We start from the raw sequence: 137,286 nt of genomic DNA, 5'->3' as shown, positions 1-137,286 counted from the left end.
AATTAAAAAAAACTAGAAAACAGTTATTTAATTTAAAGTGTTTAGACCATCTACAACAGTGATTCTCAGACAGTTGCTCATTTATTAAAAACAAATAAACAATAATAAAAGAAGAGAGAAGGTGAGGAAAATAAGGAGAAAAATGAGAAACGATTCTAGAATCTATAGAACCGTTTCTCACCACATATCACATGACTACTAGTTGAATTTTTTTTTCTAATTTAATCTTTAAATAAATAATTATATTACATTAAAATAATATATATTAAGAACTCATCTCATTTTAACCAGTGGACATGCCCTTAGGTCATCTATTTAGTCCATAATGAAAACCGTATGGAGGTTTATAGACCAGATATATGATTGCTTAAGTGTCCCTTGAAACTATGGTACATATATTAATTTAAAAGTATATATTTTGGTCATGGCAAATTTGGAGAAGATAGGTGTTAATTGTGATTTTCCAATGTGTACTTAATATGGACATGAAAAACCTAAGTTGCCAAAAATGAATCTACCACCTGTTTCCAAACAGCTAAGATATTAGTTATGCTTTAGCAACAGCTCCGTTCAGGGAGTTATTTTTTTTATATGGTACCTATTTTGTATTTTTAGGTGACATTTGAAAATTTTCTTATGTATTCTTGCATAATCAAATGTTTAGGGATTGAAGAAGAGCAAATGGATATTAACGATGACACATATGAAAAAGACATATTTCCAAATTTAGGTTGATACTGATTTCAAAACAACACAGGGGAATGTATCATGGGGGCATGAATGCACGTTTAAGCTTCTTATTATTACACGCAGAGTCTTAAGGAAAGTATCTCTGGTTTAAATATCTAAATTGTTTTTGTTGAATTATACACGTTCAACAAATTATAGAAAACAATGAAAATCGAAATGTAAACTTAAGAAGACTTTGATTCATATAGCAAAATGGTTTCAAATAAGTATTATATGAGAAATAATAGACTATTGCTTTAGGAATTGTTGTAGTCACAATATTGGACTTGATGATGCTAAAATGGTCACTTAGAATTTGAATTTCTTTTACATAAAAATATAATTTAAATTACATATTGTTGGTTATCCATCATGTGTCAAATGAATATGTTTTGGTTTTTGTTGTGAAAAGTGTAACAACAATAAGAGTAAACTTTTTGGTGACTTACTATCATGGGAATATGACAACAATGTTATTTCATAATATCACTCTCAAATATTGATAGGCTTAGCTTTGGTGGTTGAATTTTTACACTATTTAAGGGTAAATGAAAAAAAAAAAAAAAAACTGTGCATATGAAAGGCAATATTCGAATAATATTAATAATGCTTTATTGAATTTAAGACATGGTATTTAGTAGTGTATTAAATTAATAATGTTGGTAATTTATACTTGTATTTTTACAATAAAATAAGTAAGTCTGAATAAAGATAAAATAAGATATTTCGTAATTTAGAAATAATTTTACAAGCAAATTTCCATAAATAAAACCCATCGAATAGTATTTTTCTATTTAATCAAAGCTTTTATTCTTTTCTTTTTACCAATAATATTTAATATGATATATATTGATTTAATATGATATATTATCCGGTTCCTCGCCCTTCAATCTCTTAAAATCAGGAAAAAAAACTCAAACATAATTTTAATAAAAAACGGGGAAAGTATTGATTAAAATCCAAATGATTATAATCCTAACCATGCACAATGCGGATTATGTTATACTTTTTTCTCAATCTATAAAAAAGGGAGGGAGTATGTTACTATAATAAAGTTTTGCTAATATTGTTCGACCAATATATAGCAGTATGTTATTTTGTATATTCATTCTTTTCTGTAATCGAAAAGAATGTTTTTTTTAATAATCGAAAATTAATTTTTGTACTCCCTCTGTTATTTTGTTTTAAAATAAGTATCACTTTGTATTTTCAGTGTAAATGTTTGATAAATTTTCCAATTTTATCCCTACTAATTTAATGTATTGACAAACAAAAAAATTGTATAATATATTAATAAGGGGTAAAATAGAAAATTAAATAATTTTCTTAACATGTATGAAAAATCCTAAAACTTAATTATACTAAATAAAAGTAGGAGCTATAAGCTTCAAAGGCTGTCCACCTAGGAATTTAAACATCCAATAGGTATTAACCACTTCATTATTTAACATATTAATAATTTACAGAGAACTTTCTATATTCTTAACATCCAATAGGGATTAGCCACTTCATTATCTAATATTTTTATAATTTACAAAACATTCTATATTATTAACATTCAATAGGGATTAGCCACTTCATTATTTAACATTTTTAATATTTCCAGAATTTTGTATATTCAGATTTTTTAAACGACCAATCGGGATCAGACATGTTAATATTTAATATTTTTGAAATTATTTAAAAAAATTATATTAAAATATTAATAAGTATATGTACAACGTCCCACATCGGCTAGAAAATTTTAGACACTAGCTGAGAACAATTATATATAAGATAAATATGCTTCTAACTACGAATGAGCAGGAAGCTTGATTTAGCAGGCGTCCAAATTTAAAAAATTTATTTGGGTTAATCTGGTTTTTTATTTGGGCAAATTTTTTTTTTTTTTTAAGTTTATCTATATAAATTTATAATTAGTATAGCAAATTAAAACTTCTAAAAATCATTATCATAAATTAATACATAACAATAATATTTATACAGAAGCACAACAGAAAACAAACTTTAAGTTTTATAATATTATAATATTTTAAAAAGTTTAAAAGTATTAACAATATTGAAACTTTAGATGTAGTTTAAAAGGTTAAAATATTATAATTATTAAAAATTATAAAAGGTTCAAATATTATAAATATCTAAACTTAATAGAATATTTAAAAATATTAAAAATACCTCCATAGAAAGTTTAAAATATTATAAATACTTAAACTTTTATCATTAATATTTAACTCTAAAAAATTAAAAATGTTAAAATATTTATACTACATCTAAAGTTTAAGATATTATATAGATTTAATCTCTATTAAATTTTTAAATGTTTACATATTATTAAATATTATATATTCGATTTTCAAATATCTTAAAAATATCTTATTTATATACGTTTGTGCTTTTTATTTCTTCTGAGCTGTAAAACATATTTTTGTGTATGATTTTATAGATGAGTTGATATTCTTTCAGTAAATTTTTTATTTTTGGGTCTAAGGAAAAATGATTGACATCGCAAGACCTTAATTTGATGTTTGAGTCAAGTTTTGGGTTTAAAGGAGAAAGATGGACGACAAGCACACGTGTTTTATTAGCTATACATTTGTTCTTATTACTTTATTTCTAAGTAATTTACAATTTTGTAGTATTAACGTTTGGTTTGAGAAGTTTCAATACGTGTAAATCTAAAACCAAGTAAGTATACTGTGAAAGTATCAATAACTGAGTGAATATGTGACTATGTTGGTTTTCATGAATTGCACCAATTTTACGAGAAAATAGGCAATGATTTTGGTTGTGGAGTTTGATTGGCTAACAAGTTGTGTGGAAATCTAAAAAGAAGGTTTTGAATGATTATTCAGCGGAAAAATGTGAAGAAACTCACGAAGAAGAAGAAGAAGAAGAAGAAAAAAGTATAACGTTTAAGTATAAATTCATGATTCTTTTTATCAGATTTGAATTTTTAACACAACTGATTTTATATTTTTTAAATTGTGTAGTTGAAATAATTTTTTACCTTAATAGTAATTTAAAGTTTTTTACAAGATTATATTTCGTAACAGTAATCTGTCATGTATAGTTTTAACCAAAATATATTAAATAAACTCACGCGTAGCGTGGGTTCAAAACCTAGTATGAAGAAAAATTATTGGGTTCTCCCCTAGGGGTGAACCTCTTTTATTCACCCCTCTTAATTAACCAATCAAAATACAACAAAACGCCACGTCATATCATATTTATAAAATAAATCAAAATCAAAATAAAAAGACAAAAAAAATTAAAGAAACAAATTCTGTAGATTTTTTAATAAGTAAATAATGTCAGTTTGGGTTTATAAAACAATGATTAGAGTGTAGATTTTACAATTAAACAATATTATATGTCGGTTTTGGTTTACAAAAGAGTGATTAGGGTTTAGATTTTACAATTAAACGAAATTATATGTCGGTTTGGGTTTACAAAATAGTGGTTAGAGTTTAGATTTTATAATTAAACAAAATTATATGTCGGTTTGAGTTTACAAAATAGTGGTTATGGTTTAGATTTTACAATCAAATAAATTTATATGTCGGTTTGAATTTATAAAAGAGTGGTTAGGGTTTAGATTTTAAAATTAAAGAAAATTATATGTTGGTTTGGGTTTATAAAAGAATGGTTAGGGTTTAGATTTTACAATTAAAGAAAATTATATTTCAATTTGGGTTTATAAAAAAATGATTAGGGTTTAAATTACACAATTAAACAAAATTATATTTTGGTTTGGGTTTATAGAAAAATAATTTAGATTTACATATTATAATTAAAAACTATAATATAATGTTTAGAATTAATAACTTTAAAATTGAATAATATACTAATTTTGTTTCTTTGATTAATAAATTGTTTTTTTTAATTAATTGGGGGTGAATAAGAGAGACCAAGAATTGTCCTAAGAGCATCCACATTGGTTGGGGACTTTTTTTGGTCCCTCATATTTAATAATAATATTTTGATAGTTTCTTATTTTTAGTATGAGCATTGGTGTCTATTTGTATTTGGTCCCCCGAATAAAATAATAATATTTTGAAAGTTTAAAGATTAATTATTTAAAGTTGAAAAACAAAAACATACAATTAAGAAATTAATAACAGAAAACATATAACATAAAAACATAAAAAACATTTTATTCAACTCATAGAAATTTTAAAATCAATCTTCATTATCCGGAAGATGTCCAAAGTTAGTCCAAATATGCTCAATCAAATCTTGTTTTAGTTGGTCATGAGCTTGTTTATCCCGAAGTCTTGTTTGACGAGTAATCGTACTGCTGATATTTGAACCCACACCGGCGGCACCAACAGTATATGTTTGATCCACATGATCTCCGTGTTGAAATTCAGAAACAATATTTTGGTAACTGTATGTATGTCGTTCATCTTCGACAATCATATTATGGAGTATTATGCATGATCTTATTACATTTGCCATTTTATTTTTATCCCATAAACGAGACGGATTTTTAATAACGGCGAATCTAGCTTGCAAGACTCCAAAGACACGCTCAACATCTTTCCTCACAGCTTCTTGTTTTTTAGAAAAGAGAGATTTTTTCCTACCTTGTGGAAGTCGGATTGATTGAATAAAAGTTGCCCAATTTGGATAAATACCATCAGTGAGATAGTATGGCAAGTTGTACTCCCTTCCGTTGACAACGAAGTTGACTTCCGGAGCTTGACCAGTTATTATGTCATCAAAAACATTAGATCGATCAAGAATATTAAGATCGTTCATAGTACCTGGAGCTCCACAAAAGGCATGCCATATCCAGAGGTCATACGAAGCTACTGCTTCAAACACAATTGTAGGTTTTCCGGTTGATTGTGAATACATGCCTTTCCAAGCCGTGGGACAATTCTTCCACCCCCAATGCATACAGTCAATGCTACCAATCATCCCGGGATTCATTCTGATAGAGTAGTCTTTGTAGATCCTCCTGTGTAGGACGTCTTAGGTATTCATCTCCAAACACTTGGATGATGCCGGCGGTAAATTCGTGCAAACATTTCCGAGCTGTCGAAGCACCAATTCGTACATACTCGTCAACACTGTCAGACGAAGTACCATATGCCAATTGACGAATTGCTGCAGTACATTTTTGTATAGGTGAAAGACCAGCCCGTCCGGTTGCATCCTGGGTTTGGCGGAAATATTCGATTTCAGTAGAGAGACGTTGCACAATTCGCATGAACAGTGGCTTGTGCATGCGAAACCGTCGCCGGAATAAATATTCTGGATATGTGGGAGTGTCACTAAAATAATCATTCCAAAGATTATTGTGGTCTTCTTCCCGGTTTCGCTCGATAAAAATTCTATCGTGTGGCTGGTTTGGTTCGGGGATATGTTGGGAGACATCATAAACATTTTGTAAATAAGCATCAAAATGATCACTATCATCTGCTTGGTAGTGATAATGATCATCATCTCCATGGTAATGATAATGGTTTGAAGATGATCCCATTTCAAACAAAGAAAAAAAGAGAAAGGAAGAGACAAAGAGAAAAGGAGAAATAACTTGTATGTTTTTGTTGCTTTGATATTGTTTGGGGTGAATGTGAAGTTGCTTTGAAATTGTTGGTTTGATAGGATCGCATATATATAATAGAAGAGTAGGGATAACCCGTGATAACAAAACAACAATGATAGTAAAACAATGGGCATCCGTGATAACAAAAAAACAAGTACCCGTGATCGAGAAAACAACAAGTCTCCATGATCCACAAAACAACAAGTACATCATGGAGAAGAGAAAGTCATTACAATACAGAAAATTAGATTACACCAAGTACATTAGATTAGAACAAGTACATGCAAAGAGAAAATAGCCATTACACCAACAAGATTTAAGTATACATGAACAAGATACCTAGAAGACATGCGAAAATAGCCATTACACCAACAACCAGCAAATCATTTACATTTCTAAGCCTATTTTCATTACGTAGCTCAGAAACTACATCCTCTAAAGTACCCATCTTCTGTTCAGTTGCGTAACACTCATCTCTTACCTAAATGATGTCCGATTCATACTCATTGAATAAGGTCAAGTAATCTACCTTCTCAGCTAGAACTTCATATCGTCTATCATTGTCTCTCAGCTAACTTGCAATAAGTAGCAAAACTTAAAGACCAAACAACCAATGTCTAATCACAATTTATGACAAGTACACATTACAACTACCAAATTAAACAAGAAACTATGAACAAACCACACCAAAATTAAATACAACCAACTACACAACAATCACAATTTATTAGAAGTACACATTACAACTACCAAATGAGAAACCTAAAATCCTTTGTGAATTAAGACAAGAAAAACAAAAGTTGTATCAAAATCAATGTAAAAAACATTTTAGCAACCATACGAATGACAATGTAAAAAAAATTTTAGCAACCATACGAATGACACAACAATCACCAAATTTAAAACCTATAATAGAGTTTCTATATACCAATGATCCTTTAACAATTAAGACAAAAAAACCAAAGTTTAACCAAACTCAATGTTAAAAAAAAAGAACGACCGAGACACAAAGATGTTGATCAGATGAACTTCTACAGCAAACGACACAGACACAAAGACGTTGATAAGATGAACTTCGACATACTTAACTTCGAAGTTCATCTTACCAACGTCTTTGTGTCTCGAAAATAGAACAAATGTTATACAGAAACGAATCGACCTTTAGACAGAGACAACTCGATCTTCACACAGAGACAAATCGATCCAACAAACACATGAAAAAACAGAACGAGACCAAAGCAACAAAACCTAAATCATTAACCCTAATTCAATAACCCTAATTCAATAACCCTAATTCAATAACTCTAATTCAATAACCCTAATTCGATAACCCTAATTCTCTAACCCTAATTCGATAATCTCAATTCTCTAACCCTAATTCGATAATCAACGCCAATCAAGGTTAAATCTCATATTGGGGGAAGAAGACAAAATTTAATTAGCACGATTCACCCGCCGGACAAGCATCGGGTGACAGAGAAAGATCGCTTCGGGAGAGAAGATCGAACCGCCAAACAAGCTTCGGAACAGAAGATCGGACCGGCTTCGGATGCGACAGAAGATCGGCTTCGTTAATATGGCAAGAAATTCCGGTGACAAGAACGGAACGGCTTCGTCAAATCGTCGAGGATGTGTATCGCCTTCGTCGTCGCCGTCGAGAGAGAAGAAAGAACTCGACAAAATTTTGTCTCGCGAAAGATTTTTTGGTTTAACCCTAGATAATTCGACAACCAATCAAACGAGTCCACGTGGCGAAGAAAACGGACGAAAAACGTCCCCAATTAAGAACCGTTTTTTCGAAAATGGACTTTTATGAATTAAATTTAAATCCAAAAAAATCTGGAGACGGGCCGAATCTACGGCGTTGCCCATGGTCTAATATGAAACATAGAGAATAGTAGATTCCGTTCATACAAGACGTGGCTATACTACAACTACAAGCGAGAAAACGTTAAAACTCCTTGACCTCCTCCATGCAAAATAAGAGTGGTCGTGGTTCTTTTATTAACCAGCCTATAATCCAAACGAGAAAACAAGTGTGTCAACTGTCAAATAACGAAGATATTATAAAATCATTAATGAAATTTTATGCTAATTTCATTTGCATTTAATGTCTCACAATACATATTTCAATGGTAAATTTATTGATAGTTTATGTTCTATCTTTTTTTTTTTTGTTAAAGTAGTGATATTAATTACTATATACTTATTACAACAATCATTACAAGGATTAAGAGAACAACACAAATGACTCGAGGTATGAAGTATGAACCCATTGAGCTTACAAAACAGAGACAATATTAAGGAGGATAGAGACCTCTCATTAAATATATAAATATATTGTTGGTAAATCCGTTGGTATACGTCTACAATCTTGGCGGATCCAGACAAATATTTTGACTGGGGCACAAAACATATATATTTAGAATATTAAAATTATATAATAAAACATATTTTAAAAAAATCTTTTTGATAACTTGAATTTGCATCTTTAAGAGCCAAAGTTTTAAAAGCATTTTTGCTATTTGTATAGAAATATCTTTTAAAAATGTTAATTAGAAAATACACAATTACAAACTTACAATTCAGTATAAAATAGACATTTAGATTTACTTATCTAACCATATCACACAAACTTAAACCCTAAAAAATAATAAATTCTTTATAAACTGATAATATTTTTAATGTTACTAATTTGCTAGTTTTACTATCATTTTATTAATTAAGATATATGTATAGTACAGTAAAAAAATAATTCATTTAAAAATTAAACTGGAAATAGAAAAATTAAACAAAACTAAAATCATATAAATTTATTAAAGAAAATAAAATTAAGTAGAATAAAGAAAATGCAAAATGCATCTGGTAGGCAAAAAAAGAAATGACTAACAAAAGCATAGAACAAAGAGACAAATAGGGTTGGAACTCCCGACCACGTAATCCTCATGGGTGCCTATTTGCCGATTAAGCTGAAGGATATAACTACACATAACCACTGGCTAATCTTTAAAAACTAGTATGAGGCACGTGCCCCACCTGCTTATTGCCCTAGATCCGCCCATTCTTACCTACTAACATCCGAATTTTTGTTTGCCTATAGATATATCTTTGCGCCATTAATGATATGAAGGGTCGTTGGTTTGTTAATTAAAGTTTCAAGACATACACATACATATATATTTTTGGCAAGTTTTGTTAAAGTAGTTTTTGTCTTTAATTACTAACGGAATAATAGTGATTACCTATAGAATCGGTTGTAACTCGATAATATTAAAATGATTCGAATCCGTCAGTTTAAATGTATATTCCATGCTAAAATAACCAACGAAATACGTCACTAAACTGCCATTTGGCAGTTTTCCTATGTTTAGTATGTTATCAAGGAAAAATTCTAACATGCACTGTCATTTTCAATCAAATATATGTGTATCTATACTTGATTAATTTGTATCCGGTTAATCTTTTATGTGATCTAAAAATGAATGTACGTATTCGCGTTCTAATCCATGCACCACGTAGCTATACCCACAAGTGAGAAAACGTTAAAACTCCACGTCCCCTTTCTTGACCTCCTCCATGCAAAATAAGAGTGGTCGTGGTTCTTTATGAACCAAATATCCAAACAAGAAAACAAGAGTGAATCATTAATGAGGATATTGTAAAGCCACATATTTTTTTTAATATGATGCGATCCTCATAGAATCCGTGATGGCTTCGTTGAAGGGTCTACTTGATTAGTTTAGTCTACCTTCATGGTATCTCCTCCACCACATGATCTCTCTATAAAATTCTCCATCTCCGTTTCTCGCTAAAAGAATTTTATCGTCCTCTTCCCCCATTCTACTAAAACACACATTTTCACTAGAAAAATAATCTTAGTCCAAGAAAAATATAATGGACCCATGGTCGTGGATATGCGAGCTTCCAGAATCTCCCGAGTTCGTCGAGTCTGATTCTCACGCAGTGTTTCAGCTGGCAGGCGATTTGACACGTTCCATCAAACTTAGAGCCGAATGGGATTCTGGTTCTGAACCAGAATCTCACTCTCTCACCTTCAAAGTCATAGTAGAGGGTTTTGACCGCCTTAAAACGTCGACCATATGGGTCTCCGACACATGTCTCTTGTCGTCGGAGAAACCGTTCCTCCCTTTGGTTCTCCAGCTTCTTCGAGAACTAATCTCCCATTCTCCTACCACACGTGATGGTGCGCGCACAAAGTCTGAGCTACTTGAGATCAAGCCAGGTCCGGTTAGCTGGGTCATGGACTCTCACTCGCCTGAGTCCTTCTCATCCGTATTTAACCTCATCCTCCTCGTGCGCCTCTTTTGGCTGTGTGTTTTCGACGCGCCTAGTGAAGTAGGCTCTTTCTTCTTCCAAAACTTACTAGGTCCACACGTGAACGCACTAACGTGTCAACAAGCACCTGTGTTACGAACGTTTCTGGTCTCCCTCGGTGTAGACGCCGAGCTGTGCATCGTACGTGCTGCTTCTTACGCCTTGTCCAAATGGATGATCTCCAAGGAGGTGGGACTTGGGAATCTCGGGTTGAAACAGTTCAGCAGCAGCCTCATCCCCTCACATCGTTCTTTGGGGTTTTCTTATGCAACAGAAGCTCATGGGCTTTGGATCTTGAAAGGCTATTTCCCAATCTTGTCAATGAAGGTCACAAATAATAGCTCTAACCAGATTCAGAACAAGATCGTAAAGTTTCCCTTCGTAGAGCCCAAAGAAGCTGTCCTACGTTACGCTTTGTCTCACCAACAAGCTGAAATACTCGTACAGTTTGAATACTCTGTTAAGTTCCATGAGAACTACATTAAAGTGAACGCACGTGTGGATAACATACGCATCCACATGTCGAAGCTAGGGTTTCAGAACGGAGGAGTTGGCCTGGAGAATAAGATAGCAGATTGTTACTCGGAGGAGAGATACTTTCCGTCGCGGGTACGGGTCTGGCTCGGGCCAGAAATCGGGTCGAGCCACGTGTCTGGACTAAGCCTAGGACGATCGACCAAGAACGAGGAGAGAGAGGTCGAGGTGACAAGGGTTCTAAAAGGAAACTTCGGAAAAGGGAAAGTGGCTCCGAGAGTGAAGGCAAGAGCAAGAATGTCTACAAAGAGGAAGGTTAAAGATTGGAAAATCGAGCAGGATAGCGAAGGAAACGCTGCTGTGTTTGATGCGGTATTATACGATAGGGAGAGCGGCCAAGAAGTGACGATGGTGAAGCCAAATCCGAACCAAGAGGGTTTAAAGAATGTGTTTACGAAGAGTGGAGGGATGGTGTTTGGAAGGGATGAGTATGGAGATGAAGTTGGCTGGAGAGTTGGGAGAGAGATGGAAGGAAGTGTGCTGAAATGGAGAATGGGTGGTAAAATTTGGCTAACTTATTGGCCAAACAAGTTAAACACTTCGTTTTATGAGACTAGATGTGTGGAGTGGTGTGATGAGGTTGATTTGCCTTTGCTTCCCACTTCTAATTAACTAGTGTCGCAAATAATAGAAAAATATAGGTACATAAGCAATTTCGTGTCGGTCATAAATTGGTATATGTGTGTTGTAAATATATTAGTTCTTGTATATATTTTAGTTCTTAAGATACATATAGCTGTTGTAGTATCTCAGATATTGTAGTCGTATCATTGTCTCAATTTACAGATGCATAAATGAATACATTTGGTGACAATCTATTGATGTTTGTAGACGTAAAGAGCATTCTCATCCCACGTACTGTGAGGATGAGTTTCAAATAATAATAATAATATAAAATTAAAAGAAGGTGAGAGAAGGTTTAATTTTGAGATGAAAGATACTCATAATTAAAAATAGAATAATAATCAAAAAGCAAACAAAAAGGTGAGAAGCGATTCTCTATGAAGCATTTTAAGAATCGTTCCTCTTACATAAGTCAATGTATGATTGGTCAATTTTCTTTTTACACATTTATAATTTAAATATATAATAATATTTAATTAAAATAATTAAAATATATTATTTTGAGTAACGATGAGCGTTACTGCCAATATTGATGGTCTTAGAGGCACAGATGAGAGAAAAAGTGGACAGTTGGTGTATTCTTATTGGTGCTGAATAATAAATTAAATTAAATCATAAAAATAATATAAATATATATAAAAAAAATCTTTGAGACATCCAAAACTAGTATGACCAAATAATGCTCTAAGGGTGATTCCGGCACAGAAAATGGTCAACATCAATACAAACATTTGAATTACCATATATAATTTTATATCTAAATTTCAATACAATGAATTTTGAATTTGAACTGTTCTAAAATCTGAATTATTAAACATTATACAAAACCAACATCGACTTAATTGTTGTTAGTCGATCGTTGATTTTTTTATAACTAAGCCACCACTAAACATTTAATGTGACATATGAATGCTTTAAGACAATGCCGTTTTAGCTATAATGCAAACCTAAATTCAAAATAACGTCATTTTGAATCTAAGTGTACACCATAACCAAAACAACGTCAGTTTCAACTTTTTTCTATTTTTATTTTTATTTTTATAAACTCTATCGGCTGATCCGGTTAGTCCCGATAGAAACGCATCAAAGTTATCAAAGTGTTTCAGATTGGATTTCTCCCTGAAGGATCACCACACTGTCTATCCCATGTAGTTAGACTGTCTGCATTTCTGACTATCAGATAAATCAATTGAATAAAATCCCAACTAACAGACTTCCCACACAACTATGATTTTTGTTTCCAGGATATATCGAAGCTGGATTAGTACGTTACTTCCAACCTTTCCCCAGTTCAACTTTCAATCAACCAATCACGTACTATATCAACTGTATAATAATAACGGTTTAAATCATCAAAAATTAATGGTTGAATAAAATCAACTAAGTCAATGTTAGTTTCTGCATAGTGTTTGGATATAAAATTTCAATTTTACAAAGGTTCAAATTGAAAAGTACATTGTTGTATTGAAGTTAATGAACAAAAATGCATAAGACAAATTGATTGGTCTAGATTTTATGTATAACGAACGGGCCTAGAATAGCTCAAGATTCAACTCAGTTCTCAGCCCAACATAATCGTATGGTGTAATTATCAGCTACGGTGCACACCACACTAAACATCCGTACAACCAAACTCATCGAGAGAGTGTCACACTATTCATTTCACCGTAAACCCTAGCAAAAACCTCTCCGCTCGCTCTCTTTCTCTCTTCACTTCTCCTTGCAACACAGTCTGTAGAAAAAATGGCTTGGCGCAGTGCAGGATCTGCTGCTCGCTCTTTCGTCTCCGCCACCGCTAGATCACCATCTCTCCGTTCTCCGTCTACGGCGCTTCCCCGCCTCCGTCCTCCTCCATCCTCCCGTCGCTTCACCTTTTCATCACCTTCCAGGTTTGTCCCCTATAGCTCCATCATAGTCTCTTGATCAATTTCAGTAGAATCTAATCAAAACCCATTTATAGATCTCACGAAATTGAAGATTTTTTCGTACCTCGATTTCGGAATGGTCAATCTTTTGCTTTTATTCAGATTTATTTATATCAATATTTTGGTGGGGTTTGTGAATATATATGTTCAGGAATCTAGGAGCACTTGGTTGTACACAGTCGTTCTTGCCTCTGTACAGTGTTGTGGCTGCTTCTCAACTCACATCTCACCTTAATGTTAATTTGAGGGCTTTCTGCGAGCTGTCTAACGGTACCTTCCAACGCACTTGTCAGGATCGCTAGTAGTCCTCTTTGTGAGTGTTTTACTTTACTTAGGATTCTTTAGGATAATTTTGGGAAGATGAGAGTCTGTTTTTGAATGAATTTGTTTCTTGTTTATCTATCACTGTGGGGTTTGGTTAGCGCGTTGGGGTGTTGTTATTGTTTCTCCGTTTGAGTAGGATTAAGTGGTTTTGGTTGTTCCTTCTTGATTTGTAAAGAACAATTTTGGGTTTTGGGATTTGATAGGAATTGGAAAAGATGGGTGATGCACTTGGATTTTACAGTTGCGGGCAAGAGAGTACTGCTGCATTTGTAGGTTTCTTGTCAATTCTTCTCCTGTTTAAGATTAGACTCTGTTTCCTTTCACATTGTGTTGGCGTAATAGACAGAACAAAAGGTTGTTTAGCACTGAATAACAAACATCTTGTTCATTTAAACACTCAGTTTGATTCTCTGATTTAAAGCTTTTTTTTGCATATTCATGAAGCTAAAAGACATTATGCAGAGACAGTCTATGCTATGGCTTTGCATAATAAAGATGCACACTTGTTACTTTTGATACGCACAGAATGTAGTTTATACAAACTTTTGTATTTTGTTTCATTCGGCTCCCTTTGAGTTATCTCTTGGTTATCATACAAAGAATGTTGTGTCATATATGATACACAATGACGGTAAAGAAGAATTGATAGTTAGGAATATTTGCCATTAAGCTCAATGAATCTCCCCTTCAGGTTCTTATACTGATTAGTATATTTTGTTGCAATTTGAGACAGGTACTTGAAGAGACAAAAGAGTGGCATGTCACAGTGCGTGCATCAGTACTTTGGGATGTGATATCGAAAAACGTGGGGTTACCTCAGAAATGAAACTTAGTTATTGTGTTACTCAGCTTTAGTTCCACAACGTGTGGATTATTTAGCTGTAGAGCTTTTCGTTTGCTTGGCACAGTTTTTTTGTTTTAGAAAAAATGCATATCAGCCAGCATTAATAAGTTTATTGATCAGAACTAAAACAATGTTGTTCCCGACTCATCATTTTATCCAATCTCGAACTATAATCTTGCTGCAATTTGCCACATACACTTACTTCTGGGAGTTGAAACATAAGCGTAGATCTGGAGATTCCTGTTGTACTGCACTCTCCAAGTGTGACAGTTCCTTCAAACAAGCTTAAAATGTACGCTTGCATTGGTTGTTCATAGGTCATCTCGGATGCCTATAAAAGATGCATTGGCTTGCTTGCGAAAAGTAAAAATACACTTAACTAACAGTTGAAACCTCAGATTCATAACAATGCTCAAACACAATGTTTCATAAACAAGACTATAGGTAGACAACTAATACTTTTGCATTCAAAGTTTAAACACTGTTCAGTGAAATAATTTTTTTTTTCTTTTGTAAAACATAATTTAAGATGAAACGGAATAAACGATTTATTATCTCAATAATATCCTCCTATGGTTTTCACCAAAAAAAAAAAGATATATCCTCCTATGGTTGTAATGAAACAATAGAAAAGTTTAATACTCCTACTTAGTATAGTATATGTTCGCCAAACCAACTACAATTGGTCAAAGAACATAAACAGCTTTGAATGATTAGGGGAGGTGTAATAATTAATCATCCCAATAATTACGTGCTAATATTAAATTGGATCATTAAATTTTAATATGCCAAGTGAAGCATATATTCATTTTCGTAAAGACTACAATGCTTAGGTGTACTTTTTCTTTCTTTTTCTTGTGTGAATCGATGCCTGGTTGTACGTAGACTTGGATGAGTACGGAAACTGGTTGCGTACAAAATTGTTTTCCTGTGATTGTTCATTTTATCGGAACATTCAATTATTTTTTCCTACATTATACTAAAAAAAACATTCAATTGCTATTTTATATTTGCACATGCAAACGAAATATAACAGAAACTTCCCTCAGATTCTTGTTAATGCTTTTTGTTTTCATATTTTTTTTTCAGTTTGGTTACCTGTAATCTAACTCTAACTACGTTAATCCCCATACGGTCAACTAAAGATATAATCATATGATTGATTGTTTATTGTTTATTGTTTATATATTAACGAGAAGCATCTCAATTTCTAAATCCATTTCAATCTTGGTTTATTGAATTTGTAAATTATAACTAGTGTTACATAAGTGGCAAAACAACTAGAAAATGTAAAAAGATAGAGGTAGATAATAATATAAGACATGACAATACACTAAAAAAAATGATCCATAGTTGAATTATTAGGTCGATAATATAGGTTTCCAAGATTATGGGCATAAACTTGTTATTTCAGTTTCAACATATTATTTATATCGTTACATAATATATCAAAATTATCACATATACATGTTCGTATATATATGTCAAAACTAAAATATGTAGGTTAATTTGAAATTTATATGGAAGAGAATAGATTTGTGGGAAGCTCAATTCCTACGAAATAAGGAGCAACGACTTCTTAACTGGAAACAAGTTCTGCCACACCACACGCCACCTCTATTCTCTTCTACCACATTGTTTTATTCCTTTCCATTAATTTATATATTATTTTTATTTGATTATTATTGTTTGGGTGAATGACACTCACACATACTTTGTCATTCAAGTTTTTCGCTTACACCCACTTTCTTTCCTTCTTATACTTTTACAAGTTTTTTGTAAGTATACACACACATTCTGAACGATTTTGCCCCTCTCCTCTTTTTCTCATTCTTTTCTCTCTTTTTCTTTTCTTTTTTATTGTTAACACTTTAACAAAGTAAAATATATTTATTTGTTATCATAAAACAAATAATCTATTTATTTATATAAAATATGTTATGATTATATATTTTCTATATTTTAAGATACATATTGCTATATTTTTTATGAATTTTTAGATTATATAGTATCCATTTGTCGTTGAACATTTGTTCAATGATAAATGGATAATCAATTGCAGTATTGTTAATAGATAGTTACTTGTGTTTATTCATACAAAATATACATACATAAATTTGGTTAGATCTTTATCCATAGCATATTATCCATAACACAACATAGACCAAATAAGTACAAAACCCTTTAATTCTAAATTTTAAATCCTAGAACATAAACCCTTGAACCCAAAACCAAAACTATTCACTTTAAAAAAATAAACAAAGTTTAGTGATAGAAAAACTATGGATAGGTCTCCAGGGATTTACAAAGCATATCTAGACATTAAGATTCATGATTTTCATTCAAGCCCATCCAAAACGTGCAGATACTTAAACAAAAGTTCTCTGTGAACTTGATGCACTTGAAAAAAACCTATTATATCTCAATGGACAAACATCAATCATTTATTTAGAGTCAAACGAGTTTTAAAGCTGAAGAATAACAGTTGAATGGTGGCTATGGATGTGATCATGTGGATATTTTTTGTGTGGATACCAATGTAGACAGACCAAAGAATCATCATACAACATCCACACAATTAAATCCATAGACACCATGAGCTCCTTTCTTCATGTTTTGTGTTGGTCCAGAAACATATACACTCATAAATGGTTAATAAACAAAATAAAAATTAACAACATTGATTTATTTAGAACATTGAATATCAATCATGTGGATTAGTAGTTATGGATACTTATCTTATAATATCTTGCTTATTCTTTACACGAGCAGAAATTTGTCCAAGATAAATTAGCCACATAGATTTCTTTTAGCTAAATATTTTTGTACTATTTTTCAGCTAGAAGTAGGTATATTAGAACTTAGAAGTGTCACTAGAAGCATACTACACAATAAACATGGTCATTATTAATCTCAAAGCCCATCCACCAAACTCTGACCATGTGGACAAGCAATCCAGATGAAATTTATTGACAAGTTTGTTGCATGTTCAAACATCACCATAGTTTAACCACTTAGATGTCTTTTAGCCAAATGTTTTTGTACTATTTTTAAGCTAGAAGTAGAGATATTAGAACTTAGAAGTGTCACTAGAAGCATACTACACAACAAACATGGTCATTATTAATCTCTAAGCCTATCCACCAAACTCTGACCACCTGGACAAGCAATCCAGATGAAATTCATTGACAAGTTTGTTGCATGTTCAAACATCACCATAGTTTAGGGTTTAGACTTTAGATGGTATATAGATTCAATGTCTATGTTTTGAGTTCAAGTTGTATTGTCTAAGGTTCAAGGTGTAGGATTTAGGGGTTAAGGTTAAAAGTTTAGGTTTAGGTATGTGGATGATGTGTCTATATTTTTAATTCATGGTTTAGGATTTAGGGTTCAAGGTGTATGGTTTAGGGTTTAGGATTTAAGATTTAGGGTATAGGTGAAACAACCCTTCCCGTTTTTTTTTTTTTTATACCTCATTTACTAGTGGTCCCATACCCACTAACATCCTAACAACAATCAGTAACAGCGGATAACCAAATAAAACAATTCCAATAATATTCCAACATAAATAATCCAATAACATCATAATCCAAACAAAGAAATAACCAAAAGCTAACATCCTACAATGTTCCAATGACTTAATCTAGCAACCTAACATCAGCTAGACCACAATCAATCAAGCCTCTAGAACACCCCTTCATCATCGCCTTGATTCCACGATCACACTTTGCCTTTACCTGCACATCACAAACAACAATTGAGATGCGTAAGTATTATCATAAATACTTAGTGAGGCCATCCTCCCATCTACTGGGTTATACACACAAGCATATGAGACTCCCAAGTCAACAAACAACAATAACACAATCAATATATCAAACCAGGAAAATAAGACTCGGTAGGTACTAGTGTCGACCGATGCTCAATCGGTGTCGACCGATGCTACAGGAACTGGTGTCGACCGATGCCGGAATGGTGCCGATCGATGCTACTCGAGACGGTGCCGATCGATGCTCCACAAAAGTGGTATCGATCGATGCCTCTTCTGCAGACACGATCTGCACGAAACTCAGCGACGAACTCCGATTCCAATCAACACAGAATCGACACCAAACACGTCTAACCATCTCGGAATTCACTAGAAATCACAAATACAATGTACCCAAGCAAGCAAACACCACAAATAACAAGGAATCACACAAAACAAGGGAGATCTCATGCTTAGATCAACCATGGTCAAGCACTCACCTCAAGAACAGGAAGATTGAATTGAGGAACGTGGAAAACAACACCCCCAGAAGCTCCCCCTTCGTTTCCAGCAACAGCTAACACTTCTACTGCCTCAGATCTCTCCAAAATCTCCAAGAACAAGCCCAGAAAATCTCAAGAACGCTTTTCTCTCTTTTCTCTCTTTTCTCTCTTTTTCACTCATTGGCGACAACAATGAGACTCTCCAAAACCCTTAATTCGTCCCTTAACACCTAAATGCGATTTAGGGATTTTAATTAACCAAAACCGAACCAATCAGCAATTAAAACGAACCCGACCAAACCGGAACATTTGGTGTCGATCGATGCCACCAAGGGTGCCGATCGACACCCACACCAAAATTACAAAACTTGGTTCGCGGATGTTACAATTCTCCCCCACCAATATGGATTCGTCCCCGAATCCCGCAATACCGTCCATCTGCCAAGGACCTCCGTGCCACCGTCAGCACGGCCCGCACGTCCCCAGACCGGACTAAACACTGTCAGCCAAGGTTTCCCGTGCCACTGTCGCAACAGCCCGCACACCTCCGACTGACCCTCGAGGTCTCCCTCTAGCCAATATACTCGCATCATAGACACTATTTGCTCACAACTCAGTGCTTCCCCCGTCCGTGGTCGCAACCAATGAATCATGCCGGCTCGCTATCAGACCAACCGCCTTAAGCTACGGCATCCAGGAAGTCACTCACACACACACTCCCCCCGCTCTCAGGTCGCAACCTTCGAGTCATACCGGCTCACTGCCAGGCCACAGCCTGCAGCTACGATATCCAGGGAGTCTCACACGCCCACTCCCCCCGCTCTCGGGTCGCAACCCTCGAGACATACCGGCTCACTGCCGAGCCGCGGTTCACAGCTACGGTATCCAGGGAGCCTCACATATCCCGCTCTTGGGTCGTCACCCTCAAGCGCGCTCTCGGATCGTCATCCGAAGCAACATACCACTCCCACTCTCTGGCCACAAAGTCCATCGAGCTATCGGTATCACGTGAGTTAGGCTCGCACGGCCTTGAGCAAAAACAAACACTGATGCCAACGAGTATCTCCCGGCTAGATCTACCTCAACATTTCCACAAAACTTTCCCTTTTTAGAAACTTTCTATTTATGGAAACCTTCCTTTTGTGGAAACTTTCTATTTATGGAAACTTTCCAAAAAAATAGAAACCCGAGCTATTTCTCTTTTCCCATGACAACAACAGTCAAACATAAAGAAAAATACTCATCTTATTAATCTCAAAAATGTCATAATCGTTACAATCTCAACGAAATTACATCAGAAAAAGCAAAAATACAACAACCGGAGCCAACAACCCGCATCCCGAGCGCCACCTCATCTTGATACTTAGTCGCACAACCAACCACCCCTAAGCGACCAAATATCAAGAGAGATGGGCTGGAATACTCCGTATCCGCTCCAGCCACGGACTACAACTCGGACCCGGCTAGACAAGCTCAAGTCGCGGTCTGCTTTTCAAACCACTTCTTAAACCTTGCCTTCATCCTTGCCTCGGGCTCCCAAGTCTGCTCCTCTACTCCGTCACAGTCCCACAGGACTCTCATCAAAGGAATCTTCTTCTTCCGAAGTTCCTTGACTCTCCTCTCGAGCACCCTCACTGGTCTCGCCTCTAAAGTCATGTTAGGCTGAAGATCCTCAGGAATCTTAGCCAACAACTGATCACCCTCGTGAAGACACTTCCTCAGCATTGACACATGAAATACCTTGTGGAACGCACGCATAACCTCAGGCAACTCCAACCGGTATGCCACTGGTCCCACCCGCTCAACCACTCTGAACGGTCCCATGTACCTCGGACTCAACTTAGTCTCTGTCAATGACCTGTTCGGACCCCGCAACATGGCCATCTTGAGGTACACTCTATCACCAACCTGAAACTCAAGATCCTTTCTCCTCTTATCAGCATAGCTCTTCTGCCGATCCTGAGCCTCCTTCATGTTCAGCCTCAAAACCCGAATCTTCTCCGAGGTCTCCTGAACAAAATCTGCACCAAATATGCTCCTCTCCCCCACCTGAGTCCAACATAATGGTGTACGACACGGCCTCCCATACAAGACCTCATAAGGAGCCATCCCAATACTAGCCTGGTAGCTGTTGTTATAAGCAAACTCCACCAAACTCAAGTGATCTGCCCAATGACCACCCCAATCCAGCACACACATCCTCAATAAATCCTCCAAAATCTGGATCGTCCTCTCTGACTGACCGTCCGTCTGAGGATGATAGGCTGTACTCATATGCACCTTCGTGCCCATCTCCGCCTGAAATGCCTTCCAGAACACTGAAGTGAACTTGGAATCTCTATCAGACACAATACTAGCAGGCACCCCGTGCAATCTGACTATCTCCCTCACGTACCTCTTGGCCAAAACCGCTGCTCCATCAGTTTTCTTGATGGCCAGAAAGTGCGCGGACTTAGTCAAACGGTCCACAATGACCCAAATAGCATCAAACGTCCTCGACACAGGCAAACCTACCACGAAGTCCATCGTGATCAAATCCCACTTCCACTCTGGAATGGGTAAACTCTGTAACAAACCACCAGGAACCTGATGCTCCGCCTTCACCAGCTGGCAAGTATCACACTTCGCCACCCAGTCAGCTACGTCCTTCTTCATCCCGACCCAGTGATAGTACCGCTTGAGGTCACGGTACATCTTGGTCGCTCCTGGATGAATAGAGAACTTGCTCGAATGAGCCTCTCTCAGTATCTCCTGCCTCAAATCCTCACCCTTGGGCACACAGATCCGACCATGCACAAGGATAGTACCATTAGCAGAAACCTGATACTCTGCACCCGCAGCCTTAGAGGCATTCACCAGCCCCTCATCGCTCTCCTGAGCTAACCTCACTCTACTCAACAAATCTGCTCTATCAGCTGCCTCCAAACCCAGAGGTTCCTGTGAGATAGCACACAAACTCAATGCACTAATCTCACCTACCAACGCCTCCATATCCTGCTCCTGAGCCGAAGCCACCCGCTTCCGACTCAAGGCATCTGCAACCAGATTAGCTTTACCAGGATGGTAAGCTATGTCCAAATCATAATCCGCTACTAACTCCATCTAACGCCTCTGCCTCAAATTCAGCTCAGGCTGAGTAAAAATGTACTTCAGACTCTTGTGATCTGTAAATACCTGTACCTTCCCACCATACAGATAGGATCTCCAAATCTTAAGAGCAAAGATCACTGCTGCCATCTCCAAATCATGGGTAGGATAATTAGCTTCATGCTTCCGCAACTGCCGCGAAGCATAGGCTATAACCTTCCCCTGCTGCATAAGTACACAACCCAACCCCACTCTAGAAGCGTCTGTATACACAACATAAGGCTCGTCCTGCTCAGGCAATGTTAACACCGGCGTGGTAGTCAACATCTGCTTGAGACTTGCAAAACTTGCCTCACACTCTTGTGACCACACAAACGGGACATCCTTCCCTCTAAGCTTAGTCATCGGCTGAGCCATACTCGCAAAACCCCGAACAAACCTCCTGTAGTAACCTGCTAACCCCAGGAAACTCCGAATCTCAGTGGCACTCTGCGGCCTCGGCCACTCTCTGATGGACTGAATCTTCTCTGGATCCACTGAAACTCCCTCAGCTGAAACAATATGACCCAAGAACCCCATCTCACGCTGCCAGAAACTGCACTTACTCAGCTTAGCAAACAACTTCTGCTCCCGCAGCTTCTCCAAAACTGCTCTCAAATGTACTGCATGCTCCTCAGGACTCTTAGAATATACCAGGATGTCGTCGATGAAAATGATGACTGACACGTCCAGAAACTCCTGAAACACGCTGTTCATCAATCTCATAAACGCAGCTGGCGCGTTTGTCAACCCAAACGGCATCACCACAAACTCATAGTGCCCATATCTCGTCCTGAAGGCTGTCTTCCTCACATCTGCCTCATGAATAGGGATCTGATGATAACCTGAAGCCAAGTCGATCTTGGAGAACCAAGTAGCACCCCTCAACTGATCCAACAACTCATCAATCCTCGGGAGAGGGTACTTGTTCTTCACAGTAACTCGGTTCAAACCCCGGTAGTCAATACACAACCGAAAACTCCCATCCTTCTTCTTAACAAACAACACCGGAGCTCCCCACGGTAAACAACTAGGACGGATAAAACCCTTGCCCAACAAATCCTCCAGCTGCTTCTTCAGCTCTGCCATCTCTGCTGGAGCCATCCTGTAAGGAGCCTTGGATAACGGCATCGTCCCCGGTTCCAGCTCAATGGTAAAAGGATCCGACCGAGATGGTGGTAATCCCTGCAATGACTGGAACACATCCTCAAAGTCCTCCACAACCGGAATACCGCTAACCGTAGACTTCCCCACTGACTCTGGCATAGATATAGTAACCAGATAGGCCTCACGGCCCTTCTCGATCATCTTCCCTGCCTGAACGGCTGAGATCACGAGACTCCCTGAAGTCGGTCTAATACCCTGAAAAACCAACTTCCCTCGTGGACGCTCAAACCCCACTCTACCCCGATAGCAATCCAAATGCACCTTATACCGATGCAACCAATCCATACCAAGAATGACATCATACAACTCCACTGGACTGATAAGCAAATCCGCTGGCCACGACTCTCCTGCGATCTGAATATCAACTCCTCCAGCTCGTCCAATAACCCTCAGGAACTTGCCTCCAGCAACTCTGACAACTCCTGAACGCTCTCCAGAATCCCCTCTGATCCCCGCACTCACGGCACACTCCGGAGTAATGAAGCTATGAGAAGCTCCAGAATCAAACATAACATGGGACTTAAACCCGCCCACCAACAAGGTCCCTACACAAACCTCATGTGTTGAGAACCTAACACTTGACCACAAACAAAAACAAATATAATCTGAACTATTGAATTGACTAAGTTCGAATCTCAGAAGTTATACCTGTGATCGCTCCTGCACTAGTGCCACCGGGCTCCTGAGTCGAGTACACCTGAGTGGTTAATAAACAAAATAAAAATTAACAACATTGATTTATTTAGAACATTGAATATCAATCATGTGGATTAGTAGTTATGGATACTTATCTTATAATATCTTGCTTATTCTTTACAAGAGCAGAAATTTGTCCAAGATAAATTAGCCACATAGATTTCTTTTAGCTAAATATTTTTGTACTATTTTTCAGCTAGAAGTAGGTATATTAGAACTTAGAAGTGTCACTAGAAGCATACTACACAATAAACATGGTCATTATTAATCTCAAAGCCCATCCACCAAACTCTGACCATGTGGACAAGCAATCCAGATGAAATTTATTGACAAGTTTGTTGCATGTTCAAACATCACCATAGTTTAACCACTTAGATGTCTTTTAGCCAAATGTTTTTGTACTATTTTTAAGCTAGAAGTAGAGATATTAGAACTTAGAAGTGTCACTAGAAGCATACTACACAACAAACATGGTCATTATTAATCTCTAAGCCTATCCACCAAACTCTGACCACCTGGACAAGCAATCCAGATGAAATTCATTGACAAGTTTGTTGCATGTTCAAACATCACCATAGTTTAGGGTTTAGACTTTAGATGGTATATAGATTCAATGTCTATGTTTTGAGTTCAAGTTGTATTGTCTAAGGTTCAAGGTGTAGGATTTAGGGGTTAAGGTTAAAAGTTTAGGTTTAAGTATGTGGATGATGTGTCTATATTTTTAATTCATGGTTTAGGATTTAGGGTTCAAGGTGTATGGTTTAGGGTTTAGGATTTAAGATTTAGGGTATAGGTGAAACAACCCTTCCCGTTTTTTTTTTTTTTTATACCTCATTTACTAGTGGTCCCATACCCACTAACATCCTAACAACAATCAGTAACAGCGGATAACCAAATAAAACAATTCCAATAATATTCCAACATAAATAATCCAATAACATCATAATCCAAACAAAGAAATAACCAAAAGCTAACATCCTACAATGTTCCAATGACTTAATCTAGCAACCTAACATCAGCTAGACCACAATCAATCAAGCCTCTAGAACACCCCTTCATCATCGTCTTGATTCCACGATCACACTTTGCCTTTACCTGCACATCACAAACAACAATTGAGATGCGTAAGTATTATCATAAATACTTAGTGAGGCCATCCTCCCATCTACTGGGTTATACACACAAGCATATGAGACTCCCAAGTCAACAAACAACAATAACACAATCAATATATCAAACCAGGAAAATAAGACTCGGCAGGTACTAGTGTCGACCGATGCTCAATCGGTGTCGACCGATGCTACAGGAACTGGTGTCGACCGATGCCGGAATGGTGCCGATCGATGCTACTCGAGACGGTGCCGATCGATGCTCCACAAAAGTGGTATCGATCGATGCCTCTTCTGCAGACACGATCTGCGCGAAACTCAGCGACGAACTCCGATTCCAATTAACACAGAATCGACTCCAAACACGTCTAACCATCTCGGAATTCACTAGAAATCACAAATACAATGTACCCAAGCAAGCAAACACCACAAATAACAAGGAATCACACAAAACAAGGGAGATCTCATGCTTAGATCAACCATGGTCAAGCACTCACCTCAAGAACAGGAAGATTGAATTGAGGAACGTGGAAAACAACACCCCCAGAAGCTCCCCCTTCGTTTCCAGCAACAACTAACACTTCTACTGCCTCAGATCTCTCCAAAATCTCCAAGAACAAGCCCAGAAAATCTCAAGAACGCTTTTCTCTCTTTTCTCTCTTTTCTCTCTTTTTCACTCAACGGCGACAACAATGAGACTCTCCAAAACCCTTAATTCGTCCCTTAACACCTAAATGCGATTTAGGGATTTTAATTAACCAAAACCGAACCAATCAGCAATTAAAACGAACCCGACCAAACCGGAACACTTGGTGTCGATCGATGCCACCAAGGGTGTCGATCGACACCCACACCAAAATTACAAAACTTGGTTCGCAGATGTTACAATAGGGTTTACGTTTTTGGGCTTATATGGATTTAGTGTCTTTGTGGTGTTATGGTTACGAGTTAAGGATATATCTAAGCAAATTTTAATGGTAGAAAAGGTGGATGAGCTTTAAAGTAAACCCTAAACATGGTGATGTTTTAGGGTTTAGAGTTTAGGATTTATGACTTATGTGGATTTAGGGTTTAAGATACAACGACAACATCAAATCCATATATTCATGGTTATGTTGATACCAATAAAATTTGGGGTTTCTAGAGATTTTGGGTTTAGGATAGAACGACAATATCAAATCCATATATTCGTAGTCATGTGGATACCAATAGAATTTTTGGGTTATAGAGATTTATGGTTTATGATACAACGATAGTATCAAATCCATATATTTGTGGTCATGTAGATACCCATAGAATTTGTGGATTCTAGAGATTTAGGGTTTAGGATCAACAACAACATCAAATACATATATTCATGGTCCTGTGGATACCAATAGAACTTGTGGGTACTAGTAACACATGACCATAAATGTGGGTATTAATAACACATCAAAGTTTGTTATCAAATCCATAACACATGACCATAATTATGGTACTAGCAACACATCAAATCCATATATTCATAGTCATGTGGATACCAACTGAATTTGCGGGTTCTAGAGATTTAGGGTTTATGATACATCGACAACATCAAATCCATATATTCATGTTCATGTGGATACTAATAGAATTTTGGGGTACTGGTAACAAATCAAAGTATTCTTAAAAGTCACCAAATAGATAACTATTTATGAATGTAATATTTTGTTAATCCATCATGCATCTAATTTAAGCTTAAAGTATGTGGAAAAACAATATATTTCATATTGAAATTTTAGTTAAATAAATTCATTAATTTCTAAATTATTTAATTAATTTAGTTTGAACTTAGAAATTGTTGATTTGGCTATGAACACCAATTCAATTGTATTTGATTTAGATTAGATTCATGAATTTTTTTTTTTGTGGAAAGAAAAAATATTGAAAGGTGCAAAAAATATTTATTTACAAGTTACTTAACTTTTTTTTGTTTGTCAACAACTAAAGTTACTAAACTTAAAATTTAGTATGTTTATCACCAACTAAAGTTACTAAACTTAAAATTTAGTAATGAAACTGAAATATAAATGTTAAAGAAAAAAAATATTAAAAAAGAAAGAGAAAAGTTAGAGAGAGAGATGAGAAGAAAAAAAAAAGTAGAAAGAGAATGTTAGTTTAGTTAGAGGGTGTAAGTTGTAATTTGACATAAGAAAAGTATAGGGATAGTAGAAAGTAGGTGTAAGTGTCAATACTTTAGAAGAAATTGGGTGTAAGTGGAAATTTCCCTTATTGTTTTAAGATTGGTCGTGCATGCCATCTTATCAATGGCTTCTTTGTATTTTTCATAGCTATTTTTTCTATGCTTTAGGATTGTTCTTTTCTACCAAAAAAACATTAATATCAATATATTATCAAACATATCATAGTTGTTTTAGTAGGCGTATTATATATTTGCTCAAGCGTCATGTAAACATTTCTTACAATATTTCAGTCTTTGATAAAATCATTAAGCTGAATCTCAAGATGACTCACTCCAAATGAATCTTTACGCATAACTAATATACATATATATATATATATATATTGGTAAATGCATAACTAATATTTGAACTTTTTAAAGATAAATAACAAAATATATGAATCCTAAATGACGATCTTGTGTAATTATTATTGTAATTTCTTGAAATGGTTTGATGAATGATATTTAGCAAAACTGTTTGTGATTCTTTCATAGGAGTATTAGATGCATTTTTTTTTATAACCCAGGTATCTCAATGCTCCCCAACAAGACAGGGGTCTATGTGTTAGCTATCGGATATCCGACAGAGTAGTGGTCCACATATCAAACTGTAGAAACTAGGTTTCCACAATGAATTTGTTTAAGGGGGGAAACAAATTCAATAGGGTTATCTCTCTAGAAAGTAGATCTAAGCCTTGGAATTAAAAGTAAAGAAGTAGAACTCAAAAGAATTAGGGTTTATTGCTAAGAACAAGAGGAGAACTTGATTATCGTATTCGATTCTGGATGGATTACAATGGAGAAGTCTCTCCTTATTTATACATGCTCGTAAATTACATAGTATATTAACTTTCCTTATCGGACGAAGTCAGATATGGAAAACTGCCTTATTGCTTGAGTCGGCCGCCGCGACGAAGTGGAAGTCGGTTTCTTCCTCGAAGATTGAGCCTCGTCCGATTTGGCTTCAAATGACCTAATTAGGTCTTTAACCAGATTCCCGGTTAAATAGTCAATTAATATTTCTGGTTTAGCTCGGTATGTCGGGGGTGCTGACTCCCGCACCAACAATTAGTCCCCCCCAGTTCTGAATATTCGGGAATTAATTCGAATGTTTTGAACTATGGAAAGAGAATATCCGATCTGAACCATAAAGATTTAATTGATTTTACCCGGATCTCTGCATCATTTCGCCTCAAATTGTTCGGATGACACGTGTCGTTTGCGTCACATCTGCTAGCCCAGAATTCGAAGAGTCGCGTAGGTCATAATTACTTTTCGTAGGATTGGCCGGCTGTTGGACTGCGTTGGGTGGTCCGTTGTAGCCTCGTCCGCCACCTGCACCGCGGCCTCCGTTAGATCGTCCGCCACGCCATCCCCCACGGCGACCTCTGCCTCCGCGAACACTTTTTGGCTGAAAGACAGCTTCGACTTCGCCAGAGAGATACTTCCCGTACAAGTAATTCTTCAGGTGGACGCACTCATGTGTGAAGTGACCGGGGATCATGTGAAAGTCGCAGTAGAGTTCCTTCGGATCAGACGGCTGCTTGTCTTGGTCATCCGCCACGGAGACTGCGTGGATGACACCTTTTTTTCGATCCTGAGGTTCGTGGTGCTTGCGGGGTTTGTGATGTTCGACCCGGTTTTTAGCCTCGGGGGGGGGGGGGTGCGACGGTTGTTCTTCGTTAGTTTTTGCGGCTATTTGAGCCTCCTCTTCCTCATCGAGCGCGAATCTGGAAGCTCGATGCAGTGCGTCGTCAAGGTCCTTGGGTTCCCGGATGTTGAGGTCCTTTCGTAATGGTGATCCAGGGATCAGGCCCTTTCTGAAGGCTGCCATTGCAGCGTCCTCCGGGACGTTGACCTTTGTCAGCTTCTCCTTGAATCTGTTCAAGAAGCTGGCGATGGGTTCTCCTCGTTCCTGGGCCATCTCCCAGAGATCCGAACTTGTCACGCCTCGTTCGATGAGGATTCGGTAATTCTTGAGGAAAGCCTTGGACAACTGGTCGAAGTTGTCGATTGAGTTTGGCTCGAGCCTTGTGAACCATACCAAGGAAGGGCCGGAAAGGCTATCGACGAATAGCTAACAGCAACCGGCGTCCCTCTGTTCGTCGGTGAATCGTGCTTTTGACATGGTCGCCATGAAGGATGTCATGAACTGGACCGGATCTTTGTCTCCCTGGTAGATTGGAAGCTTCAGCTTGACATTCGGTACGGCAGCCCGCGTTATCCGTTGAGTGAAGGATGACTGCCGAGTTACCTCGACAATTCTATCGATCTCCGGAGCCGTGCTGATAGCTCGATGGAGGAGCGTGTTCATGCCGCTAATCTGCGACTTGATTTCTTCGAGTTCGAGGCAAGGTCCGGAGTTCGCGAGGCGGGGGACCGGGGCGGCCGAGCTCTCGTGTATCCGCGAGTTCGGATTCGTCGGTCGAATACTCGACGTGGTCTGAGGGGGAGGATTCCTCCGCTAGAATTGTGCGTCCGAAATCCGAAAAGGCGAGACGACGAGTGAGACCGCCTAAGTTGAGTGTTGGCGATTGTCCGGCAGAGACTTGCGATGGGGGTTGTCTGGGTTACAACGGCGTCGACTCTGCGGTTGGTATCGGAGATCATCTGGTAGATCTCTTTCGTCATGGAGCCGAACATCCTCTTCGTTGGAAACGACCTGCGGGTTCTGGACCGCTGGCGTGGCATGAACAGGGAGGTTCCCGTTCTGTGCGCCGAGCTGCTGCTCCGTGACGCGCACATCCTCTTCGTTGAGGGGTTGTTCATCGGTGAGCTCCGTGTCGAGGTTGACTGGCTCTTCTCGAGTTCGCCCTGCTTCCTGGCTGGTCTCCCCTTCTGATCTGACCCCGACTGGGAGTTCAGCGGAGGTTTCGGCCGAGTTTGTCATTGCGTTGACGCGGTGACGAGAGTACACGGCGATGACCGGCCTGGTCGAAACGCCATCTTGTGTTGCGACGCTATCCTGAGTGGATGCGACGCCTGTGAGATCGGGCATGCTGGAGGTTGTGCGGTTTGCTTCGGGGATTTCGTTGACGATGGAAGACATTATTGCAGGGCTTTTTAGGGAGATTTTCTTAGAGAGTAACTTTTCTAGAGACGATTTGCGTCCCCACAGACGGCGCCAATTGTAGAAACTAGGTTTCCACAATCAATTTGTTTAAGGGGGGAAACAAATTCAATAGGGTTATCTATCTATAAAGTAGATCTAAGCCTTGGAATTAAAAGTAAAGAAGTAGAACTCAAAAGAATTAGGGTTTATTGCTAAGAACAAGAGGAGAACTTGATTATTGTATTCGATTCTGGATGGATTACAATGGAGAAGTCTCCCCTTATTTATACATGCTCGTAAATTACATAGTATATTAACTTTCCTTATCGGATGAAGTCAGATATGGAAAACTGCCTTATTGCTTGAGTCGGCCGCCGCGAAGAAGTGGAAGTCGATTTCTTCCTCGAATATTGAGCCTCGTCCGATTTGGCTTCAAATGACCTAATTAGGTCTTTAATCAGATTCCCGATTAAATAGTCAATTAATATTTCTGGTTTAGCTCGGTATGTCAGGGGTGCTGAATCCCGCACCAACACAAACTATCAGTTCGCTTGGACTAGCCACGTGGACGGCTAAATGGCACTCCACATGTCGGCTCCTAGACGCTGCAGCCAGCATGTGAATACTGTAGTGGCCGGGGCTCGAACTCGTGATAGTGGGTACCTCAGCTAAGAGTCTTTTACCGCCTGAGCTAGAGGCTCCGGTTTATTAGATGCATTTCTTGCTATATTAAAAGTATAATTTACCCTAATTAACCTAACCTATATGAGTTATCGAAGACGAAAAAAAAAGCCTTTCAGAAAACTAGAATATAATACATTTCCGTTGCAACTAAGACTAAAGAATAAGCAACTTTAAAAATGGAAATAAAAATGAAATGGTGAAGAAAATACAAAAACAAGACGAAGAGGAAAGGGAGAGGAAAGGGAAGCGCGCACGTGATTCGAAGTCCACGAGCTCCAAATCTTCCGAAGATTTAATGGCGGTGTGACGGTTCCTTTCTTTAGTTTCTCCTGTCTGCACCAATAATATTTTGTTTATTTGCATAATATCATTAATAATGATTCATTATCATGTTCTTAATCAATCTTTCTACCTACAAAACTGTTTACATGTTAACGTAATGTTGATTTTTTTTATAACGGCAACATGCTTTGTAATGCAACAGCCAACAGGAAACCTCCGGCTCTAATAACTAAAACGTTGACCTCAATCTGAAATATATGGACTGCTAATATACATATATTCATTAGAAAACAAAACAATAAAATACTAGATCGTCGACAGGTGGTTTAAAACAGATATGTATTTGAATCGTGTTGTTATATGTGAACATGTAAGCTGGAGAAATTTTCAAGAGTTAACGATTTTGGTTTTCCTCCGTTAACTATTTTGCCTTGCACAATTTTAAACATGTATATATATTATCTTATGCTACTATATAGTATATACTAATACTATTATATACTACTCTTGGAATCGCGAAAGCTCTATCTGTATTAGCTTGTCGAAAGCTCACTGTTTACAAGAGAATACACACTGATTAAGATGATATTTATACATGTTTTTGATATCTTTACTTTTTTGCTGATAAAATATTTTTATTTTATCTGGAAAAATAAAATAACGATATAGTTTTTTTGTTTTTGTATTCTAACAATATTGTGATCCTGAAAATATGAGATATGTTTTAGTGATGTATACAAATTAGGGATGTCAATCGGGCTTGTCCGGTCCAAAACCTGTAAAGCCCATATTTATTTAAATTTGGTCTGGTCTGATCCGAAATATTTTCAAGTATATATTTCAAAGTCCGGCTCGGCATTATCAGGGTTACAAGGCTTTTTCGGGGTTTCCTGCAGAAAAAATTAAACTTATAAATTTATAACATATCTTAAAAAGAAATGTTTAAAAAATGCATTATAAAACGAATCAATTAAAATTCATATAAGTCACCAATATTCACTAAAATCAACCTAATTTAAAAGAAAAAGTTAAAAACTAAATAATTTTTATACTTGAATCAGATAAAACGATATAGAAATCATAGATAAAGATTTTAAAAGTAATAAGTAAGGTTTTTAAGTATATATGAAAACTAGGATTAGGGTTTTAAACTTTATTTACAATAATAATTAATCAAATATTTCAATCAAATAAAAATGTTAACAAAAAAATAAAAATATATTTGTTTAAGGGTTTTTTGGTTCTGCCCGAGCCTGATCGGACTAAACTTAAAAAAACCCTATTACCCAAACTGGCTGAGTCAGAAAAATCCGATTTTTCTGGACATATATATTTAATCCCGAGCCCAATATGCTCGATGTGCCTACCATCAATCAAAGAAGCCATTAAAAAGATTCCAGAAAAGAAAGGAGGGAATGCTCTTTGCAAGCATTGGTAGGAAACATTTCAATAGCCTCTTCAATGGCTACTTTAATTGATGGTAGGCACATCTTTTTCAAAGTTGATGACTGTGTTGTAGCATCTTCATTACAATCTTCTTTCCGTTTTGAAGAAGGTGTTGGAATAGATGTACCAATGTCATTTTCATTCAACAAAGAATCTTGGTTCTACAAAATCAAATTTCGATAATTATTGTAATGACCATTCAAAGTCAGAAATTAAGTATGAATTAATTACCTGAACTTTAGTAGATATAACATCCCTAGGATCAGCCTGGCACTCAAACTCTTCAATATTGTCAACTTATGTATTATTACACATCTCTATGTATGACACTTTGTAAGAGTCTTTAGCCTCTACATTAGAGGTTTCTACGGAAGCAAGAAATAGAAAAGTTTTTCCTACCAATGCTTGCAAAAGTGTAGGCATAATGGTAGGATCTTGAATCTGTACATTTTAATATATATATAAAATATATAAATCATTAATACTTACTATTGAAAACTAAGAATGCAAACGTTTCTATTTGTAGTAAACTATAAATATTTAATTAGATGTATTACCTCATCATACTATCCTCCTAAAACATCTAGTGAAGTTTGGTTAACTACCTTCATAGCATTGGTGCCAAAGAGAATAAACTTCGACTCACCAGTGCTATCCATGACATCCAGAACCAGTTTGTACCTAAAATACGATATGCACACATAAACAAATAATGTTTTTTTTTCAAATTCACGGAACAACTATTTAAAAAAAAAAATCAAATATGAGGAAGTGAACCCAATTACCTGCATGTAACCTTTAAAAAATCTTGGTTGCAAGCCTTGCACTCACAGAGACTCTTTTTGTTTTTGGTGAAGATTTTGTTCTCATTTTTTGGTATGAGAAAGCATGTTCCCTTACACTTCACACAGATAAAGTAGTATCAGCCAAATTCCATGTCGATGTGGTAGATAGTACAAAGTATTTTAAACTTCCCGTCCTAAAATAAGATTGCAAAAATCAGTAATATAATTTATATTAAAGAAGAGTTCTTAAAATGTTAGTTTACCATTGTAGCTTCGAGAAGATCAGAAATTGTGCTTCATGGGAACTGGTTGATATAATCATCCTTTTCATTTGACATCTTTAAGCAACTACAGTTTCTTGTCCCGAAATTTATTTTTAAATCATCTCTTGGCAGACTGTATAATAAATAGGGACACATTATGCAATAATAAATATAAACACAGTTAGTTGAAATAAAAAGCATATATATATATATTTGGAAATAAATAGTTTAAAATAGTACTTCTCAACAAAATCTTGAACAGGATGGTACTCTGGGTTGATTAACATCAATGACATATCGAAAGCATTAGAAATTGTTCTCTCACCTACAAAGGATTGTATTTTATTACATAAAAATCACATTATTTGATGGTGGAAAACGAAAGAGTTTTTTAAAACATATTATTGTAGGTGTTAATCTTTACACACCAGATTAAGCATATGACCATTGAATCATTTGCATCATGACATGATGTCCACATATTGTCTGCAAACTCGCCCCAAAAGGTACATGACAAATGCTGATCACTGCATTCACATATGTTCAGAATTATAAAACACTGATGATTGCTAAGTTTAGTGTTTTTGATCTCATTACCTGGTATCTCGCAAACCAACCTATAATCTATTTTTCAGTTTACCATTGAGCTATGATGCTTTCATTTCACCAATAGAAATCACCTGACCAACAACATCTGAAGTGGAGAATATAATCCATCCAATTAATAGTATATATTAACAATAATCAATATATCTATATAATCTCTCCCACACAATATAGTAAACTTACCTATAAGAATGTGTTCGTTCAAACCATCTTCTGAGAGAATGTTCTCGTATGAAGTGATGTAGTATTTTTACTTCAATTAAATTATCAATCTACAATTTGCAATAATCAACACACTAGGAATGCATAAAGCTGCTTAATCTAACCTTAAACAAGAGATGATTGTTGTAACAGTCTTAACCTAAGCAAAGCAAATAAATTGTAAAAAGCTCAACAAATAAACCAAGAAGGAAACAGAAAATCAACTCAACAATAACTAAAGGAGAATATCAGGGTTAAGGTAATTGATTAGGAGTGAAATAAGAGATGGATTATGGAGTATCAAACAACTTAAACTAAGCAAGATCCCTAGGCAATAGAACAATAGCAAGACTAACACATTTGCATGCAATTAATCTGTTTACTAATCAATCAATCATTAACTTCTTCCAAATGCAATTAATGATCAATAAGCATTACAATCAAGTCTATCTAGCCACTAAGCACCCTAGTCAACAATTTCCAAAGGTAAAGAATGCAAAGCACTTAAAAGTTTTGGTTCAGAAATTTCATCAAACACCTTTTGGGCATGAAATTTGGTCAAGACTGATCTAGCTTTATTAGCAACTAATAAGCAAAGATCTAAAGTATTATAACCATAAACTCCATAACCCAACTCCTAAATCATCCTAATCTACCAAAACCCAAAGACTCTATAAGACTACTCACTCATGGTTATGATCACACAAAAGTAAAGATTTAATCTTTGTGAAATCATACATAGAGATTGTAGAATAGAAGATATATAAGAGAGATCACTATTAATAACTTGAAAATAAACAAAGGATCCAATAAACTTTGATAAATAAACTTAAAAACCCTAAAAATTGCCAAACAAAAGATAATTCTCCTCTTAATAGGTTTTATGTATTTATAGGAAAATAGAAAGGAATCGGGTTAACCCAGGACAAACCGGATCAAACCCGGGTCAGAGCTGGATCAAGTGCAGAATAGGCGGCTACAAGGTGGTCTTGGTCGAAGGGAGAATGTCGTGTGGATGCTTCGGCCATGGTTTGGCCGTAGGGGTAGACCGCGTGCTCTTTATGTTCTTCCATCCGAGAAAGTGAGCCGAGCAAGGCTTGGCCGATGGTGTGAAGCGGTCATCATTTGGCCGTAGGGGAAGACCGATTAGATGCTTTGGCCATGGTTTGGCCGCTCATACTTCCTGATCTTGTGCAGTTTAGAAGCTTCGGCCATAACTTGGTCGTAGGAGGGAGACCAATTGGAAGCTTCGGCCACGGTTTGGCCGTAGGAGCTAGGCCGCTTACTCCATCTGAAATTTGATGTGAGAAGGGGCTCCAGTCATGACCGGGCCGTAGGAGGAGACCAAAGAAGAGTTTCAACCATGCTTTTCCCGATTCACTTGGCCGCCTACTCTGTCTGAACTTTTACCACTTCTCTATTTCATTTTTCTTTGTTTCTTTTTTACCAAATCAAGTCCAAATCCTCCAAAAGTGATGAGATTACTCCAAGTACTTGAGAAACATCATACTAGATGCAAATGCTCCTAAAACAACCTAGAATGATAAGATTATGCAACAAATTAATTGAAAAAGAACTCTTAAAACCCAATAAAAACACAATATATCATGAAGCTAGATCCAAATAAAATTTGGTTGACATAGAAGGACAACGGGGTATGAAGGTTGAGTTCATGATGTTTATCTTGTATGGATGTTTGGTTGTCCGAAAATTTCCTGATGGTCTTGTGAGTTGAAAGTTTTATACTTTTCTCCCCTCTCCAAAAATAATAAGCCTTTGAAATTTGTTCAACTGTTTCTTCTTAACCATGGCATGAATAAGAGTACCCTAACATGAAACAGTATACATATTTTAGATAATTAAAACTTTTAAAAAATTTGTGGAAAGGTTTATACAAAAGAAGGAAAACTTACTGCAGTATCAGCCAATATCATCTCTATTGTCTCTCCAGTGTAAGTAGTATATTGCTTCCATGTATGAACGATCTTCACTCTAATCTCCCATGTTGTTTTAAAGGCTTTCAGTTCGGAGACATGAGTGAAACCATCGGTGGCGGCCATCTCTTCTACTAAGGTGAGTTTCTGATCTATCTATTTTAAAGTTTGATGTGTTTGTTTGTTTACGCCGTATACTTATAGTAGTTTAAGTTATGTGTTTTTAGGATTGTGAGAACTGAAAAATATTCTATGCAATCAATATTGGAGAGTATGATTAGGGATTACAATATTATTGTTTCCGATTTTGTTTGAGATGATTGATATATTTTATATGGCCAGTTGTATATTTCTTAATTGTTTGAAATGGTTGAACTCTATCATATTAAATGCCGAACATATATGGTAATTTTTGAGAATGAGTTGTTGCGATTGAGATAAATGAAGAATATTATATACAATCACAAAAAATATTGTTAGTTAATGTTTTGATGTTATTTTCGGTTTGATATGATATGGGAGAGATTGATAAGGGATTGCATTAAAGTAGTTACCGATTTTGTTTGATATATGATTGCATCTAATGTCGTTTGGATTTGATTTCAATTAAAGGTTTGGGAGGAAGACACTGTTTGGATACACTTGCAAGATTTACGGGATCCGAATAAGATTATGGCCAAACAATTTAGATCCGCGTCCTTTGAAATACTTATTTACAGCATCCGAATATAATTACCTATTTGCCCTGATTTTTTTCCCTTCTTCTTGAACATATGAGATACTTGTTTTTTTTTCTTTTTATTATTCCAAAGTGTACTCTCCAATTAATAGTCTAGATTTTAATAGGTTCTACTGCTACATATTTATTGAAATCAAAACCAGCATTGTCAGATGTTACAAACCTACAATGTCTTCCCAATTCTGACCAGCGTGCAGCACCAAGCAAGAGAAAACCAACACATCAATATTTCAAGATCAACACATCAATATTTCAAGATGAGAATCATCAATCTGGAATTTGCAAATAAGTTTTGTGTTAGAGAGTTAACAACTGAATATAAATAATTTACTTCCTTTTGAGTTTTACTTAACAAATTAAACTCCTATGTTACACAAAATCAGGAACAACCGAAAATATTGGGATCACATCATTGGAAAACCCATTGCAAGAGATATCGTTGTCCAATCATTTAGCAAATACGGAGTATACACCACCTACCAAACGGAGACATTCAAGATGTATATTTACAGAGATGAGTCCTCCATCTGTAAATAGCAAACAAGGTACTAAATTAAATTTTGATAAAAATATAATGTAAGTTTGCTAAACTCTTATATATGTAATCATTTTTTTGTAACATATCAGTCTCGAATTTAGCATCGAAAGGAGTATGACTTACTAGACCGAAAACATCGTTAAGCCTTGCAAAAATGCTCCTTCCAACGGTCAAACTCTAAAAACCCACGACCATAGGTCGACTTTTCCTTTAAATACTTTGGTTTGGAGATTTCACTTAAACCAAACCGCTCCAATTCGACAATTTAAAATAATTTGGTCGAACCATAAATTGTTGGTGTCGATCGACACTATCATTAGAGTCGATCGACATCCATCCCAAAATCTTCCATTTGGTTCATGAATGTTATAGAACTATAATCAGAAATAGAAAGAACAGTTCTAAGTATTACCTTCCTTACCAATTCAGGACGAAATCGGAACATCCAAAAAGACATATTGATGATGGATCTAAAACGGGGTTTTCGAACTGGAAAATCGGAATTATCTGAGAGATTATCAGCTGAATCTTATTGATTTTGTCGACTCGACTTTTGGTTTGGAGACCACTCTTTTTATCGTTTCACGTTCTTCATTTATTTTTGTCTTTTTGCTTTCGCGAACGTACATTGTTTTAGGGAAGAGTAATAGAATGCCAACGGACCTGAAAACCTATTAACTATAAAATTTTCAATTCAATATTTTTGGCCCATTAATATTTTCGACCATTGTCAAATATTAAATGATAATATTTTTATTTCATCGAAACTTACAATAAATAAAATTAAAAAATAAATAAAAATAAATAAATAAACTCCGCGTGTACGTGCGGGTCTAAAGAAAGTACAAGAAAATAATGTAACACGACGACTGTATGTGGATATTTAGTTCTTAATATTTTGTGATATAGATTTACAACCATTACAAACTTGTTAATTTTCAAAGGCCACCAAAATGAGTAAAGGAAGACCTAATGTTATCTAATTTTTAAAATGAAAAAGTAGGTGTTAATGCTGTGAAGAACTTGTTGGAAGCGGGAACTATTGAGTATAGTGAAGCAAAACATAAGCCTCCAAACTATAGAGAACTAATCTATCTTTATTAGTGGAAATGGCGAGGCAAGAAAGCATGCATGCATGGAATTTAGGCATTTGTCTCACGTGCCCATTAGACCATTGCTTTCGACCACCAACACGGCAACACACTTCCCTTTTGTCAGGCTGCTTTGTTTCTCGTTTCTCTTCATTCTCTTTAATTTTTTATCCTTTTTTAATAAAGAATAATTAGTTAACCATAGATGTAACATTGTTAACAGATTAAATCACGCCTAGGCCTAGGCATACGGATGATTACCACACGGATTTGACATCGGGCACATATATTAGATTTTATCAAATTATATGAATAATATATATATATATATAGGAAATCATTATTCTTAAGTCGAATTAATTATAGATTGATTTCCATCTAGCGAAAATATTAATGGGCCAAAAATATTGAATTGTCGATTTGGTGCACCAGATTTACGGTGAAAATACACGCTTTGGTGAATCCTTTTTGTTAATCTCATTTACATGTGGTGGATTGTTGTTTGGAACGTTAGGCGAATAGTGATGAAGTGATTAGGATTGAAGTTACAATTGTCTCTTCATAGATTAAGCCTTAATATACATATATCCCTTATTAAGGGATATATATTAATAGAGAAACATTTTCACAAAAAAAGCTGATGTATCGCACTTACATATCTCCACTGCTTTTTTTTAATAAATGACATTACATCTCATTAATATTTACATGAATATGTCACTGGCATATATAAGGTAATATTCTTTTTATCAGTTTTTTTAAATGAAAGATTTAATCAACAATTAAAATCCAGAAATATATTTAATTATCAATTTCATAACATATATAGTTATTAGAAGTAAATTACATTTCACAAATAATAATAAAAATTATTCCACTTTTATACATTTTTTTATTGCATTTTTTAAATTTAGGATTAGTCAAATTAAATCGATTAGTCTAAAAAGTATTTATTTATTTATTTAATGGCATAGTAATGTAGATGATAATGTAAAACATAAAATATGTGAATTTGATTTTTAGAAACACAAAAACACATCAAAATTTTCTACACTACTTTAAAATTCTTTTTCAAGTTCACATAATTCACAGGTAAACGAAAAGAGCTTTACTTATATATTTTGTTTTACACAAACAAATCTTAAGTCTCAAATAATAATTTTACTCACTATGTGCAGGATGGTACCTAATATTTACTTTAAATACATGTGCATGATCGCACCACACCATATAAGAGAGTTACCTCTTGAGACCTTCAGAAATAAATTCCGTATGCACAAGGTATGATTCGACTCAGTGAGAAACACCCTCAAAATCTCAAATGCAAAAAAAATTGAGGTCTAATATTCCATCCCAAAAGTATCGTTTCAAACCAATTTTTTTAGATTTTCTGAGAACTCAAAAACATTTTCCAAGCTTATCAGAAATAGAGTTTGAATAATTTTGTAGACTCCGGATAAATATACTGTATACGGCTTTGTGCTATTTTCCAGAAAATTATAAAAAGACTCAACATAATGCTTGGCCGAGAATGATACAAAGACTCGAACCTATAAAAGGAATATTACAATTGATAATATTTTGTAATCTTAATTCTCAAGAAGAACAAATAAAGCGTAATAAGCCCTTCAACAAACCACGGTAACTCAGAGTAAAACAGCCGCCACTACCATATTCTCCTAAACAAAAAAAAATAAAATAATAAACAAATAAAGCAGAAGTTTGGGAGAGATGGGAAACGCGTAGACCAAAGGTGGTGAGGTGGTATAAGCTTTACATGGCTACGGCCTAACCCCACATGCGACCTCCTCCCATCGTGCCATGTTGACGTTCTCTCTTGGACCTACATGTCCCCTTCATCTTCAACATCCCCTCCTTTCTTGCCTCATTTCTTGTGTTCTTCTTTTAATATTAGTACAAACTTATTTTAGTTTTATATTTCCTCCACAACAAAATTCTCCAGCAACTGTCTTTCCAGTCTCCTTCCTGTCAAAAGACCGACTTTAATTCATAATTATGTATATCTTATTTATGTTTCCACATGTCATATTTGAGTTTCACGTCCAATGTCTTACGCAATAATATCCAAGATAACTTTTTATTCTATAAAAATAATACATTCACCATATAACACATATATACCTTTTCTCTGCAGTTTCTTTTTACCACGGTCCGCAGTCCACCCTATCAATTTTTATACAAATATTATTACAATCACGATTAAAATGTGAAGACGCTAACAAAGCTACTTTCTTTACTATATTCTAGTTCAGCCAATATTTACTCGTCAAGTTTGCTTCTTAATTTGTTCCAATCTTCTATGTAATGTAACGTTTCTATCATATTGAGAAACAATATATAGGTTACTATGGTAACTTCAAGTCGTGAAATTGTACTATATATATATATAACTTAGGATGAAGACATCAATTGCACATAAAAATGTATTCAATGCGTTGAATTGTAATAACTCAAAGTGTTTAGTGTCTTTAGAGAGGAGCGCATGCAATATCTTAGTTGAGATTGGAAAGTAATAAACTTAGATTATTTGATGTTATTGTCCGAAGCCAACGTTTGTTTGGCCGTATGACGTGGCACTTAAGAAGTAACTTAAGGAGCTTATTCACCTTCCTCTATATAAATACCCCAACAGGCTATTCATTCCAAAACATATCCATTCCATTACCAAAGTACAAAACATAAACTCATTCTCTGTCTCTTTCCTCTCATCCTAAATATCTCTTTCCTTATTTGTTTTTTTTTTCCCTCCAAAAGAAAACAAAGAGAAACAAATAGACTGAAAAAATGGCAGTAGATTCCAACCTCTCTTCGCCGTTAGGACCTCCAGCGTGTGAAAAGGACGCAAAAGCCCTCCGCTTCATCGAGGAAATGACCCGAAACGCAGACACCGTTCAAGAAAACCTTCTCGCCGAGATTCTTGCTCGTAACTCAAACACCGAGTACCTACGCCGCTTCAACCTAGGCGGCGCCACCGACCGTGATACCTTTAAAACGAAGATTCCAGTCATTACCTACGAAGATCTTCAGCCGGAAATCCAACGCATTGCTGATGGAGACCGTTCTCCCATCTTATCTGCCCATCCCATCTCTGAGTTCCTCACTAGGTTCGTTCACCATACTTTGCTTCCTACTTTTACCTTTTTCGATTTCTAAATCATTCAAATCCATATACCGATAACACTCGTAAAACTTTAGAATTGGTATTAATTTTGCTTATAATTTTCCAGCTCTGGAACCTCAGCCGGAGAGAGAAAGCTCATGCCGACCATCAGAGAAGAGCTTGGTCGTCGTCAACTTCTTTACAGTCTCCTCATGCCTGTCATGAATTTGTAAGTTATTCCCATTGCTAAAACATTTTTACCATTAATTTCTTTTTTGGTTTCCATTAAAAAAAAGTTACCGTGAGATTGAAATGGATTAGAACCTAGCTCAATCATTAGGTAAGACAACTCAAATATTGCATGGTTAGAATGCGGAACAGAACACAATTTTCTAATATAACTAAAAAACTATATGTGGTGACGTATGAGTTTGTTAATACATTATTTATCATTTTTCCAAGCGTTGACAATTTTGTCTCATTTCTGTAACAGGTATGTGCCAGGTTTAGACAAAGGAAAAGGATTGTACTTCTTGTTCGTTAAGTCGGAAACAAAGACACCGGGTGGGCTACCGGCTCGACCAGTCTTGACCAGTTACTACAAGAGTGAACACTTCCGGTCTCGACCATACGACCCATATAACGTCTACACAAGTCCCAACGAAGCAATACTTTGTCCCGACTCATTTCAAAGCATGTACACTCAGATGCTCTGTGGCCTCCTTGACCGCCTCTCTGTCCTCCGCGTTGGCGCAGTCTTTGCCTCTGGTCTACTCCGTGCAATTCGCTTCCTCCAGCTCCACTGGTCTCGTTTCGCCCATGACATCGAGTTTGGATGTCTCGACTCCGAGATAACTGACCGGTCTATAAGACAATGCATGTCCGGAATTCTTAAACCGGATCCTGCCCTGGCGGAGTTCATCCGTCAGGAGTGCAAGTCGGAAAATTGGGAACGAATCATCACCAGAATATGGCCCAACACTAAGTACATTGACGTCATTGTAACTGGAGCCATGGCTCAGTATATTCCAACGTTGGAATACTATAGCGGCGGTCTTCCGATGGCTTGCACCATGTATGCCTCCTCCGAGTGTTACTTTGGTTTGAACCTTAACCCAATGAGCAAACCGTCAGAAGTCTCTTACACCATCATGCCCAACATGGCCTACTTCGAGTTTATCCCTCTCGGGGGAAGCAAGGCTGTTGAACTCGTTGATGTAAAGATCGGTAAAGAGTATGAACTCGTTGTAACCACTTATGCGGGTCTTTGTCGATACCGAGTCGGTGACATCCTCAGAGTCACAGGTTTCCACAACTCCGCACCTCAGTTTCACTTCGTGAGGAGGAAGAACGTCCTCCTCAGCATCGACTCCGACAAGACCGACGAGTCGGAGCTTCAAAAGGCCGTGGAAAACGCATCGAGGCTGCTTCATGAAGAGTGCGGGAGCCGCGTAGCCGAGTACACTAGCTACGCAGACACAAGCACGATCCCCGGCCACTACGTCTTATACTGGGAGTTGTTAGTGAGGGACGGGGGAAGACAACCAACTCATGAGACCCTGACTCGTTGCTGCCTCGAGATGGAAGAGTCGTTAAACTCGGTTTACCGGCAAAGCCGAGTCGCGGACAACTCCGTTGGACCGTTGGAGATTAGGGTGGTAAGAAACGGAACGTTCGAGGAACTGATGGATTACGCAATCTCAAGAGGCGCATCAATTAACCAGTACAAGGTACCAAGGTGCGTGAACTTCACACCTATTGTGGAGTTACTAGATTCTAGGGTTGTGTCGGCGCATTTTAGCCCAGCCTTACCGCATTGGACGCCGGAGAGGAGGAGAAGATAAGGACAGGCACATGTTTTTTCCTTGGAGATCTCGTGAAGTCAAAGGCTTAAAATTAATTAGCACTTTGGTCTTGTAATATATTTAGATTCCTCCCTGGTGATTTAGTTTTTTTTTTTTTTTTTTCATATTTTTCTTCTTAGTGTTTCTTTTCTTCTCGTTTTTTTGTTTTCTTTTCATTGTGGAGTCTCTGTGTGTAATTTGTTTTCTTTCTCTAGTTGGGACAAGAAATCCTTATTAGAGAAGTTTTTATATTCCCAGGGACCATGTCTACTTTGATGGAAATCAATATTGTCATTCGATTAGTAAATTTGTTGTAAGATTTGCGTTATATATTTGTATATTTATGATGTACTTATCTAACTGCATAGTTAATTGTTATGAGACTGAGACATATAGCAAAAATTTAGTTGAACTTGGCCAAGTTGCTAAGAGAACCAACCAACCAATGATTTTTAGTGCCCTTCTTGAGATTTGGTATTGGGAAGGAAAAATAACGACAGACGTTTGGGTTTCAAGGCAAGTGTGCTCATCTCCTAAGACATAATTCGGTATTTTGTAATGTAGTCGGTAGTCCCTTTTTTTTTTTTGGACAAACGTTGGCTTCCATTCATTCAAACAGAAACAATACAAAGGAAATGAATTAAAATTCCAGAGTTCAAAAAGTTAAAAAGGTTACATAGGTAGACTTTCCCCAAAGTCATAAACAAAAAGATAAAAAACATCAAGCAATAATCTAAGAGAACTGTGAGGCAGTCGCTAAGAAGCAAACTGAGACATGTGAGATCATGGTTGCAAGATTGATCAACGTCGAAGAATCTGATAACTGATAAAGTAGTCACGATCATACGACTTTGTGACGTTGAAAGGTGAATCAGGGCCAAATAGCTCGCCGAGGAAAGGGGTAGAAGCAGAAGCATTGTCTTGGCAAGGATTCGGTGGGCTGTAGCCTGGGTGATGGTGATGGTTCTGAAGATGTTATGATTTGGTGTAAAACTCCGAAAGCTGTAGATGTACAGATACCTATAATCTGTAATGTATCAACTTATTGAAGTATCCTCCTAAAACCCTGAAGTCTAGTGGTATTATGACCCCACCTCCATGGAGTGGGAGTTAGTCGGTAGTCCTTATGTGGATGTATTGTTCTGGAATTGCAAAGATATAGATGTATTTTGTTTCTAATTAATACAATTCATTTTGCATGAAGTTCATATCGAATTTAAATAAATTTATAGCATGATTTAATAGGTCTGTTCGAAGCCCTATATATATAATTGTTTAAAAATATTATTTAGTTAATTTTTGTTACTATATCGTAATGTGTAACATATGATAACAAAATCACATGCTATTTTATTATGAATGTAATTTACTCGATATCATATTATTTAATTCAACAATAATTTTATGGAATGTGAGGGGTACTTTGTCAAAACATGTTATAATATATTACTTTTTAGTATAATTTTGAGGACTCAATTATATATCTACCTAAATAAATAAAAACTTAAAGTGTTCATTATTAATGCAATTCACATTTAACTGTATTCAAAATTAATTAGTTAGTCATTATAAATGCAATTCTCATTTTTAAGTGTTTATTAACCCACCAAACACTTTTTGAAGAGTTTAAAGTTTTGCAGTTTGTGGATTATGGCAAATTATGAATTTAGTAAAATTTAGAGTTATAAAATTCCAAATACTTTTGTTTGTTTTTTTCTTAAAAATAAACACCAATCTTATATGATTGAAATACAATGTTAAACAAAGAAAATTAATCTTAAAATAGTAAACCCAAACACAAAGAAAACATAATAACGAAAACACAATTTTTGTAGTCCAAAAGTGTTGGAAAGTTGCATTCATCACCTTCTTCAGAGAAAATGTAAGATTTGCTTTGGTGGTTCAATCCAAACACTCTGAACATTTTTTTCCTCTTCCCAAGATAGAGCACATGAGTTACTTGGGAGATACCCTCCTTTATCAAAAACATAAGTTTGAATCAATGGGTGATGTAACTTCGATAGAAGTAGCTTGTTTCTCATGTTGCTCATGATGTCTGATCTCCAATTGCATGCACGAAAGTCCCCAAAAATTGTTAACCCCTCATCAAATTTATCTTTTTCTTCCCAAATCCAGTCACCATTACGATTAAGTGAATACACCCGTGGAATATTACAAGATACTTTGAAGAGAAAAATATCTCTCTTAATTTCTACTAAATACGTTCCAAACCACGATGTTTTAAAACGTCTTAAGTGACTCGAGGAATACTTCTCTCCGCTCCAAACCACGATGTTTTACTATATTTTTAAACATCGTGGTTTGGTTTAAAACTATTATTTAGTTAATTTTTGTTACTATATCGTAATGTGTAACATATGATAACAAAATCACATTCTATTAGTAGAAATCAGATCCGCTCCATGCTTAACTCAATGGGTCGAAAACTGTTAACGAGCCTAATCCACCAAGACAATAGAAAAGACCTTCCGAAAAAGATAATTCTGTTGTGATAAGTAGAAAAACCTTCGGGACTCTCGAAACAAGTAGTCTTCCACTTCGTTTCACCAAATTTTAAAGTGTTGATGGCGACACGATTGTTGTCGTTATTGATATTTGCCAACCCAAATACTAAGCAAGTATTGGATGTAGGAGCGCAAGTGAAAACAACAGATTTATTATAAGTCTCACAAAAAGGCAAATTTATGAGCTTACGGGTAAACAGACTGAAGAAGAAAATCTCCGACGAGCGATTGTTGCACATAAGCAGCCAACCATCTTTAGAGTAATAAACTGTTATGCCAGCCATTTCAGGAAAATCCATAGTGTATGTTGTATCTTGTGAAGGGTCATAAAATTCAAAAGGTCTCTTGCTCCTTATTGATTGTGAGAACTGAAACCGAATTCTCCTTCCGAAGTGTTTCTGGACAGAGGAACCCACCACCATTATAATTCCGAACTGAATTTAGAGATAAAGTGCTTTGAAATAGAATGAGTATTATTGCTTCAGAGAAAGTTTTTCGATCCCCCTGACAGTCCCCGTTCTTTCGTATTTATATTAGTCTATTACAATCAATGCCAAATCAATTCACTGCGTAATCCTCGCGTCCTAATCAATTCGATTAATTGCGGGAATCTTTGACCGAATCCGAACTGCAAACTGACTCGAGGGATACTTCTCTCCGCACCAAACCTTCTATAGGGCTTAGTGGGCCGACCCGAATCATGGCCTTGGCCCATTTCGATTGTTTGGTCTAGGCCTTAGTTCATTAACCCGAGGTGAACAATTATGGTTACAACACTGATGAAGGGTATTTCATAAACCATAAATGCTTCTCTTTCATCTGAATCAAAACACTCGCTTTATACCAAGATTTGCAAACTGCAGAAGCACGAATATTATCTTTCACAATGAGGCGAGACATTACCGAATTCAAAAGTTCGGGAAGCAGAATAGACCAATCTCTTTTCTCACCATTTTCTCCTTGACATTTGATATTTATCCTAATGAAGAGTTTTACGCATCAACAAAGTTAGTTTGTAAATTAATATATTATTTTAAAAATATAGTCAATCTAGAATTATTCAAAATCGACAAACATAAATTGTAGAAAGGTTTAAATATATATATATATATATACATATATACACAAATATATATTCCTGAAAAATCAGTCTAAATAAAATTTCTCAGTACTAACCAAATTACTAAACATCTCTAATATAATCAAGACTCTTCATTCTTTGTAATAAAAATTTTAAATTTACTATAATATCCATGGAAACTACACCTTTTAAATTTCTAATAACATAAAAAATCAATACTCCCTCTGTTTCACAAAGAGTGTCATTTTGACACATTTCACACAAATTAAGAAAAGTTTGAATTATACTTATTTGCCCCTATTTATTAAGTGATTAATGGTCAAAATTCAATGAAAATAGCTTTGGGTTTAGGGGTAAAAAAGAAAATTTAGCATTAAAACACTCATTGGAAATGTAAAATGACATTCTTTGTGAAACAAGAAATTTTCTCCAGAATGACACTCTTTGTGAAACAGAGGGAATATATTTTACGTTGAGAGTACTTTTAAGATTTTGTGATAAAAATTAAACTACTCTACATGAGAAAATTCTGAAAAATGAATCACAGAAAATAATAATATAAAATAAAAATGTACTTTGTTTGTAGATCATCAATATCGATTTTAAAAATGAATAGAAAAATGAGAATGTCTAGAAACTTACAAACTGAGATTACTTTTTCCATCTGCCATATTTATGTTTCAATATGAAAATAGTAAAGAGTGAGCAATCTGATAAAACTGAATGAAATGAGACTCTTCAGGCAATGTTATATAGAACTAATTATGTATGACTTTCTTTAATTCCAAAGATGTAAAATCATTACATTATATTCTTCATTAAGATTGAATATAATGTTTGATTTAATATTAAGTCAAACTCCCGCGTAAATTCAAAAATATGGAAATACAATAAAAATATTGATATGATAATTTATTTGATTTAAAGATATACTAAATGAATAAATATCTCATACTTTAAATTTATAGTGTTGCAGTTTCATATTGTACATGAGACATTAAAAAGGTAGACTTGGAAAATTTAGAATAAGATAAATATAGAAGAATGAGTTAAAAATAAAATCATAATTAAAATCCAGTTATGATGTATAATATAGTACTCCTCGGTAATGTTTTCTAATTTTTAATACTTCAGAAAAAATTTGTTATAAATATTTTTCTTGGTATTGATAATTTTGTTACCAATTTTAGTTAACTCTATTTACTATCTAAATTTATTAAGTGATGAATATGATGGGGAGTTTGAATTTTAACTCTACTTTTCATCTTTGTTAATTATATTTCCGAAATAGGTAAATATATGGTATCTAATCAAATGATATATTCATGTATAGAAAAAAAATACAAGTTTATAACAGTACCAAAAATTAAATTTATTTAGAGTTATTTTTGTAAGAAAATGATGTAATTGTGACCTATTTTCATATTTTTTTATTTGTGAAACTAAATAATAAAATGAAAATTACACAGTTATTGAGATTAATACGTTAATTACACAGTTAAAAGTTTGTGTTTTTATTTGTTTCTCCCTCCCAATTTTGTATTATTATGATCTATCACTACAAATATTTTTACCTTCTTCAAACTAACATTAAGCCACTGCCTCAATCCAATGGCATACTTCTCGACTAATCTACAACCTTCGTACACTTGTAGAAAGAAAGAGTCGTAACCCCTGTTTTAAAAATCCCTGCTTAGCACCGATTACGTCCCGCAAAATCGCTAGGCCCACCCACTCCGCCTCGATTAATGACTAATCCCCGCCTAGCGTCGATTATTCAATTAAAGATATAAAATAAGATTATAACCTGCCAAATCCGATTACTTCCTGCTTAATTTATTATATAATAATTATTTTTAGAGCCAAATATAAATCAAATACGTATTTTTTGTTATTTAGACATTTAAATTAAAAGTTTATGATGTTTTACAATAACTAATATACAAACTTTTAATGATAATCATAAGTTTTCTTTTGAAATTAAGTTTTTATGTGTTTACCATAATATTAAAGATAATACTATAGTTTTATATTTTATTTTAATATAAACAGAATTATATATATATTTAATACTAAAAATTTTATTTATTATTAATTAAAAAAATAATCCTAAAACTAGTCCCCGATTAATCTCCGTTTAATCTCTAATTTTTACGTTAGGTGCTAGGCCCAGCCCGACAGCCCGACTAGCGCCTAGCAATTTCTAAAACAGAGGTCGTAACTAGGGGTGTCAAAATAAGCCAGCTTGCTCGGCTTGGCTCGGCTTGGCTCAATTCATGATATACTCATATTATATGAGCTCATAACAACAATTCAAAACTTTTTTAAAACTGTAAGAAATCTAATAACATAATGCAGATGTAATGCCCGTGAACCAAAATCCCGGTTTGGGATATGCATAGATCGATGCTGATTGTGCATCGTTCGATGCAAGGTCTTGTGAGAACTGAAACCGAATTCTCCTTCCGAAGTGTTTCTGGACGGAGGAACCCACCACCGTTATAATTCCGAACTGAATTTAGAGATAAAGTGCTGTGAAATAGAATGAATATTATTGCTTCAGAGAAAGTTTCTCGATCCCCCTTACAGTCCCCGTTCTTTCGTATTTATATCAGTCTATTACAATCAATGCCAAATTAATTCACTGCGTAATCCTCGTGTCCTAATCAATTTGATTAATTGCGGGAATCTTTGACCGAGTCCGAACTGCAAACTGACTCGAGGAATACTTCTCTCCGCTCCAAACCTTCTATAAGGCTTAGTGGGCCGACCCGAATCATGGCCTTGGCCATTTCGATTGTTTGGTCTGTGCATTAGTTCGTTAACCTGAGGTGAACAATCGTGGTTACAACAGGTCTGTTTTTGCGGGATGACTTAAGTGAAACGCACGGGTTGACGTTGGGTTTTGGGAACCTAAGGCTCATGTATTTAAGTGGAAACTGGACGTTTTTGAAAGAGTTTAGCCACTTTTCGTCCCTACAGCTTTAAAAGTTCAATAGAGTATTTCCTATGAGTTCCGGTGACGTTTCTTTCCTGTTTCTAAAAGATATGTCCGTGGGAGTGGAGATCAGAGGCTGAGGGCATGAGAGGAGCTTGCTAGGAGGTTATTTCATGTGTTTTAGATTTAGATTCGTCATTCTGAAAGGTGAGAGCGTCGGCACGGCTGATCTAAGCGATTAGATACTTGTTTTGTGTGATTTTGGTTGTTAAATGCTTATGTGCTTGTGTGTGAGTGTTTGTCATGAGTTTTGTGGCCTTTGGAGGATGTTTCTGGCTTCACCTAGCCAAGAGGAGTCGGGAAAGATCGTTTTTGGTGACGCTCCGCGCGACTGCATCGATCGATGCAAGGAGTGCATTGGTCGACACCATTAGGGATTTGATGGCGATGCAAGGAGTGCATCGATTGATGCATCTAGGGATTTGGAGGAATTGCATCGGTCAATGCAAGATGTGCATCGGTCGACGCAAGTGCGCAGAGTCGACACATGTGTTCAAAGTTGTCTGGTCTGCTTGTTTCTTTGTTTATTGCTTGTGTTTGTCTTTTCACTTATGTGTTGTAACATCCGCGAACCAAAACTCTGCGTTTTGGGGATGGGTGTCGATCGACACCAAGGGTAGTGTCGATCAACACCATTAATTTCTGGTTCGACCAGATTGATTTAATTGTCGATTTTGTTCGGTTTGGTTTAAGGAAAACCATTGAACTGAAATATTTAAGTCAATTGTTGACAGAAGGGTTTTGGGAAAGTTTTTGTTGTCGCTGTTTCATCGTTTTGAGAGAAAAAGAGAGAAAAGAAGCGTTCTTGAGTTTTTGGGAGGATTGGTGAGATTTGTTGGCTGTTCTTGGGAGATCTGAAGCTAGGAAGGTGCTAGAAGCTTGCTAGGAGGGTTGGATTCATTGTTGTTGGTCAGAATCTTCCTGCAAAGAGGTGAGTGCATGACCATGGCTGATCTAAGTCTGAGATTTCCTTTGTCTTGCTTGTTGTGTGTTGTTTGTGGTGTTTTCTTGCTTGTTATGGTTGCTATAGGGTTCCTACTGATTCATATGGCTTTGGGATTGAGTATTGGATGGATTAGAGGTGATGGGAAGCGAGATTTGACTCTCGGCTTCGAGCGGTTTGCGATTGCAGAGTTAGTGTTGATCAACACCAGGAGGGTATCGGTCGAAACCAGTGAAGCAGCATCGATCGACACTGTGGGGTAGTGTCGGTCGACACCAAGAGCCAGTGTCGGTCGACACCTCCCTTCCAGCGAGATGATGTTTGTTTTCCTGGTTTGTATGTTTTGTTGTTTTTTGTTTTGGACATTGGTATCTCAGTTGCTTGTGTGTATAGCCCTGTAGATGAGGATTGCTTCACTGAGTGTTTATAAAATACTCATGCATCTCAATTTGTGTTTGTGGTGCAGATAAAAGCAAAGTGTAATCGTGGAATCAAGGCAATGAAGAGGAGGATGTTCTAGGGACTCGATTGGATGTTGTCTGGCATTGCTAGGTTGCTAGAGTTGGATCATTAGAACATTGCTAGGTTGCTGGTTTTATGTTTCTGATGATTGGTTATTGGATATTTGTTATGTTTCATATATTGATTGGTTATTTACTATTGGATATTTATTTGATAATGTATGGTTTATTTTTCGTTGTTTGGTTTGGTTGTGGTTAGGTGGCTAGTGGATATAGGACCACTAGTTTAGAGTATTTATTATTATTATTATTACTATTATTTATTATTTATAAAAATAAATAAAAAAACGGGTCGGTCGTTTCATGTGTATAGCCCAGTAGATGGGAGGATCGCCTCATAGAGTACTCATGCATCTTATTTATGTTGTGGTGCAGGTAAAGGTAAAATGTGATCGTAGAATCAAGACGATAAAGAGGAAGATGTTCTAGAGGCTCGGTTGTTTTGTTCAATGATGTTAATGGAAATGTAGTGGTATAGAACGGTTGTTTAGGTTGTCGGTTCTTTGTTCTATGACTTGGTTTATGTTATTGGCATTGTTGGATGGATGTTATTATTTTATTTGTTATTGGTTATTTAATTTATTGGTTTAATGTTGGTTATTTTTGCTGTTTGGTTTGAATGTGGTTAGGTTGTTAGTTAGTAATAAATCTAAATTAAAAAAAAGGTCAAGTCGTTTAAGCAAAAGTCAAATATTGAAAATAAATCCAAATAAAATTAACCTCAATTCTTAAATATTAAAATAAAACCAACTACTAAAACTTGAGCTAAAATTATTTAAAAATAATAATATAATCAAAAACTATTCCATGTCTTTTTTTGTTTAATTTAATGGAAAATATATATATATATATATATATATATATATGCTACAATTTTTCTATATATTCACAATTTATATATCTATATATATATAATTTTAGTTGTTAAAAAATGTCAAGCTCATGAGCTAGCTCGTGTTCATTAAAGCTCGCTCATATAACTCGTGATCTAAGTTACGGTCGATCATATAACTCATTCATAAAATGATCCTAAAAGATAGAGCTCGCGCGCATGAAAAATCGAGTTGAGCTAAGCCAGCTCGTGAGCTAATCGCTCATTTTGACATCCCTAATCATAACTAGGCTTTTTACGGATATCTCTACCTGACATCTATACTAATAAAAATTTAGCTTCAAATGAGATTTAAAACAGCCAATCGGAATTAGACATCTCACTAATTAATATTTTGAAAATATAGTAGTTTTTAATATTATTAAGATGTTTTTTTAAAAAATAAAAACTTAAATCTATATAAATATGTACAACATCCCGGCTAGAAAAGTTTAGACAATGATTCATAACCAATGTAAATAAAATTAATATGCTTCCAATTGTGAATGAGCATGAAAGCTTGAGCGTCCAAATTGAACGGTTTAATCTGATGTTTTATTTGAGCAAATAAAACTTTCAAAAAGTTTCATAATATTCTAATATTTAAATTTTAAAATAGTTTAAATAAAATATTAAAAATATTGAAACTTTAAAAAATTTTAAATATCATAATTTTTCAGTTTAAATTTTTTTTTAAATATTACAAATATTGAAACTTTAAAAAGGTTTATATATTATAAATATTTAAAATTTATAGAATGTTTTAAAATATTATAAATACTTAAATTCTATAGATAGTTTAAAATACTATAAACATTTAACCTCTATAAAAGTTTAAGTATCATTATTGGTTTGAGAAGTTTCAGTACGTGTGGATCTAAAACCGAGTATATGAGTAAAAATATCAATCAATTAACTGAGTACATGTGGTTGTTATGTTGGTTTTCATGAATTGCGCAGATCTTACAAGAAAGGAGGCAACAATTTTTTTCTTGACTTTGTTGGGAATAAGTTGCATGTAATTTAAAACAAGAAGTAAGTTGTGGTAATCTAAAAAAAATATTTTGATTATTCAGTGGAAGAAAGCGAGAAAGCAGACAATAAAGATGAAGAATAAGAGTATAAATAAGAAGCGGACCGTGAAAGTAACGATGACGACTATCATGCAAAATTGACAATGAAGATGAAGAGTAAATGAAAAACACGAAGACATAAGTGGTGGCGTTCAATTGAATGTGAGAAAACAAAATTGGTTCATGATTCTTTTGATTAGATTTGATTCTTAAACACAATTAATTTTTATATTTTTGTAATTTGAAATAAAATTATTGCTTTAATAGTAATTTAAAATTTTTATAAGATAATATTTCATAACTACCATCAATTGTATATAATTGAATCTAAATATATCAAATAAACTCACGCGTAGCGTGGATTCAAAACCTAGTATAGTAAAAAAGAAATTCAGTAATTAAAAGTTTTTAAAAAATCAATCTTTTAAAAACAGAAAAAAATATCAGTAAATAAATATCATGTAATTAGTTTTTTTGGTTAGTAACTTAATTATAAGTTTTGTTTGGTTTTTTATGCCAATAAAAATATATGGTATGGAACAAAATAGATCTAAGAGCATCTCCAAGCCCACTCTATTTTAGAGTCAAAATTTTTATTATAGAGCAACATCTGCTCCAAATTGCTCTATATATAGAGGAACTCTATTTTCACCTCTATTTTTTTTACACTAACTCAATAACTCAATATTCTATTTTTGAGTTACTCTATTTTAAATTTAAAAAATAGAGATATATATTGGAGATGGTCTAAAATGACTAATAACAAGATTTAGGAGAGATATTATAATTTATAAAAACTACTAAAAATATTTTGATAAGAGATATCCAAAAAAGTTTCAAATTTCTTTCAATCAATGAAAATGATTTCTTGCAAATTTGATATTTGAACATACCGTGGAAAATTTAACTTCGACATAGATTACAACTGTTTTAAAAATATGTGTATCCTGGCATAAGGTACGAGGAGCTAGTCTCGGTAAGGTCAATAGCTCTTGGTAATACCGCTAGTTATCTTGGTAAGGTCGGTAAGTATCGGTAACACCAATTGGATAATATGAAAATATTATAAGACCTGACAACAATGCACGGGTCACATGGTTCATGTTTTGAACTCAAACACAAAATTCAAATATTAAGGCCATGAATGGTGACAGGAAAAAAGCGGAATTAGGGAGAGAAAACACAAAAACGCTTTTTTGTTACCAATCAAAGAACTTTTCAACAATGTGTGGTTTTAGAAAAAAAAAAAAAAAAAAAATTTGCGGTTTTGTCCACCAGTTTATAACGTGGACCGCTTTTGTAATCAATAATGGGTTTTACCCAGCGGTTTTCTATTGACAAAAGCAAAAAGTACTATTGTTATTATTTTTAATACATCTATTATCTTTCTCCCACTTATATATATATATATATATATATATACTTCTATCTAATATTTCTTCTATTATCTTTCCTCTAATATCATTGTCATATAATATTAAATTAATATTATATTTTAATTATTACTATTATTAGTTAAATATTGAAAAACATGTGAAAATATTTTATAATTTTTTATTATAGATATTAATTATTACTTTAGAATGCATGTTCAAGAAAAAAAATTATTTTTTCATTTTATCTTTAAATAAAATTTCAAAATGTAATATATAAAAGTAATTTTAGTATTATGAATGTATAACCATAAATCAAGTTTTCTTAACAATAAATGAATTTATTAAAAAATTTATATATTAACAACTAGATTTGAAAAAAATATAATCCATACTAGTTCTTTTTATTGTGTAATATTTGTTATGATTGAATTTGTTTATTTTTTTTAACATTGAATAAACATATACATGATTAAATTTTAATTATAATAAAATTTCATATTTAAAGTTCATAAATGATATATTTAAATTATAAATAAAAAATAAAGAACCAAAATGTTAATAACTTATGAATACTAATTATTAATAAATTTATTTATAATATATGTAATCCGCACCGCTTTTCCTTTTTTTACCATTCACACAATTAATACTGAACCGCAAATAGTTTTTTCACCAATCAAATATCATTCTGTACCGCTTATTTTATAGAAACTGCACTTGTCCCGCAAACCGCACGTACCGCAGTTGAACCGTACCGCACTCCAAAACCGCTTTCCCCGTACAACCAAAACCGCAGTCACCATTCGGACCCTAAGTATGAGAAAAAAAAAGAAAATACAAACTTCTGCTTTTTGATATTCGATTTTTCAACTTAACCAACGAAAAATCAAGCTGATTCCAGACGGACCAGACCCACTATGGATCAACAAAATCATAGAGTCAAGATTCCTTGCAGTCATCCGTTAAGAGTCGTAGAATTGAAGTATGCCAAAGAGTTTCAAATTCGGTCATTGGCAAATCGATCACACGAATGCGATGGATGCGGTAAAGTATCTGGCTTCGGCTACTACTGTTCAAGCTGCGAGTTTGGGGCACATGAAGAATGCATCGACTTCCCAGACATTGTCAACTTCATCTCTCACTCTAGACATCCTCTCGAGAAAGTCTTGGCCGAGACAGTTGACTATAATGTTGACGTATGCAATTTTTGTGATGAGGAACTTGGTGATCAGATATATCATTGTTTCTCATGTAACTTTAGTATTGATTTGTACTGTTCGATAGTTCAGCCACCGCGTACTATATATCAACCGAAGAGCCACCACCATGAATTCACCCTTCTGGCAAGAAAGGTCTTATTCACTTGTAATGCATGTGGGATGGTTGGTGACCATAATCCTTACATTTGTATTGAATGTGATTTCATGCTGCACAGAGATTGTGTCAATCTGCCCCGAGTCATAACCATCAATCGTCACGAATGCCACATCAGTCCTAGGGATTGGGAATGTGGAATTTGTCACAAAAGGGTAGATTGGACATTTGGAGCTTTCTCTTGCTTGTATTGTACGAAATATGTTGTTCATTCAAAGTGTGCGACAAGAGAAGATGTGTGGGATGGAGAGGAACTTGAAGATAAGCCGAAAGATAAAGAAATTGAACGTTCTTACAAATACATAAATAGTAACCACGAAATCATTCATTTCAGTCATGACCATAATCTCTTCGATAATGCTGGTTGTGATGCGGCTGATTTTGAAAAGGTGTGCGATGCTTGCGTCATTCCCATCAATTCTGATCCATTCTTCAAATGTGTGCAATGTGAGTTCTCCATTCATCAAATATGTTCTAGACTTCCTCGTATGAAACGAAATATCTTTCACAGCCACAAGCTTAGTCTACTGGTTGATGATAAGGCGGATAAGCCTTTCAAATGTACATATTGTCTTCAACATTTTGATGGCTTCAGATACTGCTGTCAGTCTCACTATTGTAAAAAGAATGGGTTTTTTATTAGATTTGCGGTGCAGTACCATTCGCGAGCCTTTTCACCATGAATTGCATCCCCATCCCTTGTACCGCACGTCGAGAGAGCATAAGACATGTGGAGCATGTGGTGAAGAGTCAAAGTATGTCTTGAGCTGTACTGTTTGCGAGTTTGCTCTAAGCATGGAGTGTGCCACGTTACCAAGAAAAGTGAAACATAGATGCGATGATCATTCTTTATCTTTGAATCATGGTGCTGGAAACTCGAGCGGTCAAATGTGGTGTGATATTTGTGAGGGAAAGACAAATCCAAACGTATGGTTTTATGGTTGTGATGATTGTGGGGTCACACTCCATATCAAGTGTGTACTTGGAGACATGTATCACTTCAAGCCAGGGAAAGAGTAGTTGGGAGGTGAACTAGTTCCAAATACTGGTATGCTTAGACCTTTATGCATAGTTTGTCAAAACCGATGCATGTTCCCTCAGTTTCTTAAGGCTACTTCCGAGTTAGATTCAACTATTGTCTACGCTTGTTCGATGGAATGTGCAGACAGCTACAAGTGGCGTTTAGAAGTTAGGTTAGGCAACGTGCCTACGTACAGAAAAGGGCCAAGCCGTGAAACGCACACAAAACCGACGTACCATTTCCCCCTCGGAACTATCATATCGTGTCAGTTTCCCATCGATCTTTGACTTTTTACCAGTTCTCCTTCGGACTTATATCCTCCGCCTATTTTTCCCCGAATCCATACTTCTCTGCCTATTTCCCCATCGAACTTAAACTTCTCATCTAATTTCCCATCGTATTGGTTTTAACGGTTTATTCTTTTGATTAACCAACCACAAACTTTATTAACCAAATTAAACCCTATTAAACCGGATTACAACCCGATTACATAACTAAACGTAACTTAACCAAAAAATCAAAAAATTCCCAAATCAATTTTTCCCCTTTCTCTCTGGAAATTGACAACCGATCCCATGGGACATGTACAAAGATCAGCCTACCTCCGATCAGGTTTACACCGACACTTCTCGGTTTCGCTGCCTGTATCATGATTTCTTGCGAGGTGTTCTCCAATCTCCAATTCCCAGCGTTTAGTTATGACTGGAACTGTGAAGAAGATGAAGTGATTTGGATTAACCTCAGACAAAATCTCAATCTTTCATCGGAGATTGAGGAAGAAGAGACTGTTGGATCACATCACGTGGTGATCTATTTTTCGCTCATTGTTTGTACTGAATTGAGATTTTACTCAGCTGTTGAGATCTGATTGTGGGTTTAGATTTGGGTAATGCTATTGAATCTCTGTTTTAAGATTGCCTTTTGCTTAAAGTTTGGAACGCTTTACTCACGAGTTGTTGTTGTTTATCAGGCTTGACTCAGTCTAGAGATTGTCAGATTGAGAAAGACAAATGAAGAACGGTATAGCTGAGTGCAGTGTATGTCATTCAAAATTGGTCCCTCCCGGTAGTAAAACCATTTCCAGGGCTTATGATGATCACAAGATTAGGGTTTCCTCAAAACAACGTGTCCTCAATGTCCTTTTGATTTGGGGATTTTTTTATTTTTAGGTTAAATTATGTTTAATTATGTAATCGGGTTGTAATCCGGTTTAATAGGGTTTAATTTGGTTAATAAAGTTTGTGGTTGGTTAATCAAAAGAATAAACCGTTAAAACCAATACGATGGGAAATTAGATGAGAAGTTTAAGTTCGATGGGAAAATAGGCAGAGAAGTATGGATTCGGGGAAAAATAGGCGGAGGATATAAGTCCGAAGGAGAACTGGTAAGAAGTCAAAGATCGATGGGAAACTGGCACAATATGATAGTTTCGAGAGGGAAATAGTACGTCGGTCCCCTATTTTCAGAAACGATAAGCTATATGAGATCGACGTATCAACGTATCTTACCTTTACTTCATATGTTTTTTATATCTGTCTTTTCTTTTTCTTCCGCTTTGTTTTTTCATTTGATTTTCTGCTATATTTTTTCATTTGGTTCAGGATACTTTTTCTGTTTCTACTTTCTATTGCCATTTTAATGGAATTATTTGCTTGATTGCTTCCATGTAATGCACTTTTATAATTTGGTTATGATGAATTAAAATTACAAAAAAAAAAATTATGCCTAAAGCTTTTGCTTCACCGTATAGGCCGGCTCTGATGATGATAACAATAATGTAGGAAAGAGCTTTCTTTTTTTTGTTTCTTTAATTTGGTGTCGAATTCAATATTTCAATTGAACTATAAGAGTTAGTGTGTGCGACGTATTTATCCTTAGCCACCGCTGCATTTTTTGATAGACTACTTTCTTTCCTACGAAAAAAATAACAAAAATAAGTTTCAGTAACGTTTTTGATTTTGAATTGATTGAATTTAAAATGAGAATGTATGGGCTAAGTGTAAAGAACATAGTGAACCTTCTTAGAAGCGAATCAATTCGAACAGCTTCTCTTTGTTTAAGAAAATTTAATGTTTTGTTTAGTGTTCATCAATATTCTCTTGAAACTACAAACACTATCGTATCGTATCTTTGATTTTTTTTTTCTTTTTTTGAATAAGTATGTGTGAAATTATTTCCTAGGAGATTACTCAAGTTATTCATATTGTTTATACTTCCTTGATGATTTCAGGAACAAAAATATCATCAAGGTAGTTTTGTGTTTTATAGACATTTGTATATCTTTATACTTTTGTATATAAAGAAACAATAATTGCATATATAACTTGGACAACATTAGTTGAAAAGTATTTCAAACTTAGGGGTAGACATTATGGTAGTCCCAACATTTAGATGTTCGCGGGGAGTGCACATGGTAGCACTTTCGTGCGTTCTTTCTAAGATGGACTGGATCAGTCGATCAGGTATATATAAAAAAAAAAATTACCGTCATAATAATGTATTTCTTTGGTTAATAATTTAAAAATCTGGTAATATAAAGTGACATTTTTCAATTTTCTTTTTAATTTCTGTTTTATAAAACCAAATCCAACAGATTCCATAAAATTACATCCATATACAATCCTATTTTTTTTTACTTTCAGTTGAAATCGGTCCCAAGTTTTCAATTTTGAATAACTTCAAGCTGTTCCTACTTCATTTCTAAATAGAAATTACTTCAGCAGCCATTTAACCGGACATGGAATGACAAAACCGCGATCCCACAGGTTCACCAATGGACCAGCAGCTGGCAAGACATTAAACCGGACAGCACCAAACCGTGTCCGTTGACGATGTTGTTTTTGTCGTATTCATCGTTTTTGTCACGTTCCGGTTAGTTTTGTGGCTGACGATAAAACAGAGAGCTCAAAAGAGGAATTAGGGTTTGTTTTGATGCTAAGAGGAAGAGGAAGAAGAAGAAGAAGAAAAATCGTACAATTACGCCATTAAAGCTTCCACCTTTAATGGCGACAACGACTATTTCTTCCTTCTTTCTTTCTCTTCCTCCACTTGTCCGTAAACCCACAAAGCCACTTCCTTTCATCTTCCTTCTCCCTCGATTCAATCGGAGATTCCGAGCTCTCACAACTATCACTGCTTCTTCCGCAACTTCTTCGAACAGTTTCAGTAGTAATCGTGGCGACGATGGCTTCTCTCTCGACGACTTCACTCTCCATTCTGATTCTCGATCGCCTAATCCTTCCAAAAAATGTGTCCTTTCTGATCTTATCCAAGAGATTGAACCATTAGATGTGAGTTTGATTCAGAAGGATGTTCCAGTGACTACTTTGGATGCAATGAAAAGAACAATCTCAGGCATGTTGGGGCTTCTTCCATCTGATAGGTTTCAAGTTCATATTGAGTCGCTTTGGGAACCTTTGTCTAAGCTTTTGGTTTCATCTATGATGACTGGGTATGTTCTCATCAATACTATTTCATTTGTAATTGAAGTTTTTTAACTCTGTTTTGTCTTTATTAGTTGTGAACTACAATGGTTTAAGAGCTAGGATTAGAGGATATGTTCTCTTTGAACATTGTGATGTTTGTTTCTGGCATAGTTTACGGTTTGTTGTGGCGCTGAATCTATGCAGCCTGTTTCGAATTGAATTAGATTGTGTATCTGCTTTTATGATATCACATTTGCAGTTTAACTGGGTGTGGTAATACCAAGTTAGCTTTATAAGTACATAGTAGTGGTATCTTGTATGTTGTAAGGATTGTCTCATCAAATGAGAGAGTATACGAGTACATCTTTCTGATGTTTTGAATACACATCTGCAGGTATACGTTGCGGAATGCTGAGTATCGGCTTTTTCTTGAAAAGAATCTTGATATGCATGGAGAAGACTTGGAAAGCCACGCACCGGAACATACTGAATACGATTTGAAAGGAAGTGATGAGAATGATGTTTCATCCACAAGGAATAGCTTAGCTGAGAGCCTTACTGAAATGATTGATGATGAAGGTTTGGGCAAAGTATCCTCTGAAGCTCAAGAATATATCTTCCGTTTACAGTCGCAATTGTCTTCTGTGAAAAAGGTGTAGTTTCTAATGTAGTCATTTTATTTCTTTTCAACATGATGGTAAATAAGTCATCGCACAGATGTCACTTTCTTCACTGGGACCTTTTCTTTTTTGGTTTTGATCTCACTGGTCACTGCATTATAGGAACTACAAGAAGTGAGGCGAAAAAACGCTGCCCTTCAAATGCAACAATTTGTTGGCGAAGAGAAGAATGATTTGCTGGACTACTTAAGATCTTTGCAACCTGAGAAGGTTTTGAAGCCATATTCGAGCTTTTGAGATATATTTGCTTCTCTTTCTGGTTCTCTCTGACCATCTAAACTTTATTTCAAACAGGTAGCTGAGTTGTCAGAACCTGCGGCTCCCGAGGTGAAAGAGACAATTCATTCTGTTGTTCATGGTCTTTTGGCAACCCTATCACCGAAGATGCACTCCAAGTTTCCAGCATCAGAAGTCCCACCTACTGAAACGGTAAAAGCAAAAAGTGATGAAGATTGTGCTGAACTTGTAGAGAACACATCGTTGCAGTTTCAGCCTCTTATCTCACTGACTCGAGACTACCTTGCACGTCTCCTCTTCTGGTTAGAACTGCCTTGCTCACTCTCTCAGTCCCTCGCTACGCTTTACATGGATTTCATATATATAACTAAATCCACTGATTGCACATATAAATCCTCTCAAAAGGAACTTTATAGTGTTCTTGTTTTTCTTGTCAAAGACATCTTATACAATGTTGTCTGCTTTCTATTAAAAGGTCCATGCTGCTGGGACATTATCTCAGAGGTTTGGAATATCGAATGGAACTGATGGAGGTTCTTTCTTTGACGTGCGATGCAAATGGAACTGAGAACGTTGCTTGAAGCTATCTTCATATATCCCGACATTGTCTTACATGGATATCACCGGCCTTGACATTCTTAAACCAACAAAGTGTGCAAGTGACTAGGAGACAGGCCAGCCTTCGAGCTTTAGCTCTTGCACATACATGCAACTTGGAGTTGGCCAGAAAATCATGTGCGAGGTAAAGTGTAACATAAGAAATTACTTCTTCTAAAATTATTTTTCCTATTGCAGTTTGTGTGATTGGACCTGTAAAGCAATAAAGCTAAGTGTAATTGTAATTAGGAATATACTCGTTTGGTCATTAAGTATAGTTCGTCCTGCAATTTTTGGCTCAGAAATAGGAGTGGCAAGTGGGTTCATTTGACCTGGCCCTTCTGCACTTGGCACAACAGTTTACCTTAGTGAAGCCTTCGTTTAATTTTTCGCCGGTTTCCGAATGCAGGAGCCCATAAACGAAACCCACTTCCTTTAGATAAACATGATTTTTCAAACTAGAACCAAGAGCTTCCAATTTCAAGTGTACAACTGTGTATTTTTGAATAAATCTTTGGAAGAAAACAGCAATCTAATTCCCATTCATCAAACGGATGCGAGCACTTCGTATTACTAGAATTTACTTCGTTGAGCCAAAACAAAAATGTATCGTGTTGTGTAGAGAACATAGTGTACCTTCTTGTTGATCAATTTGAGAACATAGTGTACCCCTCTATCTTTGTTTAGGACCCTTAGAGCTTTGTTTAGGGTTCATCAATTTCCTTTATTTATATTCTCACCTGCAGCACAAGGGTTTACTTCGATCAGCATATATTTGTGACTTCCACCATCGATGGTTGATCAATCTCCTCTCTAATCTCTTAAAGGTTTGGAGTTTGGACTATCATAAACCTTCTAGCCTGGATACTTAATCTGCAAATGACCAACATCATGACACTTGAAACACATTTAACTCCATAAGCAGTTCTCGACTATTTGAAAAGTTTCATGAATGTAGGATTAGAAACTGGCGGCTACTCTCCACACTCACATTGCAACTGGACTATATCAAACTTCCTTGTATACTTTTAGAGAAATAGGTGATAGGTGATCTTGTTATTACAAGTGTGAACTCTAACTAAATGTTATGATTTAAAGTTGAAGCCATCAAGCATGAATCTCTTATTCCTAAGACTTTCAGCTTCTCCTAATACTATAAAAAGGTTTAACACTGATTTCCTGACACTTAATTAGAACCCACAAATATACATTTGATAAATGAATTCTGATAAATAGTTACCTAACCTAAGTTATTTATAGAAATTGGTTCTTTGATATGCCCAAAATTATAGAGAATAGAAAAAAAAAGAGACAAGGAAGTAGTTGAAGCACGTGGTGAACCTAACACGTTACTCAGTCTTTTAAGAACATCGTAAAAGTTGTCTCTAGTCTCAGGCCCATCATAATTATTTAACAAACACGTATCTTCTCTTCTCTATCTTCCTAGTCCTCATAGAACCATCTCATTCATTGTACAATACAAACTTAGATAGAAAATTATTTATTTAGAATTAAAAAGTTCTTTTTAACATTTTAATATTATATTCTTCACTAACATGATCACTTGGCAAATAATTTTAACATTTTTCATTAATATAAACTTACTACAAAAGAACAAAGAAATTTTTGTTAAAGCTATGAAAAATATTCTTAGAAAGCAACATTTTTTTATAACATATACTATCATGAGATAGCTTTGATTGTTGTGATAAATTTATAATTCCACATTATAATCACTAAAACCAAATTAACACAAGAAAAATAAAACATTAAAAAAACTCATATGCAGAAGATCCATTTATTTTTCACTGGATCTCTCAGATTTATTTATTTATTTAAAAATTTTGTTGGAATTAAAGAAGTAGCTAGAATCAAGGACATTTAGGAGTGCCTTTGTTAGTGAGCTTGTCACGATAGCAAGGACATTCATGCTTGTTCCCATAAGTGCCGGAAGGAACACACTGACAGTCTTTGCAACATATCCCACAATACTTCAAACACCGATCTTTCAACCCCGCTTCTTTGCATCTCGCTTCACACTTCTGTCCACACCATGTCTCTAATGCCGGTCCATCTTTGATCTGAGGCGCCGGGGCTGCTGCGCCACTACCAAAAGCATCTACAAGATCCACACAAGATCATTTTTAAAAGTAGTACATATAATATCTAGATTTGTAATTTTGTATCTATCATAGTTTTAAAAACTACTTCAGTCTACCAAGAATGTCCTAAGGGTTATGATTATGAGAATGAATATAATTGTTTCTAGTCCAACAAACATCAAAGAGCAACATCTCATCACTTATCAATGTAAAAGGATCTAGATGATCCACTAATGGATCTTGTGGATCTTCATCTTCTAGATCCTCCTACACCACCATCGCAAGAAACTGTTCATCCCAAATTTGTGTACATATATGATTGTTTTTTATCATATAACAATGAACTTTTGTATTTCATTTGCATGTTATGTATGATGTTCTAGTTATATGATAAAAACACAGAGAGGAGAAAAACATAAAGAAACATTATGACCTAAACCAATTACTCTAAATATATATTTTAAGAAAAGAAAAACACAGAGAGAAGAGTTTTGAATTGATTTATAACAAACCTGAGACAGTAGCAGAAGCAAGAGATGAAGTGACTAGAAGAAGTGAAGCTAGAACCAAGATGGAGACAATTATCTTCATGTTTTTTTTCTTTGCCTTTCTTTAGTTGTCGTGATGATGGTTAGTTTCTATCCAAGTATCATCAAGTTTCTATTGTTCTAGTGGTCTCTCTATTGCCCTTTTATAGGCAAAGCTACCAACTTCTTTATTTTATTTTTTTAAATAGAAATCCAGTATTATACCTTTAATTATGTTTTCGTACTATTAAATAAAATCAACTCGTTCAGTTATTGCTATCTAGTTTTTGTCTAAGAATACCGTACAAAAATTCACACTACTCTTACAATCATTTTTCATCTTTATGTATTTATTATTCAAAATAATAATTACATAGTTTTAATCTGTCACAACCACACTGAACAAAAAGAAATGTCGTTTTGATTTGTTATAAATTAATAATATACTTGCATTGCATCTGTACTTTACAAATGAAAAGAATACATTCCGAAGGTTAATTATTAAAAACAAAGTAAGTAAGATACAGACTGTATTGCGAGTTAAATAATGCTTCTTTTTTATAAATTACAGAGATTAGTTTATCTTTTGAGCCACCGTTTCACATGTTTACAATTATTATGAATTGGATCATTCAATTGTTGTTATATTTTCAAGAATAAAGTTGTGAAAGGTAACGAAGAGAAAGAGGGAAACAGGCTGGTGACAGATCTATATTATAGATGAAAAATAAATGTGTTATATACTAAAAAGACTAAAAAAAAAAAAACCATTTGGGGAATTAACGAAATGTTCTCCTGAAGACCTCATTCCACGCGGTTTCTCGCACATGAGATGATGACCCTTTTGTTCTCTCTCACTTATTTGTTTGTAAACGGCACATTTTTCAACAACTCTGCAGGTCAGATCAGATGTAATAACATGAGTTTGTCAGAGTATTTTCTATGGTTTGCCAACTTTGCATGCACTATAGAGCCGACCATGTCCAAGTCCAAGGCTCGGGCTTGCGGCCTGATAATAAATTATTCTTTTGCCATCCTTAAAGACGTATATAGTATAAGTCTCGTACCTGATAATAAATGTATTATTTTTTATCCTTAAGTCGGATATAAGTCTCGGGATACAAGACTGCAATATTGTTTATGTAGTAGCTAACGTGTTCGATTCCTCTAATTTTGTAAATCCCACTTAACCAGTTTGATTTAGTGAACATGTCCAAACAAAGAATACTTAATAGGAACATGTCAAATGGCGGTAATATATGCAAATGGTCATCATGTCGAGGATTGGATTGCCAAAGAAGAAGAACAAACTGATTCAATATTAAACATATGTTTTGAAAACGTTTTACGATTTTAAAGTGATTTACTACATATAATTAACGTGTTCGATTTTAAAGTGATTTACTTTCAATAACATTTGGAAGTTCAAAATATGTTTATCTATTAAAAGTTTAAAACTAATTTTTCAGTTCTTTTATGATTATTCTACATTTATTCAGTTATTCCATCGAATCATGTCCATAGCTTAGTACCTCAAAATAAGATGCCCATAATTACTTAAACTTGTAGTTGCACCATAGCTTAGTACCTTGTCAAGTTTTTGCTGCTATTGCCGAAATGTTTAGGTGATGAATTGAACCAAATATTTTGAAGGATTTGAAATTTTAGTGTCTTTTAAAATGATCAAGTTTTTGCTGCTATTGCCGAAATGTTTAGGTGGTGAATTGAACCAAATATTTTGAAGGATTTGAAAATTTAGTGTCTTTTAAAATGATTTTTGGTGAATTAGGAAAGTTATTATGATTTGTTTAAAATTTGCAATCTCACCAAAAACCATAAGATTTAGATTTAAACTATGAAAATCCACCAAAACACCTTAAAGAGTTATTAAAGTCATTCAAAATCTATATAATAATAACAAAATGAAAAAATGCTACCAACAATTGTCTTTTTTTAATCGTATCTTTTGGATATTTTCTGAAAAGTCGTGATGGATCATTAAAACAGTTATTTATGAAAAGGTACAACCGTTCACTCACTGCAAAAAATACTTGCATTGATAGCATTACATTATAACACGATTTACTGCAATGCTATCGTAGATGAGTTAGTAATTGTGTTATTATAGCATAGCATTTTTAAAACGCTGTGAAAAAAAATTTACTAAGCAGGAAACTAAAGTCACTTAGTCCGCCAAACACTTAGCCCATATTTCACAAAATTTACACTTTACTCTTTTTTCACAAAAGTAAAATCACTTTCACGACAAAACCTAAGTCTAAACACTCTCGAAGCTTTCGTGAGACCCACCAAATCAAACCCACAAATCGCTTCCTCAGACCCTCAAATCGCTCTCTCAGACCCTTAAATTGCTTCACCAATCACGAATTGAACTCGCCGGAAACACCCTTGAAAGTACCGGCGACAACCAAGCTTTTAGCCGCCGACCCTAATTTCGCATATCTCGGATTTGAGCTTGAATCGAAGGCATGTCTTGCTTCCTCTTACTCTTTCTTTCTTTCTTTTACTATGGGTTCTTCTCTTTGATTGTAAACAACGAATCTATGTGATTTCATAGTTTTCCTCTTTTCTAATTTGCATCCATATTTTTTGATTGAAGCTCAAATATGTTTATTTGTTTCGATTCCGACAAGAAATTGGATAAATTGACCGTTGATTTGGACATGCAAGACATTTGCTCAATCTGTGTAATGTTGATTTGTTCATTAGAAGGGTTTTGCGATTTTGTTTAAGCATAGTATGTGAAAGGCTTAAACATAATCTGAGTTTAAGAACATTAGTTTATGAAAGGCTTTCTATACTTATGTTTTGCAAGTGTTGATGAGTGCAACCTAATTTATTCATCATATAGTAATTCAAATATTCTTTTTTTGCAAGTCTTGCTGATTTCAATATTGGATAGCTGAAGCAACTCTACTATTTTGCTGAAATCATACGACAGGTTGGTACAATGTCTTACCTTGTTATATTGTGTGTTTGATTTCTGATTCATTTATAATATTACTGTGAATGTGTTTGTCTTGTTATTGTGGTTTATTTATGATAGTTTGTGTCTGAATGGTCTTTTGTAAAAAGTGTTGCTGAAAGTAACTATTGGTGTAGTGTTGTTTTGGTTTTTGTTTTATTCGGTGTGATTGTTTTAAAAAATACCTAATATGTGTTTGACATAGTGTACTGATCTAGTATATCTTTTTGAATTGTTGTCTTTATTGATATATGCAATTAGTTTTATACTGGAGTTATTTTGTTATAAAAATTTTTCAATAACTCTGTTATGATATGATATTAAGGATGCTAAAGATATTAAGGATACTAAAGGTTTGAATTAAGCTTAGAACATATAATGCTGGACAAAGATTGGGTGCATCTTTCCAGGTATTAAATGTAATTATATATATAGATGTTAAAGGTTTCAAAAGGTGTTTGTAGATTTTTTTTTCTCTTCATTCTTAAATGAAGAGCTGATCCTGCTTATGTGAGAGGGGCTTTAAATTTTGTAAGAGATGTGGCTGCATCTTTGGGAGACGTTGATTTGATTATATGTCCTTGCATTGACTGTCGTAATATAGATCATCACTCAAAAAGTGTTGTAGTTGATCACCTTGTTATAAGGGGAATGGATGAGGCATATAAGCTACAGTCTGTATGGTATCATCATGAAGAATTGAATTCAGCGGTTGAAGGTGACAATGACAGCAGATTCAGCAAGTGGAATGATGAGATTTTTAGGTTATATGAAGCAGCTGATGAGTTTATGGCTGATGAGTATGGTAATATGGCTGACTTAGGTGATAGTGGAGAGGGTGAAGAAAAGAAAGAAGATGATTTTCTTGCAAAACTTGCAGATGCTGAAACACCCTTGTATCCAAGTTGTGTCAATCATAGTAAGCTCTCGGCTATAGTAACACTATTCTGAATCAAGTCACAGAATGGTTGGACTGATAAGAGCTTCAATGACCTGGTAGAAACATTTTCGAAGATGTTACCAAAGGATAATGTGCTACACACATCACTGTACGAGGTGAAGAAATTTCTGAAATCATTTGATATGGGTTACCAGAAGATTCATGCATGCGTCAATGATTGTTATCTGTTCATAAAAAAGTACAAGACGCTTGATAAGTGTCCTAAATGCAAGACTTCTAGGTGGAAGACTAACAAGCAAACTGGTGAAGTAAACAAAGGTGTTCCACAGAAAGTATTAAGATACTTTCCGATTATACCAAGGCTCAAGAGAATGTTCAAATCAGAGAAAATGGCCAAGGACTTAAGGTGGCATTTCACTAACAAGAGCAGTGATGGAAAACTTCAACACCCTGTAGATTCAGTTACTTGGAATCATATGAACGACAAATATCCTTCTTTTGCAGCTGAAGAAAGAAACATGCGGCTTGGACTTTCCACAGATAGATTTAATCCATTCAATATGAAGAACACCAAGTATAGTTGCTGGCCTGTTTTACTAGTAAACTACAATTTGCCACCGGATTTGTGTATGAAGAAGGAGAACATCATGCTTACGCTACTGATTCTTGGACCACAACAACCTGGTAATAGCATTGAATGATGTATACTTAGAACCTCTTATAGAGGATCTAATTCATCTCTGGAACAATGGAGAGTTGATATATGATGCCTTCAGCAAATCTACTTTTACTCTTAAGGCAATGTTGCTTTGGATGATTAGTGATTTCCCGGCCTATGGGAATCTTGCAGGATGCAAAGTAAAAGGTCAAATGGGCTGTCCTTTATGTGGGAAAAATACAAACAGCATGTGGTTAAAGTTCAGCCGAAAACATGTCTACATGAGTCATAGAAAGATTTTGCCACCAACACATAGTTTCAGAGGAAAGAAGTCGTGGTTTGATGGTAAAGCTGAACATGGGAGAAAGGGAAGGATATTAAGTGGCCAGGAAATTTCTCAAAACCTGAAAAATTTCAAGAATGACTTTGGAAATCTGAAAAAATCTGTCCGCAAGAGGAAAAGTACAGATTGTACTGGAATGATGTCTGATAGTGAGGATTTATCCACTGATTCATCTGAGGATGAAGATGAGGGAATAGAAGTAGATGAGGGAATAGAAGTAGACGAGGATGAGTTATCTAGATGGAAGAAAAGATCTATTTTTTTCAATCTACCTTATTGGGACGTATGCTAATAATTTACTATTGTGATTATTTCAGTTTCATATTTTATCATTTAAACTTTGTTTAATTTTCGTTTTGTTCTTCTATGTGTTGGTTAGGATCTTCCGGTAAGGCATAACTTAGACGTAATGCATGTGGAGAGAAATGTGGCTGCAAGTATTGTATCTACTTTGCTACATTGTGGGAAATCAAAGGATGGTCTTCAGACACGTAAGGATCTAAAATATCTGGGTATTAGAAAGGATTTGCATCCTAAAACACAAGGAAAAAGAACATACCTTCCAGCAGCTCCTTGGTCATTTTCGAAGACAGAGAAGAAAGTCTTTTGTAAGCGAATTTTTGACTTCAAAGGACCAGATGACTACTGTTCAGACATATCAAAAGGCGTATCATTAGACGACTGTAATATCACTGGTCTGAAATCACACGATTATCACGTCTTAATGCAACAGCTACTTCCTATTGCACTTAGAGGTTTGTTACCAAAAGGTCCTAGGATAGCAATTGTACGCTTATGCAGATTCTACAACCACTTGTGTCAGCGAGTAATTGATAGAGAGTAGCTTTTGGTAATGGAAGCTGAGATCGTTGAAACGCTATGCATGTTTGAAAGATTTTTTCCTCCAAGTTTCTTTGATATAATGGTGCATTTGACAGTACATCTAGGAAGAGAAGCACGGCTAGATGGACCAGTCCATTTTAGATGGATGTACCCATTTGAAAGGTATAACTTGTCTTTCTTTTGGTAATTGTTTATCTTTTCTTGTATTGAGCTGTCTTGGGATAATCAATGTCTTTTTGATAATCTACTTTTACACTTTTCAGGTATATGATGGTTCTTAAAGATTTTGTAAGAAACCCGGCAAGACCTGAGGGGTGTATGGCCGAGTCATATCTCGTTGAAGAATGCATTCACTTTTGTAGTGAATTTCTGAAGAAGACTACAAATGTAGAGGAAAAACTAGATAGAAACACTGAATATGAGAATAGTTATATACTAGAGGGTCGCCCAATATCTGCAAGCACTTCAATTACTCTTACTGAAATGGAGACAAAAATTGCCCACCTTGCTGTTATACAAAACGTGGCTGTTGTTGATCCTTATGTCGAGTAAGTTTCTGTTAATCTATTTCATTTATCATACCTTTAAAAAAAAAAAAAAAAATCTGTATGATTATTAATTCTTATTATTAATCTTGTACAAGTGAGCACCTTCAGTACCTTCAAGACTCAAATGGGAGATGTAGATCTGATGCATCACATTTATGGAAGATGCATACAGAAAAGTTTGCGGATTGGCTAAAAAAAAAGGCAAGTTATAATTTATCTTAATTTTCTGCATTTATATTATGTTTTTGACTGTATGTGTCTGATTTGCTTTTTATTTTTTTGGTAGATCCCGCTTGATTCCGATGTACATGAAAAAACACTTACATGGTTGGCTTATGGTCCACGTAGTTCTGCTCGGTCGTATATAGGATATATTCTTAATGGGCAACGGTTTCACACTTGTTCAGTTGATAGAAAAAGTCAGACTAGTGGGATCTTGTATGAGGCTACAGCAGTATGTAGGTCTAGTGCGAAAGACACCTCACAAGTAGTTGATATGGTCTCATACTACGGCAGATTAATAGATATTATACTGCTGGATTATAATGTTTTTTACGTTCTTCTATTCCGGTGTCAATAGGCAGTAATGAGTAATGGAGTGAAGGTAGATGATGGTTTCACACTAGTTAACCTGAATCATAGTCAGATCTCATTCTTAAGGGATCCATATATTTTAGCTTCGCAAGCAAAGCAAGTGTTCTACTCAAGGGAAGACGAGACATCAAGTTGGTATGCTATTATGAGAGGTACTTCAAGAAGATACATCAGTAATGAGTTTGATGATGGAGTTGTAGACATTGGGCCGTTGCCATCAACTGTTGATATGGAAGTTAATTTAGATGAAGATGAGACAGCCAGTAGGGATTGTGAAGGTATATATGTTTGAAACTAATTGGTTTGTGTTTTCTTTTAAGCTATGTTTAGCTATGAGAATTCTAATTATATATATGATAACTTTATATATTTCTAAAGGTTGATTTTTTCTTTTTCTTATAAATCTGTTTGGTTTGAATTCTATTTGCATTATCGTGGTGTGTATTTTAGTTCTTGTTTTTCTTGCTTGTCTGATATATGTCTGATTGTTCATTGTTTGTTTTTAGTTGTTTCGTTGTTATTGACACATTGTCTTAAGTCTTTTCAGGTGAATTAACATGGGAACTAACAAGAAGGGTATAGCAACAAAGAAGAATAAGAAAACTCAGGAAGACAATGATGAAGTAGAATACGTGTGTACTAGCCCACCACCTGAAGAACATTTAGCTGACCAGCATCATATAGAAGATGAGCAGATGGTAGATGATCTAAATGCTGAGAAAGGATTGAATGATGATGAACAGCCTGAAGGTGAGGTTCAGCTATCTGAAGAAGTTCAACCTAAGCGTAAGAGAAAGAGAGGACCAACAAGGATGAAAGACATCGCCAAGAATCCAAATGATAGGATACGAGTAGACTACAATCTCATGTGGGATCCAATCGGTAAAGGATCAATTAAGATGGCCTCATACATGGGTGCATTGATACGAGAACACGTTCCGTTCACAATTCCCATTGGCCAAAAGTCCCTGAAGATTTGAAGACAGTTCTCTGGAAATCTGTCTAGGTGATAGGTTATTTACATTGATATTTAATTAAGTTATAATATCTGGATTTCACTTTATAACTTTAATCTACTTTGTCCTTTATTTGATTGCAGGCCAGGTTTGAATTAGATGAGGAGTACCAAAAGACTGCAGCGCTTCATCAGATGAATTGTTTATGGAGGTCATCGAAATCAATATTGGTTAAGGCTACTATGGAAGCTGAGAATCACCAAGAAAGGATGAAGCTGCGTCCTAAGAATGTGGAACCAGCTGATTGGTGTAAATTTGTCAAGCTCAAAACAAGTGCTGCATTTAAGGTATTAAATTTCAGTTAAGTTTTTGCTGAGATAGTATATCAATAGTAACAATCATTTAATTTGTTAGGTTGTGAGCGATAGCTACAAGGCAAGAAGGCAGAAACAAATTCTTCACACTACAAGTCACAATGGAATTGCTAGACTAACTGAAGAGTTGGTAAGCATACTCTCCCTTGACCATTCATACCGATGCAACTACTGACCCACGATCTAAGAGAAAAGAGAAAAGATCTACGATCTAAAGCATATGCTTTGTCATTTATCAAATTACTTGATTAAATTTTTGGTGAAAAGCCAAATGCATAAAGGAATAAGTATTTCAATATGAAATTTATTTGTTTTTTTAATAATTATTTTAGTATGTTTTTTAATAAATTTTAATTATTAATCAAGTTTAATAAAAATTTTGGTGTTTTTAAACATTTATATATTATATATCACATTTATTATGTTCCAACCGCTATTGCACCCGCTGGTCAACCAGTCGTAAACCTCCCGCAAACGCACCGATTTTAAACCGCTAAACCAGTCGTTCAAAACGCTTAATAACGCTTGAAACCGCAATCGCCCGCTTTCGCAATCTCCTGCAACCGCAGCGTTTGAACCAGTCAGGCCCTAAAATTATGTTCCTACGTCTCATAAATTTTAATATTCTTTCAACTGATAAAGACAGTTCTTTGGTATAGAAACAAAATAGTTCAGACCCATCTGAAATCACACGATTAGATGTGTGGGTGAAGTCGCGTACCAAAAAGGATGGGACACCAGTGAATACTAATGCTGCTGAAAAGATTGTGAGTTGTTTTTAAATCTGTAAATTAACTTATTTTTAAATCAGTTGTAGTTTTTATTTTATTATGATTGCTGTTACATATTAGCATATAAATATATGTAAATTATGATTTGCAGGAAAAGGCAGCTGAACTTATGAAGTCTGCTGGTAGTCCATCAAGTACAGCATATGGACCAGGAGATGCTCTTACCCAACTTTTAGGTCTTGATAATCCTGGTCGAATGAGGGCAATGGGTAGAAACATGAACAAAACCAAACTATCTTGTTTCCAAATGAAGCATAAGATTTTACTGAAATGCAAGAGAATCAAAAACATCTCCAGCAAACAGTCCATGAGCTACGAGATGAGATTGACAAACTAAAGAACCAGGTTAGCTAGAGGTTTTTTTTTTTTTTGATTGGTTAACTGCTATATTATTATATGCTCGAATTAATAACTTTTTATATATGTTACAGAGACTTGAAACTGAGACTGGTGAAAACTCAGCAGCAAGAGTAAGTATTATAATTTATAAGTAAGTATACAGATTTCTTTATAATTATTTAGAATATGACATGTTTTTATTCTACTAACTATTTTGTAGAGTGTGAACAAAGGATCACAACCTAAGTGTGTCTTGATTGATTGGGCTGGTGATTATGCAAACGTTGCTGAGGGATGCATTATTTCTTCTTATCCAAAGGATATGGTGAATAACAGTCCATTAGACCCTTACGATCTTAAAATACTTGTTGAGACTGCTACTGTACCAGAAGCATCCCTTTGGAGACCTGCTCATCAAATTTTCACAATTGATAATGCTGTTGGGCATATGATTGCCTGGCCTGCCAAAAAGTGTGTTAATCTAGAACAGGAGCTGCAGCAAGATGAGATTGCAACATTGGTAAAGGTTTTTTTTACTTTGTCATGACTTGATTAGTATCAGTTAACATACTTAGGTTATTGTCATAATGTGTTTGACAGGATACAAAGAAAGATTCGTTGAACAAATGCAAACTACTTGACTTGTCGAATGATGATGTAGTTGTTGCTGAAGGACGTTGGCTATCAAAAGATCCAAAGGCATTGGTGAATGGACTTCCAATCGGACCAAAGGCTGTTAAAGTATTTGTTGATGAGGTGCATCAGTCCGAGACATTTATATGGAGGGCTACGATGGAAGTGACATACCTTGAGGACTGTTTACTGTCTTTTGTTGCATGGCCTTATTGCAAAGTTGTATTTGGAAACACCAACACAGATGGAGCATGTCAGAAATCTCCAGTTCATAAATCTGCATCAACAGTTCTAAAATCTACAGAAACAGGTGAGAAGTCCCATATTGATACAACTACAGCAACATGTCAAAAATCTGCAGCAACAAAGACGAAGTCTACAGCATCATGTCAAAAATCTGCAGCAACATCAAAGGAGAAATCATCTGCAGCAGATCGTAAATCATGAGAGAAGTCTCTAACAAAAGGATCAAAATCTCTTGCAGCTGAAATTGAACTAACTTCACAGTCCCCTCTTCGGAGATCTCCGGTAAATAACAACACATGTTATGAATTTATTATAGTTAGTATTCTCTCTTTATTAAATGGTTTATATTGTAAACATGTCAGAGGAAAAACATAGGTGGAGGTATGAAGGAAAATCAGAAGTGTAAGCTGATGGATATTAGCGGAAAGAAGCGGATTGTTGCTGAGGGACGTGTTCATAAAACTGACCTGGAGCATAAGGTCCACTCTGATACATTGGGTCCTAATGCTGCTAGTGTTTGGATTGAAAAAGTGAAGGTAGATGATGCAGCAGTCTGGAAGACATCAGATGAGATCGAGTTTATGAGAGATGCACTTGGTTCACCTATCGCTTGGCCAACTGATAAATTGGTTGTCTATTGACGGGTAGAAACTGAGGTAAGTGTTAGAAATTGATGATTGTGAGTTGAGTATACATGTTATACAGATGTTATTACAAAACTAATGATGAAAGAAATTTTCTTTGCAGGGAGTGAAGCAACTTTGGTCCAGCTAGTCTAACTAGCTACTTTTGTTTAGTTTAAGAATATGTTAAAGAACTATATGTTTTGGATTCAGACTTATGTTTTATGCTATATTGGTTTCAGACTTATGTTGCTTCTTTTGGATTCAGACATGTTTTATGGTTTCAGACTTATGTTATATGGTATTTTGGATTCAGACTTGTGTATTAATTATATTATGCAAATTATAATAATAGATAGCTATATTAAAATACATATAACAGCAAAAAAAAAACGTTATCTTCATATATTATAGTGCTAAACATTAGCTCTCAAAAGCTATATTACAGCATATACATAGCTATTAATAAATTAAGTATGGCAAAATCCATAAGCTATCGTATCAACATATACTATAGCACTACAAAAGACTTGTTAAACAATACAATTGAGAAAAAATGAGATGATAAAATATATCACAGCATAAAATCATTGCCATTATATGGAGATCTTTCGTAGCACATAGTAAGAGCTATTAAAAAAAACATTACTCAAAAAAATATTGCTATAGTATAATAATTAACAGCGTACAGAAAACGTTATGTTATCTACATATATCATTGCATTAGAAATGTGCTATGGTAGGGGTAACCTCTACTTTTCAATGTGGTAATAAAAATGCTTTCTATTTAAAAGCTATTTATATGGGTTGCATACATCGAAATTTGGAAGCTTCATTAACATTACTACAAAGCCCAGATCTGAAAAGATATCCTCAAGCTATATGGCTATCTTGTATATTTTTTATATGTGTTGGACCGTTTAATTGTAGTAAACGTGATATGAATCGTTTTAAATGGTATTCTTTTCTAGATAAAATTTCATTTGTTAGAAGGAAAGCAATGATTCCGATTCGTCACTTCAATATAAAAGGATGAAATTTTTTTAGTCAACTAATTAATCAACAAGAATTTAGTTTTATGAAATCTTGTAACTGTTTATTTGTTTGCTATAAATGTAATTTACGACATCAAATTATATATTTCTTACAAAATGTATAAAAGGAACATATACATATTTCATTTACTTTAATTCAAATATTGGTGGTAGTAGTTCTTTTTTAATAACTCAACATGTACAATATCATCTTTAACTTAACTTTTACAATTAGCTTGGCCGTTGTCAAAATTGTGTCGTTTACAAAGAATTTGTTCAGTTTCTTGATTACAAATGGTTAAGTTATAGCTTTCCCTTTTTCCCGGACTCATTTGTGTAGAGACTGAGGCTTTAATTAATCAAAATATAAAATATACATTATAAGATTAGCAATATGTAAGTTACTAATGAAAATTATATAATTACATATAGTTACTAATGGACATTGTAATTTATTACTATTTTTGTGCATATCGATTTAGGCATTAATTTTTTTTTTTGGGGCAAAAGGCATTTATATTCTATTTTTTAGAATTACTGCAAAAAGTTCTCATTGTCACTTCAAAATTTTTGGAAAAATGGCACGAACGAAGCAAACTGCAAGGATATCCACCGGGGGTAAAGGTCCAAGGATACAACTCGCCACCAAAGCCGCAAGGAAACATGGTGTACCGTACAACGGTGGTGTTAAGAGGGCTCACCATTACCGTCCCGGACCGGCTGTACTTCGTGAGATACGAAAGAACCAGAAAGTACTGAATTGCTGATTCGTAAACTACCTTTTCAACGTCTTGCTCGCGAGATAGCCCAAAAAAATAATAAGGATCTCAGGTTTCAGAACCATGCTAAGCTTGCACTCCAAGAGGCAGCGGAAGCATATTTGGTGGGTTTGTTCGAGGACACAAATTTGTGTGCACTACATGCCAAGAGAGTCACTATCATGCCCAAAGATATTCAATTGGCCAGACGCATTCGTGGAGAAGGTTTTTGAATCTAATAATAGTTTTGGACTATATAATTTTAATATTTGTTAATGTTGTTTCGTTTGTTGTTTTGTGGGAGGAGATAGAATCATGAATATAGTTTGCGATTCGTACTCTAAAAAAATCCTTAGTTGTTTTTTCTATAATATATTGCTGATTTGTATGATCCTATTTTCTTTTTGTTTGTAAAACACTTTATTTCATGCATTTAAATATGTAGTCAAATATTTCTTTCAAAAATTGTGCCAATTTACGTAACATATTAAAAGTGATTTGGTTTGACCAACATACCGAATGTACTTATATAACGTACGTTGTTAATTCGTAAGTAAAGTGTTCACATTTTGTTGTAAAATCTACTATAATATTAACCCGTTAAAAGATCCAACAATTTAAGTGAAGAAGTATAATTCATTAGTCCATTGTCTTTCTCGTTCGTAGGCATAAGATAAAAAAATAACTGAATAATTCTAATTCAATATTTGGAAATATTGAGAATTGGACATGAAAATAAGAATAAAAACCCATCAACTTCTATCTGTTTTGCAACCCATCAACTATTTAAAGAAAATAAAAAAATTAACTGATAAGTATAATATACAATTTTAAAAAGAATCTACACTAAAGTGACATATTGGACAAAGGTTACTTGTATTTAACCATCTTACAATACATTCTTTTCCAAATTTAGGTCCACATGCTAAAATCACAATCTCAGATCCATTTAAAAATAATAGGGTTAGAGGAATTGCTCTATCGAGAGATAGGTTCCAGTTCATCTTCAAGAATGAAGAAGACATACATGAGATCTTAAAAACTGGGGTTTGGACGCAAGATGATTGGGGTGTTGTTATGGAAAGATGGGTTGAAAATCCTCCTCCTGATTATCTGAAGTTTATGCCGGTTTGGATTAGACTCTGTAACATTCCAGTAAATCACTATACAAAAGATACTATATCGGAAATTGTTGGATGTGTTGGACAGGTTTTGGAAGTGCCCTTTGATGAGAAAGAAGCACAAAGCAATGACTATGTCCGGGTTAGAATTGCTCTTGATGTCTCTAAGGGCTTAAGAAATTTTAAAGAGCTACAACTCCCGAACGGATCGAGGGTAAGGATTGGAATTGATTACGAAAGAATTAGAAAAAGATGCTTCCAGTGCCAGAGGCTGACACACGATAAATCTCGATGCCCTTTGGTTCCTTCTTCTCTCGAAAATCAAGTGACTTCTGGAACAGTGACAGCTTCTAAAACTCTTAACAAAGGCAAGGAAAGGGAATCAGATGCGGTAGCTACCTCCACTGTAGAAGGTAACTCTGCAAAGCTTTTACATGATACAATCAAAGCTGATATGGTGATAAAAAAGAGCTCTCTCGTAGAGGTCCCTATTCAAAGTGTGAATCAAGGTACGTCATTCTACTGCTCTCCATCTGCTTTCTGTTCTGGTAATCTCGAAGCTAGCTCGTCCAAAAGTCAGCATCAGATGATAAAATCAACTAAAAGACCTAGGCCTTGGATAAAATGTTCGAAAGATAAGAAAGGCAAAAATTTGAAAGTTATTGATCTGTTTAATGAGTGTAGTGCGAAAGTTTCAAGGGATGATGAGGGTAGGGATAATGGGAAGAGTTTGGCCAAAAGTCTCCAGAGAGACAATGTTTCGGTGGTTCCTGGTGAACTGCCGCAAGATCAATAGATATCTTGAGCTGGAATTGTCAAGGGTTGGGGAATCCCTGGACAATTCGACATCTCAAGGAAATGAGAAAAGCTCATTTCCCTGACATCCTTTTCCTCATGGAGACAAAGAACTCAATAGGTTTTTTGGAGAAGGTTCAAGGTTGGCTGGGCTATAGTAACTTGAAAACAGTTGAACCTATAGGATATGGTGGGGGTTTAGCTCTGTTATGGAAAGACAATATAGATATAGATTTTCTTTTGGTTGACAAAAACTTTATAGATATGAAAATCTCAAGTGGATCAAAATTTTGGTTTATTTCTTGTGTTTATGGGAATCCGATTACTGGTCTTAGATCCCTTGTGTGGAATAAAATTCTAGATTTTGGGCTGTTAAGAACTGAAGCTTGGTGTATGCTTGGAGATTTTAATGCAATATTGTCCAATGGAGATAAGTTGGGTGGTCCTTTGCGAGACCAAAGCTCTTTTCTGCCTTTTCAAAAGTTTTTAGATAATTGTGATATGTCTGAACTTGGGAGCTCTGGAAATGGCTTCACGTGGGGTGGTGTTAGAAATAAACAATGGATCCAGTGTAGACTAGATCGCTGTTTTGGAAATCCTGCTTGGTTATCTATGTTTCCAAACAGCCATCAATGGTTTCTGGAGAAACTAGGCTCGGATCACAAACCTGTGCTGGTTAAATTTACGAATGATAAGGATTTATTTCGGAGTAACTTTTGGTTTGACAAACGTTGGGCTGAAGACCCTTCTTTATGGGAGGTAATTCAGAAGGCTTGGAATGAGATGAGCTCTCTAGAAGTTGAAAATTCTGTTCTTTTAAGAAGTGATAACTGCAGAAAGGCAATTAATGCTTGGAAGAATAGAGTTTGGTCCAGCTCAGAAACTCGTATAAAAAGTTTACGGAAAGAGTTGAAGAAGCAAGATGAATCGTTGAAACCCTGCTTCAGAAGGATTAATGAGATTAAAAAAGAACTTGCTGTAGCCTTTCGAGAAGAAGAAATTTACTGGAGACAAAAGAGTAGAGAGAAATGGCTTCTTGATGGTGATAAGAATACAAAATTCTTTCAAGCATCGGTAAAAGCTGCAAGAATGAAGAATTCTTTACAGTTTCTCATTGATGATGATGGTATAGAACATTTCTCAGAGCAACAAAAAGGAGAAGTGGCAGTTAAGTATTTCAATCACCTCTTTAAATCATCTTCGCCTTCACAACTTAGTGATATCCTTCATAACTTTTGACCACGAGTGTTAGATAACATGAATCAGGATCTCGTAAAAGATATTTCGAAGTCGGAGATCAGACAAGCTGCGTTCTCGATTAGTAGTGAAAGTGCTCCTGGCCCGGATGGTCTCACAGGGTTTTTTTTCAAAAAATTTTGGCCACTGATCCATAACCAGATTAATGGTGAGGTTCTTAAGTTCTTTGCTACTGGTAATCTCCCTGAGGATTGGAATCACACTCTTCTTTGTCTCATTCCGAAAATCCCAGATCCAAAACGTATGTCAGATCTTAGACCTATTAGTTTATGCTCAGTGATCTACAAGATTGTTTCAAAAATCCTTGTGCTTAGGCTGAAAAGACATCTACCATCCATTGTCTCTCCTACTCAAGCAGCATTTGTTTCAGAAAGATGGATTTCAGACAATATCTTGATAGCTCATGAAATTGTTCATAGTCTTCACACACATCCAAGGATATCTCAAGAGTTTATGTTGATTAAAACTGACATGTCAAAAGCATATGATAGAGTAGAATGGATTTTTTTGAAGGATATGCTTATCGCTCTTGGATTTAATGAACGTTGGATCTCTTGGGTTATGGCTTGTGTTTCTTCAGTTAGCTATGCAGTGGTAATCAATGGGGAATCCTATGGTTTGATCAAACCGGCTAGGGGCATTAGACAGGGTGATCCTTTATCGCCTTTTCTTTTTGTGTTGTGTACTGAGGCGCTGATTCACTTGTTCAATCAAGCGGCAAGTGAGGATAAAATTTCTGGGATTCAGTTTCATCATTCTGGTCAAGCCATCAATCACTTGCTTTTTGCAGACGATAGCCTCTTCATTTGTAAAGCCAATAGGATTCAATGTGCTGAAATGTTGAATTGCCTTCAGAACTATGAAAAGATATCGGGTCAAATGATAAATAGGCAAAAATCAGCAATTACGTTTGGATCAAAGTCAGAGATTCAAGATTGGAATTGGATAAAGAACAAAACAGGGATTAGCTTAGAAGGTGGGGAGGGTAGATATCTTGGTCTTCCTGAATGTTTGAGTGGCTCCAAAAAACAGCTTCTAGGTTTTATCAAGGAGAGACTCCAGTCTAAATTAACTGGTTGGTATGCCAAGAATCTTTCTCAAGGAGGTAAAGAAACTCTTCTAAAGTCTATTGCTTTGGCTTTACCAGTTTATGCAATGTCCTGCTACAAATTGCCTAAGTATACTATCAAGAATCTGATTTCTGTCATGATGGATTACTGGTGGAATAATAATCAAGATAAAAAAAAAAAATCCATTGGCTAAGCTATGAGAAGATGACTATACCAAAGGTAGATGGTGGTTTTGGTTTTAAAGATTTGGAAATTTTTAATCAAGCGATGCTAGCAAAACAAGCTTGGAGGCTTTTACATGATACAAATTGTCTCTTCTCCAAATTCTTAAAAAGCAGATATTTTCCTTCTACTGACTTTCTTGATGCCTCATTTGGAAGAAGCCCTTCTTTTGGGTGGAGGAGTATTCTTTTTGGTAAAGAACTTCTTTCAAATAATCTTCGCCGGGTTATTGGAAATGGTAAAGACACTCTTGTTTGGGTTGATAAGTGGTTATATGATGGTAGCCCTACAAGACCTGTTGGTATTCATTCTCTGATGAATATTGAACTTAAAGTGTCTGATCTTTTCAATCAGCAATCCGGAAAATGGGATGATCATCTCTTAAGTGCTCTTTTTCATCATTCTGAGATAAAAAGCATTAAAGCTATAAAACCTAGGTTAGGTTATAGAGACTCTTTCTGCTGGGGGGAAACAAGGAATGGAATTTACTCAGTGAGCTCTGGTTACAATTTGATGTTTAAAGTGAGAAAAAAGGAAAGTCTGCAGATTGCATGTGCCTGCCCTTCTAGAAATCCAGTCTTAAGAGCTTGTTGGGAGGTGGCTACATCTCCAAAAATTAGAATATTTCTCTGGAAAGCTTTACTTGGAGCTCTTGCTGTTAAAGAAAGACTTAGGACTAGAGCAATGAGAATTTTTGATGGTTGTATGATATGTGGTGCAGAGATAGAATCTATCAACCACATTTTGTTCCTCTGTCCTTTCGCAAGACAAGTTTGGGCTCTTTCCAATACTCCATCTCCGTTCTTGGGTTTTGGCAACTCAATTTTTGAAAATATGCATCACGTATTGAGTTTAAAGAGTCAAGGGAACTTTGTTGCAGAACCTAGTTCATCTTTTTCTTGGATTCTGTGGCATTTGTGGAAAAACAGGAATTCCTTACTCTTTCAAGGAGTCTGTTTTTCACCACTTGATGTTGTCCAAAAAGCATGGGAGGCTTCTTCGGAATGGAGTGCAGCGCAGACTCTAAACCGCTGCCACGAGATTGACCCTTCAAACCAGGACGAAAGATGGCTTCCCCCTTTACATGATGAAGTGAAATGTAACATTGGCTTTTCATGGTCCAAAAAGTTTTCATTATCTGGAGCTTCTTGGGTAGTAAGAGATCCTACAGGTAATGTACTCATGCATAGTAGAAGATCCTTTGCCTCTGTCAATTCTGTCTTTGAAGCTAAAATCAAGAGTTGGGAGTGGGCTTTAGAGAGTATGACAAGCTTGCATTTCGCGAATGTGACTTTTGCCGCGTCTACTTTCGAAATTATTCAAGCTATACATGACCCAAGTCATTGGCCATCAATTGTAAGCTTCATCTCTCCCCTCATCTTATATAGTAAAGGGAAACCATTTTGGTTTCTTAGCTTTGAACCTTTAAAAAGCAATTCGGGAGCTATGATGATTGCAAAAAGTGTCACTCTGGACTTGAGATTATCTTCTTACGTAGCTTCTGGTAAGCCTATGTGGTTGAAAGGTTTTTTTGATCATGAGCAAAGCATGATTTTTAATTCTTTGCATTAGTATTTTCCTTTTGCTCTTCTTCCAGAAATTTCTTATATTATTTCTCTTATCTAGTGTTAATAGTAAAACTTTTTTTGTTTTTCATCGTTAGAATGGTTTATATTCTGACTTTCAGAAAAAAACAAATCTAGAAGACTTTTTGATTCTAAAGCGGTGATTATCTTGGTTTCTTAATCTTTTCTCTTCCTTCCTTAGAAGTTTTGACTCAGTTCCCACAAAAAAGTCTTATCTTCTTTGACCTTCTTCTCTCCTTATCTCATATTTTCTAGTCCTATTTTAACTTATTCCCTCTTAGTCACCCATATATATTACCACCCTCTCTCGCTTCTCTTTCCTTAGTAGTTACCCTTTCTCTCGTTTTTTATTTATCTATCATGGCTGATGAACTTTGGAATGATCTTCAATATATGGTTCTTGGTCGTGATGATCCGGAACTGTTTATTCCTAGTTCAGCTTATGATAGTGCTCTGGCAAGGAATAGACGTCTGCTTAAACCTACTCTCCAAGACCGTGGGCGTGTCTTAACTGCCCTACCTGCTCAATGGGAGCTTTACAACAGGGTGCACGGTCGAATTCTGGATGATAGTTATGTTCAATTCAGGTTTAGTTCAGAGAGTGACTTAGCCTCTGTTCTCAGAAGGGGACCCTGGGTGTTTGAAAAATGGTTTGTTGCTCTTCAAAGGTGGGAAGACTTTCCTGGAGAGGATTTCCTTACATCTATTGACCTGTGGGTTCAAATCAGAGGTATCCCCCTTCCTTATGTCTCTAACACAACGGTTAGGTTCATTGCTAATACTCTTGGTGAGGTTGTTGCCTTGGATTTCAATGATGAGACTACTACACAGATAGCCTTTATCAGGGTAAAGATTAGATTTGAACTTACAAACCGACTTCGCTTCTTTAGAAAGGTCAGATTTGAAACTGGAGAAAGAGCCATGATAGGTTTTGAGTATGAAAAACTCAAAAAAGTATGCACCAACTGTTGTCGCTTCAATCACGACTTGGCTCACTGTCCGTATCTTGCTCCTCCGGCTTTTGATGATGATTACCTCGATGTTCCTCTAGCTCCTGGTCAGGAAGAAGAAGTGTTATCCGTCACAGCAGCTGTACTGGAGACATTAAATCAGATCAGAGCTCCGCAATCTCTTCCTATTCCCCTATCTCTCAGCCGCCGAGACCTGCTTCTCCAGCGCCGAATCTTGAGGAGTTTTTAGCTGCTAACCCTCTCCAATGTTTCCCGTCTTCAAGTTCAGCCTCCATCAAAATCTCATCAGATTCTCTGTTTTCTAAAACTGGAAATCCAAAAGGAAATTATGAAATTGGTGAGAGCTCGAAGAGGAAAAAAGGGAAACAGGTGCACATGGAGACTGATAGGAACACACGTCAATGCAGAAAGGATCCAGAACTGAGGTTCTATCCGGTTTTACCATAAACCTCTAAGGAAAATGATTAACAAGTCAGGAATCTCAGGAACTAATAGCCTTTATTTCTGAGATTCTTCTTTTTGGTTTAATCCTTTTGTAGGATGTGTCTTGCTTTAGTTTTTTTTATGTTGACAATGGTGTTTGGTTCACCTCTTGGTGCCTTGGCTATGGTTATTTTGATGAAGGTAAAGGTCGTGGAAGAAATTCATGAAGACCTTTGATGACTGTTTTTTGAAGATGATGTGGTGAGATGTAAGGTTCTGTCATTCCTCTTTACTTATGAAGTATGCTTTAAGACCGGCTGCAATGAATTTCATTGTTTTGATGGTCTTAATGAGAGAGTGATGAAGACAGACTTACTTCACTAGCATCTACCTTATTTTAGCAGTTATGTTGTAGTTTAAATCTGCTGTGTTTCCAAGCTTGTTGTAATAACTTGACTCTCCAATTTGGTTTCTTCTCTGATGGATGTAACAGTATAAGCTCATATATAAGATGAACTTTTTGGAAAAAAAAAAAAAAAGATCCATTTAAAAATGATTTTAAACATATTACGCACTTTTCCTGAAGTCCACATTGTTCATCGTTGTATAGTTGTACACTTAAGCCTTATATTGCTTGCTTAGATGCTGGTTGAAATTTCACTTCTGTAGTTTCGAAAGATTCTTCAAATAGTAGTTTGTCATGAATGTCATAATCACTCCTAAACAAATATGCAAAAGTACTGAATGAAATATTGAGGATATTTTTCCTATGGTACCCTTCTGCAAAAACAATATATGATGCCAATATAATCATATTTGAAATCACTACATCTGTATCTTCTGCATCCACGCCAGCTATTACCAAAGAGTAATATAAATCTTCTTTTATAGCGTTTTCTTCTTCATTAATAAATTCTTCTATTGTAAATGTGTAAAACAACTTCTCAATCTCTCTTTCTGTTTGAATAATTTTACCTTCATAAACATGATTAGAGCCACTTTCTATATTAACTTCAAATGAATGCATCACCGTATTCATCAATGTAGACCAAAATGAAGGGATCATTTTTTTTTGTTTGAACAAATAAAAAATGAATTTAAACTATTAATAAATATATACCCCTGATTTTTCACTGTAACCGTGAAGCGTGAACATGTGTTACCAAGAGTTACATCGTTTAGTATATTACTCCTCATAACATGCATATGCACCAGAGTATATAGCTTTTTTATTAGAACTATATGGTTAATAATATATATGTTCGATTTTGGTGTCTATATTAATATAACCGACACTAAATAGTCACGATGGTTGATTACAACTGTTCATATTGATGACTGTTCATTATTAGCATTTCTTTCTAAGTATAAATAGAATATCGAATTAAAACTGCCATTTTATAAAAAGTTTAAAAATGACAACGTTCTATTACTGAAGTATACAATTTTGTTGATAAATGTATTAGAGAGGAATCTTCCAACATAATTTCAAGTGATTTAACAGTAGATGTTAATAGCATCAAACCTGTGGAACTAATAGTTTGTAATCAGCAAGGTAGATTTAACTAAATTTACTTTTGCATTATTTATAGAATTTATAGAATACTATTCTTAAAATTACTTTTAACAGTTAATTATTTTTGGTATACTTAAATTTATTATCATGAATCTAACAGTGAAAGATAAAAACTTAAATATGATCGATCACTAACAACATGATAGCTGGCGGATCAAAACTTCTTATAATTTAGTTGTTAAGTTATTATGAAATTTTTTTAACAAAGTTTTTTGTTATCTTATTTGAAAAATTTTCCACTACAACATGATAAATTATTGTTTGTAACAGATAAAAAAAAATATTATTATGGATTGTAAGATGGAAGTGGGAAGTAGTTCTAAACAATCAAAGATAATTGGTTAGTACTTATGGATTTTGATATATAAATTTTATTTTTTAAATGTTACAAAATTAATTACTTTAAACAATTTTCAGATTGTCAAGTTCATACAATATCAAATGTCAGCACTCAAACAAGTGAAAAACGTAAGTAAGAATATAAATATAATTTAAAACTATTCTTTTGAGTTCCATTATAAAATAAATAATTAGTTTATATACAATTTTTATTAGAAAAAAAGGTCACCATCTAAAAAAATTCCAGAAAATATTTTAATGCAATGTGGAGATTGTAATGCTTGGATTTGGTTATACAAAAGTTCAGAACAAGATCCAGTTACTAAACGTCCATTATTTTCAATCTGTTGCAAGGTCTTGTATCACTACCAATTCCCAAGGAGCCTCCATCCGTACTAAAGAAACTTCTAAATGATCCATTGTTTCTTAGAAATATACGAGCTTATAACTATATTCTTGCTTTCATTTCTATGGATGCAAAAATTGATTACTCGGTCCAAAATACATATGGATTGTACTGTTATAATATACATGGAGAAAATTATCATAGAATAGGATCCTTATTGCCAGGTGAAGGAGAGGATCCTAAATTATCTCAAATGTATATATTTGATACAGCAAATGATTTAAAAAATCGACTTGCAGTGATGAATTGAGATGAAACTGATCAGCTTGATGAACAAACAGTATTATTGCTAATACAAATGGTTGATGAATTTAATGTTCAATCAAAAGTATTTAGAAAAGCAAGAGATAGGTATGAGAATACTGGTGAAGAAGATTTTCAAATTCATCTAATTGGATATGATAAAAATAAAAGACAGTATGAGTTGCCTTCGACAAATGAAATAGCTGCTTTAGTTGTTGGTGGCTTTAGTTCCACAATGGGAGAGAAAGACATAATTTTACAACTGAAATCTGGAATTTTACAACGAATTTGGAGTACACATCCACTTTATATGACTTTGCAATATCCTTTATTATTTCCATATGGTGAAATTGGATTTTACGAAGGTATACGATATAAATGTACTTCAGCTGAAAAAGGACAAAGAGAATTTATATCAATGAGAGAATATTACATGTACCTTATACATTCACGGTCATGTGTATATTCGGCTATAGTTAAAAGTGGGAGATTGTTTCATCAATTTATAGTAGATGCTTATACAACAATAGAATCATACCGTCTACAGTGGATAAGACTAAATAAAAAAACAATAAGAACTGATATATATAATAATGTTAGAGATGCTGTAACAAGAGGTGACAATGATGCACGAAGTATTGGAAAGCGTATAGTGTTACCATCTTCCCATACAGGCAGTCCAAGATACATGGCTGAAAAATATCAAGATGCTATGGCTCTTTGTCGATGTTTTGGAAACCCATATTTGTTTATTACAATGACTGCAAACCCAAAATGGGAAGAGATTATTGAGTTCTTATATTTAACTGGTGATTCGTCAGGAAATGCTAGACCTGATGTTGAATCATGAGTATTTCATATGAAATTAAGACAACTTGTTAATGATATTGAAAAAAAAAGTTTTTTTGGACCAACCAATGGAGGTATATAACATTAACTTTTTATTTTATTTATTACTTTTCTATTTTTTTTTAATTTATTGTCTTTTTTATAGTTGTTTATACTATTGAATTCCAAAAACGTGGACACCCGCACGCACATATACTTATTTGGTTAAAGGCAGATCTTAAAAATCCAACATCCGAAGATATTGCTAACTTTGTATCTGCTGAATTACCTGATGTGAATAGTGATTCAGATGGATAAAAATTGGTAGAACAACACATGATTCACGGACCATGTGTGCTAGATCGACCTACTAATTCTTGTATGAAAAATGGAGTTTGAAGTAAAAGATATTCACGTCAGTTTTGTTGTTCTTCTTCAGTTGATAAAGATGGTTATATAATTTACCAAAGGAGAAATATCATCTCAAGATTTATACTTAAGGGAGATATAAGGTTAGATAATCGCTACGTCGTTCCTCACAATTTAGAACTATTAAAAAATACAAAGCTCATATCAACATTGAGTTTTGTAACAAGACGAGTGCTATTAAATATTTATTTAAATATATTACTAAAGGAGTTGATAAGGCGACAATGGTAATTAAGAAGAAAAGCAAATCAAATGATAAAGATTTAAGTGATGAGAAGAACATAGATTCGGTAAATGAGATAGATAATTATCTTGATTGTAGATATGTATCTGTCTGTGAAGCAGCCTGGCGAATTTTCAAATTTGAAATACATCACCAAGATTAGCCTGTTCAAAGACTTAGTATTCATTTACACAATCAACAACAATGTATTTTTAGATACAATGATTCTCTAGACACAATAGCCGCAAATGTGAAGTATCTACAAAGAATAAACTTAAAATTGAGCACCTGTCTCAATTTCTATTATTAAATGCTCAACAAAAGCAAATTTAGGAGGTTGTTATTGGTTCAGTACAAAATAAACAAGGTGGTTTATTTTTATTATATGGCCCAGGTGGAACAGGTAAAACATTTGTTTACAACACTATCATCAATCGCCTACGTTCAGAAGAACGAATAGTTATTCCAGTAGCATCTTCCGGTATTGTGCCCATTCAAGATTTACATACCTTTATCTCCAATGGATGATTATGTGTGTGAGATCAAAGCAAATACTTTATTAGCAAATTTACTTATTGAGACGGAACTTATTATTTGGGATGAAGCTCCAATGACACATAAATATGCTTTTGAAGCTCTAGATAGATCTTTGAGAGATGTAATGATGAGTAGTGATCCAAATTCTGATATGAAGCCTTTTGGTGGCAAAACAGTTCTGTTTGGAAGTGATTTTCGACAAACATGACCTATTATTCATCAAGGGAGCAGACAAGTGTTGCAGCCTCAATCAACCGATCATATTTTTGGAATTATTTTCAATTTTTCATTCTATCAATTAATATGTGATTAAGACAATCAGAAATAGATTTTGCAAAATGGATTTTGGAAGTTGGTAACGGTACTGCTAAAAAAGTGGATGATTTATTAGAAGAATATTCAGAAGTTGACCAAATAATTGTGGATGATGGTTTATTACTAAAAGCTAAAGATGATAGTATCTCAGCCATTGTAAAACATGTTTAGCCAGCATTTGAGCAAAACCATGCCAATCCAAATTATTTGAAAGAAAGAGCTATACTTACTCCAAGAAATGATATTGTCGATGAAATTAATAACTTTATGTTAGATTGGGTACCTGGTAACACAAAGGTGTACAACAGTGCAGATTCAGTTAGTAATAACGAATACGAAGGGACTGACAGATTCAGTTAGTAATAACGAATATGAAGGGACTGATTTTGGTATAGATTATCCAGTAGAGTATTTAAACACTATCAATCTAACAGGATTTCCACATCATAAATTATATCTTAAAGTTAATACACCTATCATGCTTATTCGTAATATTTGTCAACGAGATGGGTTATGTAATGGAACACGGTTAATATTTCTTCGAATGGGTCATAGAGTGATAGAGGCTAAAATAATTTCTGGCACAAACATGGTAATATAGTACTTCTTCCAAGAATTATACTATGTCAAACTGATGGAAAGATTCCGGTTGTTATACGAAGAAAGCAATTCCCAATTAGAACTTGTTTTGCAATGACGATTAACAAAAGTCAAGGACAAAGTTTAAGCAGAGTCGGATTGTTTCTTCCTAAACCTGTTTTTAGTCATACATGAGAAGGTGTCTAATGATGATAAATATAGTCAGAAGGGCTGAAAATTTATCAAGGCCATAAATCTAATGATGATAAGAGTTCAGTATGTAATATTGTTTACAAGGAAATATATAATAATTTATAAATTCTATATTTTTTTAGAAAAAAACATTGCCTATAACAGTAAAACAATCCACTAAATTCACCGGTTTTCCTATTATTTTAAATTATTTTGTAAACTTTTAAAAAATTTAGTTGCTTTTCAAAGTTACGACAACAAAACAGAGTTTTCTTAACTATATATCACGACCCCCTAGACAAGAAACGTTGGCGCTGAGAGAGTAAAGGAAGCACGACTACAGACTTTGATGGCTGAATTTGATAGATTAAAGATGAAGGATACCGACACAATTGATGATTTTGTCGGAAAACTCTCTGAAATCTCTACCAAATCAGCATCCTTGGGAGAGGTTACTGAAGAAACAAAGATTGTCAAGAAATTCCTAAAGAGCTTACCAAGAACAAAGTATATACATATAATTGCAGCAGTCGAACAGGTTCTTGGTCTTAAAACAACAACGTTTGAAGACATTGTTGGAAGATTAGAAACCTATGAAGAGCGAATCCAAGAAGAAGAAGATTCACAAGATGGTCCGAGCAAACTTTTGTATGCAAACGCTCCTCCACAAGATGGTCAGGGGAAGCTTATGTATACAAACACAGCTCCACAGATGCAGAAATCTTTCTATGATGGAGGTAGAGGAAGAGGCTCAGGCCGTGGTCGTGGTAGGGGTTGCGGAAGATTCAACAATGGTCGCTTTGGCTATCAATCAACAGAGTTTGGTTATCAACAAAGGGACAAGACTAACATAACCTGTTTTCAGTGTGATAAACTAGGACATTACACCTCCGAGTGTCCAGATCGTTTGCTTAAGTTGATTAAGCTTCAAGAATTGTAGGAGAAAGAAGAGGAAGACACACATGAAGCAGAATCTCTTTTGATGCACGAGGTGGTGTATCTCAACGAAAAGAATGTGAAACCAAAAGAACTTGAAACATCCTTAGACAAGGTTTGGTATCTTGATAATGGCGCCAGCAATCACATGACAGGAAAAATGTCATGGTTTAGCAAGCTCGACACAAGAATCACGGGAAAGGTATTTTGGTGATGATTCACTTATCGATATAAAAGGTAAAGGCTCGATCCTGTTTATCACTAAGAACGGTGAACAAAAGATATTGACAGAGGTTTATTACATTCCTCTTAAAAGCAATATCATCAGCATAGGACAAGCTACTGAGTTTGGATGCGATGTACGAATGAGAAAAGACTTTCTAACTTTGCATGATAGTGATGGAAACCTATTGGTAAGAGCTACTTGGTCAAGAAACAGGCTTTATAAGGTGAATTTGGAGGTCGAGAATTCAAGATGTCTGCAGATTGCAGGTTCAAATGACTCAATAAAGTGGCACGCTCGATTAGGACACATCAACTACGAAACCATCAAAAGGATGGTAGTAAAGAATTAGTTACTGGGATACCAAGTGCTCCAAAAGGAGGAGAAACATGTGCTTCATGTTTATTTGGAAAGCAAGCGAGACAAGCATTCCCGAAGTCAACATCCTATCGAGCAAAACAAGCCTTAGAGCTTGTTCATGGGGATCTTTGTGGACCTATTTCTCAAAATACAGCTGCGCAAAAGAGGTACATCTTTGTGTTGATTGATGACTACTCTCGCTATATGTGGTTGATTCTCTTGAAAGAGAAGAGTGAGGCGTTTGAGAAGTTCAAAAAATTCAAATCCGCTGTTGAACTTGACACTGGAAACACTATCAAGGCGTTTCGAACAGAAAGAGGAGGAGAATTTATATCTCAAGAGTTTCAATTGTTTTGCAAAAAAGAAGGAATCAACAGACACCCTACAGACCTCAACAAAACAGAGTAGTTGAGAGACGGAACATAACACTTTTAGGGATGACTCGAAGCATTCTAAAGCACATGAACATGCCAAACCAAATTTGGGAACAAGAGTATTGGAGAATCTAACACCATACGAAGCACTTAAGAAGAAGAAACCAAATTTGGAACATCTCTGTGTAGGGCTGGGCAAAATAACCGATAACCAAATAACCGACCGAAACCGAACCGAAAAAAACCAAACCGAACCGAACCGAAATTCTTCAAATACCCGAATGGTTAGTAAAAATCTATATCCAAACTAACTGAAACCGAACCGAACCGAACCGACAATTAAATGGTTAATCGAAATATCCGAAAACCTAGAAGATATCAAATATTATATACTTAATATTATGCAAAACTATAAAATAAACTTAAAATATAAATTATTTCTAGATTCAAAACAATTAAATATTTTAAATAATCAATATATGTAAATGTTATTATTTTGAATTTACAAAGTTAAATACTATTTTGTAAAATTGAATCCATATTTTTCCCTTTTTTGTATTTTTGTTATTGTATATTTGGTTAATTTTGGTTATATTCGGTTAGTTTTGGTTATATTTGGTTTATCTGGTTAATGTTAATATAATTTATGTTAGTTATGGTTATTTATTTAAATAACCAAACCGAAACCGAACCGAAAGAAACCGAACCGAACCGAACCGAAATTTCAAAAATATCCAAATGGTTACTATATTACTATATCCAAAATAACCGAAACCGAATACAACCGAACCGAAACCGAATGGTTAACCGAATGCCCAGGCCTATCTCTGTGTGTTTGGCTGTATTTGTTTTGCAAAAACTGAGACTCCACACCTCAAGAAGCTGGATGACAGATCACAAATGCTTGTCAACCTTGGAACAGAACCTTGTTCTAAAGCATATCGACTTCTTGATCCTATTAATCGGAAAATTATTGTAAGTAGGGATGTTGTCTTTGATGAAAACAAGAGCTGGATGTGGAGAAATTTAGAAGAATCATCTTTGGATTCAGGGATGTTCACTCTTAACTTTGGAAATTTCGGGAACAATGGGATTAGAGAGGAAAACGTGACTGCAGAAACATAGGAAAACAGAGAGAGTGATAGAGAAAAAGATGACGCAGGCGATGAATCTGGTGATGAATCTGTTGGGGAATTAGAACCGGTGATGGTAGAAGTACAAGAACCATCTCAACCAGCTGTTGTGTTAAGGAGATCAGCTAGACAACCTGGAAAACCAAGTTATTTGAAAGATTACGTTTTGTTAGCAGAACTTGAGGGAGAAATGTTGTTACTTACTATCAATGGAGAACCGTCATTATTTGAAGAAGCAATGGAGCTAAAAGTATGGAGAGATGCGTGTGAGGAAGAAATTGCATCAATTACCAAGAATAAAACATGGAGTCTCGTTGATCTTCCGATAGGATGTAAGGAAATTGGTTTAAAATGGGTGTTTAAAATTAAACGTAACTCTGAGAATAACATAAACAAGTACAAAGCAAGGCTGGTGGCAAAAGGCTATGTACAAAGACATGGAATAGACTTTGATGAAGTGTTTGCACCTGTGGCTCGTATTGAAACGATACGCTTCATCATTGCTCTAGCAGCTTTGAATGGATGGGAAATACATCATCAGGATGTTAAAACTGCATTTCTTCATGGTGAGTTAAGAGAAGATGTGTATGTTAGTCAACCAGAAGGTTTTGTTACTCAAGGGAAGGAAGAGAAGGTTTATAAGCTACACAAAGCCCTCTATGGTCTAAAGCAAGCTCCAAGGGCTTGGAACACTAAGCTAAATAAAATCCTGTTAGAATTGAAGTTTGAAAAGTGCTCCAAGGAACCCTCCTTATACAGAAAGCAAGAACGAGGACACCTTCTCATTGTGGCTGTTTATGTGGATGACTTGCTTGTTACTGGCCCTAGTTTAGAGACCATACTCGATTTCAAAAGGGGAATGACAAAGAAGTTTGAAATGAGTGATTTAGGGAAGCTTACGTATTATCTTGGTATAAAAGTATTTCAAGAGAAGGATGGAATCATATTAAGACAAGAAAGCTATGTGAAGAAAATTTTTGCTGAGACAGGAATGAGTGACTGCAATTCTGTCCTTATCCCGATGGAGTTTGGTTTGGAGCTTTGTAAAGCAAGACATGAAAAGCAGATCGATGAGAAGAACTATCGTAGAATCATCGAGTGCCTTAGATACTTGCTTCATACACGGCCTGATTTGTCATATCCTGTTGGAGTTTTGAGCAGGTATCTGCAGGAACCGAGAGAGTCACATGGAGTCGCACTTAAGCAAGTTTTAAGATATCTGTGGGGAACATGCTCTCATGGTCTCTATTTCAAGCGTGGGAACAAAACAGGTTTGATAGGATTTAGTGATAGCAGCTTGAGTGTTGATCTGGATGATGGGAAGAGTATTGCAGGTCATATTTTCTATTTTAATGAATGTCCTATCACTTGGTGTTCTCAGAAGCAACAAGATGTAGCTCTTTCTTCTTGTGAAGCAGAATTCATGGCTGTTACGGAGGCAGCTAAGCAGGCTATTTGGCTACAAGATATTTTTGCAGAAATTAGTGGAGCTGAGAGCGAATCAGTAACAATTCGAGTTGATAACAAGTCTGCTATCGCACTCACTAAGAACCCTGTCTTCCACGGACACAGCAAGCACATTCACCGGCGATACCACTTCAATTAGAGAATGCATTGAAAATGGACTAGTTGTAGTCGAGCATGTTCCCGGAGTTGCACAGAAAGCTGACATTCTCACAAAAGCACTTGAGAAGAATAGATTCAAAGTAATGAGAGGTCACATAGGTGTGCAAGAAGTCATGAAGAAGAGTTTCAAGTTTATGGGAGAGATTGTTGGATAAGCTTGAGGTTAACTTGAGGAATAAGTTAATGACTTAACCGAGCAATGGTTAAGGAGGATAAGATCAAATATGTTTAGGAGATATCTAAGCATAGAAGGATTCCTATTAGGATTTGGTTTTGGTGTTTTTGGTGTTATATAAATAGAGGTGTTATATTGAGAGAATAATGTATGAGCTTGAGAGAGAGAGATTGAGAGGCTTTGTTTTGAGAGAGTTTCCAAGCTAATAAAAGGAGTGCTTTTATAAATCTTAATCTTGATATTCAAATTCTATACATTCCCTGACACTTTTCCAAAATTCAATCATTTATAAACATAATTTCCGCCATTTCACATCCATTCAATACTAATCATTTAGCCAAAAGACACATACAAATTCCACCAAAATGACTCTGCAAGTATTCAAATTTTAAAGGGGTAAATATGGGAAACCATCAAAGAGGGATCAACTTGTTTAACAATCATATCAGCAAGAGCAGTTCCAACGACGATAGCATACTCCTTGGCCAAGAAATAAGCTTTCACTTCCATATCAAACAATATCGTGGCCAAACACGTTACATCTCCTTCACTCAATATCATTTTTCAAGAACTCAATTCCACAGAAATGGAAACTTTACTATAGAGACCGAAGCAAGTGAAGAGAGAGAGAGAGAGAGAAGAACCTTTCAAATTGTATAGAAGGAGGCTTGGTCGCCATGGATTCTTGTGAAACTCCTCCCGGCATTTGAGTCGCAGCAGCAGAGATTCTCACAAAGCTCCTAAGAACAACCGAGAAGCGACCTGAAGAATATCTGGGAGTCCGAGGAGTGTGTTGTTACGTGGTTACAAGAAAATCATACCTGCCCATGTTGTCGATTTAAATTACCTAATGTTGTAAATTAAACTAATTATGTTGTAATTATACTATTTATTCTATCAATCAACTGTAATTGTATTATATGCATTCTAAAACAATTAAAAAAGTAGAAAAGAATTTATATATTGTGTATTATAAAACCACATATATATGTATAATGTAATGTCTATGTAATATTACTTTTTTGACAAACTGATGTCTATATTACTTTATTATTTAATATAAAAACATACTTTAATGATATATTTGAATTGACCATTTATTAAAAAACATAAATATATAATATAAATGAACAATTCAATATGTGCAATATCATCAGTCTAAAATGAAATCACATTACGTAATCAAATTGATCATTTTATCAAAAACAATAATAAAAGCATATCGAGACAAAGAAGGAATCATACATGATAAGTGTATGTGTCCGATTGTTAACAAAAATATATGTTCCTAAAAAATATATCTACGCATGTTTCCTGTTTCGATGTTGGTTTTTAATAGAAGCATGTTTGTTTTGTTTATACGTTTAAAGATTATGTGCGAGGCCACAAAGTACCCATAAATACGCACCTATCACCATAACCATCATAAGCTACAAGTATTATTGCTTCTTAGACGTTATGATCGGTCACTTATTGATTTTCCGGGAATACCTAAGTTAGACGACAATTTAATAGCAAGGTTATCAAACTCAATAATAAGAGAGCAAAAGAGTTATGACATTGATAAACTTAAGTTATATTAGAGGAATTTAATAATATAAATAAACAATTTAACATGTACCATATCATTTTTAGTCTAACATGTATTATAAAAATGAGCTCCCGCGCTACATCGCGCGGGTTCAATTCCTAGTTTAAGTAGAGTCCACAACTAATATTTACAATAACAGTGGATTGGTTACATATTTTAAAAACATCACTCCAATAACAATAAATGTTAGAAGATTATTTTAAAAAATGAATAACATAAAATTGTCATTTTAATGCTTTCAGAACAAGAAAAGAAAAAATTGTCATTTTGATACAAATTATTTTAAATCCTTGATCAAATACATCCCTTTAGTTAATCAGGATTAATGAAAAAAAAGAAGAAGCAAATATCCTTTTATACTCTTCTGACCTCTCTAAACTAACTTATATTTTTCAAGGTTCCTGATTCAAATATACAGTCACAACTTGAAGTCACGGTAACTAATAGCTTATGAGACAGTAACAGACGAATAGCCAAAATTTAAGAAGGCATGTCGGACATGTAAGAACGAATGTCGAGACCACCTTTTGACAGACCGAATTTGTAACGAAGCGGCAATCATCCCCATCCTATGACACTCGGTGAAATAAGTTGCGTCTTGTGTGGCTTACAAGACTGGTAAAAAACTATTCTATTAATCACGTTTTGTTTTATCTAATTATATTAGATTGGTCTTTCATTAAAAGTTTAAGAGTACAATGTGATTAATCCATTTAACTTACAACACCATTATAAAAAAGCTAATCTGATATAATGTACTAACAAAAATATTTTCTTGTTCCTATAGTAAAAGTTGGTCTAATTAGAATTGACTGTAATTTGAAGAAGGTTCATTGCTAGGTGACTAAAAACTCTCAAGAAGATTTTCAATGATCATAACTTCATAAGTCAAGATGGTGCAGTTGTTGTTAACACAACTATAAAACTCGTTAAATTGATGCAACTGTAAAATTATGTTGTAAAGGGACATGTATTTTACTATGTTTAAACAAGCTTTAAAACAAACTCACGGCATGTCAGAGTCTCCGGGAATGTTCTTTAAAAGTCCATTTGTAGTGAGTTTGACCAAAATAGGGGGAGGTTCATACATCTTTCATCTTTGTACTATCTCTCTTCTTTCTTGTGTACTTCTCTGTTTCTCCTTTGTACTTGGTTTGGTTTGTCCAGTACATCCAAACTTCTCAAAAATGTTCGGTACAACAAATTTTCTATTATCTTATAATTTTCTGCCTCTTCTAGGTTTGATTGGCCTCTAGATTAGTATGTAAATCGCATAAGAAATGGCCAGTTTAGCAGTGTGTTATCAAGAAAGAAGACAAGGCAAAAGGAAAGAAATATAGGCATGGAGAAAAAAGGAATTTAGTACACTAATAATAATCAAATAGAATGAGAAAGGAAGCCACAAAAGTATCTGCAAACAAAATGAATCCTGCTGCTATCTCATCTCAAGCTCTCTCAGTACAGTAGTATCCTCTCCACCACAAGATAATAAATCCCAAAAGAATTCAGTCCCAAGCAATACAATGGAACAAACAAAAGACGACGACATAATAATAAATGCAAGGAACACTGCTGTGGTGGCCAAAAGACTCCACTTAGATCATAAACCAAACGAGCACAGATCCAAATACTAAGCTCGATACCATCTTGCTAGCTCCATTCTGCAAAACATAAGGTTTTTATATCAGCATTTCAGTTTATTATATAATAAACAGCATTTCAGTTTCTTATATAATAAACAGCATTTCAGTTTATTGCACATTTCAGCATCACCTTAATTTCAAAATTGGACTTTTCTGGTATTACTAAATTAATCCTGGGATAAATTTGAAAAGATCCTAAAATCTAGGGGCTGAAAAACTTAAAATAATCTTGGGACAGCAGATATTAAGACAATCCGTCCATCACGCTTAACGACTATATTTTATTACTATAAACTTAGATCTACTTTGGTCCAAAAGCATATTGCCACGTGGGATTATTTACTATTCACGTGCAGACTGACAAAGTCACGTGATTATTGCACCCACGCGCCGCGGCTCGGATCCGAAAATCTCGAGGCAGACAGACCAAAATCATCAAGACCGATACGGGCGCACATTATCGTCGACTAGCATTCTCTTGCTAAATTGAGCTAAACATGTTTTTCACTTTTTTCTAGTTCAAACTGGTTTAGATCTAATCAGTTTCAGACAAATCAAGCAAGAAGTCAAAGCATCTCAGATCTCAAACACATTGTACAAGATCTAGAAGAATGAGTTTACAAACCTGGTCGTTTACATCGGTGGAAGGGCCAGGACCAGGAGAGGTCGACTCGGTGCTAGGTCCAGGAGCATCGCTAGATGGAAGAGGTGGGCTAGACGACGGGGAAGGAGATGGAGAATCTGGCTTCGTGGTCGGTGCTGCAGCCGGAACTTGAGCAGGAGGGGAAGCTAGAGGAGCTGGAGGAGGAGTAGCAACGGGAGGAGGAGTTGCTGGAGGAGGAGAAGCGACGGGAGGAGGAGGAGAAGAGACTGGAGGAGGAGTTGCTGGTGGAGGAGAAGCAGGAGGAGGAGATGAGACTGGTGGTGGTGGGTTAGCTGGAGGAGGAGCAGTGGTGACTGGAGGAGGAGAAGTTGTGACTGGTGGTGGTGCTGAGACGGGAGGAGGAGTAGCTGTTGGTGGAGGAGTTGTTGTAGTTGGTGGTGCTGGTGTGGCGGTTGGTGGCGAAGTTGGAGCTTGGCCAGTGACGCCGGCGACGAGGACGATGCAGATCACAGCGATAGCGAAAGATCGAGCCATTTTTGCTTCTTCTTTTTTTATTTTCTCTGAGTGAGTGAGTGAGGAAATGTAAAAGGAGGAAAGTGAAGGATTTATTTAAATAGAAAAAAGTGGGAATTATTATCAAAACGCAGATACATGGCGTCGTATTGAAGTTGGTTCTTTTAGTAGTGTATAATAATAATACCCCATGATGCCATGTGAGAAGTTGGCGGTGCTAGATCTGTTGACACGTTGGCGAGTCCTTCATTTAACCAAATTATGATGGGATGTGGGATGTGGGATGTGTATGAGTTGTACTAATCACAATATAAAACTTTTAAGTTACTCTTTATTCCAAACATGTAAGTAACAACAAAAGTTATTTTAAAACAAAAATTTGTAATGAATGTTACAAGTTAGCTTTATTTCTTTAAAAGTTTTTTTCTTATACCACATTAACTAGATTATGACCCGCGATATACCATATACCACGAGACAAGTTTTTTTCTATTTTTCTATTAATGTATTATTTTAATACTAATTTTGCTAATGTACTCTTTTGTTAATTTTAGATTATGACTCGCAGTATACCGCACAACAATTTTAGATTATGACTCGATTATGCTCTGTGATATACCGCACAATTTTTATTTGATACAATCTTAATTAAATCAGTTTGACTCGACATATTTTATATGGTGTTGTTAAAATAGTACAATAAGGATTAAACCCGTATTGAAATATCATATTAATGATATTTTATTTTTTATTATTATCAATTCAATCATATAATGTCATATAACCCATCATGTAATATAACTCGTTTGTGTTATTTTAAAATTTTAGTATGTTTAAATATTCATAATTTGAAGATTTTATCAAGTTTAGATATATCAGTTATAAATTATAATTTTTTTAAAATTCTATAATTTACTATATACGGTAAATTTACTATATATGTATGTTGAACACACACTTTTTATATTAATTGAGTAATATATGTTCATTTTAAAAAAATTCAAAATCACAATATATGCAGAAAAAATATACATTTCTATTAACTTTATGTATTATATGATGATTCACTACATTTAAATTTTAAAATAAAAAAAAAGATGATAGGAGAATAATTTTTTTAATATGAAATAAATATTCTAACTATTTATATTAATTATAGAATATTATATATATGAATATTTAAAATATTTTAATTCTGTTTGGTTATAAGGATAGTAGAAAAAATTAACTAAACTTGTTTGGATATGAATATAAGCATTCAATGACATTAAATACAAAAACTTTCCAAAACAGATTTTTGAGCAAAAACTGCTGCAAAAATACTAGTATAGATTAACACTAGGATATTCATTGTTCAACATGCACAATTATGAAAAATACCAAACAAATTTGGAAAGGGATAGAAAAAGGTTGGGAATAGTTGTCAAATAAAGAGAGAAAAAATGGAGTAAAAATGAGTAAATGAAAAGAAAAGATTGTCTTACAAACAAAGTTACAAAACTTAGTTCCTTATTTGTGAAAAAAAAAAAAACGATTTATTACAAAAATAAAGTTTGTTGTTCCTTATGAAATGAGTAAAGGGGAGAAGTGATGGAGTGTTTTTGGTGATAGCATGTCGAATGGTGGGGTTGGGTGGGGGGTTCTGTGTTTTACGATGGATGCTTTTGAACAGATCGAATAATATTTATTTCAATTATTTGATGAGTTTTTTTTTGGATTCTTATCTCGTTAGTGGCTATTATTATTCATGTGCTCTTCCAGACAGCTCAATGTTACTGCCACTTCATATATAAATGTAGGATCAATTAGGTGAATAGCCTAAAATTTGGAAGTATTTAAAATACAGCAAATTTTTTTTTTTTGGTGGCAAACGACAAAGCGAAGAATTTTTTTTTGACGAACGTGTATTTGATGAATGGGAAAACCAAAATCGTAACTATTGCTCAAGCGAACGGAAAAAAAAAACTTTTACTAAATCAAAACATGAACTATAAATGAGAAAGAAAATTTCCAAATCCAAAACCCCATGTATTTGTGGTATCATATACTCACCAAAATGATGTTGAGCGTAGGTAGCAGCTCCCTTTTCACCGAATTAACCCAAAAAGAGCTAGTATCCGAGACTATTCACCATATTAATTTGAACAAGTTTACTTTATTTACCTCAACAATCGATTTTAAGAAGTTGTTTAAATACATATCACAAGTTAAGGGTTTCCACATGATGGAGGTTAGAAATGGATTACAAACAATCTTTTTGGTATGACAAATATTGCTCCTTTGGTTATTTGTATCAAGGAAATCTGGTTCTCGAATTCTTTTTCTAAGTAATCATTTCTGCTCTCGTTTGTTGTACATAATATGCTTACAACATGTGACCTTATATTGTCTTGGAACAGAGGTGTGAATCTATCATGTGTTTTGTGTCGAGCACCCAAGAATTTAGTTTAATGCTAGCTTGAATTCTTAAAATCAAACCAGAGTTTAGTTGGGATTTCATTGCTTAGGTAGTTAACGCGCGGATTAATTTTATTGATATCTGCTTTCATGAATCCATGCGAATTTTCTATATGCCAATACTTTTATCTTACTGATAAAGATATTTTTCTTATTTTCTGCTTAATTTAGGAACAACAAACAAATCATTTTTTTATTGTCTTAACAAATTTTTAGTGTAACTTTTGGTCTTTGTAGATTTGACTCCTAAGTCATCTACATACCATTTGATCATGGCAGTATACACATCAATTATATTAAATGAGAAGTGAAAACGTCTCATATTCAATCTCAGCAAAATTTTACCATTGTACCATTAATGAAATTACCCTTGACGTTGAAATATTTTGCCCCTGGACGTAAAATTACCTATTTTTCGCATTAAAAATAAATCAAAAATCGGTTTAGAAATAATCTAATTGCATAAAAAGTTAATTGCACAAATAGAATTTGCTAATTTAATCCCTAAATTTCCCGGAAAACATCTTTTTTACAACTATGGTTCTGTTTTATACTACAAATTCTACAAATTTGATACAATTAATGGACTTAGATTGTAGATCGACGTTAATCTAAAAATTAATGGGCTTCTGCAGGGAAAAAAACCCGACGACAATACAATGATATCGTTTGTTTTCACCATAACGCAACAAAGAGGAAAAAAAAATAGGGTTTTATTTATAGGGTTTTACTTTTAGGGTTTTATTTTTTTCTCGGCTTTGTATCGTTTATCAGCATTGTTATTCCTTCATCGTAACATACGTATCTAAAATTCTAAATCCATCAACTTTTATATATATATATATATAGGTGTGACGAATCATAAGCCACAAGAGTTTTTCAAAGAAGAAGCTCAGTTAGCAGCAGCAGCTTCAATGGCGGATTCAACAATCTTACCAACGTTAGTAGACCCGCAGTCTCATTCTTAGAGTCACATCCCTAAGCTCGAAGATTTTCTCGGTGATTCTTCTTCGATGGTTCGTTACTCAGACAACAGTCAAACCGAAACACAAGACTCTTCCCTCACTAAAATCTACGATCCACGTCACAACCACAACCACAACCAAAACAGCTTCTACTCCGATCACCACGATTTCAAAACCATGGCCGGTTTTCAAACCGCTTTCTCTACAAACTCCGGTTCTAAGGTCGATGACTCTGCTTCAGTCGGAAGGACTCATCTCGCTGGAGAGTATTTGGGTCACGTTGTTGAATCTTCTTCCGGACCGGACCTAGGGTTTCACGATGGATCTAATAACACCAACACCACTGGCGGAGCTTTGTCACTTGCGGTTAACGTTAACAACAGTACTAATCAGCATCATAATGATAATGAGATTACTAATCATCATTACCATGGTGGTGGTGAGAGAAACAAAAACAACAACAACGAGAACAACGAGAAGCCAATCGTGGCTGTTGAAACATTGGATTGTTCTAACAAGAAGATCACTGATACGTTTGGACAAAGGACTTCGATTTACAGAGGTGTTTCTCGGTAAGTTCATTCTCTTATGCCAAGAAGAATCCAAGGCAGTTTTGTTGTGATTAAGGAATTAATTAATTAAACTATTTTGTGTTATTTGACCTTTGGTCAAAGACTTGAAGGTTATTATTACTATTAGTTTAAGTGCAAAAGTACTAATGTAATATTATTTGATTGATTGATATGCAGACATAGATGGACGGGAAGATATGAAGCTCATCTATGGGATAATAGTTGTAGGAGAGAAGGTCAGGCCAGGTAAGTTTCATTAAGATTGTACCTTTGTTCTTTTCACATTATAGTTAAATCGGGTTTTGTAGTGCAGAACTAGAAATGATGAGAGAAAGATTTGCGAAGCTATTGCTTGGTGAAGATATGTCGGGAAGCGGGAAAGGAGTTTGTACAGCTGTTACTGTCTCAAATTCCATAACCAATCTTTATGGTTCGTCTTCTTCTTCTCCTACTCCTCTCATGTATGCTCTGTTTTTGAAACAGAGTATTTATAGTGTAGCGTGTATCTGTTGTGTTGTTGCAGCGACTGTGTTTGGACAGAGTTTAAGGTTACAACCATTGAGTACAGAGAAGAAAGAGTTGTGGAAGCGAGAGATGGATTGTTTTCTGTCTATTTGAAGTCTATAAAAAAGTTCGTCTCTCTTTGGTTTTGGTACAATGAAACAGACTTTTTTTTGTTTATTAAATTCAGTTTCAGAGAAAACAAAATTATGCATAAACGTTGGTGTTATTTCCCCTTATAAGGCTCAAGTAAGTGCAATCCAAGAAAAGATTCATGAAACATGTAGAGGTGAGGCAGGTGGACTCTTCTCTGTGAGGGTTCGCACTGTGGATGTGTTTCAAGGTGGCGAAGAGGATATTATAATAGTTTCAACTGTTAGGTCCAACGGTGTTGGAAGGGTTGGATTCCTTGCAAACCGCCGAAGAGCAAATGTATTACTCACACGAGCAAGGTAATTTAGGCATATCTCATTTCTTTGGTTATTGCAAGTGAATGTGTCTATATTATTATTTGTGCTTTTCTATAGGTTTTGTTTATGGATACTTGGAAATGAGGAAACTTTGATGAATAGCAAATATGTGTGGAGGAATCTGGTAAAAGACGCAAAGGAACGTGGCTGTTTCCATAGTGCCGGAGAAGACGAGTCATTAGCGCAGGCTATTGCTTGTGCGAACATTGAGTTTAACCAGCTTGACAGGCCACTGAACAATTCAAAATGGAAGGTAATTATTTGATTTGTGTTCTTTTGGTTCATTCTCATTCTTTGAGACTTGACTTTACGCATGTGAAACAGCTTTGCTTCAGCGACGAGTGCAAGAAATATGTGGGAGAAATCAAGAACCCGGAGATTTACAGGAATATAAAGAATTTCTTATAAAGGATATCTCAAGGTTGGCTTAATGAAGAAGAGACGGAGAGAGACAATCTGGTTTCTTCCTTGCAGCTGTTAAAACAAAGCAAGATCGACAACATTCTAAGGCTCTCTTGGTACTAATGTTGAGGTAAGAAGTCAAAGATACGATTTCATCAAGACTATCTTGATTTTGACAACAGATCATACAGTAAAACCTCGGTATTTTGTTGTTTAAATTCTAGATAACAGAAACAAAGCTACGATCTGATATTCTCATGAGTCTTCCCGCTTTGAGAAAGCCCCATAACATGCTAATGGTAAGTAAAAGACTTGAATTAGACAGATTATATAACCAAGATTCAAGATTGCCAACATGATTGGTTTGGCTTTGTAGGAAATATTGGATAGTTTCACAGATAATGAGTTCTGGTACGTTGAAAGAGGAAGCTCATCTATGAACTCGAGTGGTGGTGGTAGAGATACAGGAACGTTTAGGAAAGTGGTGGTTCAACGGAAAGACGAGAAATTGTGGCTTCCGGTGCCATGTGTTCCTGCTGAAGGTTTATTGGAAGAAGAACGAAAGCATTTGCGTATCATACGCGATTGTGCCAGTCAGATATATAAAGCAGCATTGGCCATTAACGATTCTACTCTTAATGACATGAATATTCCTGATTCTTATCTCACCACTCTTCCAAAGGTATATATACACATATATGATTAGGGGAAATATAAAAAGATAACTATTATTGCGACTAATATAGAAAGTGTTGAAACCAAATTGGTGTTGTTGTGGACAGAGTGGGAAAGCAAGTGTAGGAGACGTGATATACAAGCACCTATGCACAGCTGAGAAGTTTTATCCTGACCAGCTTCTCAACATATTGAAGATCACATCGAAGCATGAGGCGCTTGAGCTGGCCGACAATATATTTTTAATTTGATTTCACTATTTCTTGAAACCAAGATTGCATTTTGAATTTTGAGTTTATTTGTTATCTCATGTAAGTGATATACATTAGATCGTAAAAACGGGGTTTGTTTGATGTTTATAAGTGGGTTTTGAGAAGTATATAGTAGTAGAGTGAAGTATAGTAGGACAAAGATTAACTTTAAGTCCCTAAACCAAATTATGTTTTACCACATTTTATCTTTTTATGTAATTTGTTATTAAGATTTTAATTGTATCGTTCTTTTTTTTTTTACCTCATTTGTATCGTTCTTTAAACCAACAAAAGCAATAGAAGAGCATGTAAACATTTTGGTTTCATATGTGCGTGAGTTACTTAGTCGTATATGCTTTATTATTTTCTTATGAGAAGTAGTAATTGATGATTTACGAAAAAAAAAAGTTATCAAAAATACCCATTATTTAATCTTATTTTTTGTTCATACGATACAGATGTAAATAAGCTTTCTGATTGAAAGTTCTTAAAGCTTTACCTTTTTCTTTTTTCTATTGTTATGTCTATATCTTTATATTAGGATTGAAAGAACTTTGGGTGCTGATTTTTATTTGTGAAGGGGAGCCAAAGTTTTTTTTAACTTGACAACAACGGCGGCGCAATATAGCATCAGAAAAGTGAAACCAGTGGAGAAAGCAAGTGAAACCAGTGGAAAAAGCCGAAGCTGAAGCAGAGAAAGAGGAGCTTGTATTGCAAGATACTTTTGCTCAAGAGACTGCTCTTTTGATTGAAGATCCCAACATGTAAGCAAATCTCTCTCCATTTAAAAATTTAACCTAATTAACTAGAGTGAGCTGCCTTTGCAAGTGTTTTAACGGTTGTTTTGATTCTTTAGGGTAAAGTACATTGAAGGCGAATTGGCTAAGAAGAGGGGGGGAAATTTTGATGATGCGGAGGAGGTTGAGAATGAGTTGAAGCAGAGTGGAAGATGAGTTATATAAAGATATGTGATCATCCTAAAGTAAGTTGCTTTACCTAATGTAACACAATGATTGTTTAGTGTTTTATGTGGTACATGGGATTATGAATATTGTTACTAAACATCTTCCTTCTCAGGTTAAGAAGCGTAGTTCGGAAGAGAGCTCGAGTGGACTACCGGAATAGCAAAAGTCCAACCCCCAATCGAGTATCGGAGTATGAATGTTGTTAAATACACTTTCTTTGATATGATGATAAACTTTTTGAGTGTTTTAATGACTAATGGTTTGTTTTCTAGGTGGATGGTATTCACACAAAAAACATGTGGGCAAAAAAAATGCAACATAATTCAATAAATTTTATGTTTTAGAGTACTTGCATCTAATGCCTATATCTTATCAATTACGATTGAAGATGTGTCAAAACAAATATGATTTGAGCATATGTTCTAGATTCAGTTAGAATATGTACGCGCAATACAATCTAAACACTATATAATAAGCAACCTTGGTCATGAGGTGAATGCTATACAACCTAAACACTAAAAGCAACTTGGTCATGAGATGATCTATTCTCTTAATCGACATACATTATCCCAAATCTTACATCAACGGTTTGTCTTCTTATAAGTTTTTTTTTGTCAATATGGAAATATAGATTGAGATGAGATCCAATTCTCTTTGGTGTGAATCGTGTGATGAAAACATATGATCACCATTAAACCAATGCATCTACTCTTAGTTCCATTTCTACTCATCCAAATATTAATTGTGTAACTAAATTATAGAGTATATCTTATCATCTAGACCAGTTCAGAAAGATATGATTTCAATAAACAGGTAAAAGAAGAAGAGCGAAACCATATTGCAATAACAAACTTGATTTATACTCAGTTAAGATGATAATCTTCACGATTCCACTACGTCGATCATATGTGAAATTATTTGTGTATATGCAAACCTAACATTTAATATGAATTACAAACCAAACTACGTCGATCAAATGGATGTGAAAGATAAAAGAAGACATGCGAGTGCCACTAATAGTTATGAAGTTGTTCTCATGCTGTTGAATGGCAGGTAAAAGATATTTACTCTACCTTTAGGACAGTTACATTTTAAAGTTATCACTGTTAAGATTTTTATTAATTTGATAAACATGTAGGAATGAGACTGTGAACTGTCGTGTCAAACACAACTACGCTTCTCAATTCATGTCTATATGGCAATCAAACGGGTGCCATCTCATATACAAATCCGAACCTGTGTTTTGTGTAATGCGGTTTATGAGGGTTGGAGAATATGAAGGTATGTAACATAAGCTTTTTATGATATAATCATCATAAGGTAATCAATAAATCCACCTAAAATTCTAAATATCCATTGGTGCACCATGTCTGGAAAAATACCTTGGACTCTTCCAAGATCTTCATAAAACCAGAGTTCGAAGGACTGGAGCATCACCAGGCTATGTAAGATGTAATTATGTATATAAAATCAAGTTCTGTATGATGTTAAAGTAAAATTTCTTAAAACACTTTATATTTTTACAGGTCTGAATTTGCTGGGTGTTATTACATAAACCATGTGATGAAGCAACAAGGTGAAAGCTCATGCACTCAAATGTAAAGAATGGGGTGTTGGCCGTTTAATTTCCTCTTTTTAAATGTCTCTAAAATTTAGTATGTTTGTATTAACCGCTACTTGAAATCCAACTTTGCATTAATCTCATCTTTATTTTGTAATTGAGATAGTACATTATAATATTGAATCTCAATATCTGTTTACTACAGTTTAGTTGTTTATTTTAAAGACTCAATTAATATTTTACATTGAGAGTATTATTTTTCTTTAGTAAGATAAATCTTTCTCTATATATGCAAATACAAAAACTTCTTGACAATCCAATAAACCATTATAAACTTTTTCAAAAGATAAAACACTATATTTAAATATGTCAATTATTACATATTTGTTCAGAAAAGTAATATATCATAAAGTAACAAAACTGTTCTTATTAAAATCTTAATACCGCGCTTTAAGCGCGGGTACCTCCCTAGTTGAATTTTAACTGACATGTGATTAGTGGGGAAAATAATTACCCATCTTGTATGATATGTCTGATAAGGAATTACGAAAATTGATGTGAACCCATGTTTGGGGGTTTGGACAATGTAAATCTCTAGATTACTGGTGGTTAGGTTATTAGTTATGTTTAAAGTATTTGTATTGCTTGTCAATCATTCTTTGTCCACAGCTCTTATACAATTTGAAAGCATAGTAAATGATTTTTTAATTAATCATTATATTCTTATAAATTATTTTAACGCTATATTAGATTAGGACTCGCGGTGTACCGCGAGGCAAAATTATTTATAATTAAAATATTAAAATTATAAATTGTATTTGTTGGTTAAATATGTTATAATTATATAATAATTGTTAAATAAACTATATAATACCGCAATATAGTTTATTTTTTATATAATATTTATTTAAATTTAATTAGATATGTCTATTATCTGATACTGACAGTGTTAACAAAATAATGAAATGATGTTTTACCCGTGTAACACCGAATTACTGATATTTTTTAATTTATATAAATATCGATAAAACTCGTCCTGCTATATAACCCCGTCCCGAGATATTTTAACTCACACTATATCATCTTAACTTTTGATATTTATTGTGTATCTACGGTATAATATTTATCATATTTAACTTTTTAAAAGTTTTAAATATTTTTCATATTTAACCTTTTAAAAATCTTTAAAATAAAGAACCGGAATAAACTAAATAAAAGTTTTTAAAGTTTGAATGCCTGATAAATCAATAGTCTACTCATTTGTATTCATAATCATTTTGACAATTGAGAATACCATTAATGTCGTAGTTATTGCAATGTAATTTTTCAGAAATTCATTTTCCGGAAATTTTGTCTAGATTATTAGTAAAAGAGTATATTTTTGCTGGTCCTATGAAATTTTGGACATCGTTTTGTCTACAATCTAAATAAATATTTAATGGAGGCCCTTAAATTATGAATTATCAAGAGGCCCATAAAATACTAAGAGGTCCATATAAAATTGCTAGAGGTCGATATAATTAATTGCATTAGTAGCATTAATTGCTAAAACTTTCCTTATTAGTATTTTTGAGCAAAAACTGCTGCAAAAATACTAGTATAGATGGGAATTAAATGCAATTAGTATCAATAACCTCCATAATTCTCTAAGTAATTAAACTAGTTTTATTCTAAATGCACCAATTTAGTTTTCAAAAAAACATTTACCCTATAATTATTATTTTATGTTAGAAGTGTGTACATAGCATGGACAAAATAAGGACTATAACTAATGTCAAATTACTAGATGAACCAATTATATCAATGTAGTCTCTTCAAGAACATTACTTACTAATAAAAGGAGTTGTTTGAGACTCTTCAAGCTATCCACATCAGTATTTTAAGCTTTTACATTATGTTGTTACATCATCTTTCATTTCTCCAAAATATTCTGCCACATCATTTAGGAGAGTTACTGCTTTGCAATAAACTTTTCATTACGGCCCTAACATATAGTATATTTTCCTAACTGCAATAATGCCAATAGACGTAATTCAATTATACAGCTTCATAATTAGGTGAGAGGTCAGACCCAAGGCTTTTTATCTTCTGATTTTTTCAACTCATTTCTTCTACCGATACATCTCTTGTATCTCTTCATATATATATATGGTTCTGCTTTTTTTAAGCATATTTTTCAATGCATGCACACACACACGTTTCTAATTTTCTCACATTATAGGAGGAGACAGATCTCTAGACATGGCTAATTTGAGATTTTTAAACTGCTCACTTGATCAAAGCATATTTTAACCACGTTTGCTGTTGTGGTGTATGTATTGAATTCTGAGTATTTTTGAACGATTCCAAGAAACAAAGTTACTTATGGTGAATGTTTCACTTGAAGACAAAATGAAGGAGATAAATACTCTCTCTCTACAGAAAAACCAGACTCCACATCAAAGGAAGTTTACAGTTAAAAGATCGGTTTCTTTTTTTTTGGCAAACGGTTTTTCATGTTGTATTGTTTCTTGGATCTCAATATTGTTTATTGGATTTTAATCAAGCCAAGGCCGGAGAAAAATGAATTGGTACTTTTTTACAGTCTGATATGTTAACTTAGTTTTTTTTTGCTATGTTTCCTTATAGTATAGAAAAGTTTGAGAAAGTGAGGATAATTGTAAGCTAATGTTTCTTTTGTTAACATTTTCTTTTTGTAGTTATAGAATTCCACAAATTCTTTAGTGTCTCTTCTTATAATATCTCTTTGTTGTTGACCCTGTAATAAAGCAATTGAGGAAAATCACGTGAAGGACCAAAGGTCAATCGACTGCTTTTTTTTTCTTTTTTTTTTTTTGTCATCTAGAATTTTATTTATAATTTGGTTTTATATCAAGAAAGGATACAACATAACCAAAAAAGAAAGTCAAAGCCAACGGATGAAGTAATGTCCTTGGAGTCAAAGCCCTATAGAAGAGAAATTAAAAACAAACAAACAAAGATTTTCAAACCATACAAAGAAGGACAAACTCTTATAATAAGAACAAAAACCAAAAGGCTAGAACCTTTGGAGATACACTAGACCTAAGAAAGCAAAAACGTTTTTTCTCCCAAAGCTCCTGTGAAAGAGATTTATCATGGGTGCCCACAGCCAACCCAAAGATAACATCTACCACCTCCTATCATGATAAGAGCTGATCTCTCGAAAACCCAAGAACTTCATAACCTAGCAAGCAAAATCACTAAGAGAAACTCAAATATACTTCTGGATGCGAAGACTATGTCTGATGCGCCAATTCACGTCTAGCTAGAATCCTTCAAAATGCCACCAATCTAAACAGATCTGGAAAGCAAGATAAGGAGCAAAGTCTAAGCCCTCGGTTATCACCAAAATCAAGAGCTAGGAAGGCGATAACAAGAGGCTGCTAACAACCACAGCAAACAACACCAAAGGAGAAGAGGACCTGGAAATTTAGAGAACTAAAACATCTACAAACATAAACTGAGCCTCTGCTTAAGAAGGGAATGAACCAAAAGCGAGCCGCTGGCTGATACGGTGAGACAAAGATTGAGAGGAAAGACAATGGCTGGACAAGAACCCACATCCACTCCACATGGCGTATTGAAGCAATGACAAGCACAAAACCGGCTCTGAGATCTGGGACAGGAAACAACAAACCACAATGACATTATTCTTCGAGCTATCCGTCGATCTAACTGATCCGGCATCATCATCTTTGCTGTAATCAGAAACCCTCACAGATAAAGGCCGCTCTAACCGCTTCCTCAAACACAAAGTCAAACACCGAAACAAACTAAATGGCTCCCCAAAGATGGTTGAAAGACCTGACAGGGTCACTCTTGACACAAACTAAGACAAAACAAACTAAGACGAAGCAAACTAGCCCTAGCATACCGTAAAAGAGAACCAGACCCGCAAGTCTGCTTACCAGATCACAAGACAGAACGAACCAACAGTCATAGATCCACAAAGAACACACTCCGTTTTCCAAGAGAAACCAAAGCTTTCTTCGGATTTCACAAGAGCAGAGGATCCGACAACACTACTGAAGTCGGAGTCCCAACATCGACTCTCTCTGGAGAAGCCTACCGCCGATCAAACTTACAATCAAAACTCTTCATCACCGAAACACTGGAGCTAGATAGATCGAGAGCAAAAACAAGAACGCTCGAAAGAAAAAAAGCTGGGGAGGCCAGATCCAGTGCTAGACAAGCCACCAAGATCCAACCTCGATATGAAATTTTTCTTCTTTGGCGGCTAAAAGTTGAGAGAGAAAGGGAACTAGGTTAAAAAAAAATTTGTTCAATCAACTGCTTTAATTTACAAATTTTATATCAACATATAGTATTTCATTTTATACTGAACTCTTTGGATCCTTTTCATGTTTTTCCCCCTTAGGATCCTTTTCATTTTTTCATGTCTTGTGTCATCTATCCAAACGTGTAGATCCTACTCGATAGTAAGCTTGGAAGTTAAAAATATTTGTTGACATGGGTTAACTTTTAGGGGTTGAAATTTATCAAGTTCAAAATTTAGTAACTAGATTCCTTTTTTCTTTAATCGTTAGCTATTAGAATATCTCTTATGTTCCCATAGTTGTGTATTTTTGGTGGTAGTTACATCAGATTGTAAACGTGGTTCATCTTCATTAGGTACAAAGAGGGGAAAAGTCAATATAAACAGAGTCCTTGCAAGTCAATATATAGTCCTTATAACATTCAGTTCCATAAGAGTAATTCGACTTTGACCACCAAAGAAGAGGATAAAAAAAGTTTTTAAACAATATACCGATAAGAAAGTACAACAGAAATTAAAAACTTATATTTGTAAATACCAGTTGCAATGAACAGAATACAAAATAAACTTAACAAAATGTTAGACATAGATCACATAATTTTAATTCATATACTAAAAAAAAATATTTAGAATTAAGTTACTTTAACTTTCAAATATTTCCCGGGGTTGTTCGGATTATCCCCTAGTCTCATAAAAACTAAAAAGATAGTTATATCAATGTCAAATTGATCTACAAACATACACTTTGAAAAAGAAAGAAAGACATAAGAAAATAATTATAAATCATTGCATTCTAAATATATATATATATAAGATTGTATTATGTTCAAGGACGATAAAAACCATTATACTTTTCAGAATTCTGATTATGATCTTCTCTTTGATTGAGAGTTGAAAGTTATCTATTATGAATTGTGTCCAAGCAAATCTACTTCACATTGTGTCCTAAACTTCAAATTTATCAATCATGCACCACATCACCAAGTCTTTTGAGTTTAAAAAAGGTTAGAGTGACATATAAAAGAGTAAGATTTATAGAAGTGAATTAAGATCCATTTTTCAAGGTTATTCTAAGTTGTATTTCAATAAATATTTAAGATGTTATAAATCTCCTATATATTAATAGAGAAGCATTCCTGTATAAAATGCTGATGTGTCGTCGCAAGAAAGCTCAAAACACATTTTAGCAAATAACTCTTGTTAATTAATATTAATTACATCTATGCCATTATAGATTTAAATCAAATTTTATTACATAATTAAAACTCTTTGTAACCCTTTAATTTGAATCTATATTATATTTCTTTAGAAAACAACAAATCAATTTATTTCTAAAACATAATAATTACTCATGATTTATCAAAATAAAGTCCATACAAATTTCTCCACTACGTTAAAATTTTTTTTTTACGTTCAATTGTTTCACGGGTGAAACATATTTTTACATAAAATAAACGCCAATTTAATAAAACTAAAAAAAAACTTTAGTTACATATTTTGTTTTACACAAACGAATCTTAGATCTTAAATACTAATTTACTCATAATAATTTTATATGAATCGATTTATTCGCATGTTCGGTGTTTTTTATTATTGGCATATATTATTTACTTTATAAATTAAAATTTATGTGATATTCCTAATTTTTATAAAATCTCAAATTATACAAAAATGAATTAATCAAAAAAATTTAAAAACTAATGAGTATTTTGGTAATTTTGTTTTGTAATTGTTCCAATATTATGATATACACTCAGTTTTTCCATAGTAATAATAGTAGGATTGCTTGCTCATTGGCCTTTTTACCAACAAGATGGGCCTTAGGTTTGTGGGACTTCGTAAATATTGTTGCAAGATTTTAGGATTGGATAATGGACGTAATAATCTTCATTCCATTAGTAATATTAGACCATGTGCAATGGTGTCTATTTGGGCCGTCTCCTGATATTTATCTTTTAAAAATAAATTAAAAAAGCCCAATAATGAAGAAATGTATCTTTAAATGGGATGTTTTTTGTCCGTCTACTTGGACACATGGAAACTGGTGATTGGGAGAAGATTTTGTGTAGGGTTAACACCAGTGTTCTAAAAGTCGGACTCGGTGGCCGTTTAAGCGGCATGGAGGCGGTGGGCGGTGGTTAACCGCCGCGATTTGGTCATAAGCGGAGAAAAATCAGCCTGAGAAATAAGTTTATAAAAGTCAATTTTTTTGTCAAGAATCCATAGATGGAAGGTAGATCTATGCTATTTGGGTTAAGATATGTGAAAAAATGATAGTAAACAAAAGAAAATCGAAAAAACAGAAGATAAAAAAACGCAGGAAACATGAATCGGCCATTAGGGTTGATAGGTGGAAGAAGATGATCTGGACGAAGTTACATATTTACCCTTTCGCTAAGGGGGAAAAAAACAAAAATTTGCATTTTGGAGGCTCGAACCGTGGTCCTCATGTATTGTTGTGACAACTTCACTACTATGCCACTAAATAATTTAGACACCAATGCTCATACTAAAAATAAGAACCTTTCAAAATAATACTATTAAATTTGGGGGACCAAAAACCAGGGGACACCAATGCCCATGCTCTTAGGGTTGGGTACGGGAAGGGTATTCTTGAATTTTTTGATATCTTTTACCCGACACGATTCTTATGGGCAATAGAAAAAAATTACTCGTACTCAATCCGTAACTAATAGATATCCAGAAAAACGAATATCCAGTAAAAATGGTTGAGTTTTTAGATATCCAACCTATACTCTTACCTGAAAAAACGAGTACCCGGTAAAAAAATATTTATAACCACAATATAATTTTATATTTCAAATATAAAGAATTCATAATTATGTGCAACATATAGTTTAAAAAACTATAAAATTTAAATTAAATGTTATGTGGCAAAACCATTTTTATCGGAAGACATGTAATTTCCTAACTATTTACATTCTCTTTACTTACATAACCATGGACCACATCACATTTTTTATTAGCATAATACAATATAACAATATCATAAGCAAATAAACAAATAATAATCACAATCATTCTAATTAAGAATAAAGCTAAATTGAACTTAGGCTTTAACTTTTATTTCAGAATATATATATATATATATATATATATATATATATATATATATATATAAATTATTAATAAATGAGAATACTACAAAATATTAACGGATATTTACGGGTCCGGTAACAAAACAGATAATGCAATAGGTAACGGGACAGCTATTAAAAATTAAATTAATATCTTATACTCGATTCTTACTCATAAGTAATATAATTATAATATATTTCACTCGATCCTAAAGCTGTGGATACCGTTTTCTGGATAGGTACGAGCCGAATAACGGGTCAAATACAGGTAACGGATCTTAGTGCCCAGGCCTAATTATTATGTAATATGTTTATGGTTTATGTCGGTGGCGCAGTTTCAGACTTAGTCGTGCACTATATTTCTAAAGAATTTTTACAGTAAACAAATAATTCAGAACGAATTATGTTCTCTTGTATATATCCTCTAATCTGTTGGATATGGGCTTTGCCCCTAACATTTACAGAAGCCCTGACAGAAGATTTAATGAAGTTTTGGACCTAAAGTCTTAGATCTAGCCCAACAGGTCGCAGAAGCAAAATCGTCATTTTGCCAGGAGACAGAATAAAAACTCTAGGTCAAGGCCCCACTATAAATACCTGATGTCATTGTCACGTCAGAAGATCCACCTTTTTGGTCAATTAGAGAGAGAAGAGCAATTATTTCGTATTAACTGTGCTTAGCTCCTTAATTGTCATTTTCTGTAAACCCTTCTGAAATTCTACGTTAAATAAAAGGACCAGATCCGATTCATCCCATTTATATTCTTATTATTCGTATTGTCGATTCCATACATCAACATAATCTAAAACGAATTATGTTGTATTTGTTTTTTGTTTTACTTGTTGCCTTTTCAAACTATTATATTTTAAATGTTTGTTAAAAACGAATATTCTTTGTTATTTTTATTTTTAGTAAAGAATTTAAGATACTCCAATGTTCTTGACAAGCAGTGCCGGCCTATCCATAAGGCAGCTAAAACATATGCTTTAGGCTACCGATTATAAACTAGTTTTGAAGGCCATGCATGTGAGAATAATGTAGTCTAGTGATTCCCTTTTTATGTTATATTATACAGTTTTACAGTTCGACTCCCCCTAGCCTCCTTCCCAGCTTTTTGTTTTTACAGTTACTAGGTAATATTCCGCGCATATGCGCGGGTTGTTGTATTACTTATGTTAATTTATTTTAGTTTATTTAATAATCATAAAATTATGAAAATTTTCTGAGAAAATTTTATTAATAAAGTTTTTTAAAAAGGTATTTCTGATGTTGGTATTGAAAAAGATGTATTTTTGAAATTCTCATTAAAAATACATATATAACAAACAAATTTTCTAAATGTCAATAATACACTTTAATTCAAATCATAAAAATTTACTATGATATTCAAAATTTACCTAAAACATTTAATAATTAAATTGCAAAATTATTTTTGAAGTATCAATTAAATATATTTCCTATAAAATCATATAAAATGCAATTAAAAATCCCAAATATTAATTTAATTTTTAATCTCTTTTATATTCACCTTAATTTAAGTTATATTGCTAGGTTATTCTATTGATTTCCTCTTTGTAGTAAAATTTTTCAATTGGGAATATCAGTTTGTTTTTTTATATAGAAAATCATTAAATTACAAAATTTTGATCGTGCAATCCTTCCTGATCGTGTAGCTGTTGGCGACGCTCCGGACAACCGCGAAGCTATGGACGCTACGCACGACATTCACCCCCTTCGATCATCCAAACGCGTGAAAATCAGTCAAGCCGCTCTCGACGAAGCTGTACAAAGGACCTTGGATCAGATGAGCGGTCAAGCAGCGCAGATAGAATCTTAAGGGCGAAGTGATCACGCAAGACATCAAAGGCGACAATATGAGCCTGGACATGAACAGAATGAAGACGCACTGGCGCCACACACTCCGCGAGCTGACCACAACGCTCCGCGAGCTGACCACAACGCTCCGCGAGCTGACCACAACGCCCCGAAAGCTAACCATAACGCCACTAACATTCCGCGAATTGAACACAACGCTAATGGTAGGCCCCGTCTCTCATCGATCATCGTTGGACCCAATAGCGAGCAGCCAAGGGTACGTTTCCAGACCAACCAGATGCTCGCGGATCAACATGTTGGGCCAAGTCATTCTGAGAATGCTGAAAATCGCACATTACGGCAAGAACTTCAGCAGATGCAAGCTCAGCTAAAGACGATCACAACTCAGATGCACCGAGCAACAAGTGTAGCACCAGAGCTAGAAACCGTACTGGTGGAAGCAAGACGCTCACCATTCACCGCAAGGGTCTCAGGATTTAGGGTTAAGCACAATCCGGACAACAGCGAGAACAGACTGATTCCATACGATGGAAAGGGAGACCCCACCATCTTCCTAAAGTCAATGACGATCCACATGAATTGGTCGTACTTTTCACCTGAGGAAGCAGACGCGGGAAGCTGTCAGATGTTCGTCGAAAGTCTTTCCGGCGAGGCACTCAATTGGTTCTCCAGGCTTGAGGCCAACTCGATCGATGGGTAAGAAGGATTAACAAGCGCATTCCTTCAGCATCACCAGTACTTCATGCGCACACCTGCGTCAAATGCTGACCTGTGGAGAATGTATCAGAAGCCTGGCGAGTCATTACGGGCTTTCATGGAAAGGTTTAAGGATGTCGTGTCCCGACTCGCTATAAGTGACGAATCCGCAATCGGTGCGTTAAAAAACGCGCTCGCCCGGGGTACCAGATTCAAGGACGACCTAATAATCCTGCCTGTCACAAACTTAGGCGAAGTACTTGCACGAGCCAATCGATACATCCTAGTCGAGGAAGACAGAGATAAGAAGAACCCCGATCAATCATGTACGATAGAAAAGGCATCTGAGAAGGTTCCAAGCTCAAAAGGCAAAGTCGTAGATGAGTACCACGAACCACGCCAACATTACAACAGGGATTATGCCTGTGGCGAGAAAGGAAGGAAAGCGACGATGTTCGCTATCGATGGAAAAGAACAGCAGAATAAGTCTTGGAACAAGTGGCACCGCGAATCCGATAACCCTGGCTTCAAAAGCAAATGCCCGTACTGCAAGTTCCACAGATTCAACGGACACTCAACCGAAGAATGCAAAATGCTTCAAATGCTGCTTCTGAATAAGTACAAGAAAGGTGACGTTGATGTAGAACGAGAGCGGAGAAAAGTTGTCACACACAAAAACAACCAGTATTGCCTGGGAGACGAGCAGCAGCACGACAGACAGCGTGAAGAGGAAGCTGCAGCACAAAATGACCGAGCACGGGAAATCGCTCGCTTACCCCCTCCCCCAAAACGGAATCACGACGCGGAAGAGCACGATGAACCATTAGCTCCTCGCTGAAGGATCAACATGATCATGGGTGGCTTGTCAACATGCCGCGATTCTGTTCGGTATATCCAAGCCTACTGCCGTGAAGCAGAAACAAAGCGCAACATGCCTTCCCACAGCAACATGTTAAAGACATCCTCCGCTCCAATTATGTTTACTGAAGAAGACGCGCGCAACGTAAGTCCAAACAATGACCCACTTGTCGTAGAAATGGTGATTGGGGAAAGCTTGGTGACGCGAATTCTTATTGACACCGGGAGCTCGGTCAACGTAATATTCAAGGATGTACTGATCCAGATGGAGATTGATCTGCGCAACACGGTATACAAAACGCAGCCTCTGACAGGATTCGATGGCGATACATCCATGACTGTTGGAACCATCACACTTCCAATCTACGTCGGCGGCAGGTTGCAATGCTTTAACTTCCCAATTGTGGACAAACCCATCGTCTACAATGTCATTCTTGGAACACCATGGCTTCACAAGATGCGCGCTGTTGCCTCTACTTACCATCAATGTGTCAAGTTTCCAAACGCATACGGAATTTACACATTGCGCGGAGACCACCTGATGGCTCGGACCTGTTTCATCATTGAGAAGAAGATGCGGAATGCAAGGGCTTTCGTAATTGCTGAATCAACTCCACCGCGAGATCCACGCACACCTCCCCCGAAAGAGTCTGTAATCCAATTCAACATCGATCTGTCCGATCCCAAGCGCTGCGTTAGAATAGGTGCCGAGTTACCAGTCGCACTGAGAGACGAACTCGTACAATTCTTGCGCAAGAATGCAACCACCTTCGCCTGGACGATAGACCATATGACAGGAATCGACCCTAGCATTACCACCCATGAGCTCAACGTTGACCCGACTTACAAGCCCGTCAAGCAAAAGCGTCAAAAGCTTGGAGTAGAACGCACAACCACAGTAAACGACGAGGTACGGAAACTACTTGATGCGGGATCCATCACGGAGGTTCGCTATCCAGATTGGCTGAGTAACCCGGTCGTTGTTAAAAAGAAGAATGGTACATGGAGAGTCTGCGTCAACTTCACAGACCTCAAGAAAGCTTGTCCGAAAGACAGTTTTCCTCTTCCGCGCATTGATCAGCTCGTCGAAGCAACAGCTGGAAATGAATTGTTATCTTTCATGGATGCATTCTCGGGCTACAGTCAGATAATGATGCTAAAGGACGACCATGAGAAGACTGCATTCATTACCGAACATATCAGCGACTGGTGAACCGGATGTGCGCAAGTCAACTTGGAAGAACAATGGAAGTATACATTGATGATATGCTCGTCAAATCAGCTAAGGCGCAGATCATGTCGCACACCTGAAGTAATGTTTCGAGATATTCAACAAGTACAGCATGAAGCTGAATCCGGTGAAATGCATATTTTGGGTTACTTCCGGAGAATTTTTGGGATACCTCGTTATGAAGCGCGGCATAGAAGCGAATCCAAAACAGATCTCGGCAATCATCAACCTCCCGTCTCCAAGGAACACACATGAAGTACAGCGACTTACTGGGCGAATTGCCACACTGAACTGTTTCATCTCTCGTTCAACAGACATGTGTTTGCCGTTCTATCAGCTCCTCCGCAGAAATAAACGCTTTGAGTGGGATGAGAAATGCGAGCTAGCATTCACTCAATTGAAGGATTACTTATCGTCTCCGCCAGTCCTGGCCAAACCCGAGCAAGGAGAAACTTTGTATCTCTACATCACCATTTCCTGTTCAGCTGTAAGTGGTGTGCTTGTCAGAGAAGATCGTGGAGAGCAACATCCAATGTTCTATGTGAGCAAAACTCTCGTTGGCATAGAACTTCGGTACCCGACTCTTGAGAAGCTCGCATATGCGGTCGTTATTTCAACTCGCAAGCTTCACCCCTACTTTCAATCCCACACTGTTGAAGTCCTGACGAACCAGCCTCCTCGAACAATCCTTCACAGTCCAAGCCAATCAGGACGCCTCGCAAAATGGGAGTTGAGTTAAGCGAATACGACATTGAGTACAAGAACCGCACCTGCACAAAGTCACAAGTTCTCGCAGATTTTCTCGTTGAACTCTCTCCCGAACTCGAAGCTGACACCCCTCCACCTGAGATATGGTCACTACATGTAGACGGCGCTTCATCAAAGACGGGCTCAGGGGCAGGAGTACGCCTAACCTCGCCAACAGGTGAAATCTTGGAGCAGTCATTCCGCCTCGCTTTCTCTGCCACAAACAACGATGCTGAGTATGAAGCGTTAATTGCTGGATTACGCCTTGCACACGGAATCGGAGTCAAAAAGATCCAAGCGTTAATCGCTGCGATTCTCAACTGGTCACACACCAGTTCAGTGGAGATTATGCAGCAAGACACGCGCGCATGGGTGCCTCTCTCAAAGTTGTTCGCGACCTTTCCCAACAGTTCGAGTTCTTTGAGCTCGTCAAGATTCCACGCAGCGACAATGCTCCAGCAGATGCACTTGCAACGCTTGCTTCTACATCCGATCCCGACCTCCGCCGAGTAATTCCTGTAGAGAGCATTGATCAACCGAGTATCAATGCCAAGCTTTTTGAAGTTTCCCCTTCAACGGAAACGTCAGCAAATCCGAGCAACGTCTTAGCAATCGCCTTAGCAGTCACAAGCTCAACCCCAACAGCTGCGAATTCAACCACTCTAGTTACGCCCGTACCAGCACCCGATGCCTCCTCACGAGACGACTGGCAAACTGAGATTATAGCATTTATCACGGATGGAGTTATGCCAAAAGACAAGTGGGAAGCAAGGCGTCTTCGCGTTAAAAGCGCACACTACACGATGTTGGACGACAGCTTGTTTCGTTGGGATGCAAACGGCGCTCTTCTCATCTGCGTCATTACAAAGGATGTCAACGATATCATGCGAGAGGTTCACGAAGGCGCGGGAGGAAACCATTCAGGCGGCCGCGCTTTAGCACTTCAAATCCGCCGCAATGAACATTTCTGGCCGACCATGGTTGCCGATTGTACTGCATTCACAAGCAAGTGCGAAAAATGTCAGCGTCATGCACCCTTCATCCATTCCCGACCGAACTCATGCGTACAACGTCACCACCCTATCCATTCATGCGATGGGCGATGGATATTGTCGGTCCGCTAACACCATCTCGCCAAAAGAAGTACCTCCTAATCATGACGGACTATTTCACGAAGTGGGTTGAAGCAGAGTCATACGCCTCGCTCGAAGCCAACGAAGTTCAGAATTTTGTCTGGAAAAACATCATATGCAGGCATGGACTCCCATACGAAATTGTATGCGACAACGGGCCCCTATTCATCTCACTCCAATTTGAAGGATTCTGCGCCGGCTGGCGGATACGCCTTAGCAAGTCAACTCCACGATACCCGCAAGGCAACGGACAAGCAGAGGCAACCAACAAGACAATTCTCACTGGAATCAAAAAACGCCTTGACGAAAAGAAGGGACTCTGGGCAGATGAGCTCGACGGCGTTCTATGGTCTCACCGAACCTCACCACAGACATCCACGGGACGAACACCATTCTCGCTCGCATACGGCATGGAGGCTCTCACACCAGCTGAAGTCGGGATCCCGACGCTTCAACGCTCTATGCTAGTCCACGATCCGGAGTTGAACAATAAGATGTTGTGCGACATACTACTTTTCCTCGAAGAAGAAAGCGACCAGGCACTATTGCGCATTCAGAACTACCAGCAAGCAGCGGCAAAATTTTACAACAAAAAAGTTAAGTCTCGTTACTTTGCCGAAGGAGATCTCGTCCTCCGCAAAGTCTACGAAAACACTGTCGAGAAGAACGCTGGAAAGCTTGGCGCACATTGGGAAGGTCTCTACTTAGTCTCAAAGATTGTCAAGCCAGGAGTCCATCAACTACTCAAAATGAACGGCACGCCAGTCCCGCGATCCTGGAACTGTGCCAACCGTAAGCGCTACTACCATTAGTCCAACAAGAATGAGCACGTCTGCCACCAAAAAAAAAAGAAAAAAAAACCAGCTCGTCACCGAGCATTCTTATGTAATACGAACTACGAATGGTTTGATCCCTCTCGAGGGTACGTAGGTAGCCTTTCACGAGGTGCAACTATAATATCAATAAAAAAATAAAATTTTCGAGCAAATCCTTCGTTTTCACGCTCCGCATGAATGTGATGGTGAAATAATCCATACTTTACTCCGGTAAAGAATAAAAGCCGAGTCCATACTCGCAAGCGCTCTGCATGGGTGCCGTGGTGAAATAATCCACGTCCTTACTTTGTTAAGGACATATAAGCCGAGCCCAGACTCGCAAAGCTAGCAGGGCGCAGAGTGAATAAGGCGAAGACCCCGACTCGCACACTCTCGCGACCCCTGCAGCACCTACAGGGTAAGCTGATCACGACTGAACACACCTAACTAGTACGACAAGTCCGTCTTGTCTACTCTCGCTGTTACGGGAATAACATATTCAGGATAAGCAAGGAGACGTCCTGTACCGCAAAATATGCCCCACAACGATAAAAGATAAATCCAAAGCAAATTCATCATAATGAAGTAAACGAAAGATAGGCAATAATCAACAATTGCGCAAGAAGAAGCAAATAGCCAGGTTCATAAAGCAAAGCAACTAGGTTCACAAATATCTGAAAAGAAAGGTACAGAGACAATCGGCAATCGAGTTTGCAATAACAAAAGGAGAAACAAAAAAAAACAAGAACAAGCAACAATACGAGGACATATCACTCGTTTGCGAAATCATCAGCACCTCCACCAGTAGCTCCCGTGAATGGCTCAAGATCATCGTCATGAAGCGGCACCAGCAGCAAGACGCGCCATCCTATCAGCGGGAATTGCGACACCCCTCTTGATCAGCATCAAGACATTCTTTAGTCCCCGTCACCTGGCTAAGAGTGAGGAAATGAGGTTGTTTCTCACGTGATGCAATCACGTGCGTCCTCAAACGATCGATGCGCCCTAATCACGACAGCGGCCTTGGCGCGCTCCTGCTCTCTGCGCTCACCCCTCGCTTTCCTAAGTCCCTCCGATTCGGAAGTGAGCTTTCGCTGGGATTGTTTGAGTGAATCTGTGAGCTCCTTCACCATCGCTGCATTTTCCTTGTTCGACCGATCAGCCTGAACAAACGCATCCTGAGTAAACCCAGCCTCCCTCCCAGCAGTACGCACCTTGTCCTCGTAGTCACCAGTGAGACGGTTCATCCAGCTCATCGCCTAAGGAAACAAGCAAAATAATCCGATTACAACTAAGTAAAGTCCATATTAAGGCAAGCTGAAGGATTGGATACAAACCTGAAACTGTCGATGAACGGCTTCCTCGTACGTAGTTGGACAAGCCAAATAACCAGGAGCAGGAAGCGGAACAAAATCACCGTGAATCTTGCTAGCAAGGTCGGCGCAAGCTCGTGATTCGCCTGTAATCGCCTAGTCTTTCACATCGTAGCGGAAGGAAAAGGAGTAGTCAACTCCCGCACGACCATCCTCCGCGAAATGATCAACTCTCCCACGACATCCTCCGCGTGATGAGGATGCCTAGAGCTCCCTCCAGCATCACTCCGAGGACTCGAGCGTGATGATCTCTTTCGGGAATGATCACCACCAGCTGATGAAGCACTCCTACGAGACCCCGTGGAAGGCTTCTTCGCAGCACGAGCAGCAGCAACATCGGCAGAACGAGACCTACGATCGGGTTCACCCTCGAGAACATGCATCTCGCTATCCTCGCACTCCACAACAACGATCTGCACGCCGGTATCGGTGTTTGGCACAACAACCTCGGTCGTAACAGCTGGCTCCTCATCAGCATCGAACAAGTCAGCATAGCATGGTATCTTGCAGTCTCCCATTTGCAATCGAGTCTGCGAACCTACAAGATAGGTAGACGCCTTAGACACGAAAGAAAGTACGTCACAAAGATGACGACAAGCCAACAAAGCTTACAAGTCTTGAAATGTGAAAGAACTTCCGGCCACCGCAAAGTTGCACCCTCAATAAAAGAAGAAGCTTTATCAACGATGCCAAAGTCGCACGCTGCAAAAGCTGGAGGAGTGCCTGCAAATACAAAACAAAAACGGTAAGCAAACACAATCGAAAATCACGTAATACAAACCCAACCCAACCACGGCTACCGGGAGTCAGGTTCCAAGCATGAGGACAAGCCGTTAACGGATCTTCAACTGAAATCTTGTTTATTTCCACGAAGAAGAACCGTCTCCGCCAGCCATGGATGTTACTTTTCTGGCCGCGCGTAATTGTGAGACATGGCATGCAGCGAGCAGTGCAAGGGCCCGTACGGTCGTGCGTGAACTGCTAACAAGCTCGAAGTGGTCACAGCTGATCGAAATTCACCTCGAGGCACAAGTTATTGCAAGTCCCACCGTGTTCTGAATTGAAGAAATTGACAGCTGCGAGAACGCGATCCCCCGTCTTGCACAATAGCTTGTTAGAAACTCCGGAATCGGAAACCAAAGGCCGCACTCGGTGAAGAAATCCTCGTATAAGCAAAGGTAGCCCTTGGGACAGCTCCACAGACGCTCATCGATGCTCAGCAGCGCAAGCTGCAAGTTGTGCGGCATTTGAAGGACGTTGAACAAGACAGCTACAGAATGTCTATCACTTAGAGTGGGTCCATCTTAGGAGAAGCATTCGCCATCACCTGTCCGGGGAACTGGCCTAGCGGCTCTGTCGCAATCTCTGCGACGTCTGGAAGTCCCATCTCTAGCATCAAGGCCGGGGACCAGCGATCTAGGAGCATGCTCCGAACAATTAAGCTATTCGTACGGGAGAACTTTCCCGCGGTGCTGACCTGGAGGAAGGGGAATCAGACTAAGGTCTCGGTTACCCGTAGGGAACATTACTTCAAGCTCTCAAACTTCCTCTTCCGTCAAATCTGCCAGATCAGTCACGACGGGTCCCACCAGGAAGAACAGCCCATTCCAGTTTCGTCGAAACCTCTTTCAAGCGCACGATAATGATCATCTTCAAACTCCTCCGGAACATCACCAAAAACATCATCTCCCGAAGCCATGGCGCGAGACCTGTCAAAACCAACCAAGCAACTGGTCAGTACGGGAGTAAAGACATCTTGAAACCACCACAAAATCCGGATAGAACGATCACACCCGAATGAACCACGTACTGCATACTGCGCATCACGAACTGCACGCTGCGCACCGCGTATTGCATTCTGCACACTGCACAAAGTCACGTGTCTTACAAACTGCCTTCTCTTGCAAACAAGCCATCTCACAAAGTTTTCGTAGAAAAAAGCCTTGATTCCGCGCCCTCAATCTCACCAATTGGCCGAACATCGAACTGAGCACATAGCCGAACTAAGCACGTCATTAGCTTGGAAGTTCTTGACCTCGCCAACATTGAACTCGTCAAGGTCTCATACGCGGCAATCCTGTACACCCGTTTTGGCCTCGCCAATAATCTCGTACAAAGATTTCACCCGTACTCATCATTTTGATTGGAAACACGGAGATCGTCGATATCGCCATCTCGCCCCGTACTACATCCATCTCGCAATCGGGTCTATCTCTCCATCTCGCTAACACAGCTCCATTACGCGTATCTTGCAAGGACACTGTCAACTTCGTCACCCGAGTACGTCATCATGCTAACAAGTTCCGTATCGACACCAGCAACAAGAGCTCCCCCAAATTGGCCTGCGAGATCAACAACAACCCACGAAGCACAATCTCGATCTCACAATATTTTAAGCAAGTACGCAGAAGAAAACTTGAGCGCGCCAACACATCACCGTCTCACATTCTCGTAATAACAAGCGCAGCAAGCTCCGTATGCATGCAATCATCTCGACCTTAATCTCGTTACGAGCACGATCTCGCCAACCATCCACCACGCCACTTCGCACACAATTAAGAGCTTGCCACAATGACACCACGCCAGCGCGCCACCTTTTCTTCCGCCGTGAGTCTGCTAGACATCATCATCGCGTCTCGCGAGGAGACCAGGACGCCTCACGGTCCCGGTCCATGGACGGCAACGCAAGGCAGGGCACTGAGATCGAGAGTCAAGGACGCCTAATGGTCCAAGTCTCATTCAGCGGATACGGCGGGAGGTCGAGAGTCAAGGATGCCTAACGGTCCAAGTCTCGCTCAGCAGCACGATGGCGGGAGGCAACCAGAATTCGGCGATGGGAAGGAAAAGGTACCAGCGGAGCAGACTGACTGTTCGAGTGGTGGCGGCAAGAAGAACGCAGGGGCGGAGCAACCTCGGTCAGCGGCGAGACAAGACGGCGTGAGACCAGGACGCCTCACGGTCCCGGTCTTGGTGGCGGAGCTCAACATGGCGCGGTGGCAAAGGTCGACGGCGCAAAGCGATGGAGATGATGGGCGAGATGGTGCTGTGACCGGCGGCGAGAAGAATCCGGCGGGCGACAAGAAGAATCCGGCGGGCGGCGAGAAGAACCCGGCAGGCGGCGAGAAACAATGGCCGGCGAAGAACAAGGAACCAAATCGAAAAAAAAAATTAAGAGATAAGGGAGAGAGAAAAGAAGCTTACCTTTATGAAGAGGGAAGAAAGTTAGAAAAAAAAAAAAAAATTAGATCAAGGGAACATATTTATAGGGGGGACCAGCGCGTTGACCGAGGTAAAAAGGAAAACCCTAATTTTTAAGCTGTCTCTATTTTCTGCGCCTCGGGAAACGTGCAGAACGCACAAGATTCCCGTTTCAAGCCCAACGGACCTCGAAAATCGTGCACGACGCACTATTCATCCCAGAATCTCCCGGAAACCTCGAAAAGCGTGCACGACGTACTATTCATCCAGAATCTTCTGCAAACCTCAAAAAACGTGTGCAACACACTATTCATCCCGGAACCCTCTGGAAGGTGACAAAACTCCTGAAATCTTCTGTTCTTCCCAAAAGACGGACCTGTAGACGCATAGTTGGATCCGACGGGCTCAAGCAAGTCATCGCATCGGACTAGGGGGACCATTGTTGGATATGGGCTTTGCCCCCAACATTTATAGAAGCCCAGACAGAAGATTTAATGAGGTTTTGGGCCTAAAGTCTTAGATCTACCCCAACATGCCGCATGGACAAAATCGTCATTTTGCCAGGAGACAGAAGAAACCCTAGGTCAAGGCCCCGCTATAAATACCTGATGTCATTGTCACGTCAGAGGATCCACTTTTTTGGGCAATTAGAGAGAGAAGAGCAATTATTTCGTATTAACTGCACTTAGCTCCTTAATTGTCATTTTCTGTAAACTCTTCTGAAATTCTACGTTAAATAAAAAGACCAGATCCGATTCATCCCATTTATATTCTTATTATTCGTATTGTCGATTCCATACATCAACATAATCTAATACAAATTATGTTGTATTTGTTTTTCGTTTTACTTGTTGCTTTTTCAAACTATTATATTTTAAATGTTTGTTAAAAATGAATATTCTTTGTTATTGTTATTTTTAGTAAAGAATTTAAGATACTCCAATGTTCTTAACAAGCAGTGCCGGCCTATCCATAAGGCAGCTAAAACATGTTCTTTAGGCTACCGATTATAAACTAGTTTTGAAGGCCATGCATGTGAGAATAATGTAGTTTAATGATTCCCCTTTTATGTTATATTATACAGTTTTACAGTTCGACTCCCCCTAGCCTCCTTCCCAGCTTTTCGTTTTTACAGTTACTAGGTAATATCCCGCGCATATGCGCGGGTTGTTGTATTACTTATGTTAATTTATTTTAGTTTATTTAATAATCATAAAATTATGAAAATTTTCTGAGAAAATTTTATTAAATAAAGTTTTTTAAAATGGTATTTCTAATGTTGGTATTGAAAAAGATGTATTTTTGAAATTCTCATTAAAAATACATATATAACAAACAAATTTCCTAAATGTCAATAATACACTTTATTTATTCAAATCATAAAAATTTACTATGATATTCAAAATTTACCTAAACATTTAATAATTAAATTGCAAAATTATTTTTAAAGTATCAATTAAATATATTTCCTATAAAATCATATGAAATGCAATTAAAAATCCCAAATATTAATTTAATTTTTAATCTCTTTTATATTCACCTTAATTTAAGTTATATTGCTAGGTTATTCTATTGATTTCCTCTTTGTAGTAAAATTTTTGAAATGAAAATATCAGTTTGTTTTTTTATATGGAAAATCATTAAATTACAAAATTTTGAATTAAAGAAACACTATAATGATCTTTATATAATTATATTTTGGATCAAAAAAACTAAATATAATGATGAGTATACAAATTCTCAAAAAAAAAAATGGAGGTAAGAGAGAGTTAAAAATTTTGATTTAATAATTCTATTATAATAGTTAATTTTGTTAAAACATTGCATACTTTAAAAAATAAAATATATATACTTGTATAAAGATGATTTCTTTTGATTGATTCCCTCATTGGGCTTTGATTGAAATTAGTGTTGTTGAATCTGCATCTATAATTATTTTTTATAGCCACCAAATTTTTATTATACATATGTAATTGAACATTGAAAATAGTAAAAAGAGAAAGAAGGAAGGAAGAAATACATTAAAAAGAAATAAAACTGAACAAAATATAAGATAAATCCAGAAAAATATATAATCACACTCTTACCATGAGTTTTGAATTCATGCAAGAACATAAACAAAACAAAGAAAATATTTAGAATTTGAGATATTGTGGATGATGATGTGAGAATGATTATTTATAGGATTTCAAGGATGGAAGTTACTTTCTAAAATAATTTAATCAGAGGGGTTACAATTATAATTTATAGTGTGTTTGAGTGAAAATGAATGGAAAAGGTCAATTCTATATATTAAAGTGAATTATTATGTGGCTAGACTCATTTTTACATAATGATTGTTTAAAAGGAATAGGAACATCTAATTCTCAAATAAACTTGATATTTTTTGTAAAACCAACATATGTGAATTTAAATTTAACTATGGAAATTTAAAAAATAATCATAAATAGACTAGAAAGGCAAGAAATATAAAAGAAATCTTTTATTTTTATATAAATAAAATAGAAATTGAAAAAATGTTAAATATATATAATACTTTCTAAATTAAAATATAGAATCAAACTCTTTGAGATATAACAACATTTGAGTGGGAGATGAGGAGAGAATGATTACTTATAAGATGATAATCAAAATTAGATAATGGAGATGAATCTTTAAAAATAAGAACAATGTAAAATATATATCATGCCGTCTCTAAAATTAAAATTTTACAATGACATTTGATTTTTGTAACCCATACAACAAAAAAAAAAAGAAAAAAAAAACGAAAAATGATTTGAGGTATTGTGTAAGAGAATGAGAGAAGTGGAAGAGAATGGGAGAATATGAAAATGTGAACGTAAGAAAATGCTAATATGAGAGAATGAGAGAATCCTTATTTATATGATAAGAATTGATGGAAGTTACAAAAGAAAAGTGAGTGCATAATTATAATTTATTGTGTTTAAATAAAATTGAGTGGTGGAATATGATTAATGCATAATTTTATTTCAGTTATAATTTTTTAATGTGTGAGTTATAAATATATTGTGTTAATTGGGTCTTAAATATTGTTTAAGCAATTAGCATTAAATAAAAATCAACCAATAAGGAGAGAGTGAAAACGAATGGAAAAAGTCAACTATATATATTAAAGTGAATTATTTATGTGGCTAGACTCATTTTTACACATTGATTGTTTAAAAAGAATATGAACATCTAATTCTCAAATAAACTTGATTTTTTTTTTGTTAAAGCCAACATATGTGAATTTAAATTTAAGTATGAAAATTTTAAAAATAAATATGAATAGATTAGAAAGGTAAAAAATATAAAAGAAACTATTTTATTTTTATATAAATAAAATAAAAATTGACAAAATGTTAAGTATATATAATACTTAAATTAAAATATAGAATCAAACTCTTACAACACATATGAGATATAACAACATTTGATATTGGTGGGAGATGAGGAGAGAATAACTACTTATATGATGATAATCCAAATTAGATAATGGAGATGAATCTTTAAAAATAAGAACAATATAAAATATATATCATGCAGTCTCTAAAATTAAAATTTAGCATTAAAATTTTACAATGATATTTCATTTGGTTTTTTGTAACCCATACAACAAAAATAAGAAATCAAAAATAAAATAAAAATGAAAAATGACTTGAGTTATTGTGGAAGAGAATGAGAGAAATGGAAGAGAATGAGATAATATGAATATGTGAAAGTAAAAGAATGCTAATCCAAATTAGATAATGGAGATGAATCATTAAAAATAAGAACAATATAAAATATATATCATGCAGGCTCTAAAATTAAAATTTAGCATTAAAATTTTACAATGATATTTCATTTGGTTTTTTTGTAAACTTTACAACAAAAATAAGAAATCAAAAAAAAAAAAAAAAACAAAAAATGATTTGAGGTATTATGGAAGAGAATGAGAGAAATGGAAGAGAATGAGAGAATATGAAAATGTGAAAGTAAAAGAATGCTAATATGAGAGAAAGAGAGAATGTTTATTTATATGATAAGAATTGATGGAAGTTACAAAAGAAAAGTGAGTGCATAATTATAATTTATTGTGTTTGAATAAAATTGAGTAGTGGAATATGATTAGTGTATATTTTTATTTTATTTCAGTTATAAATTTATTTTAATGTGTGAGTTATAAATATATTGTGTTAATTGGGTCTTAAATATTGTTTAAAAAATTGAACAATTAAAAGCAAATAAAAAATAAATAAATTAGAATGCATTAAATGAAAATCAACCAATAAGGAGAGACCAAAACCTTACTTTTATATATATGATTTATATGCAATATTAATTGAAAACAAATTACCCTAAATACAAATTAGGCCATTAAATTTTTTAAGATTTGGTATTCGAGGCGAGAATGTGAAAGAATTTATTAGAAAAGAATTAATGACATAATTCATAGATTTTCTTGTATTGTAAAAGATTTTCAAATCTTTCTTTGTGATTCTAACTACTATAATTTGTATCATTTTATTAGATTTGAATAGAATTTTAATAGAATTGAAAATGGATAAATTCTTCTAGTTTCCATCTAACGTAGAAAATAGCAGACTAGTTTCAAACAACATAAACAAATTGAAAATGGATAAATTCGCTCCTTCATCCTCTATCCACGAAGGCTAGGAGTTAAAAATTCAACAGAAACAAACACTACAATAGTTTATTAGATGTAGCAAATTTATTAAATGCAAAACTTGAAAACTAAAATCTATCTATCAATGAACTTTTAAATCGTAGCATCTTTCCACATGTCTTCGGCCATAGACTGTCTCCAATTATTTGCATTTTCTCTGTCTTGCTCTTGCGTCTCGAGAGGTTCTTCTCTATCACTTTCATCTATATTGAAAGCATTATTTCCATTGTTAACTACATTATTTTCATTAGGGAACACACCTTCGCCCGATCGACATTCTTTGCGAAGAAAGTTATGCAGCCCTGCACATGCTAAGACTAATCCAACTTGTTTCTTGTAAGAAAAAGGAGATGCAGTTTTAAAAATAGCAAAACGAGATTTAAAGATTCCAAATATCCTTTCGATCACGTTTCTCAGAGAAGTATGGCGAAGATTAAATAACTCATATGGAGTTTCAGGATCACGACCTTGACCAGCAAATTTCTATAGATGATACTTAACATCACAGAATGGAGCTAAAAAGCTGAGACGATTCGCAAATCCACAATCAACTAGATAAAATTTTCCTGAAATTTGGATGATATATGTTACTATATATAAGACATATGATCTAAAGAGAAATTTATAGATGTTTTACCATTGGGCACTTGGAACTTGTTAGTTCCTCTAGTTAACGCATCACTTAACACTCTTGAATCGTGGGCCAGACCCTCCCATCCACTCAGAATGTAAATAAACTCCATATCAAAGTTACATACATCCAAAACGTTCTGAGATATTGTTCCTTTTCGATTGCGATAGCTTGCCACCTCACGCCCAACTACTGTTGCTGGTATATGTGTACCATCTATGGCTCCAACGCAATTCTATAATACATGCAAAAAAGAGAGTCAATTTCTATGAAGAAAAAACTAAAAGAATCAATTTAAACAAAAGATGAAATAATGCACCTTAAAATATGGATAAAATCGTGTACTTTCTCTCATCTTCAGTAGCACTAAACCATATGGTTTCACCATCTAACTTGGAGCTATAATAAGCAGAGCTTTTAAAATTTTATTAAAGCTTGTGCTTACTGCAAACTTGGACCTTTGAAATGTATTTTTCACGTAGCCATATCTTGCATTTTGTCCAACTGTGAGCATGAAGACAGCAAGCATCTCTTCAACAATTTTTTTTTTTTTGTGTTTTGTAAACCAGTTTTGTCTCTGATGATCCTAGGCAGTTTCAAAAACATATCTGGAATCATACGATACAGCACCCGAAAATCTTCGGGATCATCTTTTAATACTTTTGTATATATTCTTCTCCGAGCTGTGTGACTGGTCGACGAATGGGACGTTCTATATAATCACCACCCATGTGTTGCTGTCGTGTGTTATGAATCTGAGCTCCTACCGTCATCATTACCACCATTATAGATACGTCCACATCAAAATCATCGCCTTCATGCACTCTTGTGTCTTCTTCCTCTTCATGGTCATTTCGATCCATCTAAAAAAGTAACCTATTAAAACAAATTAGTAATTATGACCATGTCTGCCATATAATACAAATATATCTTCAGCACAACTGGGTGCAGTGACAATAACAACAAGAACTAGTAACGATTCAGAAGAACAATAATATACCTCTTGAAACAGCTTACGAACAGCTTTTGGCTGATGTGGGCTTCTTCTCTTCTATTTGTTTTGAAAATATAAATGTTAGTCGACTGATCTAGAAACATAAAAGAAAAGTTATATATATATATATATAAGTGCTGAAATTGTTAATCTTACTATTATTTTTTTTACTAAAATCATTAAATTTTAAATTGTAATTGTTAGTTAATTTTTTTACGTTTTATTTGAAGTTTAAGATTGTATAATTGTATTTTGATTGTTAATTCTACGATTTAATCTGAGGTTTATATACAACACAATAACTTATTTTTGTTATAAATTAATTTCACAAATCCAAGATAAAAATATTCGGAGGATGAGCCAGAATTCATTACAAAACTTAATAATATCCGTTTATATTATTAAATTGTACCAGTTTATTTATAATAATCATGTATATAGAGGTGTCAAACAGGTCGGTCCACATTTCTTTTTTCATGGACCGCAGCGGGTCAACCCGCTAAGACCGTGGTCGTTAAAGTTATGCCCAAGCATGTCCTCAACCTAAATTTTATATCAATTATTCTTAAAAAATTTAGTGGCAAAGAAAAAAAAAATTAAAATAACTTATAATATTGATATTTTGTAGTTATCTTAATTGGTATAAATTAATTTTCCTCACATTATCACATAATTCACGTATTATATATACAGAACTATGTAAAAATATTATTTATATATAATATATTTATTTTAATCTTATATTTGTAGTTTTTGGGACAACCCGCCAACCGCAGACATACCTTGCTAAAATCCATAATCCCGATAGATTTAATTGTAATGACCATCTTTTAACGGTACACCATATGCCTATATTTTCTATATAAACTATATCTTTAGAAATTTATTACTTTTTAGTATAATATACTGATGGTCGTAGTGATGGATTATTGACATTTTAAATTTATAAGAATATCGATTATAACCCGTCCCATAATAATTTAAGTTTATTAAATATTATATTTAAAACATTTATAAAAATTAATTGCTATACAGAAATCTGACTGTTTAGGAATTTAAGATTTTTTTGTTTTATGTATTTTTTAGGGATTTTATTTGTTAATGTTACTTTTCCACAAATCTTGTTACAGATTAAATATTTTATATTTAGTAGAGGAACTCTTTAGATTTTCTATATATTAAAGACGGAAAATATGGAGGAATTTTTTAAAAATTAAAAAATTTGAAGTAATTGAATATGATTGATTGAAATGAATATAGAGTTTTCTATATTGGAAAAGCGAAAAATTTGTTTAGTTTTGCAAAAAATTAGGTTCAGAGGTGGAGATAATTTAGAAAAATTATATTGGATTGATAGGATTTAATTAACATACCTTATTTTGCATATTTTGATTTTTTGTTTTATTTTATTTTAAAAATATTTTAATTGTAATGGCATTGGTTGTAAATACCTTTAAACTCCAAGCCTTCTTTTAAAAAATGCTGTGAAAATAATAATATAGATAGGACGAATATGTAGGGATTCTTATGAGATATAGTAGGAAAAAATCATATGTTATATATTTTGAATTTGAAAGTTTGTTTAAATCTTAATTCATGTGTATTGTTTCCCTAATTTTGGGGACTTTTCTTTTGGTATCATTGACTTAGCAAGGATTCATTTACGTGTTCTCTTTCACATATATACATATATGCTTTAAAGGAATCACACATTCGACCATGTATAGATATTCTACTATATTAATTGAGAAGTACAAATATAAAACTAACCTTAAAATGTGTAAAAAATTACATTCAATTGCCATTAGAAAAAAAATAATTAAGCATAATTAACTAATTTAAATAAATATAATTAATTAAAAATAAAAAACACTCACATATCAAATATTAAAAAATCTAAAAAAATCTAAAAAAATATTTTCTCTCTCTAATAAATTATGGACGAAATTACTAATTATTTTTTCAAAAATATATAAACCAATCAGAATTTTAAAAACTAAGATTTTATATCCAAGTATACAATACAATTATTTTTAATAACTAAATTTGAAGATTTTGTTAAGTTTTTAAATTATGATTCTCCTATCACTTTTATTTTATTTTATTTACAAATTGTTTGGAATTTTTATATAATACTTATAATTTAAAATGCATATTTTTTTCTTCATATGTTGTGATTTGAATTTTTTTAAACAAATATATATTTACTCATTGTATGAAAATGTGTGTTTTAATTTCCACATTGGCAGGTTGGTAAAACTAAATTTATATAAATGATAAATTAATAATTTTTATTTGTTCACAATTATAATATTAAAATTACTATTTTATATTTCACAAAATAATGATGCAAATACAACAAACAAACAATATAAAAGTGTAATAATACGTCAAAAATAAAATACTATAATATTTTAAAATAATTATTATTCAAATAGACTAATAGATTTACATAACAATTAAAAATAAATATTATCTCAAACAAAATAACTTTTTTTTAAATAAAACAATAATTTTTATTATTATATTATAATTTTTAAAAAAAATATTGATCCGTGCTTAAAGCACCGGATATATCCTAGTTTGCATTATTTGATTCGTGTAAGCTTGTAAATAAT

General features: G+C 35.3%; 13 protein-coding genes and 4 pseudogenes across 22 annotated transcripts; 12 read left to right on the top strand and 5 right to left on the bottom strand.

Annotated features, from left to right (window-relative positions):
• Nucleotides 1-5,641: 5,641 nt before the first annotated feature.
• Nucleotides 5,642-6,217, bottom strand: LOC147927110 (uncharacterized). The gene has a single exon (XM_087487308.1). The coding sequence runs from the start codon at nucleotides 6,215-6,217 to the stop codon at nucleotides 5,642-5,644; it is 576 nt and encodes a 191-aa protein (XP_087343434.1).
• Nucleotides 6,218-9,935: 3,718 nt separating this feature from the next.
• LOC104747350 (uncharacterized) lies at nucleotides 9,936-11,966 on the top strand. Its single transcript, XM_010468980.3, has one exon. It carries the CDS (start codon nucleotides 10,178-10,180, stop codon nucleotides 11,762-11,764), a length of 1,587 nt encoding a protein of 528 aa, XP_010467282.1. The 5' UTR covers nucleotides 9,936-10,177; the 3' UTR covers nucleotides 11,765-11,966.
• A 1,376-nt stretch (nucleotides 11,967-13,342) lies between these two features.
• On the top strand, nucleotides 13,343-15,053 carry LOC104747348 (uncharacterized). Of its 5 annotated transcripts, none has more exons than XM_010468978.3 (4): nucleotides 13,400-13,665; nucleotides 13,853-13,971; nucleotides 14,229-14,294; nucleotides 14,759-15,053. In XM_010468978.3, exons 1-3 carry the CDS (start codon nucleotides 13,520-13,522, stop codon nucleotides 14,246-14,248), a joined length of 285 nt encoding a protein of 94 aa, XP_010467280.1. In that variant the 5' UTR covers nucleotides 13,400-13,519; the 3' UTR covers nucleotides 14,249-14,294; nucleotides 14,759-15,053. The 5 variants fall into 5 exon arrangements, 4 of the variants coding, with proteins under 4 accessions (XP_010467281.1, XP_010467280.1, XP_010467279.1 ...); XR_761133.3 differs by having other exon boundaries at nucleotides 13,401-13,665; nucleotides 13,853-14,014; nucleotides 14,759-14,903; XM_010468979.3 differs by lacking the exon at nucleotides 14,229-14,294 and having other exon boundaries at nucleotides 13,343-13,665.
• Nucleotides 15,054-41,704: 26,651 nt separating this feature from the next.
• LOC104747347 (putative indole-3-acetic acid-amido synthetase GH3.1) lies at nucleotides 41,705-44,344 on the top strand. The gene is made up of 3 exons (XM_010468975.3): nucleotides 41,705-42,164; nucleotides 42,288-42,389; nucleotides 42,654-44,344. The coding sequence occupies exons 1-3, from the start codon at nucleotides 41,845-41,847 to the stop codon at nucleotides 44,002-44,004; spliced, it is 1,773 nt and encodes a 590-aa protein (XP_010467277.1). The 5' UTR covers nucleotides 41,705-41,844; the 3' UTR covers nucleotides 44,005-44,344.
• Nucleotides 44,345-45,875: 1,531 nt separating this feature from the next.
• Nucleotides 45,876-47,468, bottom strand: LOC147927109 (F-box/kelch-repeat protein At1g57790-like; annotated as a pseudogene).
• Nucleotides 47,469-56,309: 8,841 nt separating this feature from the next.
• LOC104748708 (uncharacterized) lies at nucleotides 56,310-58,074 on the top strand (annotated as a pseudogene).
• Nucleotides 58,075-60,443: 2,369 nt separating this feature from the next.
• LOC104747346 (uncharacterized) lies at nucleotides 60,444-63,016 on the top strand. The gene is made up of 5 exons (XM_010468973.2): nucleotides 60,444-61,238; nucleotides 61,607-61,865; nucleotides 61,995-62,102; nucleotides 62,187-62,431; nucleotides 62,605-63,016. The coding sequence occupies exons 1-5, from the start codon at nucleotides 60,790-60,792 to the stop codon at nucleotides 62,708-62,710; spliced, it is 1,167 nt and encodes a 388-aa protein (XP_010467275.1). The 5' UTR covers nucleotides 60,444-60,789; the 3' UTR covers nucleotides 62,711-63,016.
• A 1,333-nt stretch (nucleotides 63,017-64,349) lies between these two features.
• Nucleotides 64,350-65,526, bottom strand: LOC104747345 (gibberellin-regulated protein 7-like). The gene is made up of 2 exons (XM_087487679.1): nucleotides 65,341-65,526; nucleotides 64,350-64,845 (listed from the first exon to the last, which is right to left on the bottom strand). The coding sequence occupies exons 1-2, from the start codon at nucleotides 65,417-65,419 to the stop codon at nucleotides 64,598-64,600; spliced, it is 327 nt and encodes a 108-aa protein (XP_087343805.1). The 5' UTR covers nucleotides 65,420-65,526; the 3' UTR covers nucleotides 64,350-64,597.
• A 3,172-nt stretch (nucleotides 65,527-68,698) lies between these two features.
• Nucleotides 68,699-72,520, top strand: LOC104748706 (uncharacterized; annotated as a pseudogene).
• Nucleotides 72,521-73,010: 490 nt separating this feature from the next.
• LOC147927108 (uncharacterized) lies at nucleotides 73,011-76,208 on the top strand (annotated as a pseudogene).
• A 3,753-nt stretch (nucleotides 76,209-79,961) lies between these two features.
• On the top strand, nucleotides 79,962-81,137 carry LOC147927107 (uncharacterized). The gene has a single exon (XM_087487307.1). The coding sequence runs from the start codon at nucleotides 79,962-79,964 to the stop codon at nucleotides 81,135-81,137; it is 1,176 nt and encodes a 391-aa protein (XP_087343433.1).
• A 3,092-nt stretch (nucleotides 81,138-84,229) lies between these two features.
• LOC104748705 (uncharacterized) lies at nucleotides 84,230-85,451 on the top strand. The gene is made up of 2 exons (XM_087487306.1): nucleotides 84,230-85,125; nucleotides 85,188-85,451. Exons 1-2 carry the CDS (start codon nucleotides 84,394-84,396, stop codon nucleotides 85,449-85,451), a joined length of 996 nt encoding a protein of 331 aa, XP_087343432.1. The 5' UTR covers nucleotides 84,230-84,393.
• A 13,419-nt stretch (nucleotides 85,452-98,870) lies between these two features.
• LOC104747344 (classical arabinogalactan protein 9) lies at nucleotides 98,871-100,497 on the bottom strand. Its single transcript, XM_010468971.3, has 2 exons — nucleotides 99,781-100,497; nucleotides 98,871-99,173 (listed from the first exon to the last, which is right to left on the bottom strand). Exons 1-2 carry the CDS (start codon nucleotides 100,291-100,293, stop codon nucleotides 99,108-99,110), a joined length of 579 nt encoding a protein of 192 aa, XP_010467273.1. The 5' UTR covers nucleotides 100,294-100,497; the 3' UTR covers nucleotides 98,871-99,107.
• Nucleotides 100,498-103,592: 3,095 nt separating this feature from the next.
• Nucleotides 103,593-106,891, top strand: LOC104748703 (rop guanine nucleotide exchange factor 4-like). Of its 6 annotated transcripts, XM_087487644.1 has the most exons (10): nucleotides 103,593-104,266; nucleotides 104,444-104,512; nucleotides 104,580-104,696; nucleotides 104,790-104,918; nucleotides 105,011-105,219; nucleotides 105,295-105,490; nucleotides 105,562-105,769; nucleotides 105,864-105,938; nucleotides 106,016-106,321; nucleotides 106,422-106,891. In XM_087487644.1, the coding sequence occupies exons 8-10, from the start codon at nucleotides 105,897-105,899 to the stop codon at nucleotides 106,563-106,565; spliced, it is 492 nt and encodes a 163-aa protein (XP_087343770.1). In that variant the 5' UTR covers nucleotides 103,593-104,266; nucleotides 104,444-104,512; nucleotides 104,580-104,696; nucleotides 104,790-104,918; nucleotides 105,011-105,219; nucleotides 105,295-105,490; nucleotides 105,562-105,769; nucleotides 105,864-105,896; the 3' UTR covers nucleotides 106,566-106,891. The 6 variants fall into 6 exon arrangements, 4 of the variants coding, with proteins under 4 accessions (XP_087343770.1, XP_087343771.1, XP_087343769.1 ...); XM_087487645.1 differs by having other exon boundaries at nucleotides 103,595-104,266; nucleotides 104,444-104,696; nucleotides 104,790-104,897; XM_019236891.2 differs by having other exon boundaries at nucleotides 103,600-104,266; nucleotides 104,444-104,696.
• Nucleotides 106,892-119,872: 12,981 nt separating this feature from the next.
• On the top strand, nucleotides 119,873-121,090 carry LOC147927106 (uncharacterized). The gene has a single exon (XM_087487305.1). It carries the CDS (start codon nucleotides 119,873-119,875, stop codon nucleotides 121,088-121,090), a length of 1,218 nt encoding a protein of 405 aa, XP_087343431.1.
• A 130-nt stretch (nucleotides 121,091-121,220) lies between these two features.
• LOC147927105 (uncharacterized) lies at nucleotides 121,221-122,979 on the top strand. The gene is made up of 3 exons (XM_087487304.1): nucleotides 121,221-121,681; nucleotides 121,768-122,154; nucleotides 122,196-122,979. The coding sequence occupies exons 1-3, from the start codon at nucleotides 121,221-121,223 to the stop codon at nucleotides 122,977-122,979; spliced, it is 1,632 nt and encodes a 543-aa protein (XP_087343430.1).
• A 1,594-nt stretch (nucleotides 122,980-124,573) lies between these two features.
• Nucleotides 124,574-126,115, bottom strand: LOC147927104 (uncharacterized). The gene is made up of 6 exons (XM_087487303.1): nucleotides 125,947-126,115; nucleotides 125,789-125,899; nucleotides 125,326-125,714; nucleotides 125,141-125,272; nucleotides 124,783-125,062; nucleotides 124,574-124,671 (listed from the first exon to the last, which is right to left on the bottom strand). Exons 1-6 carry the CDS (start codon nucleotides 126,113-126,115, stop codon nucleotides 124,574-124,576), a joined length of 1,179 nt encoding a protein of 392 aa, XP_087343429.1.
• Nucleotides 126,116-137,286: the final 11,171 nt, after the last annotated feature.

The sequence above is a fragment of the Camelina sativa genome, chromosome 15 (genome assembly GCF_030686135.1).
Source record: "Camelina sativa cultivar CO46 ecotype springtype chromosome 15, ASM3068613v1".
NCBI classification, from domain to species: Eukaryota; Viridiplantae; Streptophyta; class Magnoliopsida; order Brassicales; family Brassicaceae; genus Camelina; species Camelina sativa.
The sequence above is the reverse complement of the archived record's forward strand: the minus strand, read 5'-3'. Positions and strand labels throughout refer to the sequence as shown.

Excerpts from the sequence above, each read along its gene's own strand:
- LOC104747348 (XM_010468977.3), top strand. The coding sequence starts at position 13,520 with ATGGCTTGGCGCAGTGCAGGATCTGCTGCTCGCTCTTTCGTCTCCGCC. Across the intron at positions 13,666-13,852 it reads ACCTTTTCATCACCTTCCAG|GAATCTAGGAGCACTTGGTT; the intron begins GTTTGTCCCCTA and ends ATATATGTTCAG.
- LOC104747350 (XM_010468980.3), top strand. The coding sequence starts at position 10,178 with ATGGACCCATGGTCGTGGATATGCGAGCTTCCAGAATCTCCCGAGTTC.
- LOC104747344 (XM_010468971.3), bottom strand. The coding sequence starts at position 100,293 with ATGGCTCGATCTTTCGCTATCGCTGTGATCTGCATCGTCCTCGTCGCC. Across the intron at positions 99,174-99,780 it reads CCACCGATGTAAACGACCAG|AATGGAGCTAGCAAGATGGT; the intron begins GTTTGTAAACTC and ends TATGTTTTGCAG.
- LOC104748703 (XM_087487643.1), top strand. The coding sequence starts at position 104,014 with ATGGATCTAATAACACCAACACCACTGGCGGAGCTTTGTCACTTGCGG. Across the intron at positions 104,267-104,443 it reads ATTTACAGAGGTGTTTCTCG|ACATAGATGGACGGGAAGAT; the intron begins GTAAGTTCATTC and ends ATTGATATGCAG. Across the intron at positions 104,697-104,789 it reads TTCCATAACCAATCTTTATG|CGACTGTGTTTGGACAGAGT; the intron begins GTTCGTCTTCTT and ends GTGTTGTTGCAG.
- LOC147927110 (XM_087487308.1), bottom strand. The coding sequence starts at position 6,217 with ATGGGATCATCTTCAAACCATTATCATTACCATGGAGATGATGATCAT.
- LOC147927107 (XM_087487307.1), top strand. The coding sequence starts at position 79,962 with ATGAGAAAAGCTCATTTCCCTGACATCCTTTTCCTCATGGAGACAAAG.
- LOC104748705 (XM_087487306.1), top strand. The coding sequence starts at position 84,394 with ATGGCTGATGAACTTTGGAATGATCTTCAATATATGGTTCTTGGTCGT. Across the intron at positions 85,126-85,187 it reads TGTTATCCGTCACAGCAGCT|CCGCCGAGACCTGCTTCTCC; the intron begins GTACTGGAGACA and ends CCTATCTCTCAG.
- LOC104747345 (XM_087487679.1), bottom strand. The coding sequence starts at position 65,419 with ATGAAGATAATTGTCTCCATCTTGGTTCTAGCTTCACTTCTTCTAGTC. Across the intron at positions 64,846-65,340 it reads TGCTTCTGCTACTGTCTCAG|ATGCTTTTGGTAGTGGCGCA; the intron begins GTTTGTTATAAA and ends TGGATCTTGTAG.
- LOC147927104 (XM_087487303.1), bottom strand. The coding sequence starts at position 126,115 with ATGCCATGTCTCACAATTACGCGCGGCCAGAAAAGTAACATCCATGGC. Across the intron at positions 125,900-125,946 it reads TTGGGTTGGGTTTGTATTAC|GCACTCCTCCAGCTTTTGCA; the intron begins GTGATTTTCGAT and ends TTGTATTTGCAG. Across the intron at positions 125,715-125,788 it reads TCTTTCACATTTCAAGACTT|GTTCGCAGACTCGATTGCAA; the intron begins GTAAGCTTTGTT and ends CCTATCTTGTAG.
- LOC147927105 (XM_087487304.1), top strand. The coding sequence starts at position 121,221 with ATGAAGCTGAATCCGGTGAAATGCATATTTTGGGTTACTTCCGGAGAA. Across the intron at positions 121,682-121,767 it reads CTCGTTGGCATAGAACTTCG|TCCTGACGAACCAGCCTCCT; the intron begins GTACCCGACTCT and ends ACACTGTTGAAG. Across the intron at positions 122,155-122,195 it reads GGAGTCAAAAAGATCCAAGC|TGGAGATTATGCAGCAAGAC; the intron begins GTTAATCGCTGC and ends ACACCAGTTCAG.
- LOC104747346 (XM_010468973.2), top strand. The coding sequence starts at position 60,790 with ATGGCGACAACGACTATTTCTTCCTTCTTTCTTTCTCTTCCTCCACTT. Across the intron at positions 61,239-61,606 it reads GTTTCATCTATGATGACTGG|GTATACGTTGCGGAATGCTG; the intron begins GTATGTTCTCAT and ends ACACATCTGCAG. Across the intron at positions 62,432-62,604 it reads CTTGCACGTCTCCTCTTCTG|GTCCATGCTGCTGGGACATT; the intron begins GTTAGAACTGCC and ends TTCTATTAAAAG.
- LOC147927106 (XM_087487305.1), top strand. The coding sequence starts at position 119,873 with ATGGGTGGCTTGTCAACATGCCGCGATTCTGTTCGGTATATCCAAGCC.
- LOC104747347 (XM_010468975.3), top strand. The coding sequence starts at position 41,845 with ATGGCAGTAGATTCCAACCTCTCTTCGCCGTTAGGACCTCCAGCGTGT. Across the intron at positions 42,165-42,287 it reads ATCTCTGAGTTCCTCACTAG|CTCTGGAACCTCAGCCGGAG; the intron begins GTTCGTTCACCA and ends ATAATTTTCCAG. Across the intron at positions 42,390-42,653 it reads CTCATGCCTGTCATGAATTT|GTATGTGCCAGGTTTAGACA; the intron begins GTAAGTTATTCC and ends TTTCTGTAACAG.